Below are 144179 nucleotides of genomic sequence, written 5' to 3'. Positions count from 1 at the left end.
AAATAACTATTATCCAGATAGGGATAATAGATTATTTGCCCATTATTAATCACATTAACTAGCATATTACAATAAATAAAGTACTACTGACCTCATCAATAAGAAGCCCCCGTCGCCAGCAACATCCTGGTCTTTCGTTGCCCACAAAATACATAGCCAATACAAAGCCAATACATTGCAATTACATTCAGATATCAATTAACCCCTTAAACACCTTATCGGATAATAACCGCAAAGGTAATTAAGGGGTTAAGCCACACTGGCCCGATACCCACCCTTCACCCATGAATGTGTACAGTGGCTTCATCATGCAACTATGTGCTTTCATTGCCTTTAAGTGACGTCATCATTTTTTTTTCTCGGCCAAAACACATGGTTTTCACGGCCCAATCAGGGCCGTGGGATCCATGACGAAAATGTGACGTCATAGGCCTTTAAAAGCCTATGTCGTCTCATTTTTAAGCTAGGCGCCGAGGAGGAAGGACCTCCTACAGAAGAAGAAGGCCAGGGCGTGGCCGCAGACGGGAAGAAGACCCCGGAAGAAGATAGAAGAAAGAAGAATACAGATGAAGATGGATTACAAATAGAAGACCCGTGGATTGATTTGGATTTTTAGTGTAATGTTTATTTTTTGATGGTTTATTATTTTATGGGTTCCTGTGCCTGGTGGATTGGTTCGTGAGTAAGCTGTTCAACGGGAGTCGGTGGGGTCAAGTAATGGTAAGTGAACTAAAGAAATGTATTTTATTTAACTTGATTTTTATTTTAAAAGCTTTTTACATGTGTATATTTTTTATTCTTTGCTTTATCATTTCTTGACACTGTATGTATGTATGTATGTATGTCTAGAGAGATATATACATACAGGGTAAGAAATGATGTTGTTTTAAAAGCTTGATTTGCTGTGTTTTACATTAATTTGGCTATGCTGCTATGCTTAAATGTGTGTATAATGTATTTTAAAATTAGATAGAAGTAATTGTTGCTATAGTATGGTGTAGTTTAGGTCAGGGTCAGCCGTGCTTTTCTATATTGTATTTTTGTTGGTACTTATATTTTTTCACAGGATAATTTGTTCTGTTTAACGCTTGAATTAGTTAATTGTTTAATTGTTAGGGATGGAATGTAAATTGTTTAGGGATGTCATTAATGAATGCTAATTGATGTATGTTTACTGGATTGCTTAAAATAGTATACTTGTTTGGAGGTATTGGTATTTTGTTTTGAATGTTATTGTTAACATTCATTTGCAGAATGTATATGGTGCATAGATTGTATGCATCATATATACAATGTAAATGCAATGTTTTGATTGTCATTTGAGGTTTTTGATTGGCATTTGAGGATTTTGATTGTAAGATCAGATAAGATTATTAAAGGAAATTGATTTTATTGTAGTGTGTCTGTATGGAGAAGTGTTATTTGTAGTACAGCATGTTTTTGATAAACCTTCTACATTTATTTGCATATTGGTTCATCATGTGTGTGTATATATATATATAGATATATCTGTATATATATATATATAGTTGCATGATGAGAGCCACTGTACACATTCATGGGTGAAGGGTGGGTATCGGGCCAGTGTGGCTTAACCCCTTAATTACCTTTGCGGTTATTATCCAATAAGGTGTTTAAGGGGTTAATTGATATCTGAATATAATTGCAATGTATTGGCTTTGTATTGGCTATGTATTTTGTGGGCAACGAAAGACCAGGATGTTGCTGCGACGGGGGCTTCTTATTGATGAGGTCAGTAGTACTTTATTTATTGTAATATGCTAATTAATGTGAATAATAATGGGCAAATAATCTATTATCCCTATCTGGATAATAGTTATTTTGCATATTATTGTACTGTAGGTGTTGGGGGGGGGGGGGGATATGTATTGAATGTATAGGCCAGGTTTATTTTTTTTACATTCAAGGTTTGTTCCGTGGTTCTGCGTGAGACCTCTGTAGACCACCTGCGGTCTCCTCGGGTATCTCACGGGTATCATGCTGGTGGTTCCACGGGTGACACCTGCGGGGATGAAGCGGTGGCCTCACATCTGTGGGGGCACCGCGGACCCATAGTCTGCAGGGATGAAGCGGTGATCCCCCATCCATGGGGGCACCGCGGACCCATAGTGAGCACTCGTGAGTTCCCCAGACCCCCGTGGGAACCACCCGAGGCCCCGCAGACACCTGTGGGTCTGACCCGGGGCTCCCAAACATCTGCGGGCCTATCGTGGGGACCCAATTGTGGCCCACGGTGACACAAGGAGACCATCTGGGGGCCATGGAGCTTGGCGGGACCCACCAACAGGCCTCCAGAACCTGTTTGAAACAAGCTGCTGGTACCCTGTAGGTCTGTCAGGTGCCCCGCCAGCCCACCGGGGACTCGCGTGGGGCTGTGTTATGAACCCTGTTTGTAAAAGGATAAATCATGTATTTAAGGGGGGGGGGTACAGGGGGTGGGTAATGTATTTAATAAATAGAATGATGCTTATTGTGGGGCTGTGTATTGTTTTAATTGTGGGTACTGGGGGGGGGGGGTATTTTCCCCAACGGTATGGGTAGGCCTCCCTTGTGGGTAGTGGGTGAGGGTGGTTAGGCCTCACGGGGTGGGGGGGTTAGTGTGGGAGGGTATGTAGGCATCCCGAGTGGTGAGTGAGGGTGGGTTAACCCTTTAATGACTGTAGCGGTTAATAACTGCTATGGTGATTAAGTGGTTAGGGGACATTACTGTGGATGTTTTTATTCTTGTGTCTGTTTTGCAGCATCGGAGGGGGCATGGGCAGGATGAAGAGGGGGATGGCCTTCATCGTGGCAGCCGGACATGTGTGAGTACTATATATATTTAATGTCTTGATTGGTGTTTATGTATTTAAAATGGGCACATTCACTATTATCCATTTGTGGATAATAGTAATTGTGCCCATTACTATACTGTATGTGTTAAGGGGGGGGGGGATTATTTCTTTATAAGTATGTATGTGTTTTGACGTTAATTTGGGGGGGGGCACATAATTGGTACTGCAGGCCTGCGGGTAACACCCGAGGGCCCCCACCGGCCTATAGTATCATTGATGTGCATATATGTGTATGTTAGGGGTTGTTGGGGTTATATATATATATATATACAAACAAGAAACAAACAGCGCAAATTTCCTCAATATGTTGTAGCGGAGGGATTAAATATACACCAACCTACTAGCCAATTCAATCAATATAAAAGAGGTACATACCCTGGTAATCAACTAACCCTACAGATTGCAGCCAAACTAGGTCTGCGGCTCCACAATCGCCACCTGGAATGTAAATGGAAGAGTGACCTAGGCGCACATGTGCAGGGGAAGAGAAAAGACAAAAAGAGAAATCATAGGGCAGTATATCTGGTTATAATCAGACTATATTATGGTAAGATATGCGCTTACACTGATAAAATGAATAAAAGCCTTTAATCCTCTATGGGACTCACAAACTCAGCTCCTGCAGCTTTTCTCCTTGGCCTCTGGATCTTCTGGATGCTTGTCCTCAGGAATCAGCAACAGCAGCAGCAATCACGGGTGGTTTGTGTAAACCCACTTTCCCTTATACATGGATCTCGTAATAGAGGGTAGGAAGGGAACACAAGGAAGAACAATATGTGTAAAACCTTTTAATAAAACATATACGAAGAATAAAAAACAGGTAATCAACTCACATTCTGTGAGTAGAATAAGGGCAGTAGAGAGTGTTTAGCGAGTCTCTCACACTCGTGTTTGGAAGCCGATTACCAGTCCTCCACGCGTCTGCGGCTACTTCCGCATCACGTGGTCTGACGCGGCTCGGCTCTCGCGGGATTTGGTCTCTGTCAGTTCAGAAATTCACTGCCGTGGCTCTGTGAGAGTGTCTCTCTGCTCGGTATCTCGGCGTGTCTCTCTCTGCTCCAGTAACGCTGGCCCTACGCGTTTCTCCACTTGGGCTTCGTCAGGGGATGCTCTCATTACCTAATCCCTACCTGGGTATTTAAATGCACCTCTCTTGATTGATTGGCTATTACATAATTGGTTAATCATACAGCATCTAAACAAATTCGGACCATATATAAGGGATATCTTTATAGAACAGTGAGATCGGATATTAAACATAGTAATAATATATAAAACAACACACTTGAACATATTAACTTTTTATGCATATAATTCCTAATTGATCATATTTGATTTAATCATGCTATAAAAATTACATATCTTGTTAGAATAGAACACATACTCACTTTTACTGTAACTGTGCATGATTCAGGCTATTGTAATTAATATACATAAAGTATTTAGGTCTAAATAACTGAAATTATGTGTAATTGAAAGTGTATAGCAATATAGTTACACAGATCTATGGACCAAAGGGACATATTTACTAATGTGGCAATCCTCTAACAAGACAATATATTTATTTATTTACACCAAGGAAATTGGGAGAGTATTACTCATATTTGTGTAGGTGAATACAATTACATATAGTTAAATGAATTGGGACATATAACTAGATGTGGAATACTTATTAGCATAGTTACAATTATATACCTATAGTAGAGACCGCAGATAATCTTATATAATATTGTTTTAAATAGAGTGTCTCTATGCCAACACTTTACAGTATTTTTTGGTACAAAACTGTCAATTTCACACTATTGTATATGAAAGAGAGGGGGATCATGTATATTGTGTATTCTTGTATACACGTATAATACTTTGTTTAACAACACATCATAACTGTAATGATATGAACAATATTGACTCTTTTTACACTCGTAACTAATACATCACTAGATCAACTTGTGCTCAAAAAACATGTCGAAATTAGATTATATAGTGATTAATTAACAACCTATATCAAACTTTTACAAATTAGAGTCCCATTGATTATTAGGATCTCATTCCCATTAATATATCAGAACCCGTGTTATAAATAATATTCAGATTTGTGTTATACCTATATGTTTATATTTAATATATTTAAATTGATTTTATGAAACTGTATAACAAAGTGAAGTGACTAACTATCATTATATTACTACAAGGGATTTTCTTATGTATTGTACACCAAGTAATTATGAACCATTTATTTCTTTATGGAGTATCATTGCATAATAAACTCAAAAATATAATCAAATATGATCTATTGTTTGTTATTTGCTATCTTTTTGTGTTAATACCACCATAATCAATTCTGGACAAGATTAGTCTTCATACAGAGGATAAATTCATTATATAGTTGGCATTTATCTATATGGAGTGTATCATGGGGAACACAGGTATAATTTACGTTAACATTGATGTTATTGTTTCCAGTCATTAATATAGTAAATCTAATACTCAAAGGATTATCGTAGACATAAATAATTTAATTATTACTGGGTGTATAAGGTTGAATATTAACCTCATGACTTGCATAATTGCTATTTCGGAACGAACATATCAGATATATAATAAGCACAGTACTGCTGGATGGATATTGGTCCATCTGGACATATCAATCGAGTAAAATATATTTGAACAACACAGAACTAGATAAATAGTTATACAATAATACCTCATAATATATCATAATAAATCAGTCGCATCAGTTACATTAGGGCAACACAGAGCTAATAGCCCTCTAGTTTCAGTTGTGACATAATTATAGATCAAGTAAATTTACATGGCGGATCAGGAACATAATGAAAAAAGGCCATTGATGGATGTTGAATTTGATTCTGCAGCAACCTGTCAAACATATCAGCACATGTGGGTAACCTGTTGAACACTCCCAATGTCTATACAGTACATAGTGCTGAAGCTGATGGCAAGAACATAGCAAAGAACATAGAGATTCTAATTTATTCTTTGAGGAAGGATCCCAGTCAATGTCTATATTCATTCCATGAGGTATTAACGTTTTCATAGTATAAATCCAAAACGTTTCCTGCTTTGATATTTTTATGACCTGGTTCCCTCCTCTCCGATTTGGATGGATCTTATCTATTCCAAAGAATTTTAGACCATTTGGATTTTGGTCATGGTGTTCTTTAAAATGTTTCGATACACTGTGTTGCATGAACCCTTTCTCTATGTTCTTTATGTGCTCTGCTACCCTCAACTTCAGTTTTCTTGTTGTTCTACCTATGTACTGCTTATTGCATGGACATTGCAACATATATATTACATAACTCGAGTTGCAATCTATGAAGTCTTTTATTTCAAACTCCACTTGTGTTACTTCAGATTTAAATTTTTTAAAGGATTTTTGTGTGTTTGAATTTAGTTTGCAACCTCTACATGTCTGACACTTGAAAAAGCCATTAGTTACACTCACTGGTTTGACACTTTCTTTCTTTAAATAACTTGGGGCCAGTTTTTGTTTCAGATTCGGGGCCTTCATGAATATTATTTCAGGTTTTGCTGGTAATATTTGCTGCAGTATTGGATCTTTGTGTAGAATATTCCAATGTTTATGGAATATTCTTCTAATGTGTTTAGAGGAGTTATTATATCTAGTGACAAAGGGTATTGAAATTTTGTCTTTTTCTCCTTTCCTACCTTTTTCCCCTTTCGGTTTGTATGTCATCAGTTCTGAACGTTCCATCTGGGTGACTTTGTGATATGCTTGTTCAACCACTTCTTTCTTATATTTTTTTTCAGTGAACCTCTCCATCAGTTCATGTGCTTGTTCGTGATATGTATGTTCTTGTGTGCAATTCCTTCGCACCCTTTGTAGTTGACCTAGGGGAATGTTGTCAATCCATCTATCTAGGTGTCCACTGTCCCCCATTAAAAAGTTATGACAATCTACTTCTTTTACAAATGTCTTGGTTTCCAGTACTCCATTGGAAACATAAAGTGTTAAATCCAGAAATTCTATACTATCATGACTATATTTGTGTGTAAATTTTAAATTGTACGGATTGTTATTTAGCTGTTCTAGAAAGATGTTAAGTAGTTCTACACTACCTTCCCATTTAAAAAATATATCGTCAATATATCTGTGCCAGGATACCAGATTTGCTCCGTACTCATGGCCTGACCAGATGTAGTTGTCCTCCCACATCCCCATGAGGATGTTGGCATAATTCGGAGCAAATCTGGTACCCATGGCAGTTCCCCTAATCTGCAGATAGTATTGGTTGTCGTACCAGAAATAATTGTGGGTCAGAATATGTTGTATACAGTCCACTATAAATTTGATCTGTAGTTTATCTAGCTCCCCACTTTGTGTGAGGATTTCCTTTACTGCATTGCATCCATGTCTATGGTTTATGACCGTATACAAGGAGCATACATCACACGTTACTAGTACGTAATTTTCACTCCATACCATGTTTTGAATGATATTTAATATTTGAATACTATCCTGTATATACGATTTTAACTTTCTTACTGGATTTTTCAAGAATATGTCAATGTAGCCTGAGAGGTTCGCAGTTAGGGATTTGATTCCCGAGACTATCGGGCGCCCGGGGGGGGGTTTATGGCATCTTTATGAAGTTTTGGTAGATGGTAGAATATTGGAATCCTAGGGGATTCTATATTTAAGTATTCCCATTCAGATCTATCGAGGATTCCATCTCTGTACCCTTCATTTAATAATTCTAACAGTTCTCGTTTGAATTGTTCAGTGGGGTTACTCAGAGTATTTTATACGTAACCACATCTCCCAACAATCTATGGGATTCCTTATCATAATCACTTCGATTTAAGATAGCCACACCCCCCTTGTCTGCTGGTTTTATGACAATATCGTCTCTTTCCGAAAGTTCATTCACTGCATCTAACTCTTTTTTAGTTAAATTCTTTGCAGTTCTAATTTTCTTATCCCTCCCAAGTTTCTCTATATCTTCTTGTACCAGTTTGGTAAATGTATCTATATGCCCTCCCTTTAAATATATATATATATATATATATATATATATATATATATATATATATATATATATATATATATATATATTATTTATTTATATTCATTTATTTATTTATATTCATTTATTTATTTATATTCATTTATTTATTTAGAGATATTTATTTATTTATTTTGTGTGGGGCTGCTGTGTGTGAGTATTTTTTATTGTGGGTAGCGGGTGTGGGTGAAGGGGGTATTAGCCCCAACGGTGGTTGTTTAGGGCTTGCGGGTGGGTAGCGGGAGGCCTTAACCCCTTCATGACCTTAGCGGTATTAACTGCAACACCCCCCGCAAGCCCTAAACATGCAACAAGGGCCAAATACCCCCTTCACCCACCCCCGCTACCCACAATAAACCTGGCACGGTGGGTTAACCCCTTCATTGCCTTAGCGGTTAGTCGCTAAGGTAATGAAGTGGGCTGTACATGCCTTTTTCCTGCCTCGGATGCATGCCGGGGGCATCCGGTGCTGGTATTAATGGGTATCAGCTCCGGAGACCCCCGGCATCAATCCCAGGCAGGAAAAAGGGCTGATTTTTTCTAAGTGTCGCCCTTGCCGATGCTTCTCCTCCACCAAGTTGCTAACTTTAGTTGGCGGGCTACATTGCCGAAAAACTCTCCATTCTGGAGTGCCAATCAGCAGCGAAAAGTTGATCGGGGCTACCTGAATTCCACCGAGTTCAAAAAGTCCTGATAAGTGGCTTATCGGCAGCCGGCTGCCGATAAGATTTTATCGGGAACAAAACTTGCCGATAATTCCCACTTATCGGCGCTTTCTGAATCGGGAGGGCAAAAAATGTCGAAAAAAGCCTTATCGGCGCTTACTGCATAGAGCCCTAAGTGAGTAAAGACACTGACTGGCACTGAGTTTGAACCAGGGGAGCCTGGTTCAATTCCCGGTGTCATTTTATCTCCCTGTGCCTCAGGCACCAAAACCATTGATTGTAAGCTCCACGGGGCAGGGACCCGTGCCTGAAAAATGTCTCTGTAAAGTGCTCCATAAAACTAGCAGCGCTATACAAGAACATGCTATTATTATTATTACTACCAGAATGGACTTCAGTGCATTGCAGAGAAATGTGCTCCAAGCTAAGTGGCACTGAAGGAGTTAAACACGACGTTTGACTAACCTATGCTTTGAATGTGTGACAGTAAGAACATCTGTATTCTTCTAACAGGATGAGGATCTAATTATAGATTACAAAGCAGGCAACAATTACTTTGTATTACCTATGGTGCTATTGTTTGCATCCATTTTAAAGGTCTTTATTTTAATATAATCTTTATAGAGCTCTGGCAGTGTGATACTGTACAAGCTTTCATATTCATGTGTAACATCCCTGCCCCCACCCCCTCAGCCCCCAGCATGAGGGGTAGGGTGTACAGTGAAAAGGGAGTGTTGGTAACAGTCTCTGCAGCTTTAAACATTTTGGGGACCTGCTTAAAGGATGTAAGTGCTCAGCGACTCACATGATCTTGTCAACAGGGCAGGTTTTAGGATCTTCTCAGGGCAGCTAGATCCGTGCTGGCTTGTATGAGGAGTGGTGATGAATAAAGAGGGCGTCAGGAACTTTTAACTTGGGTTTATTAGAAGAGAAGTTTGGTATACACAAACATAAATGGTTTTCAGCACTTGGGAACTCTGGAGTCCAGTTTCCTCTTGCTATGCAATTTGTAGTGCTCACTCTCCCTGAGAGCCTCTTGTCTGCCCTGGACAGATCAGGGAATTACCCACTAAAACTTCTAGCAGACCCCTCTAGGACTTTCCTCTTAAAAACCGTAAGGTGATGGTGGAGGTAGATAGAGCACAGCCGAAGAAATCCTGTTTCTGGTATCCAGAGAGGAAAAAATTGCCGGGCAATGCCAAACTGAAGAAAGGATTCATTTATTGCAAGCTAGACTTTAATTGCAGTAAATTAATCCTTTCTTCAGTTTGGAGTTGCCTGGATATTTTTTCCTCTCTGGATACCAGAAACGGGATTTCTTCGGCTGTGCTCTATCTACGCCCACCATCACCTTGAATTTATACCGGATGGATTGCACGCCACGGATGATGAGAGTGTGCCACGGAACATACAGGTAAAGAGCCGCCGTGCCTTATTATCTCCTGTATACAATGGATATTATCGTTCATATATTTACTATCTGGTTGGGTGTTTATTCAAGTGTATACAGTTGTGGATGTCATGCAGGCTCCACTAGACACTTATCCCTTCCAGTTTACTCATCTTGTTATATTGGGGACACTCCATCTTCATCTGGACACTTATACATGATTACAGATGGAACTAGTTTCAATTGTTGAGCACTACACTCACCATATTTTTGTAAAAACCGTAAGGGCCTATTCTATAAGGCTAAATACAAAAAATTGCTGGGCCAGTTACGCTGCCAGTTTTTGGAGCGCTGCTATCAAAGTATTCAGAAAGCCTCAAATACCTTTAATAGCAAAATGCCCAAAACGGGTGATTATCGCATCTCTCTAAAGGGCTCACCCGGCGACCTGCAGTGATCTGGGCTGCGCATATCTCACCAGCGATTGCAAGATTTTAATATAAATTTTAATACTATTGTACAGAGCAGAACCACAATGATTTCAGGTCCAGGGAGCCCTGCATCCCAAGATACAGGCCCCGTTACAGGGTGCCGGTATCTCCTATGCATTTAAATGTCTCGCGTCATGTGATCGTGGGAATAAAATGCATAGGAGATACCGGCACCCCATAATAAAGCCTGCGTCTTGGGTAGCATGGGGTCCCTGGACCTTAAATTAATGCGGTTCTGCTCCGGAGACCCCCTGCTCATCTATACTAGTATTAAAATTTATATTAAAACCGCTTAAAAATGGCTAGACGCTAAGGCAATGAAGGGGTTAAACCTCAAAAGCCTGTTTCATGGGGCAGAGGGGGTAGATGAAGGGGGTAGTATTCGAGTGGTGGGTGCTTAGGCCTGGCTGGAAGGTTGCGGGAGGATTAAACCCCTTCACTACCATAGTGCTGGGAACCGCTATGGTAATGAAGGGGTTAACCAGTCCTGCTACCCCCCCGTAAAGCCTAAAAACCTGCTCTTGGGGCTACTACCTCCTTCACCTAATCCCTCTAACACGAATAAATAAAAATACACATAACAACCCTACTACCCACCTCCTCTACCCCCAACAACCTCCCCCGACCCCCCAAACACAGTACAATAAAGAGCAAAATTACTATTATCCAGATATGGATAGTAGCTCATTTGCTCATTCAAAATCAAACATTAGCCAGCCAGCATAAATATAGTAAATAACATTTTCTACTTACCCCTGCCTTTATGAAGGTTGTCCTCATCAACATACTGCTGGCCCATGTCCTTCATTGCCAGCAAGAGTACATGAAAAATACAATCTAATGTCCCCAAATTCTTTAATCACCTTAACGATTAATATCCACTATAATAATTAAGGGGTTAACCCCCATCCCCCACTACCCACCCGGGAGGCCTAACCACCCCGGCCCCACTATACCCACCCTCTACCCATTGATTGGCACCATGGTATATCATACCCACATAATATGGGCATGTTAAGCCACTATTGCACTCAATGGTCAACCTAATACAAATCATTAAGGCCAAAAATACACAATAATGAAAGAAATACACAAGCACCTAAACACCCCAACAATTACAAATTAAAAAGCCAAATAGTACACATGAATAAAAATTATCTATCACAAACAGAAAAAGAATACAAATTATGTTATTCCAAACATAAGATTAAAATTAAATAAACACCTAGCCAACCAATTCAAGAAATAAAAGCACTAGCCAATAAATCAATTAAATCAATAAAAACACTAGCCACCAAAACAATGAATTAATTTAAACCGTTAACCAATCCTAAAATGTACAAAAACAAGCCATCCAAATTCCAAACAATTTAATCCAAACAATAAACAGAAATAGAAAAAATAACAATCAATTGAAAACAACCATTTGCCAAAAAATGCATTGCCTGTCCTGACGCGAGAATTTTGGCAGAAACTCGCCAATCTAGAGCCGCAATTAGCCTCGATAAACTAATCGTGGCTACCTGAATTGCACTAGTTTCAGAACCTGCCGATAAGTGTCTTATCGCTGCTCTCCCGGCGATGTGTTTTTGACGGCTGCAAAAATTGTTGATTCATGCACTTATCGCACACTTAATAAGGCTTACAGAATAGCAGTAGGCATTTTGGCTGAAAATGCCACCATATGTAGGTTATCGAGGCTTATAGAATAGGCCCGCAAATTGGGGAACTACTCTCTTCTGTAGATTAGGTTTACTGGTTCATGGTTCCATAAGCCCCCCCCCCCTAACACTGGAAAACTTTGCCCTAGCACTGAAAACAATAAATGGAATTCTGCTGTTTGCCTTTACAGGCTAGAAGAGCCTGGAGACCGTCCTTGAATCCTCTTAGATGTTACAGGATCTTCCTGATGTTAAATGGGGTCTTCCCTGATGTTATTGGGATCCTCCTGGGGTCTGGTTACAAAATGGTGGATCCTCCGCTTTTATACCCAGGGGGTGTGAACAATATTCTACCCAAGTATCTGGGCAGAATATATGTTGCAACCTGGTCACACCATTACCATGTGATCTTGCTGGCATTTTCTAGAATTAAATATTACTAGCGCTGTCCCTCTAAAAGGCAAAATTATAATAACAACTGTGTAACTAACTCACGTGTACTGAGGCCTTCTGAGGATTTAACCCTACACTGCCTGCAGATACCAGGGCTGACATGCAGGGACAAAGGAATCCCAGCAGGGTACTACTCATGATAATAGAATGAAAGACAAAACAATATAGTGCTTTAGAGCACTCCAAATATTCAGTGTTCTACTTGTGAATCTTCTACTGGTGCACCAGACCTGCCACTTGAATACATACATGACGTTGATAGAGGAAGGAGTTGGCACTTCTCAAAATGTGTGTTTATTTCCACACCATTGGCCAACATTTCAGTTATCCTGTAGCATTTCTCAAGAATATACAGTACCATACAATGCACATACAGTATACACCATATTCTTCAGAAAGACTACAGAATAGTCAAAATGTTGACCTATGGTGTGGAGATAAAAACACTCTTTTGAGCAAGTTTGAAGTGCCCAATATAATGAAATATAAAGCAGAAAAATGATCGACTGCTGGTGTCCTCAGTAATGTATTAAATACAATTCATTATTGTCTTTATGGCAGACACTAATCTACGTTTCTAAGTCATTAAAAAAGTACAGCAATTATTTTTCTGCAATAATGAACAGAAACTGATTTCGGGACATCCTGTTTTAATAGACAGCAAGGTTGCTATATCTTTCATGGTGATTTCCATGGAAAAATAAATGTGCTTAATGTTAAAGTTACAGACAGAGGGAGACCCACATTTCAGAAATTGTGCAAGCCTAATGACATCAGCAAGTTGCAGGAAATCTTATCCATTAAGGGTGGGGTACATTGTGTAAAACAAACTTTACCATCAGATAGATTTGCTGGGTGTGCCAAAAAATGACGATCCCACTGGTGGAAAGTAAAAACACACTTCTAAGTGATGAAGAAAGTGAAAAGGGCTTAGTTTGACACAGGGATAAAAGCTGCAATCTTTATTGCATGAAACACAGTAATAACCTTGCTATTATACAGTAAGCATATGAATCAAATTTATAGCAAATTCACTGTGATGATTCATTTGGCCAGACTATGATAACCAGTTTTAGAAATGTCCTGGAATCACATTTACATTCTGTAGACTTTGAATCACAGATATATTTCATGTGAAAAAGTTAAAACACATATATTGAAAGTTTCAATGGTTTTACTATTCTTACAGTGCACATCAAACGTCTAAGCTAATGTCTTCTGGACAGCATAAGCAAAAACTCTGTATTTTGCACCCTTTGCTACTGTGAAAATATTGAAGAGTAACCCGTATGTGCTTGCCAAATCTGTTATATTTCATGTGCATGCCCCCACATCAATTAATAAGATTTAGTCGCATGAAGAGGAAAATAATTGGGTCAAATACTGTAATGTAGGAGTACTTCATATTTTGGATTGAGCAGCAGGAAATTGTCCTAATTTTGCATCTGATCGTGTTCACTCCAACATGTCTTGATGTGCACGTTGTCTAGTGTATATAACTAGACATGACTGAGTGCATATTAGAAAAACAAAAATCACTAACAGTGCAAATATTCATACATCTATTTAAGCCTTTAGAACCTAATTAGTATTTAGTCACGCGCAAATATTGTGTGGCTGACTTTGCAAATGGTTTTGCAATTTAGTTTTTTAAGAAAATTGTTTTGTAAAGAATTATTGCAAATAATAATACTCAACATAAGGGCCCATGGTACAAACCTCAACAAATCGTGTTTCTTGTATCTCAACAAATGTATTCTTTGAATTTCTGACAGTGCAATATATACATTTGTTGTATGTAGTTTGTGTTAGAAGTGTTGTTCCTTCCATCTTAATACTGGTGCATCATAATCTAAATTTGGTCTCTTTGCAATGCAACAAATAAATATAAGTGAGTTTCTTTAACTTTTTTTTAAATACATTCCTTGTAAAGTTATTTTTTTCTCAAATGTCACAATAGCATTCGGAGTTGTAAAACTGTATTTTATTATGGAGAACACTCCACACACATTTGGCTGTTACCAATGGGAAAACTTTAAAAAAATGTAATTCGATAAAACATTTCTAATGTTATCCCAACAGAGTACGAAAGCAGCTTAAAAAGATGAACATTGTAAGCTATATTTTGGCAGGTATAACACACACATACCGGCAATCATCCAATATCATCTCTCTCCCACGGGTAGATAGAATAAGATTTGCTTATAAAAATAAATACTCGACTTTATTAGAATTATAACAGTAATGAGTGTAACAGTAGCTAGCATGTTGAAAATGAATAAAAATGCATATATTCCAATTTTAGAGATACATGCAAAAGCCACAAACATTTATTCTACCAGTGTTATGTTATATGTTTTAGCATTTTTTTTTTTTACCCAATATCATAATGTACTGATTTAATAGAGAGAGAGAGAGAGAGAGAGAGAGAGAGAGAGAGAGAGAGAGAGAGAGAGAGAGAGAGAGAGAGAGAGAGAGAGAGAGAGAGAGAGAGAGAGAGAGAGAGAGAGAGAGAGAGAGAGAGAGAGAGAGAGAGAGAGAGAGAGAGAGAGTCTCCATAGTGATTAAGGAACAATTCATAATATTTTGATAGGAAAATATTGATTTATATCAATGAGACTGTATTAAAGTCTATAGGACCGATGATGGTAAAAATCTGATGACTACCTGTGGTTATGTTGTAAGAAACTACATTTAATTGTCAGCTGCATGTTTAATCATTTAAATTACTTTCCATAGAAGCATGTTGGCTACAGGGTGTAACTCCCGCTGGTCATCTCTAGGGTGGAGACAGCTGCCTGTATTAGCTTTAGTCTGACGGATGTTAGGTGGAGTATGGGAGCTGGTAATAATGATGGGAGTTGTTCAGAAACAAAACAACTTGACCTTCATTAAAGTCAGCTGCTTCAAACATTTATCAAATCAAACCATGGTTTTCAGAGAGGACTTAATAAGAACAAAATCTCTCTGTGCTGAAAGTAAATGTGTGTTTATATACGGCAGATTAATGACATTTCTATGTCCAAATTAAAATGAAATTGGAGTAGTATATGAAGTAGTATAACACTTTTTTGTGTAACATTGGTTCTCTTCGTCAGTCAGTGGGGGATAAAGGGTGCGATGTGCAGTCAACACAGTGCATCTGCTTCAATTTGTGAGCAGCAACATACGCATGAATCGTTCAAATCTTTTCTTTTATTAGGGATGTGTGAGCCTGCCAAGATTCCCCTTTGCTGCAGTTTCAGTTTAAGTTTTCAAGAGTATGAAAAATCCCCGAAATAGGTGATCTAACTTTTGGCACGACATTTCCACCGAAATGGGCCAACTTGGTCAAAGTTTGCTATTTTGCTTTTTTAAAGTGGCAAAACAGTAGCACTGCAACATCATTCTTTTATTTTTAATAAATTCAATCGGATTTTGAAAGTGAGAGTTATTGAAAATGCAATGCACATTGACTTAGCAGCATTCATTACATTTCCCACAAACTTTTGTATTGAAGTTAACTACTTTGCCGAAAAGAAATAGGTGATAATCACCAAGTTCAATTAAGGCACTTATAGAGCTGGCCTAGCCCATATGGGCGGCAACAGCCATAGACCGGGGGGTGCGTCCCCCCCCCTAACTGTCATGGTTGTCGCATGAGCAATCAGGGTGGCAGTTGGGGCGGTTAGTTTTAAATTAGAAACAAGGAACAAGCAACTGTCACTTGTTCCTTGGTGTTGCAGAGGTTTCCCACCCACCCATCCCTACTTGTTAAGTTATTTCGGGTAATTTTATTTCAATGATAAGATTTCTTTATTTTTGCAGATATTTAAGTTAATCTTTTTGAATTAAAAAGAAAAAAAGATTGATGGAGGGGTCAGTGGACCAATTGCTTTGTCGCGGCGGCTGTTGGGGGCGAAGGGGTAGGTGCTTGTCCCGCCAGAAGGGGCTCGGGGCTGGTAAAGCATGGAGTTCAAGCAAGGGGGCAGGTCATTGGGATGTACTTACGGGCGCCCCCTTTGCGTTCTCCAGCCCTGAGCATTCTGGTGAGGATAGGTGGTACACTGTCCCCAGTTGTTATTAATAAACAAGCCACGGTCGTTTTTACATCCAAAACTGTGTCCTCTCGTTTATTTGTATGTTTTAGGAAGATGGGTATTGGGAAAGAGAGTGGGGGGGGAAAGCTCGTGCCTCCTTGGTCATTCTGTAAGGTGTGATAAGCGCAGATGACGTCCTATCTCATGAAAGGTCCTGCAATAGCAGGTCATCTGCGTTTATCACACCTTACAGAATAAGGGCCTAAGTATGTGAAAAGTGCACACATCTCTATTTTTTCCCCTTCATTTAGCACAGTTCTCTGGCGGATTTATCTGGCGCAAACAGAGAAGAAAAACAGTTGCAGTAGCATCTTTCGATACATCACATTATCAGATTGTAATGACTCTCTCCTCCCCTAACTCCTTGCTCTTGGAGCAAATTGGAGCTAAAAATGTAAGCAAAGCATCTTGATACATTGATGCAGTGACCAGGTGTGAAAATGGCACAATGTTTCTCCAGTTTGCTACACATAATACATATTCCTCAGTGTTCTCCATGTTGGAATCTTCTCTTGCAAACATCTAACCAGCTGTTTATAAGAACAGTTTTCTCTTCAGCAGAAAAGCAGAACTACATAAACAATACCATTATCATTTATGTTTAATAACATGTCGATTTTTTTTAGGGGTAACATTTTAAACAATTACACCTTTTCCATGATATGATAAATATAAAAATACATATTTTTGACATACATTTATTTATTTGAAAGAAATAAGTGGTTAAAGTTAGAAATGGATAAATCTATCAAAATTGGCCCCATAAAAAAATGGCAACAACTTTTTGTTAATATTCGCACTGCCGCCAAATATGTATATTCTGAAAGTGGATATTTGAATATATTAGAATATTCTGCATACATATTTGATATTTCCAGACCCTGAAATGTGGTTTGTGCTAGGGAGGAGAAGGGAGTAGGAGAGGGAGAGACAAGGTGTTGCCTGATCTAAATATTGAAAAAGGGAGCTACAGTAGATCACAACCAGGGAATTACAGACCTATAAGCCTGACTTCAATAGTGAGGAAGCTACTTGATGGTTTAATATGGGATAATATTCAGGAATACTTAATGGAAAACAAAATTATTAGTAATAGTCAGCATGGATTTATGAAGGGTAGATCATGCCAAATTGTAAACTTAGGGAGAGAGTAAGGGAAGGGGTGGGGGAGGAGGGGAAGAAAAGGTAACCCTCGATACAGCTCAACAGGTGGGTGCTACTATCAGGGGAAATAACAGAAATATACCAGAGAAAAGAATCCCCTATCATGAGAGCACTCCAAGTTGCTAAACCTTAATAGGTGACCAAATGGTATACATTGATAGATAGCCAGGGTAGTAGCTCAACAGAATTGGTAAAGTATGTGATAAGGACTTAAAAACGTAACTTTATTATGAGAAATATTCAATAAAATGGATCGTAAACCTAAATAACAGAACAATGGTGCCTAATAAACTTAGCGAATTAAAATGGGTGTGTAGCTTCAAAGGTACTCCTATACAGTGTGTGTCACATGGGTTGGGAAAGTGCTAGGTAGGCTTATCTTAAATTCATCTATAAATCAGATAAAGCATAAGTGCTTGTATGCAGTGAGAAATAGGTCCATTGTATGTCTGTCTGAATGGTGAGTTAACCTATTCAAAGTATGTTTCCATAGACAGAGTTAGCATTCTCAGTGATTGTCTTGGTAGCTAATATATTTGCTTTACCAAGATATAAAGCCAGAACAGTCTCTGAACTCACAGCACCCCAAAGTATTTAAGGGGTTATGAAACTTCTACATGAATTGGACTGAGGAGCAGTCTGTTTATGACTGGCTTAATATCTCTCTTGTGTAGTTCATTGGACTGCTGGTAAGTAATTTACACCAATATTACTAAGCCCATAAGCATAGTTGCGCAGTGTGTTTAAAACAGGTAGTGGCTAGTTGGGTGTCTCTGCAGCCCTCAATTGGGGTAATCCTGCAGACAGCTATTAGAGAGCCATGCCTGTTAAAATATCACTGCGCAACAGGACAGAGGGGCAGTCTGTTAGTACCTGGTTCAATGTCTCTCTAGTTCCAGATGGTACTCTGCAGCTGTTCTGACCTTAGGTAAGTAATATTCACATTAATATAGCTGCTGGAGAACGCAAATACCGAATATATATTAGACAAGAGAACAGTCTAATGACGACTGATCAGGTGTCTTAATAAATCGATGTCATGAAGCACCATGCCTATTGTGATGATTTTACATGACTGGACAGAGGAGTAGTCTGTTTGCGACTAACTCAGTGTCTCTATCATCAGGAGTCATCGGATTGCTAGTAAGTAATATATATATATAAATATCAGATTAATCAAAGAGAATCAATATATAATAATATTTAGACAGGTGAACAGTTTGTTAATGACTGATCAAGTGTCTTAGCAGATCGTCCTTCAAGTGGCCCTGTGGGCAATCATCAAAAGCCATTCCTGTTGACAGCCATTATAAAAACGTTCCTGTTGATTCCTGTCTATGTGACTGGACAGAGAAACAGTCTGTTTATGACTGATTCAGTGTCTCTCTAGTCACATTCACTCCCACCCGACACTGGACACGGAGCCCCAGTGGAACTGAAACACCCCAAAAGGAGGCGCACATAAAGTGAAAAATAAAATAAATATTCAACTTCTTAGTGCCCTTTGTCAGTATAACGGGCACTCACCAATTCAGTGATGGGCTGCTTGGTTTTTGAAGGTAAAAAACGCAGAGTGTGCCAAACTGAGCCTAGGGATAGTGAGCATTTTAAGATTATTAGGCACCATTGTTCTGTTATTTAGGTGTGCGATCCATTTTATTGAGTATTTCTCATAATAAAGTTACGTTTTTAAGTCCTTATCACATACGTTACCGATTCTGTTGAGCTACTACCCTGGCTATCTATCAATGTATACCAGTTGGACACCTATTAAGGTTTAGCTACTCCTTTGAGTGCTCTCATGATAGGGTTTTCTTTTCTCTGGTATATTTTAGATCTTGCCAAACTAACCTTATTTGTTTCTTTGAGGAAGTAAGTAGGAATTTAGACCAGGGTAATGCAGTTGATGTGGTCTACTTAGATTTTGCAAAGGCTTTTGATACGGTTCCACACGAGGTTAGTGTACAAAATAAAGCAAATTGGACTCAGTAAAAATATATGCACCTGGATGGAGAACTGGTTGAAGGATAGACAACAGAGGGTTGTCATAAATTGAACATTTTCAAGTTTGTGCTAAAGTAGTGAGTGGAGTACCTCGGGGATCGGTACTGGGACCCCTGATTTTTAACTTGTTTATTAATGACCTTGAGGTTGGAATTGAGAGCAAAGTCTCCATCTTTCCTGATGATACTAAATTGTGTAAGGTAATAGAATAAGAGCAGTATGTAATTTCTCTACAGAGGTACTTGAGAGAGTGGAAACTTGGGCAGGTAAATGGCAGATGAGGTTAAATACAGATAAATGTAAGGTTATGCATTTGCAAGAATAAACAGGCCACTTACAAATTAAATGGGGATAAATTAGGGGAATTCTTGATGGAGAATGATTTAGGAGTGCTTGTAGACAGCAGGTTAGCAAATTGCCCAAAGTCATGCAGTAGCTGCAAAAGCAAACAAGATCTTATTTTGCATTAAACGGGCAATGGATGGAAGGGAAGTAAACATAATTATGCCCCTTTACAAAGCATTAGCAAGACCACACCTTGAATAGGGAGTACAATTTTGGGCACCACGCCTTAGAAAATATATTATGGAACTAGAGAGAGTGCAGAGAAGAGCCACCAAATTAATAAAGGGGATGGACAATCTAACTTATGAGGAGAGGCTAGCTAAATTAGATCTATTTACATTAAAAAAGAGGCATCTAAGAGGGGATATGATAACTATATACAAATATATTCGGGGACAGTAGAAGGAGCTTTCAAAAGAACTATTCATCCCAAGGGCAGTACAAAGGACACAGGGTCATCCCTTAAGGTTGGAGGAAAGGAGATTTCACCAGCAACAAAGGAAAGTGTTCTTTACAGTAAGGACAGTTAAAATGTGGAATTCATTACCCATGGAGACTGTGATGGCAGATACAATTGATTTGTTCCAAAAAGGTTGGACACCATTTTAGAAAAGAAAGATATACAGGGAAAATGCAAAATACGTAAACATGGGAAATATTTTGATCCAGGGAGAAATCTGATTGCCAATTCTTGGAGTCAGGAAGGAATTTATTTTTCCCCTTAGGAGATATCATTGGCTGATATTTCACTGGGGTTTTTGTTTGCCTTCCTCTGGATCAATATACTATAAGTACGGATATAGGATAAAGTATCTGTTGTCTAAATTTATCATAGGTTGAACATGATGGATGTATGTCTTTTTTCAACCTCATCTACTATGTAACTATCTTACAGTATCGCTGCTTTTAAAACAGAGAGGCTTTTGTTTAGCTCTTTGCTAACTGGCACAAAAAGATACAGTTAAAACATCTGTAGGAGCTAGAGACGCAGAAGGGATGGGTGGTACCACCTCAGCAGGTTTCAACAAGTCTCGCATTTTGTGAGACACAAGGCTGTTAAGTCTGAGCCTTCTGGGAGTGAGGAGAACAGTATGTTTTTATATCATGGCATTGCAGCTAAAACATTGTGTTCAGATTATAAAAATGCATGTCACCCAGGGGTTCTCATGAAGGGCAGCAGTGAGTTTGTTGAAGAGGCTGACAAATCGGATAGATTAATTCTGCTAAAATCACTCCTCCTGCTTATTTAGTTTTTATGCAATAGCTGAATGAGGGGTATGACTTAATTCCACATAACATTTTTGCTACTTACTTCCCATGTGGCTACTTAAAAAGAGATTGTAATATTTCACACACTAGCCATGAGTTTCCACTGTGTATTAGCATAATGAAAGTCGCACCACTTTTCCCTACGTCATGAGAGGCTGTGCAGCTGGATTGTTTCAGCTGTAGAAGCCATCTAACATATAAGAAGTGGATTTCCTTCTGGTTACAACCTCTGCTTGCACTGATGGACGGGCAAATTATGGGTTTATTGCATGTCATTCAGCTTTCTCCATGCAGTGGCAGTATGATGGAAGTGGCCACAGACCCTGGGTGCCAATGCCAGATTCTCTTGTTGATCGTGTGCACAAAACAAAGTGGCACGTAGTCGCTAAGACTGAATGCAAATAAAATGTTAGAGCCATTATTATAAACTATATGTAACGGTGTTTCCCCCACCCTCTAGGAGATTTCCCTACTACATGGTGTGGTGTGGTGCATACCTGCTAGTTTACAGTAGATCTGAGTCTCCTGCGGTGCTATGGAGGAAAACAGGACAGGTTTCTGTGGTAGGATCTGATTCTCTCTCTCTCTGTACCAGTGCCTCCATCTCTTGCTGGCTCCAGGGATGTGGTGACAGTCCCTGCAGGAGAACTCACGTCCACTCCCCCTGATAGATTGCAGTCTCAGGCAAGATGATATAATTCAACAGGATCACTTTATTTAGTGCACTGGCAGATGTTACAGCATACACAGCTCACTTCTTGGGGCTTCACCCTCAGGATGTACCCTGGACCTCCACTTCAGGCCAAGGGCACTCGAAGCAGTCCATGCTCTTCCCTTACTCGCTGGTGGAGAAAGGGGTTTAGTCTCCCCTTCCATTCCCCTATGGGAGGGAGTACAAACTTGGCAGAGCCATGCACAGTTGTTAGGGTAGACCAGCCTCTCTCAAGAAGGTAGAGTCACTGACTAAATTTAGCAGTGCATCTCCTTAAGTACAAGGGAAGAAGGTACCAGGTCTGAATCCAGTGATTGGACACACACAGACATTGTCCCACGCCTCCCCTGTCAATGAAGAAGTTTCTGTGAGTGAGGAAAACCCATAATAACTCCTGGAAGCCTCTTACAAGGGCTTACTGCCAGGAGGGGCAAACGGGTAGCCATAAACCAGTCCTGGCTTCACTCTCCCTCTGGTGGAATCCAATGGTCCCCACTTGGAGCCAAATTTACGGGTCCATCCTGCAGATGAGTAACCTGGAACAATATAACATGACATAAACAAGCAATAACATAGGTATACAGTTAATAATACCGTCATGATCACACAGCAGGTCATTACCCACCCACCTTTGAATGGTGCTAAAGAAATAACAGGGATTATTCCCAGCATGGAAAATCCATTTTAATTGTAATGCCTGGGGTCAGGTTTCTTAACTATCCTGCCTTCATGATCGGCTACTTTCACAAAATATGTTCTTACAGGACCATTATCCAGCAGGTACTCGACCCTATCCATATAGATCCCTCTACCTACACACCAACCCCTCATGAGGTCACACAGCCTTTCCTTTCCACTGCAGCTCCTTACATACAAGGGAAGTAGGTACCAGGTCTGAATCCAGTGATTGGACACACAGACCTAGTCCCACTGCCTCCCCTATTAATCAAAAAGCTACTGGGAGTGGGGAAAACCCATGATAACTCCTGGCAGGCCTACTCTAACCAGGGATTACTGCCAAGAGGGGGCCGACTGGTAGCCAGAAACCAGTCCTGGCTACATATAAAACGGGGGGAAAGTCCAAGGGGGAACAGACCTTTTTTAATAGATTTTTATCCAAAATATTTAAACCACTATGCTTCTTGATGAAGCCAGAGATACACAGAGAAGCCTGACTGGGAGTGGGATCCACATCTGATTTAAACAGAGAGGGTCAAAAAAAAAAGAGTAAGACACCTGATGGGCAGTAACTGTCTTATAATCTTTAGTTTGCTGGGGCCACTTGTCAACGTATGTGTGGTTAAGTGCACAATGGCATGATGGGAGTTTGCAGGGCATTTCTGACTTACACATACACATTTCCCTGTGCAGCTCTGAAATCAATGGAATTGGGTAGAGTGGGCATAGAGTTGCATTTATCTTGCCAATGCCCAGAAAAGCTAATATGGGGCACATATCTAACTCTACCATAACTGCCTTAGCATTATTTATATTGTTCCACAGGTGTCTATGCCAAAACATTGCTTTAATTTAAAAGATTCTATGAGCGTTAACTGCTTTTTTGATGGACCTGAGAAAGTATCTCTCTTTACTATCTAAGACCCACCTAAAAACACACCGGTTTAAGGAAGCATATGAGTAGCTCCATGGCTGATAATTAACACCATATACATTAACCTTGGCCCCCTGTAGACGCACTTACCAGAACGCCCTACTACTGTCTCTGCACGTTCTTCCTACCAACCAATTATATTGTAAGCTCTTTGGGGCAGGGACTCCTTTTCCTAAATGTTACTTTTATGTCTAAAGCACTTCTCCCCTTCATATTATTTATATTATTTGTTATTTATATGATTGTCACGTATATTACTGCTTTGAAGCGCAATGTACATTAATGATGCTATATAAATAAAGACATACAATTCAATACTATCTCTGACTGGAAATTAATCTTTATCAGATTAAATCAGGAGAATATTCCAAAAAAGATAAGCAGGAAGTCTATGAGAGTTCTGCATCATATGAAGACCTGCTCTTGTCCTGCTCTTCTAGAGGATTTTGATGGTGGTGAAATGTTAAAATTCCACTACTAGATTTTGATGTGGTGAAAATTTAAAATTCCACTACTATCCACTCCATACCCCTCCTAAACATTTGTGATCTGACGGTTGACATCTCTGCAGGAGATTGGCAAACTTTTTGCCGAAGTTTGAATTCGCTACAAAAATGGCGTTTTGGTGCAAGTTCGAGTTTTCATGATTGAAAAAAGTCACTTCTCCATTTAAAAGAAAAAAAATGATAATGCAGAAATTCAACTGTGAACGTGACATTTTTCTTAATTATGTGGGCCGAGCTTGAATGCATTCGTCCATTACTAATCTCTTCATGTGGCAAAGCAATGAGGATGTTCCAAGGTGATTGAGTTTCGTGCATCTTTACTCTTGCATACCCTGCATGCAACCTATACTATAAGCATTCATAATAAAAATTGCTGGGCTGGTTATGCCGCCATTTTTTTGAGCGTTGCTATCACTGTATTCAGAGAGCCTCCAATACCTGCGATAGCAAAATGCCCAAAACTGGCGCGTAGCCAGCGACGTGATTTTCGCCTCTCTCAAAAGGGCTCATCTGGTGATCTGGCCCAGCTGCATAGACAGCTGCACCGAGAGAGCCGCCTCTCCCTGCGCATATCTCACCAACGATCGCAGGGTTTTAATCAAATTTGTAATACTAGTGTACGTGAGCAGGGGGTCTCCGGAGCAGAACTGCACTGATTTCAGGTCCGTGAAACCCGGCTTACCCCATAACGGGACCTGTATCTCGGGAAATAGGGGGTCCCCAGACCTCAAATCAAAGCGGTTCTACTCCTGAGACCCCCTGCTCTCAAACGCTTGTATGAAATTTTTTATTAAAGCAGCTTCATTACCTATCTAGCCGCTAAGACAATGAAGGGGGTAACCACCACTGCCCGGTTTATTATGGATAGCGGGGGTGGGTGAAGATGGTATTTGGCCCTTGGTGGCTGTTTAGGCCTTGCGGTGGTCTAGGCCTTGCAGGTGAGGTTAACCCCTTCATTACCTTAGCGGTTAATACCACTAAGGCAAGGAAGTGGTTAACCCCTCACGCTACCACCCGGTAGGCCTGAATATCCATCCTTTGGGCTACAACATCCTTCACCCAATCTCTCTAACTACAATAAATGAAAATACACTTAACAATACTAGCCACCTCCTCTACCCCTAACAACCCCCCCCTCCTGTCCAACACTACAATAATGGGCAAAATTACTATTATTCAGATATGGATAGTAGCTCATTTGCCCATTCAAAATAAAACATTAGCCAGCTAGCATAAATAAAGTAAATACAACGTTCTACTTTCCCCTGCCATCATGAAGGGCATCTTCATCAGCATACTGCTGGTCCATGTCCTCCGTTGCCAGCAAAAGTACATGAATAAATACAATCTAATGGCCCCTAACCCCTTACTCACATAGCGATTATTAACTGCTATTGAAATTAAGGGATTAACCCACCTTCCCCTGCAACCCACCCGGGAGGCCTAACCACCCACCACAGCCCCACTATCCCCAACCTCTACCCACTGATTGGCACAGTGGTTCATCATAGCCATATAATATGGGCATGATAAGCCACTACAGCACTCAATGATCAACCTAATAAAAATCATTAATGCCAAAAATACACAATAATAAATGAAATACACAAGCACCTAAACACCTCAACAATAAAAGAACTAAAAAGCCAAATAATACACATGAATAAAAAAATTCTATCACCAAAACAGCAAAAATTATGTTATTCCAAAACATAAGAATATAATTAAATAAATATCTATTCAACCAATTAAATAAATAAAATCACTAGCAAACAAATCAATTAAATAAATAAAACCAGGGTAGCAGACAGATTTCCCGGGGCCCAGAACTAGTTACATCCGGGCCTCCCCCCCACGCCCTGGCGCTATTGCGAACCCCCACCCATTTCACACTTCTCTTGTCCCCTCTAGTTCCCACCCTCTTCCCATGTATTTATCTCCCCTCCGTCTCACTCTCTCTTCCTCAATCAACCCCCCTCCTATCTCGCATGTATTTCTCTCCCCTGCGTCTCACTCTTACTACTTATTTTTCTCACTCACTCACTCTCTCCTCTCACTCTCCCAATCTTCCATGAACTGCCCTACTCTAAAAAGCCCCCCACTCCCCCAATACATATTAAAAGCCACCCGCTCCCCAATACATATTAAAATGCCCCCCACTCCCCCAATACATTTCAAAAAGCCCCCCACTCTCCCAGTGCATTTTAAAAAGCCACCCACTCCTCCAATACATTTTAAAAAGCCTCCCACATCCCCACAAAAAGAAGGTGACATCACTTTAAGGGATGATGTCACATCTTTTAAACTAATGTTAATACACGTAACCACATGGTTCAAGAACCAATGAGATTGTCTTCAATTCCATTGGCGGTAATACCATGTGATATGAGACATGATGTTTTAAGGATGTGCAGGCACATGATGCGTCAGATTGGTGCTGTACCATCTGACCCTAAAATGTGATGTCACAGGCCCTATATAAGGTATGTTCTGTCTCATTTTAGCACAAGAAGATCACGAAACAACATCCGTTGTGGATTTAACATGGGGTTTTGGATTGAAAGATAAAAGATAGAAGACTGAAGAAAAGAAGAACATAATGACAGATGAAGATAGAAGAAGGAGAAAGAAGATGGAAGAAAGAAGATTTTTGTACCTGATGCTGTTCACCAAGGAGGATGGAGACGTATTGCAGGTGATGACGTCGCGGGTCGAGAGCTTCTTGATACGCCGGGATTCGGAGAGTGAAGACTTCTGAAGGTAAGATAAATATTGAATATATGTAATTGTCTTTTTTCAGGTTTTTAGATTGTTTATTTATTTTTATGTTTTTGATTGCCCATTGACTGCTAATATATTAAATACAGTGACAAGCATTGCATTTTTTGGCAAATGGTTGTTTTGAATTGATTGTTAATTTTTCTATTTCTGTTTATTGATTTGATTACATTTTTTGGCATTTGGATGGCTTGTTTTTAAGTACATTTTAGGGTTGGTTAGCGGTTTAAATTAATTAATAGTTTTTTTTGCTAGTGGTTTAATTTATTTAATTGATCTGTTGGCTAATGGTTTTATTTATTTAATTGATTTGTTGGCTAGTGCTTTTATTTATTTGATTAATTTGTTGGTTAGTGATTTTATTTATTTAATTGGTTGGATAGGTGTTTATTTAATTATATTCTTATGTTTTGGAATTTTATTCTTTTGCTGTTTTGGTGATAGAAAATTTGTATTCATATGTACTATTAGGCTTTTTAGTTCTTTTATAGTTGGGGTGTTTAGGTCGTTGTGTATTTCTTTTATTATTGTGTATTTTTGGCCTTAACGATTTGTATTAGGTTGACCATTGAGTGGCATATCATGCCCATATTATATGGGTATGATTTACCACTGTGCCAATCAATGGTTAGAGGGTGGGTATAGTGGGGCCGGGGTGGGTGGTTAGGCCTCCCGGGTGGTAGCGGGGAAGGGTGGGATAACCCCTTAATTATTATAGCAGTTATTAATTGCTAAGGTGATTATGGGGTTAGGGGTTATTGTATTTTTTCATGTACTCTTGCTGACAATGGAGGATACGGACCTGCAGTATGCTGATGAGGCCACCCTTCATGGTGGCAAGGGTAAGTAGAACATTTTATTTATTTATTTATGCTGGCTGGCTAATGTTTTATTTTGAATGAGCAAATGAGCTATTATCCATATCTGGATAATAGTAAATTTTCCCATTCCTATACTGTATGTTGGGGGGGGTGGGTTGTTGTGGGTAGAGGATGTGGGTAGTAGGGTTGTTGTGTGTACTTTTGGTTATTGTGGATAGAGGGATTGGGTAATGGGGGCAGTAGCCTCAAGGATGGATGTTTAGGCTGAGCAGGTGGTAGCGGGAGGGGTTAACCCCTTCATTACCTTAGTGGTATTAACGGCTATGGTAAAGAAGGGGTTAACTCCATCCACGACCCCAGCAAAGCCTAAACATTCACCAAGGGCCACATACTACCTTCACCCACCCCCACAACCCAAAATAAATATGGCACTGTTAGTTAACCCCTTCATTGCCTTAGCGATTAGCCGCTCAGTTAATGAAGTTGCCTGTAAATGCATTTTTATTGCATGGGATTCATGCTGATATTAATGGGTTTCAGCTCTGGAGACTCCCAGCATCAATCCGATGCAGGAAAAATGCATTTTTTTTCTAAGTCCTCTCTCGCCGCCTACTCAGCAGTTTCTCCCCAGCCTCACGCCAACTTTTCCTGGCGTGAGGATTTTGGGAAAAAATCACCATTCGAGAGCTGCGATTAGCTTCAATAAACTAATCGAAGCTATTAGAATTGCATGAGTTATAAAACCTGCCGATAAGTGGCTTTTCGCCGCTGTCCTGGAACAGGACTGTTTATTTTTCTGTTTCCCTTTGTAGCTCTGACTGCCAGTTTTCTCTATTTCAGTTGCATGCTTCTCTGCTCTGAAAACACACAGTGCGTGTGTAACTGATACATTTTGTTACATGTCCCCTCTCCAAACAGCCTGCAGCTAGTTGCCCTGGCAACCTACCAATTGTCCTAGCTGAGATTGGGTCATTCCACCCCCCCTGTCCTTGCTGAAAAGTTAGTTTGGTCCTGAGACTATTCCTCTCTCTCAGGAATCCCTCACTTTCTTTTTCCATCCTAGCAGGCTGAGTGAGTACTTCTTGTGCTATCCACTCCTATGCAAGAATTCCGTTTTTAACTTCCCCCCATAACAAAGCACCTTCACCTAGAGAAGCACTCTCTCTCAACACAATACTATCTGCAAGCACCTTTTGTTTCTGTGACTTCCCTAATAAAGTTAAAGAAAATATAAAGGACTTGGTGTGCTTTCAAAAGGGACGAGTGGAGCTATCTGGCCTCATTCATATCCTATGTAGCCATGTGTAAAAGTGGTGTACATCTCTTTCTCATGCTGGCAGTAAACCTGGTAAGTATGCAGGGTTGCCAGCAACAATCATGAAGGTTTGCCCTCACACCCTGGTGAGGTGTTATATGTAACAAGGGAAGTGACAACATGCTCTGTGTCCACTGTTAGTGACACAGAGGTTTGTCTGTTTTCTGAGTCTATATAAGACACAGCACTGCCAAAAGTTAGGAGTTGAGTCTAGGTTGAAGCCTAGTGTTAACAAGGAGTGCCTGCAGAAGTTCAAGGCTGTCATGTTCAAGTGCAAGCTGACTACACACTGTGTTCAGGGACCTGACACAGATGGTGATCTCCCTTAGGGGAGAGGTGAACCAACTCTATTGAGAGAGGAGGAACCTTCGGTAGGGGGGGTACCTCAACAAGATGAGTGGCAGAGCACGACCGCTATGAGGGGCAGTCTGCCTAATCAGATGACAATAAAGATGCCCTTGTTCACTACATCCCTTCTGTGTGAGTGTGGAGTCATTCTGCAGAAGGAGGTACCACAGAGGATTTCACCAGCAGATACATCCCCCTGCGGCCGCAGAGATCCTGATGGGGTGGAGGCGCTGCATAGAATGTGAGTAGGACTCAGAGACACTACCTCAGACGCCTGTCATGCTGATATCCCACTAACACCCAGCGGGGACTCAGGAGTCCTGTAAGCCAGCAGGTGCACCACAACATACACAGACATTTAATGGGGGCCAGTAGACCACAGGGGCCAATGTGAGATTGGGTGGGTGTCTGACCGTTCCTTTTTTGGAGGCGCTGCTGAGAGATGTATCAACAGGACAGGCTTTTGCTAGGCACACTAGGAAACAGGGAGAGTGTATGCTGCCAGTCAGTGTTGTGGGATGTGGACGGTGCCTAGGGGTAGCCAGAGTATGGTCATATACTTGTCTAGGGCAACCTAGGATCCTGAGAGGAGTAAAGTGGATCTGGAGACAGGGCTATAGCTGTTCTAGTCACCTTGAGGCAGCTAGTTGTGGGATGCCATGCTCATGAGAATAGCCTGGTTAGCGTGGGTCAGGAATTCTAGAGAGGACCTGCACTAGAGGTGGCCAACAGTAGGTAGACGCCCTAGTACTGCATGGGAGAAGCCAGAGTCCTCTAGCCAGGAGCCAGGACACTTACCGCAGAGCACATACTGGAGGAAGGTGGACACAGCATACACTGAGAGAGTGAGCCTAGCCTGAGGTAGTGCAACATGAGTCAAACGTACATTAGATACATGTAGGTGGTGCATCGTGGCATTCTTTATTGCATCGAAATGGCAGCTGCCCCATAGAGAGGAGCACCATGTGTGATAATAGAAATCACAGAATAAAGATGGCGACCGCAAGAGGTGAAGTTCCGCGCGGTGCGGAGAATCAAAGATGGCGGCCGGCACCTGATGGAGCGAGCGCACGTGGTGTGTATACCACTGAGGAGAGAGATGCAGAAGGGACTTTTGCAAGTATGCTGTGGAGTGGCGCCAAGACTGTGGCCGTGCCGTTTTTGTCCTGCCTAGGATCCCGGGGTGCTACCCTGGAGGACAGTGTTGAGGACATTGTGATTATGTGTGGTGCGGATGGAGAACCTGATTGCTAGACGGTGATCCCTATACAAAAATCTACCTCTGTTGCTATTGTGAATGGCCGTGCAAACCAAAATGACGGTTCCTGCTTCCCTGGGAGGCCGCGTGGGCCGAGTGAAGAAAATTCTGCAAAGACTATGATTGCAGAAAGTTGGCCGGGATTGGCGCCAAAACGAGAACCCCACCCTGTTGGGGGTAGTGGCGCGAAAGCTATGGCCGCGCCCTCCTGGACTGTGACAGGCTCAGAGCCAGTGCTGGGTCACCCAGTGAATCTGTGGGACCCTCCCCTAATATCTACCAGGGGGAGGGGTCTCTACCATTATCAAATGAGAATGGAGCTAGCTAAGGGAGGAGTTAAAGGAACGACCCCTGCCCTTCAGTTGCGAGGAGCTGGTGAACAGGCAAGACCACTGTGCAAAGTGCCCTCTGTAACCAGCGCTGCAAGCGAGAAAGGAATGGACATTTCAGCCCACTCCTACTCGTTGCCAGGAGGCTTCCTGGTGATCAAGGCGGGTGACACCGAGACTATACGATGCCTGTGTATGCAGTGCCGATTGCCAGGTGGAGTTGCCAGTACCACGGCCAGGTGCCCTAAATGTGGCATTCACTATCTGTGGGCCGTGCAGCCCTTTGTACCGGGACAGACCGTGGAGGCGGGAGCGGTGACAGCAAAGCTGACGGCTGAAGCCTCGCCCAAAGTCAAGGAAGAGCAAGCTGATCCCGGAGAATGGTGATCGCTGTTAATGATAGCAACGGAGCCTAAAGGGACCGGGGCCTGCAACTGCAGTGAGAACCTAGAACCTCTCTGTCGGTCCCCTGCGGGAGTGCCACTACCTGAGTCGGATTCTGCATCGTCGGACGAGGAACAAGCCAGCCCGACATCGGTGGTGATGCGCCTACCGGCGGACCACTACAGCGGCGCTGTAACAGAACCAGGCCTTACCTGCCAAGTAGCGGAGCTGAGTCTCGAGGTGCCGAGATCACCTGTGCGGAGGCAACCGGAGCGGAGGAGTCCCACGGCCGTGGTGACTACCAGCGCGGACAGCGGAGGAGACACTAACCCGAGCCGACAGAGCGGTGAGACACACCCTTACCCTCCACAGGCGCCGGTGGTGGCGACGGCGAAGGAAGGCCTAGCCCAGGCCCTAGAGGAACGGAGAGAAGAACCTTCACTTCCGGCTGCGGATGTCGTTGTGGAGGAAGAGGTTCCGGTGGGGAGTCCAACCCAAGATGGCGGCGGTGAGTCCCACGAGATCGATGACCTCACTTCCGGCGGACACTGCGGAACCGGATGGAAGTTGGCCGCGCCCTCGCGACCGCTGTGCTTCAATCGATCGGCTGGAGCAGCCAAGAGCAAGAGCCGGCAGGCCCTGCGGAAGCTTGGGAACCAGGAGACGGGTAAGCCTGAATCCCAACCTGCTGGTACCAGCTGCGGTATTGAGAAGCTGCGGGTCATAGTTCCGCATCGGCCTCTAGCTTTTCCCTATGCCCAGCCCCTGGCCCTAGTTCAAAATCCTGCCCCTGTCACCTCCTCATCTGGGTCCCAGTCGAGCCAAGGTTGTCTGGGGAGTCACGGGACACATCCGATGAATGGACTGGTTCGAATTTGGACTGGGGGGACTGTTTCACCTCTGACGAGGGATCGGGGAGAGAAATGTCGTTGCGAAAAATGTCATCATGTACTAGCGATGGTGTTAGTGCTGTTAATGTAAGGTGTAGGCCTAAGCGCCTTGGATCCAATTCTAGGTCCACAAGGACATCCGGAATTTCTTCAGGGGGAGAACCGGGGGAAAGTGAGCCTAAGGTAGCAGTTACAGAGCGGTACAAGAGAAGGAGACTAGATGGTGGGCGCCCATGTTTGAGGGGTATGAGGCCTGGATGGACCATACACGGTTCATATTAAGGAGGGATGGAATAGTGGACTACTGGTTGGACATAGGAGAGTTCTCTGAGGAGGAGCGCTTAGAAAAGCTCCGGGTACGGTGGCATATTATTCAAACGGGGGTAGTTACTCCCCGAGGGTCATCTATATTTCGTGACCTAGTCGTTCCTGATGAGCCATTATCGTGGGTACTGCCAGGTAGGGCAGGCAACAAGAAGTTGATACGCACTAGTAGGGCTGAGAGAGCCATTGTAACTAAGTACAAAAAATCTCATGGCCTAGAGTACCCCTATGCAAGAGATTGAGGATAATAGGGATACGTGGTTGAGGGAGACTGTGGAGGAGTATATCATGAGCAAATCAGGTGGCTATGCAGGATTCAAAACTGAGGAGCGAATCTCCCATCTTATGAGAGTGTGGAGTGTTGGGCACAACATCTTCATGAATAGGATGAAGGAGTATAGGCCAGAAAATGGGCCGCCTAGAACATACAGTGTGACTGTAAAGGATGCCAATGGTAGGGAGGTGCAGAAACCAGACCATAGGCACTATTATTAATGTGGGTTCTCCTTAGGAGCAGTGCAGTCTGCAGGTCAGAATGTACTGTATGCAATTATGTTATATACACTACCGACACACTTTATTGAAGTGTGGTCGGTACCGCAAGCCGGGAAATCTCCCGGCTTGCTAGTGGCCGCCCCTCGGCGTGCCGCGCGTCATAGACGCGCGGTCACGCGTCATCGGGAGCGTGCGCCCCCTGCACGCGTGTCCAGGGGCTCCCCGAGGGAGCCCTGGTGTCCCGCGATCGCGGGACAGCGGCAGGGGGTTCCGGGGGACCCGGCGGACCCGGCAGCGGTAGGGAGAGCGCCCCGATCGGAGGGCGCTCTTCCGCTGCTTCGGCGCGCGCCCGTCACACTCGGGCGCGCACCAGGCTACTGCTGCGGCACAGAACGGGCAAATGCTCGAATAAACTGTGCCGCAGCAGTAGAAACCTTGATGTGTGAAATAATGTACTGCTATGATAAATATGTTGTTCTGTTGTGTGTTGCAGTGCTACCTGGAAGAAGGTTCCACAAATTTAGATCCCTGCCGGGACATTGGGTTTCACCAGGGGGAGATTGTAGCCATTTGTAAAAATGGTGTACATCTCTTTCTCATGTTGGCAGTAAACCTGGTAAGTATGCAGGGTTGCCAGCAACAATCAAGGAGGTTTGCCCTCACACCCTGGTGAGGTGTCCTATGTAACAAGGGAAGTGACAACATGCTCTGTGTCCACTGTTAGTGACACAGAGGTTTGTCTGTTTTCTGAGTCTATATAAGACACAGCACTGGCAAAAGTTAGGAGTTGAGTCTAGGTTGAAGCCTAGTGTTAACAAGGAGTGCCTGCAGAAGTTCAAGGCTGTCATGTTCAAGTGCAAGCGGACTACACACTGTGTTCAGGGACCTGACACAGATGGTGATCTCCCTTAGGGGAGAGGTGAACCAACTCTATTGAGAGAGGAGGAACCTTCGGAAGGGGGGGTGTACCTCAACAAGATGAGCGGCTGAGCACGACCGCGATGAGGGGCAGTCTGCCTAATCAGACGACAATAAAGATGCCCTAGTTTACTAAATCCCTTCTGTGTGAGTGTGGAGTCATTCTGAAGAAGGAGGTACCACAGAGGAGTTCCCCATCAGATACATCCCCCTGCGGCATCAGAGATCCTGATGGGGTGGAGGCGCTGCATCGAATGTGAGTAGGACTCAGAGACACTACCTCAGACGCCTGTCATGCTGATATCCCCACTAACACCCAGCGGGAGACTCAGGAGTCCTGTAAGCCAGCAGATGCACCACAACATGCTCAGACATGTAATGGGGGCCAATACACCACAGGGGCCAATGTGAGATTGGGTGGGTGTCTTACGGTTACACCTACATATGACCCTGTGGTTCCAGTATATCTGCTCACCCGGCGATGTGTTTTGGACGGCAGAAAAAATTGTCGGTTCATGCCTTTATCGCCCACTTATCGAGGCTTACTTATCGAGGCTTACTGAATAGGAATAGGCATTTCGGGCGAAAAGGCCTTAATAAGTGGGTTATCAAGGCTTATAGAATAGTCCCCTATGTATTTGTTGTCTAGATAAGGGTAAATTGCGTTCCAGACAGCACAAAATATTGTTTTTGTTTTTCAGCTGGGTATACAAATACACCACTGAGCTGGTTTTGCCCACCTTGCTTTATCTGAAAACTGATGGGTTTTAGCTCCACAGGAGCAGAGGATGCTGAATCACACTAGTGTCACCATCACTGATACTCTTGCCACCTGAGGTTTTGTTAGAGTCAGGGGAAGGAGAGTGCTTAGTGTATTTTGGGGTTGAGGGTCCCTCATGGGTGCATATTGATGCATATTGGGTGCATCTTTCCCACAGCAGCTTCTGGATTTCAAATGTTCTTTTATTCGTCACTGCAAAAGTCACATTCAATTTAGCTTTGTGTGTGGATGTAGCTGTAGAAGATGTACTACCAAGTTGAGCTTGCTTAAATTTATGCTTGGTTTACACAGTTAGAAGACCCTGACTTACCCAAATCCACAGCTGACATAGTGATCAACGGCTGTATTCCACTGGTGCTAGGGTTCTTACCCATGTCAGAAGGAATTGGATCTGACGTAGTAAAAGGGTCTGAATATACATTAAACATACTGCATGACTCAGACTACCAACACATACACAAAATTGTCTTGTAACACTAAAACTTGTACTTTAGAATTTTAACAATAACAAAAGGCTAAATCAAATGTAAGTTATAAATGGCGGTACTGACACTGTGTTATGTTAAATTATACCAACTGGCACAGATTGACTCCTATAATACCAGGGAGTAGAATAAGGTCAGATTGTGCTCTCTGTGTGCAAATCACTATATATAACAAGAGTGTCATGTAACAGGTTACACCAACTGGCACTGATTAGCTAGTATATTAGAAAACAATAGAGAGGGTCAAAATGGGCTATAATTGGCAAGTATGCTAGCTGCAGATAGTAAAAAGAGTGCAGATAGTGCTATGTATATGTCAACCAATATACCAAACAATGGTATAATGTAATTCTGTTAATCCAACTGGCACTGATTGGCTAGTATACTAGCAGACAATAGAGGGTCAGTTGGGGCTATATGTATGCTATATGTATGCCCACCACTATACTCAACACTGGTGTACAGTAACAGTGTTAAACCAACTGGCAGTGTTGAGCTGCTATACTAGCAGAATGAGAGGTACAATGGTGCTTTCTGTTTGCCAAGTCAACCAGTAATATTTTTTATATAAAAGTATTTATATATATATATATTAAGTTATGGTGGGTGAAAAATGCAACAAGAAACCTCCACCGTATTGCATTTTGCAAATAAAAAGATCACTTCTGAGCACATTCACATGAATTAGGCAGGTCTGCAACCCTGCCTTTCACCATTATCCCCAGCATACACTGCAGCAAGGGATTCTGGGAGATGACATGCAAATGAGCACACGTGTCACCTTTTGTCTGAAAAACCATTGTTACATGGAGCCCATTTAAGCTAATGCTTAAATATATTCTTATATTCTTTTTTAACATGGTTAAGCCAAAACTGTAAATTGTAAGTAAGAGATTAGAGACAAAGTAAACAGAAATCAGATGGCGTTAACTCTTTGCCAACACTATTCGGAATCCAACAAAACCGAACCATCCTTTTAAAATACTCATTTTAGGCAATGCCGCAGGTGTTAATTTTTTATGCTGTAACCCATTATTTTTATACAGTTTTTGAAGTGCTTAGTCTCACTACATTTCCCTTTACACATGGTAACCCTACTAGTAGAAAACACAGATACAGTACATTTTACATAATTGGGAAATTGTACGGAGCCTTATGGTAGCTGCTGGAATGCTTATTATTATTAGCATCTAAATTAAGTGATCTAATTGCTTCTATAACTATCCCTGTATGCTTAATAATTCAATCTTGTGCAGTAGCATATTTTTATGCACATGGCATGAAAGCATAACAACATGGTACAATAAATCCTAATACATTGTGGTATGATTTAATTTGACCATATTCTGTGTCATTTTATAGAGGGAAAGTTGATGTGTTTCATTTTCATTTATTTAATTGTATTAATTTCTGAACATTACTGTCTCATTAAAATATACAGGTTATTTTAAACTAAAATCACACATCTTAATTATTCATGCTACAGTACTTAAAAATAGTTATATGACTTCAACTCTCATTGAAAGGAGTTTCCTTCTGTTAGTCATACTTGGTGTAAAGGAAAGCACTGATGATGATACATCCAGGAAACCAAATTCCGCTGTGTCCTAGCGATGATGTCATTGCTGGTCATTCATCCTTGTCAGTCTTCTGGAACACTAAAGGGTGTGTAATTCAGCTCTCCGGAGAGGCAAGGTCATGCACCTCTTTATAATGATTATTAATCTGTGGCTACTGGCAGAAATGGCTAAATTTGTTATTCACTGTTGAATAGGGTTTAAAAATAGAAAAGAAGCGCATGCTCCCGTAGCATGACGTGTTCCGTTACGACATTCCTGGGAACTGAATAGCCAGATCAGGGACAATGTTGAAACAGCCAGATGCTTGGTAGCACGTCGGAATGGAATATGTCATGCGCGCAGGAGGCACAGCAAGGTCGCAATGAGTGTGCAGACCAAGGGATAGCTTAAAAAAACCTCACCTCCACACGTACAAGTAACCATAAATCGACTGATAAACTGTTTATTTTTAGTGCATGAACCATATGCTTTAAAGGTGTATTTGACTATTAAATACTGGATCACACTATGGAAACATGCACTTATTTTCAAGTTTTAGTTTTTTTTTGTGGCTGTGGTTTATATCCTATGAAGCTGCAGTCTACCCCTGTGATCAGCCTTTGCGGATATTTCTCTTTTTAGAAATGAAATAGTTGGATTTTAAAATTGGAGTTTCAAGTTATTATTATTATTGTTTATTTGTATAGCACCAACCTATTCCACAGTGCGATACAGTGGGGGGTACAGATATTTGATAATTTAATAAACAGTTATAGAGAAATAAGGACAAACATGCACACACAGGTACAGAAGGTAATGAGGGCTCAGTTCATGAGAGTTTAACATTTTGAGAGGATGAGGAACAATGTTTGAAACAAAAGGTAAGGTGGCTGTTTATTGCGGGATGGAGTATAGAGTATTATTATGATCTTTTATTTGAATGGCACCAACATATTCTACAGTGCAGTACAAAGTCCTAATCTTGTGTACAATATCTCCATGCCCTTCTAAATTGACCACCCAGTATATTGTTTATCCATACCAGGTGGTGACTAATCCTTGCATCGAGGTAGCCGTTGCAATTTACTTGTGTTCTATAACTTTTGGTGTAGATTGGGCCCAGACCTTCATTGAATAATTCAAGGTCTAAGAATGCTAATTTGCTATCATCAATTTCTTCAGTGAATTTGAGACAGAGACTGTTATGATTTATAAAACTTAAAAATTCTTGTAAAAGTTATCTCCCTCCACTTCCACAGTACTATTTGATCTAAAAATGGGTTATTGTGCCACATGTTGGTCTACTCATATGTCCCATTAAAGATTGGCATAGGTTGGGATAAATTTAGTGCCCATGGCAGTCTCACAGTGTTCAATTAAAAAATTGTCTTCAAAGTAAAAATATCTTGTGTGATAGAATTAAAGTAATAGAATCTATAATAAAATCTCTATGGTCAATGCTTAAGTGATCATGTTTATCCAGAAAATAACTATTAGTTTTAGCTCCTAGTCTTAGCTCTTTGGCGGCATTGCTTAGGGGCGAGCTACAAAGGGGCAACCCGCAAGCTACTGGTCACTTGTGATTGACGCGTTGGAAACTCCTCACATAGAGCAACCAAACAGTCCAGTGTAAGGCACTATGCAGGGTTTGGTTTCCTATCACACATTGCAAACTTTAACTTCTGGTGCACAAACTGAACAATCAGTCCTTGATACTTGTACTGTGCCACGTACAGGGGCTGACTGACAAATTTTAAACGGGGGGCAAATGTACCCTACCAGCCCAAAGAACAGGCAGCCAATGGCCTTCACACATCAACGGTATATATAGGTACCATAAATACAAGAATATGCACACAGCTGATACATTCACCACATGCAAACAACCAATCACATAAAAATATACATATGCCACTGACATAATGCATTCCCTAAAACAGGGGAGCACAATCTTTTTCCCATGCGGCTCCCTGCCGCCTGTCCCCCACTCCTCGCGCCCCTCCGCTCACCTTAGACTTAGATGTCCTGGCATCATGACGCTACGTTGCCATGGCGATGTGTCACCAGGAGCCGTCTGAATCAAGGTAAGGAGAAATTTACAGAGGCCTTGCGGCTCCTCCGGCATTAATTTAAATGACTTCGGGAAGCGCACGGGACCTCTGTAAACCCCGCGCCCCACCGCAGCGAATATTGTGCCCCTCCGGGTGGGCGTGCCCCCCACTTTGCATACCTCTGCCCTAAAACACACACTGACCTGCAGGCACACACACACAGACATAAGCCTACACAGCAGTCACACACAGACACAAATTGACAAGCACAAACTTGCACAACTTGACCAGCACAGGCTCGCACACACTGGCAATTAGGGACAAACACACACTGACACACACTGACACACACTGACCAGCACAGACTCACACTAACCATACACAGAGCAGAAAAAATTCTCACACACTGACCAGCACAAACTCTCACACACTGGCAAACAGGGACTCAAAGACACACATTGACCAGTAAAGACTCACACTAACCAGAACAAATTCTCTCTCATAATCAGGAACTCATGGACACACAATGACCAGTAAACTCTTAAACACTGTTAACACAGACTCACAATGACCAGCACAAACTCACACACACTGACAAGTACTGAATACCACTGACCAGCAGAAATTATCACACAAACTGATTAGCACAGAGTCACACAAACTCTAAAACTGACTAGCACACACTCAGACTGGCCAGCACAGATTTACAGACACACGCAGACCAGCACATACTCACACTTTCTGACCAGCACATTCATACACACTGGCCAGCAAGGACTCAGAGATAAACATGGACCAACACAGACACATAGACACACACTAACAAGCACAGATTCAATAAATGTATCCCAATGTCATTTAGATCATCATCAGCTGCGAGAATAGTTACCCCATGCAGAGGGAGCCCTTTGCGCTCACTAAAACTTGTATAGAATGCTCAATAATATTCATAAACTGCCCTGTACTGTTGTGCCAAGGTATCTGAATCTCTGAGTTTTCAGTTATACAGATGTAGCAAGACTTATGCTCTCTGTGACCGTGAGGAAAAATGCTGACAAGCGCAGCCCTATCACGGCCCCCCACGGCAACAAGTACAGTAAGACTTGCGGCCAGGAAGGATTAATGCTGTGGCCAATGCTTTAGAATGGGAGCCCGCAGCGTTAATCCTTTGCTTGATGGCCGTGACCTGGGGAGAGAATCCCACTACTCATGGTGAGCACTCTCGCTTTTTATTATTATTTTTTTGCATTGGATTGAAGCAGGGAGTCTCCGGGGTTGATGGGTTTTTTTTTGTGCCATTAATGTTTTTTTTTTTTTTGTGGTAAATGTGTTTATTTTATTTTGGTTAATGCTCCAAATCACTATTAGCCCCATTTGGCTAATAAAGATATTGTGCATTAGTCTAGAAGGGTGGGTATGTTTATTTGGTGGTAGGGCGGGTGGATGGCAGGATGGGGTTAACCCCTTCATTACCTTAACAGTTAGCCACTAAAGTAATGAAGCTTTTTTTTTCATTCTTATTTTTACATAGATTCGAAGCAGGGGATCTCCGTAGTTAAACATTTAATTTCAGGTCCGGGGTCCTTCTGATTCCTGAGTATCAGACCTCCATAGTGGGCATAGTTTTAATTTCCTTGTCCCGGGACGTGGGAGATTTAAACTTGCAGGAGATACCAGCACCCCATACAGAGGCCTGTGCCTCAGGAAGCAGGGGGTCAACGGGCCTTAAATTAATGGGGTTCAGCTCTAGAGACCCCCTGATTCCAACCTATGAACACAAAATAATAATTCAAGGCGTGAGAACTGCTGTAAGCGCTTGAAGAGCTGTGCAGAGAGAAGCAGTCCCTCGCTGTGTCTACCCGAGCAGCTCTTCAGGCTGATGGTCCTATTCGGAAGCAGGGACCCTGCTGCATTAATACTTTTTGGAAATTTACTGCCTTCCTGGCCGTTAGATCTGTAGCTGCAATGCAGCTTTGAGGCTGCTGTGCTCCAGTCGCATTAGCCGCTCCAAATCACGGGCACAGAGAACGTAAGTCTTGCTACAACTGTACAAAAGCTGAATTTGCTTCATTTATTATGCAAATGACTCTGAATTGAAATAGTGGGTCTGTGATTTATATTTAATTTGCTGTCAGGACTTCGCAGTCTGAAATTTCCTAATGCCACTGGAACCTTCACTGTTTGAGGATCAAGGAGTCACACCGCCCTCACTCACCTTCGCCCGCTGCCAGGGCACTCGCATTGCCTCCACCCACCGCACGTAGGTACGCCGCTCCTCCAGGGACCACACTGCAACCGGCTCATGCGTGCATACTCAACTCCACTCCACTCTTGAAGTCTTGCGTACTCGCGCTGTGTCAGGGGTCGCACAGCGCACGCACGTGGTGCGCATTTAGCGCACACTGGGTCTGCCTCCTCAGGATACGTCAGAGATACGGAACTCACCTGATCCCGCGCTGTTAACACACCTCCACACTGCAGTTTCTCATTGGACGCTCTCTTCTACATATGCTCAGCTGTGCCACTGGCAATTTGGATGAGCATAGTTCCAGTTGCGTTGCACTCACCTCTTCTCTATTTCCACTGTCTTGCATTGTCTTGCTGCTTACCTTCCTTTGTACCGACCCAGCTTTCCACGACCATCCGCTCTTCTCCAAATCTGACCTCGGCAAACGGACTACGACGACACTGCTCTATTCAAATCTGACCTCGGCAAAAGGACTACGACGACTCTGCTCCCTCCAAACCAAGACATGGCTACTAGTACCTGCAATGTTCCGTACCTCCCCTCCTCTGACCCGGCAAGTATATCAACCATCGACACCTCTCCAACCCCGACCCGGCAATTCCGACTTACTCTACACTCCAGACTCGCCCCTGTGGCTGTGGGCGGCGTAATATCCTTTCCCACCTCAGCACCGTGGTCCCGCCTTGTTGTGGTGAGCACAGCGTGACACGCTGCTAATTGGACTTCCCAGGGCCAGCATGGTGACAATGGCCTTTGGCTGATCATTTCAATTTTAATACCAGGTATGCACAGCAATTTGTGGTCAAAAACATTAACCAAAACCCAGGAAAAGTTATTAGTCCAATGGGTCGGCAATATGATATATAACAAAATATCCATAATAGATCATATATCCCCTCTTGCTAAATGCTTAAAAAGATGAGTTTCCTCAGAGAACTATTGATTTTAACAGGATACAAGCAGAGCTATTAGGACAGCATGTAATGCATATGATGTAACAGAATGCAGGATATCTTACAATCACTCCTTCTGTTGTTCTGTAATATAACCCATCTGCTTCTACAACGACCAGAACCACCCTGCAAGCCCCTCTGGCCTAAAAAAGTGCTACAGATTGCATCATGGTGCTGTACAACTGGATAACATCCTGTCTTCACAGGGTTAATATTTGGCTGTGTGCTCGGTTAATCAAATCCCCACCTACTGTTAGGAACATGCCAGGATGCAAACAGAAACTGTAACTGAAACAGACATACTGTACCTCTAAAAGGCATGGAGTCCTGCACTAGGTGTAATTGTTGCACCAAAAGGATCAAATGATAACCTGATTCTGAATTTATATGTGCTTGAATCCAAAGAAGAGCACACTGCCCTCGCAGAGCCTGGAGCTCTCTGTCCTTATCAGTCACATCCAGCCCTAGTGTCCTGCAACCAGTTTGTATATTTCTCCCTGTCCTGTGACTCCTGTCACTCCTCTGTGTATTGTTGTTACTAATGTAAAAACCTACCCTCCCTGTCTGCCTCTTTCCTAGCAAATACTGCACAGGCTCCTGTTGGTATGTCCCGGGACCCCTGGCTGTATGGTTTCTCCTGGCCATATTTCCTGCTTGAACAAGCAAGCATACTTCCTTTTCCAACCATCAGCAATAGTGATTAGACATATCATTCACTGTTTCCCCAACAACCATTACATTACAGTACAGTAATGGGCAAAATTATTAATATCCAGATCTGCTTAATAGCTCATTGCCCATTCAAAATTAAACTATTCATCAAGCATAAAGTAAATAAAACTTCTACTTCCCCTGCCATGATGAAGGCCATTCTCATCACCTATCTCTGCGTCCATGTCCTCCGTGGGCAGCAACATAACAATAAAAAATACAAACTAATGGCCCCAAACCCTTTAATCCCCTTTGCAGTTAGTAATCGCTATAGTATTTAAATGGTTAACCCCCCTCCCCCGCTACCCACCCAGGCAGCCTAACCACCCTCCCCAGGGCAACTAACCGCACCCTCTACTCATTGATTGGTACAGTGGTACATCATGCCCATATAATATGGGTATGATTAGCCAATATGGCAGTCAATAGGCAACCTAAAAAAAATAACAATCACCAAAAATAAGCCATAATAAAAAAAATCAACAAAAATTAACCAGAATTAAACAAAGCAAACACCAAAAAAACTAAAATTAAACGAATCAACAACAAAAATAACCAGAATTGTAAATTGCAATCAAACAAAATAAACAAAAATAAAAAAACAATGAACAAAAATACATATAAATTAAATAAAATCAAGCATTTGACAAATACAATCAAAATACCTGAAAAACAAAAATTACATACATTCATTCAATGTTTTTCTTACCTCTAGATGTCTTAACCCTTCAATTCCCGATGCATCTGGAAACTCCCGATCCACGATGCAGTGATCCTCAGCTTCAGGTAATTCTTCTCTTCTTTCTTCAGTCTTCTGAACTTTTAAGCCATTAAATCCATACACTGATGTTGTCTCATCGTCTTCTTAAGGTCAAATCAGAGGGGACAGGCTTTATATAAAAAAACGTAATCTCACATTTTAATCTGGTCTGTAACTGTTACATACGCCTACTGTTGCGGCAGCTTTTATTCTTACAAATCACCGGCTTTTACCTGGCTTGTTCCTGGAATGCCACGCTGTTCACCTGGAGCATGCTCCTTTTGCCGTCCCAGCCAGGGTCATGCCCGGCTGACGCGCGGTTGATGGGTTTATTGATAATGGTTCGGGTTTAAATAGGCTGCAATGCTTCGCGTGTCCGCGAGATGGCAGAAATTCATGAATTGTAATGCGCCGAAACAGTAATGTGTCGGCTTGCAGGTGTTTCGTTTAAAAAAGATACTGTACCACAGTGTGACATTGTAACTTGGCCTTGGCCTTGAGACTGAAGGAAGAGTTGCCAAAATGTATCAATTTATATTAAAGAAATTAGAAAAAGTGGGAAAATTTGCGCCAGAAAAAAATTAGCCTACTATTCAATGTGTAGCTTCAGTCCTTTCCACAATGCAGTTCCGCTGCCTGAGTCTTTCAGAGGTGATTCACCAACCTCTGTATGAATATGGGTAGAAAAAGGGTGAAATGTCCTCGGGCGCGTCACTCTGCTTGCAGCTCCACAACGTATAATACGTAAAAAGTGGAAGAGAAAAAGGGGAGGGCCACAGTAAGAAAAAAAGGCACAAAAAATTAGACCAGTTTCAGTTTGTGTTACACTATTCTACAGAGACCAACCCGCCATGAGTGTTCAAGTGCAGCCTGCTTTCCAAAAACCTGACAGAAGTTACGCGTATTTGATATGGGCGCGATTAATGCAACAGAGGATAAGATGGCAACAGTTGCTCAAATTTATCAGTATTTTATCGAAAACTATGACTTTTACAAATTTTCGCCAACTCCTCATATGTGGAAGCGTGCAGTAAGGAAAAGGTTATGTAGTGACCCCTGTTTCACCGTATTGAGCCCCAATTTGTTGGAGGGTATTGGTGTGTATCACCGGGTTTTTCCCGTATCTATGATCATGGAGGCGGCAAAAGGCAAAGGGTTGTGTTAAAACCAACTAAGAAGCGACAGTCGCTGCCAAGCAATGCACCAGCACCACCACCGGCTTCCAATGACGGTCCCACTGTCAGTGACAACCCTGAGCCTGAGCCTGAGGCTGAGCTGGATTTGGCGTGCAGTTTTGATGAAGCTTGCATGTACCTAAGCGATTTTCAGCCTTACCTGCTGACTACAGATGGACTAGTCCCGCTGCCAACTATCGACGTGGATGATGAAGAAAGCTGGACTGGCAGTGGACCGGCGCCGGCGCAAGCTGAATGGGAAATTCAATGGTGAGTACTGTCTTGTTGCCGTATTATTTTGGTGGGGCTGGCTGGGTTCTCCTTTAGGGGGCTGACCATTACTGTACATTAAAACTTTTCTTTTTTTTTCCTCAGAAAAGAAAACGGCTAATGGGGGGATTTCGATGGATAATATTGTACTGTATGCTGATGTTTTCCGGCCGTACAGTATACAGTATACTGTGTAATAAACCCGAATAAATAAAACTACTGTATGCATTTATTCTACATATTCAGTATCGTTTCATTATGTGTCTTCCACAGAATACTGTACAGTGGTATACAGTGCCTAACATCTATGGGCAAAAAGAATTTTATTCCTAGGTGCCCTAAAACAGAAGTTCCCACGCCAATTGCCCGTGAACTTGACCGCGGCCCTAAGTAGTTCCCACGCCAATTGCGCGAATATAATGTAAAATAACCTGTTCTGTGGGTCTGAGCGGGTTGAAATTTACCTGGTCCTGGTTGCCACGAGAAAGTCGCAATTTGCCATGCAATCCTGCCGCAACTAGGACTACATGGTCACCGAATCTGAGCCCTCTAGGTCGAACAGAACCGGAATTGTGGGTTCCAGGTTTCTGCTCAATCTGACTTAGCCGGTTCAAAGCTTTCTCCGCCATTGCACTCATTGGTAGGACCCTCCTCACCGGCGTGACCCTTTCTCGCCGCCATTACTGCTCGGACCCTGTTGGGGTCAAGTGAGGGGGTTCCTAATTTTATTTCTAGGTGCCCTAGAACAGAAGTTCCCACGCCAATTGACCTAGTTCCTACGCCAATTGTGCGACCAGGCAGTAAAAAAACAGTGCAGCAAGCCTCTACATTTGTACAATGGCAGAGGAGCAAATGGAAATAATGTGGGACAATTCAACATGGTCTTTTATTGGTGGAGTCAGTACAAAAACATTTATTTACAAATACTGTACAATGTTGTAACATTTAAAGTGCACAGCAATTCTAACCATCAACACACAATAATACATACTGCAGCCTTTATTAAATTCTTCTGCCACAAAACATTTTTGGTGCATGGGGCACAGGGAGTTAAAGTGACTTGCTTTTTATGTACTGTATTTGGGGGTTGTCTTTGGGGGTTTATTCATCAGATTATTATGATGAACTGCCTTTTGAAATTACAGTGCTGTTAACTATTTCAGCCACACACCTCCAGAGTTTTAAAATCCCTCCCTAGCCAAGCGTCAATCGGCTGAGTCACCCTAGCCTACCATCCCCCTCTCTCCACTGGGTCGTTGATCTTCTGCATATTCCCATTGTGTTCTTAATCCGCCCATAGCCGAGCTACAAACACTCAGCACGCCTGCGTCTAATCACACTATCCCCCTCCCCCAACCCATAGAGGCCTGTTGTTTGAACGGTAATGCTTTCTAAAATCCCCTCTCGAATTTGAAATGTAAATCTGATGTGCACAGCACTGTGAGAATTGAGAGTACACTGATACAGTATTTCATCAGGGTGTGAAAATATTTGTCAGTCACTATGGTTTACAGTCACATGTTTTTAATACAATACAGTACATACATTAATATCTTTAAAATAAAAATATATTAATCCTGTATATACTGTACAGTAAGTATAATTTAACATAACCCGTTCTGTGGGTCTGAGCAGGTTGAAATTTACCTGGTCCTCATGCGGGAGGACCCTTACAATAGTGGCAAAATATCAGCCTTGCACGACCCCCGGAACCGGAGGTACCAAAATACAGTTTAAAAGCACATTACCAAAGTGGCTTTTTTTCTGCCATGCAAGTCAATGGCAGAAACCTGAACTTTAACATTACCCTGACTCCGTTCTGTTGCCACGAGAGGGTCACAATTTGCCAGGCAATTCAGCCGCAACTAGGACTACATGGTCACCGAATCTGAGCCCTCTAGGTCGAACAGAACCGGAGTTGTGGGTTCCAGGTTTCTGCTCATTCTGACTTAGCCGGCTCAAAGCTTTCTCCGCCATTGCGCTCAATGGTAGGACACTCCTCGCCGGCGTGACCCTTTCTCGCCGCCATTACTGCTTGGACCCTGTTGGGGTCAAGTGAGGGGGTTCCTAACATCTAGGGGCAAAATGAATTTTATTTCTAGGAGTAGAATAGAAGTTCCCACGCCAATTGTCCTAGTTCCCACGCCAATTGACCTCGTTCCTACGCCAATTGTGCGACCAGGCAGTTAAAAAACAGTGTAGCAAGCCTCTACATTTGTTACACTGGCAAAGGAGCAAATGGAAACAATGTGAGGCAATTCAACATGTTCTTTTATTGGTGGGGTCAGTACAAAAACATTTATTTACAAATACTGTACAATGTTGAAGCATTTTAAGTAACATCTCCTTTATTAAAGAAACCCAGTACTGTATACAGTACAGTACAGTGGGATGGTGCACAACACTGTCAGTCAGACCTGCACCAGTTCAGTCCTAGAGGGCAGCAAACAGGGCAGGTTTTCAGGGCAACATTGAAAACCGTGCCTGTTTGCGGCCCTCAGGGACTGGAGTTGTGCATGTCCTGTGAAAAAAAATACACAACAACATCTCCTTTGTTTAAGTACAGCAGGTACTGTAGGGCAAAACATGTACAGTACAATACAATTCAGCACAACAGTATGGTCTCACTGACAGACCTCCACATTGTCCATCCATGGCCGATTCCTTGCATGGTGCAAAACGCCATTAATGCAGTCTCTAACGCCTTTCATTACAGGATCTATAACTGTATAAAAGCGCCGCAATTCTTCCACCATGTTTTTCCTTAAATTGGCAGGAAGGGCCTTTTTTACGCGATTCCCATCGTAGTTCACTTTGAACACCCACTCGCAGTACAACGTGTAGGGAACATGGTGCTTAAAAATGATCAAGGCATACTTGTGGGGTACACCAGCACTCATCACCCTATACTTCACCCTAAGCGCCGCTGTCAGATCGTGCAGGGTGATGTCGGGCACTGTTTCGATGCGAGCGGGGGTAGGTCTTTTGGGAGTGGGTGTGCTTGTGGCGACGGGCGATGGTAGGATGTCTGGGAGGAAGCTTTCCTCCGGTCGTGGTCGCCGTGTTGTCTCCTGGCGTGGTCTTGACGGAGTTGTCATGTCCTCCTCAACGGCATACATGTACACTACATCTTGTGGTGGAGGGGGGGCGCTTGGTGATGGAAGGGGGTCGAAGGTCCCATTCATCACATCCATGTCACCCTCCTGCTCCGGCGTCGGGGAAACAGGGGCATTAGCACCGAGCAAATAATGTATGCCCGCAATGTCAGCCTCTATCTTCTCCATCCGTTGATCCATCCGTTGCTCCATTTGTAGCATCCGTTGCTCCACATTTAACATTGTCTCCAGAAGCAGATCTATCTTTGCCAGCACAATAGAATTCCCGGGGAGATCCACACTTATCCCATTCAGCATCCGGTCCAACGAGCTGCTTCTTGTGCATGGCGTCTGGACATCTGGGGGGATGGGTGCAACGGAGGATGAGATGGGGGTTCCATGCAGAGAAGCGGCATCGATGGAGAGTGGAGGAGGTGACCTGTGGATACTCAGTAGAGGAGAAGCGGTAGCGTCGTAGAGGGATGGAGAAGGTGACCTTTGGATTTCCGGGCGAGAAGCAGAGTCGTCTAAGAGCAAAGAAGAAAGTGACCAGTGGATTATAGAGGCGGCAGCGTCGTCAGATGGAACCGGAGAAGATGGGGGTGGAGAAGACGGGATGAAGATTTCCGGGACAGCTAAAGCAGAGTCGTCTAGGCATATGGGAGGAAGTGGTCTGCGGGTCCGATGGGTTTGCTGCCATTCGTTTTGTGTCGAGAGTACATCACCGTATATCTTCTTCACATAATGAGGCTTACGTCTAAGAAAACCCTTAACCTTTGGGGTCAGCAGGTTTTCTTTGGGGTCAGCAGAAGGTTTTCTTTTAGCCTGTCGCTTTTGCCTTGGCATGGAAACGGCAACCGCCTTTCGCTTTTTCAGCATGACAGGCACGGCAGAGGTGAGTGGGTTCTTGCGTCCATAGAAACGGGGATGCTCCATGGAAGCAGGTAGCACAATGCAGTACAGTATCTGGACAAGGGCAAGTTCAGATAAAGATCCTGGAGTGGTGGCCTATGCAAAGTGTGTGACCTTTTATGCATGGCGGCCAGGTACAGGTATTGAAAGTGGGTATATTCTAATGTGAGTCATTACCGTATAAATACAACATCCATTTTGTGTATTGACTGCACATAGAATACACATCGACTAAACATCGAATATACATTCTTGTGTTTGTATTTCTTTCTACTCGCAGCAATGCCTGTTAAAAAGATTTCAAAGGATCTCAGCATGCGAATTAAGGAGATGTACAGGAGCGGACACCAAATTGCTGCTATCCAACGCTGGTTAGCTACTTCTGACCTCGTTGTGCCATTAACCACCGTGAGCTATCATGCACAAGGAAAAAACAGAGACCGGAAAAAGGCACCAAGGGTAACAAACGCGTAAGTATATTTATAAAACTTAACAAAAAAAAATATAGAAAACTGTACTGTACATCTACAGTACAGTTCTGTATCTACTGTAATACTGTTGTTATTTCTGTTGATTTATATTACAACATACTGTACAGTAGTTTGTCTATTTATATTTATAGTACAGCAGTATACATTTTTTGTATATTTCAATTAATCTTACAACGATATATACTGAATAGGATGTACTGTATATTTATATTTATATTACAACAGTATATTTATTTTGTATATTTATATTTATTGTACAACAGTATATTTATTTTGTCTATTTATATTTATAGTACAGCAGTATACATTTTTTGTATATTTCAATTAATCTTACAAAGATGTATACTGAATAGGATGTACTGTATATTTATATTTATATTACAACAGTATATTTATTTTCTATATTTATATTTATTGTACAACAGTATATATATTTTGTCTATTTATATTTAATGTATATTACAACATTACATTTATATACATTTTATATTGCTGCATATTAATAAAACAATATAATTTCTTTACATTGTAGGGAGACAACTGTTCTGGTGGACAAAATAAGTGAGGAGAATGATGAGAGGAGTGCATTAAGGGTTAAAAACACTCTGCAGGAAAAGCACAATCTGACTGTATCCGAGAGCAGCATAAAGAAGATGAGACGCAGCATTGGATGGAAATATGGACGTGTGAGGTAAGTACTGGACAGTACAGGAGGTAAAAGTGTTGTTTCGCAAACTGTACTGCACTGTGCCGCAAACATTTTTTATTCCTTGTCCTCACAGAGTGTACCCCATGATACGGGACGCAAACAAAATCAAAAGACTGCTCCAGGCCCAGGCATGGATAGACAGCGGGGAGACTTTCCAGGATTGCATCTTCACTGATGAGTCTACTGTGTCGCTGGAGAGATTTGCACGATTTGCGTTCCACAAAAAAGGCCGCTTATCTTTGAAGCCGCGGCCAAAACACCCTGTGAAGCTGCATGTGTGGGGTGCCATCTCTAGGCGTGGACCGGGATGCATTGTCATCTTTGAAGGTAAAATTTATCAAATATAATGTCGCCTAATGCACTGTACTTGACTAGTGTTGCCTTACCGCATGCACTGTACTGTACTATTGTGCAGTTTTTTGAGCACTTTTCTTTTCTTGCTATAGGAATCATGAATAAAGCTTTCTTCCAAGACAACATTGTGCCCGAGATAGTTCAATACATCACACGCGACTTCCCCAATGGTCACCGCTTCTACCAGGACAAGGATCCCAAGCACACTGCGTCAACGGCGCATATCCTTGAGCGCGGCATCAACTGGGTGAAGACGCCAGCGGAGTAAGTGCAGTAGACCGTGTCCCATTTTTGTTCCCCACTGTTTTTAGCTCTTAAACCAATTGTCCTTTCTTTCCAATGACAGGTCGCCAGACTTCAATCCGATCGAAATGGTCTGGCATCAGCTGAAGGACCATATCCGGAAAGTGGCGAAACCCTCCAAAAAGGATGAGTTGTTGAAAGGCATACTGAGTTTTTGGAACGATGTACTCACCGTGGAACGCTGCAATAAATATATAGACCATATTGCCACTGTGTTGCCCATTGTCATCGCGCGTAATGGACAAGCATCAGGAAAGTAGTACTGTGCTGTAGTATTGTAAGTACAGTATGTTACAGGTAAGTATGGCACAGATTTTTTCTTTCCAGATAGTAAGAGTATACAGTAGTTACTGTAGTTTTTTCTTTACAGAGAGAGCAGCACCAGCCATCAGGTTACAGTACATAGAATTTAACAGTAGTCAGAGTATACAGTAGTTCCAGTACAGTATACAGTACACTAGTTTAACAGTACTACAGTAACTGCCTACTAACTGCCCCATTTTTTTTCTTTCCAGAGAAAGCTGCACCAGCCACCTACTACAGTAGTTCTGCCATAATATAGTACAGTAACTGCACTAATTTTTGGTTTTCATGTCGTTCCAGGAAAAACGGTGGCCTAGAGGGATGGGGGCGTTGTGTCCAGTCAAATCTGCTTGTACAGTCAAATGTACAGTATATAAACAGCAGCAATGATGTACACAAAACCTCTCCTCTCTCAATGAACTACTGTACTGCAAACAGAATGAGGAAAAGATAAAGACTAAAGAAAAAATAATTTTACTATACAGTATATACAGTATATTATACAGTACATTACAGTACTGTACTGTATATACTGTAGTATTAAATAATATTCTTATAAATGTGCATTACTCATGTTTCCCCATCTTTTACAAAGGTTTTCCAAATGGTTATCCAATTTCAAGCTGCCAAAATAACTTAATAAAGACTGCATTACTGTATGTATTATTCCTGATTATTTTTATATTTGTATTTTTTGGTTCCTGATAAAATAAAATAAATATTTATTCACTTTCCTGCGAATCATAATCATTGACAGCCACCCCTACAGTGCACCAATGAATTATTTTATTTATTTATTTATTTATAAAATATTTTACCAGGATTTATACCAGGATTTATATATTTTTATTTTAAAGATATTAAAGAATGTACTGTATTGTATTAAAAACATGTGACTGTAAACCATAGTGACTGACAAATATTTTCACACCTTGATGAAATACTGTATCAGTGTACTCTCAATTCTCACAGTGCTGTGCACATCAGATTTACATTTGAAATTCGAGAGGGGATTTTCGAAAGCATTACCGTTCAAACAACAGGCCTCTAAGGGTTGGGGGAGGGGGATGGTGTGATTAGACGCAGGCATGCTGAGTGTTTGTAGCTCGGCTATGGGCAGATTAAGAACACAATGGCAATATGCAGAAGATCAACGACCCAGTGGAGAGAGGGGGATGGTAGGCTAGGGTGACTCAGCCGATTGACGCTTGGCTAGGGAGGGATTAAAAACTCTGGAGGTGTGTGGCTGAAATAGTTAATTGCACTGTAATTTCAAAAGGCAGTTCATCATAATAATTTGACGAATAAACCCCCAAAAACAACCCCCAAATACAGTACATAAAAAGCAAGTCACTTTAACTCCCTTTGCCCCATGCACCAAAAATGTTTTGTGGCAGATGAATTTAATAAAGGCTGCAGAATGTATTATTGTGTGTTGATTGTTAGAATTGCTGTGCACTTTAAATGTTTCAACATTGTAAATAAATGTTTTTGTACTGACTCCACCAATAAAAGAACATGTTGAATTGCCTCACATTGTTTCCATTTGCTCCTTTGCCAGTGTAACCAATGTAGAGGCTTGCTGCACTGTTTTGTAACTGCCTGGTCGCACAATTAGCGTAGGAACTAGGTCAATTGGCGTGGGAACTTCTGTTCTAGGGCACCTAGAAAATAAAATTTGCCCCTAGATGTTAGGAACCCCCTCACTTGACCCCAACAGGGTCCGAGCAGTAATGGTGGCGAGAAAGGGTCACGCCGGCGAGGAGGGTCCTACCATTGAGCGCAATAGCGGAGAAAGCTTTGAACCGGCTAAGTCAGAATGAGCAGAAACCTGGAACACACAACTCCGGTTCTGTTCGACCTAGAGGGCTCAGTTTCGGTGACCATGTAGTCCTAGTTGCGGCAGGATTGCATGGCAAATTGCGACCCTCTCGTGGAAACAGAACGGAGTCAGGGTGATGTTAAAGTTTAGGTTTCTATATTTTCTCAACCCAGGGGGAGCATGTAGGAGAAAATACAACAAAAAGGATCCACACTAAGTGCAGACAATATTGTTCAAGTGTGGTTATTTCACACTTGAACAATATTGTCTGCACTTAGTGTGTTTCCTTTTTGTTGTGTTTTCTCCTACATGCTCCCCCTGGGTTGAGAAAATATCGTTTGATCATCTGGGGCCAGCCAAGACAGTCCCTTCCAGAGGGTCTGAGCAGGGGGTTACAACCTTTATTATATTTTCACTATTACACTATTTTTAGTTTAAAATTTTTTTTTCTTAAAGATCACTATATGTGTGTTATATATATTCACTGTATTTTAAGTGATCACTAGTATTTAATTAGCGCCAGTTTTTTCACCAATCACGTTGTCACAAAGTTTAGGTTTCTGCCATTGACTTGCATGGCAGAAAAAAAGCCACTTTGGTAATGTGCTTTTAAACTGTCTTTTGGTACCTCCGGTTCCGGGGGTCGTGCAAGGCTGATATTTTGCCACTATGGCAAGGGTCCTCCCGCATGAGGACCAGGTAAGTTTCAACCTGCTCAAACCCACAGTACAGGTTATTTTACATTATATTCGCGCAATTGGCGTGGGAACTACTTAGGGCCGCAGTCAAGTTCACGGGCAATTGGCGTGGAAACTTCTGTTTTAGGGCACCTAGGATTAAAATTATTTTTGCCCATAGATGTTAGGCACTGTATACCACTGTACAGTATTCTGTGGAAGACACATAATGAAACGATACTGAATATGTAGAATAAATGCATACAGTAGTTTTATTTATTCGGGTTTATTACACAGTATACTGTATACTGTACGGCCGGAAAACATCAGCATACATTACAATATTATCCATCGAAATCCCCCCATTAGCCGTTTTCTTTTCTGAGGAAAAAAAAAGAAAAGTTTTAAAGTGCAGTAATGGTCAGCCCCCTAAAGAAGTACCCAGCCCCCCCACCAAAATAATATGGCAACAAGACAGTATTCACCATAGAATTAAAATTCATTTTCCCCCAGATGTTAGGAAGCCCCTCACTTCACCCCAACAGGGTCCGAGCATGTACAGTACTGTACTTTAAAATAAATTAAATATGCAATTTTACTATTACTGCGCGCGCACGCACAGACTGTGTACTGTAGGTTGAACCGCGAAGGTATTAGACTTCAGAGACAACAGCTCGCAAACGCCCCCATGCGTTTTTACACGGCATTGCAGTATTGCAGCCAGCGGGAATAAAATGCTTAAATCACAGCCGCGAAAATAACGCTATACACCCCGGGAGAAAACGAAACAAAACCGCACATCACCGGGATCTTCTGAAATTCGCGGAGCTAGCCAAGTAAGAATAAAGTTGGTCGCCACTGTATAATATATATTTTCTTTAACTGTGCATGCAATGTCTTGTATATAATGTATAACCTGCTCATTTATGTAACTTTATTTGTAACCATGTATTATTTGTCTTAACTCTATGCCCAGGACATACTTGAAAACGAGAGGTAACTCTCAATGTATTACTTCCTGGTAAAATATTTTATAAATAAATAAATAGAGACATACAAGCAATGGGGGAGCGTGGGATTAGAAAAACATTTGACAATAAAAAACAATAAAATACAATAAAATTAATGTGGTTACAACAATATTGCTGGGGGTTGGTGAAAATATTAAATACACTTACACGGCCATGTGCAAGCGGACACGGTAATGTGGTTTCTTTAAGCAATTCCAGTCACTCCCAACAACAGGTAATGGTGGTTTAGAGGGTTTTGAAATAAATATATAAATATATCTGTACTCACACGGCCATGTGTGAGTCCTTGCAGGAAATTGGTAACTTTGGGGTTATATTAACCCATCTTCATCTCCCCCCAGTGTAGACTCTTCTTTGTTTGCAACCAACGTGGGATTCTAACTCCAGTCTTGGGCATCAGATGGGGACTCTCCCCAGTGGTGGTAGTAGGGGGGGGAGTAGGTAGAGAAAGTGAGGCACGTTGTCAGTGGGGTTTAAAACACATTTATTAGTTTTAAAAGCAATTGGTACAACAAGACTCACATACATACATAGTGGTTGGACCCCTGGCCTCCTCGTGCAGTCCAGGATACAGTTTAAGCAGCCGTTATTGCCAATCACGCGTCCGTGATGCAGGAGGAAAAAAAACAAAACTTTTTCTCCTTATCTGCAATGGCTGCCTGGTTGATCCGGCTACGGGAGCCACGTTGGGCCAAATTCAGCAGGAACTTTAGAGCTACGCGTTTCGTCGAATCATCGACTTCCTCAGGCTCATATTCTGACGTGGAGGGGGTCTCTGAGTTTTATAAACCCCCTGTGTAATCAAAGTCTAATTGGGGCGGGCTGTGTTTAATAAAGCCCTAATTACAAAGTTTTTTTTTTTTTTTTTTTTTTTTATGTTTTTTTTTTTTTTTTTTTTTTTTTTTATAAACGAGATTTACATAATTCATGTTCTGTAATCACACTGTCTTGCCTTTTAGAATTGGTTTAAGTTAAAACATTCTTGTATACTTAAATTAATATCCCTAACCATCAGGGGTTAATAGATGACTGCAATAAAATACATACTTGTTGATTATTTAATGAGATAATTTTATCAGAGTATTGTCAAATTTATTTGTAAACTTCACACACATTTAAACAATTTTATACAAATTCTACTAAAATTAAAATTCACAGGTATTTTGGTTTTAAGGCCTCCAATGGGGTCCATCTAATCATATGTCAGAATTGGTCATCTGGTGATAATAGTTCAAAGTGTACTTGCTCCTTGAACCTCAACATTTAGATAAAAAATTCTTACCATGTAGATTTATAAACACATATAAATTAGTTAGAACATTTTGGCTATCAAAAGTGCCCAAATCCTTTAATATAAAAAGTAAATTACCCATCCCCGTCAGGGTTATACATTGGTTAAAAAACAATTATAAATGGATCATACGCAATATGTTCCATTTTAAAAATTAATCACTTTTGTAATAGTCGCACAAAATATTATTATCATTCTAAATCTAAAAGCTATGAACTAAAAATCTAAAAACAAGACTGACAACTAAAAACTAAAACTAAAAAGGGAACTGACGCTGGACAAAGAAAATCTAGGGAACTAAAGGGAGCTGTAACAGAATGGAACTGTAAATGAATGGAACTGTAAAAGAAGAAGGGGAGAGGGGAAATACAATCAAACCCACATCTAATCCAATTTTCTTATGGTTCTAGATAGGGGTAAAAAGTTCCTCCCTCATAACTCTATATAGTTTAATGAATGCCTCAGTAGCCCAGTAAAATTTAATTAAATTTATTCAATTGAAAGCGGCGATATCGAGGTCGACGTTGAGGCCTGAGGGGGACATGGATTTCAAACGGTATATCCAAAACGTCTCCCTCTGCCGTAAACGTCTCAATCTATCACCCCCCCTCCAATTCTCAGGGACCACTTCTAATCCCCTATAAAGTAGTCCTGAGGGGTCCCCCCCATGTTTCTGGATAAAATGAAGGGGCACACTATGGGTGGTCATTCCCCTTCTTATATTGCCCAAGTGTTCCAGTATGCGGGTCCTAAGACTTCTTATGGTCCGGCCCACATACTGGAGTCCACATGGGCATTGGAGCATATATACCACGTATTTGGTTTTGCATGTGATGAATTGTTTGGTCTTGAACCCCTCGTTTGTAACATTTGAGCTGAATTCTATTTTATCAGTCATCGCATGCTTACAGGCCTTGCATTCAAAACACTTAAAAAACCCCATCGGTTTAGGTAACCAGTTATTGTTTTTAATCTCAGTTTCCTTCCTGTATACGCTGGGCACTAATTTGTTTTTAATGTTCTCCGCCCTTCTGAAGATAACACGGGGTGTTTCTGGCAGATAGTCTTTTAATAGTGTATCTTTGCACAGCACGTGCCAATGTTTCATTAAAATCTTTTTAATATTATGGGCCTCGTTGTTATATCTTGTTATGAATGGAACGATGTTATTGGTGGTGTCTCTTTTTTGCTTGGGTACCATCAGTTCTTCTTTATTTAAATTCAGAGCTCTCATATGTGCTTCTGCAATTAAATCCTGTTTATACTGCCTTTCTTCGAATCTGGTTTCCAGAACTCCTGCTTGTTCTCTATATATCTCAACCTCTGAGCAGTTCCGTCTAATTCGTCTGAATTGTCCGAACGGAATATTCTTTAGCCATTTTTGATGGTGGCAACTGCTGTTTAGTAAAAAGTTATTAGCATCAACTTCCTTGAAATAGGTCTTGGTTTTGAGAATATTCTTCTCAATGTAGATGGTTAGGTCAAGGAAGTTGATGCTCTCTGTACTCATCTCTGATGTGAAACTCAGATTAACCTCATTGTTATTAATATAGGTCAAGAAGAGTTTAAGATTTTCCTCGCTCCCCTGCCAAATGATGAGCACATCATCGATGTATCTCTTCCAGAGGACCAGGTTTGCTCCGTATGGGTTTTCTGACCAGATGTTGGTCTCTTCCCAATGTGCCATGAAGGTGTTGGCATAGCTTGGAGCAAACCTGGTCCCCATAGCGGTCCCGCATTTTTGCAAGAACATGGACCCATCAAACCAAAATAGGTTATGAGACAGAATAAACCTTATTCCATCTAGTAGAAAACATTTTTGTTCCTGTGGGACTGATGGGTCTTTCTCCAGCGCAAATGCCACCGCTGCACACGTCAGAATATGAGCCTGAGGAAGTCGATGATTCGACGAAACGCGTAACTCTAAAGTTCCTGCTGAATTTGGCCCAACGTGGCTCCCGTAGCCGGATCAACCAGGCAGCCATTGCAGATAAGGAGAAAAAGTTTTGTTTTTTTTCCTCCTGCATCACGGACGCGTGATTGGCAATAACGGCTGCTTAAACTGTATCCTGGACTGCACGAGGAGGCCAGGGGTCCAACCACTATGTATGTATGTGAGTCTTGTTGTACCAATTGCTTTTAAAACTAATAAATGTGTTTTAAACCCCACTGACAACGTGCCTCACTTTCTCTACCTACTCCCCCCCCTACTACCACCACTGGGGAGAGTCCCCATCTGATGCCCAAGACTGGAGTTAGAATCCCACGTTGGTTGCAAACAAATAAGAGTCTACACTGGGGGGAGATGAAGATGGGTTAATTTAACCCCAAGGTTACCAATTTCCTGCAAGGACTCACACATGGCCGTGTGAGTACAGATATATTTATATATTTATTTCAAAACCCTCTAAACCACCATTACCTGTTGTTGGGAGTGACTGGAATTGCTTAAAGAAACCACATTACCGTGTCCGCTTGCACATGGCCGTGTAAGTGTATTTAATATTTTCACCAACCCCCAGCAATATTGTTGTAACCACATTAATTTTATTGTATTTTATTGTTTTTTATTGTCAAATGTTTTTCTAATCCCACGCTCCCCCATTGCTTGTATGTCTCTATATCTTTAAAAGGGTTCCGGATTAACCCTTCCCTGGGGTTGCAGCAGAGGGGAACTCCATGCTGGCTCAAAGCATCTGTCATAGAGCCGTGGTCTAACTTACTGCCACATTGTAAGCACACCTCATATATTAAGCTTAAGGTAAGCGCCAGGTTTTTTCCTATTGTCTCTCTGTTATATCCATCACCGTTGGCTGCCACCTTATAGCTTAATATTTATGAACATGGCTGATATGGAGGTGGAGGAAGAATCAACCACCCCCATAGACAGCACACCAATTGTCATTACACAAAGTGTGTTCGTAAAAAGGGCACTGAGATCTAATGATATAGAGAGCAAATTAAGCGTCAAAGAAGAAATCAATACCTCTGACATAGTTAAAGCTGAATTCGAGAAATTAGATAAAATAATGAAAAAAGAAGTACGTATCCTTCTGGATAAAACATATCTAGAAGAATATTTAAGGGTTGCAAGGATCCCTAGAGGTCTCAGAGTCTCTAAACCTTCCTCATTTGAACTCACAGAAATAGAGTATGCCTGCATGTGGGAGAAAATACAAGACACTTGCAGTATAGAATTAATGAAGTTGCTCATATCCCATCATGAGTTAACTCTGGAAAGGTTAGACAAAGAAATAAATCAGATTAAGGCCGTTTTGGAGCCCCTTATGAATTGTCCCAGCTTTAATACCCTGAATAGTAAACTCTCCGCAGAATTGGATTCATTAGAAAGAAGTGTTTTTATAAATAAAAATAAAAAATTTGCAAGGGACGAGGAGGATTACAAGGAGGGAAAGCAAAGAAAATGGGATAAATCGATGACAAGGGAACCGAATAAGAGGGATAGAAGTAACTCAACGTTAGGTAGAGACAAAAAAGTACCCCCTAAACCTCTAGATACTAACAAAAGTCCCGCCAAACCTGTAACTATAAAACCTAGAAAAGACATAACAGGAGATAGTAGCGGGAATGTTCATGATAAAAAACCCACGTCTAGGTATCAGCATGAAGATAGACGGAGGGAGAAATATCCCGCGAACACCTACAAAAAAGGGGGTTCCTCAAGGTATGATAAAGATCACACAGGGGGGACAGAAAGAAGATATCCCAATTACTATAGCAGGGGAGGAGGCGACCATTATTCATATAACAGAGATAACAGGTATACCAGAGATGACCGTAGCTATAGATGGGAACGTTCCCCAAGGCGAGACCGTTCAGTAAGGCGGGATCGTTCACCGAGGAGAGAAAGATCACCAAGACGTTCCAGAGAGGTACTGTCGAGGGAAAGGTATGAGAATAGGAGAGAAGAAAGAGATCACAGGGAAATGAGAACCAAATATGAGGAACCCAGTAACCCTATTTGGGAACGCACAGAAGGCCCCAGAGCTGGGGTTTCTTTTTTAGAACAGGCACCACAGGGAACAGTGGAGATAAAAAACAGGTTCTCTTGCCTGGACGACCCAGGGGTACCGGAGACACCGGAAGGGAAAGGAAGGAAAAGAGACAGAGAGGGAAGAGAGGAAGAAGAAAATGTAGGGAGCAAGAAAGCAGCACGCTAAAAGGGGTTTTTAACTTAAGTTCAAAAACATTAGACAAAGTGCAAACACAGGTACTCGCGAAGGGACTTAATTTTGCGCCTACACGGGGGCCTAGTGGCTTCGATCTTTTTATCGATGCACAAAAATATTTACGGCAATTAACGATAAAAAGATTTTTTATAAATAAAAGTACCCCAGGGTGTAGCCAAGATCAATCAACGAAGGAATCAGAAATTGTAGCTACCCCCAAGGATGTGTTCATACACTCTAACCTTAAGAATAAATCGAACTTCTATCCAGCCCATTGCAAAGGGCAATATCTGGAGGTGTTTAACAAACTTGTTATGGACGATTTTGAAAAACTTGCATCCAAAAAGGGTAAGCATAGAGAAAATTTAACAAAGGAGGAAAAGCAAGCTCTAAAAACACTCAGCGAAGACACTAGCATTACAATTAAATCAGCAGACAAAGGGGGTGGTGTCGTTATTATGGACACCAGTTATTACCTCTTTGAGTGTCTCCGTATTCTAGGTGATGAGACAACCTACGAGAGGTTGACACAAGATCCTTCAAAGGCATACCAGGAGGAACTAAAACAGATTTTGAGTGAAGCAAGGGACGTAGGGATCTTGGGTGAAAAGGAGTTCAACTATCTTTTCAAATCTGAACCAGTAAAACCAGTGTTCTACTTTTTACCCAAGATCCACAAAAACCGTCAGAGACCACCAGGTAGACCCATTATATCGGGTATCGGGTCTCTGACACAGAACTTCTCTGAATATGTTGACATATACTTACAGAAGTACGCGACTAGCGCAAAAGCCTATCTAAAGGACACTTTAGAAGTCCTAAACATACTATCAACAATTAAGTGGCAAGAAGACTACATATTAGTGACCTGTGATGTGACGTCTTTGTACACATCAATACGGCATGAGGATGGGTGTGCAGCGGTGGCATTTGCGCTGGAGAAAGACCCATCAGTCCCACTGGAACAAAAATGTTTTCTACTAGATGGAATAAGGTTTATTCTGTCTCATAACCTATTTTGGTTTGATGGGTCCATGTTCTTGCAAAAATGCGGAACCGCTATGGGGACCAGGTTTGCTCCAAGCTATGCCAACACCTTCATGGCACATTGGGAAGAGACCAACATCTGGTCGGAAAACCCATACGGAGCAAACCTGGTCCTCTGGAAGAGATACATCGATGATGTGCTCATCATTTGGCAGGGGAGCGAGGAAAATCTTAAACTCTTCTTGACCTATATTAATAACAATGAGGTTAATCTGAGTTTCACATCAGAGATGAGTACAGAGAGCATCAACTTCCTTGACCTAACCATCTACATTGAGAAGAATATTCTCAAAACCAAGACCTATTTCAAGGAAGTTGATGCTAATAACTTTTTACTAAACAGCAGTTGCCACCATCAAAAATGGCTAAAGAATATTCCGTTCGGACAATTCAGACGAATTAGACGGAACTGCTCAGAGGTTGAGATATATAGAGAACAAGCAGGAGTTCTGGAAACCAGATTCGAAGAAAGGCAGTATAAACAGGATTTAATTGCAGAAGCACATATGAGAGCTCTGAATTTAAATAAAGAAGAACTGATGGTACCCAAGCAAAAAAGAGACACCACCAATAACATCGTTCCATTCATAACAAGATATAACAACGAGGCCCATAATATTAAAAAGATTTTAATGAAACATTGGCACGTGCTGTGCAAAGATACACTATTAAAAGACTATCTGCCAGAAACACCCCGTGTTATCTTCAGAAGGGCGGAGAACATTAAAAACAAATTAGTGCCCAGCGTATACAGGAAGGAAACTGAGATTAAAAACAATAACTGGTTACCTAAACCGATGGGGTTTTTTAAGTGTTTTGAATGCAAGGCCTGTAAGCATGCGATGACTGATAAAATAGAATTCAGCTCAAATGTTACAAACGAGGGGTTCAAGACCAAACAATTCATCACATGCAAAACCAAATACGTGGTATATATGCTCCAATGCCCATGTGGACTCCAGTATGTGGGCCGGACCATAAGAAGTCTTAGGACCCGCATACTGGAACACTTGGGCAATATAAGAAGGGGAATGACCACCCATAGTGTGCCCCTTCATTTTATCCAGGAACATGGGGGGGACCCCTCAGGACTACTTTATAGGGGATTAGAAGTGGTCCCTGAGAATTGGAGGGGGGGTGATAGATTGAGACGTTTACGGCAGAGGGAGACGTTTTGGATATACCGTTTGAAATCCATGTCCCCCTCAGGCCTCAACGTCGACCTCGATATCGCCGCTTTCAATTGAATAAATTTAATTAAATTTTACTGGGCTACTGAGGCATTCATTAAACTATATAGAGTTATGAGGGAGGAACTTTTTACCCCTATCTAGAACCATAAGAAAATTGGATTAGATGTGGGTTTGATTGTATTTCCCCTCTCCCCTTCTTCTTTTACAGTTCCATTCATTTACAGTTCCATTCTGTTACAGCTCCCTTTAGTTCCCTAGATTTTCTTTGTCCAGCGTCAGTTCCCTTTTTAGTTTTAGTTTTTAGTTGTCAGTCTTGTTTTTAGATTTTTAGTTCATAGCTTTTAGATTTAGAATGATAATAATATTTTGTGCGACTATTACAAAAGTGATTAATTTTTAAAATGGAACATATTGCGTATGATCCATTTATAATTGTTTTTTAACCAATGTATAACCCTGACGGGGATGGGTAATTTACTTTTTATATTAAAGGATTTGGGCACTTTTGATAGCCAAAATGTTCTAACTAATTTATATGTGTTTATAAATCTACATGGTAAGAATTTTTTATCTAAATGTTGAGGTTCAAGGAGCAAGTACACTTTGAACTATTATCACCAGATGACCAATTCTGACATATGATTAGATGGACCCCATTGGAGGCCTTAAAACCAAAATACCTGTGAATTTTAATTTTAGTAGAATTTGTATAAAATTGTTTAAATGTGTGTGAAGTTTACAAATAAATTTGACAATACTCTGATAAAATTATCTCATTAAATAATCAACAAGTATGTATTTTATTGCAGTCATCTATTAACCCCTGATGGTTAGGGATATTAATTTAAGTATACAAGAATGTTTTAACTTAAACCAATTCTAAAAGGCAAGACAGTGTGATTACAGAACATGAATTATGTAAATCTCGTTTATAAAAAAAAAAAAAAAAAAAACTTTGTAATTAGGGCTTTATTAAACACAGCCCGCCCCAATTAGACTTTGATTACACAGGGGGTTTATAAAACTCAGAGACCCCCTCCACGTCAGAATATGAGCCTGAGGAAGTCGATGATTCGACGAAACGCGTAGCTCTAAAGTTCCTGCTGAATTTGGCCCAACGTGGCTCCCGTAGCCGGATCAACCAGGCAGCCATTGCAGATAAGGAGAAAAAGTTTTGTTTTTTTTCCTCCTGCATCACGGACGCGTGATTGGCAATAACGGCTGCTTAAACTGTATCCTGGACTGCACGAGGAGGCCAGGGGTCCAACCACTATGTATGTATGTGAGTCTTGTTGTACCAATTGCTTTTAAAACTAATAAATGTGTTTTAAACCCCACTGACAACGTGCCTCACTTTCTCTACCTACTCCCCCCCCTACTACCACCACTGGGGAGAGTCCCCATCTGATGCCCAAGACTGGAGTTAGAATCCCACGTTGGTTGCAAACAAAGAAGAGTCTACACTGGGGGGAGATGAAGATGGGTTAATTTAACCCCAAAGTTACCAATTTCCTGCAAGGACTCACACATGGCCGTGTGAGTACAGATATATTTATATATTTATTTCAAAACCCTCTAAACCACCATTACCTGTTGTTGGGAGTGACTGGAATTGCTTAAAGAAATCACATTACCGTGTCCGCTTGCACATGGCCGTGTAAGTGTATTTAATATTTTCACCAACCCCCAGCAATATTGTTGTAACCACATTAATTTTATTGTATTTTATTTTTGTTATTGTCAAATGTTTTTCTAATCCCACGCTCCCCCATTGCTTGTATGTCTCCATATCTTTAAAAGGGTTCCGGATTAACCCTTCCCTGGGGTTGCAGCAGAGGGGAACTCCATGCTGGCTCAAAGCATCTGTCATAGAGCCGTGGTCTAACTTACTGCCACATTGTAAGCACACCTCATATATTAAGCTTAAGGTAAGCGCCAGGTTTTTTCCTATTGTCTCTCCATAAATAAATAAATATAAGGTATGTGACATCACAATTGGGTGTCAGATGGTACAGCTCCAATCCGATTGGATGTTGTACCTTGTGACAGGTGTTTTTATTGAAAGGATGTGACGTCATCTTCAAGGCAGGTACGTCATATCCGTTAAAAAAATGGCTGCCATCACATGATATTGGAACCAATCGGATTGTGAGATATACAACGTGGTACAATCCGATTAGTTCAAGTACCATGTGATGGCAGCCATTTTAAATAAAAAGATGTCACATCCATTAAAAATAAACGGAAGATGTCACATGGTACTTCAACAAATCTGATTGGGGATGTACCATGTGATGCCTCATATGATATATCTCATAATCCGATTGGTAGATGGCAGCCATTTTGTTTTAAGGATGTGACGTACATTCGTTGAAGATGACGTCACAGCCTTAAAAAAAATAGAACCCTGTCATATGGTATTTCATCCAATTGGATTGGAACTGTACCTTCTGACACTAAAATGTGACATCACAGGCCTTATATAAGGCTTGTCCCGTCTCATTTTAGCTTAAAATTCTGACAGGACAACATCCGCCCTATGTATTTATATAGATTACTGAGGATAGATGAAGATACAGATGAAGAAAGAATAAAGAAGAAGATGAAGATAAAGAAGAATATGGACTTGACCGGCTGTTGAGGATCATTGCGTCAAGTGTCGAGGTTCCTGCTTTGATAATGGACTCGGAATCGGATGGCGAAGACGTCAAAAGTAAGAAAAACATTGATTGTATATATTTTTAATGCATGTTTTTTTATTTGTGTTTTTGAATTCTTTTTTTTTTTTATTGTGTTTTTTTTATTCTTGTTTTTTTAATGATTTTTTTTGATGCTTAGTTTTTCTAATTGTGAATTTTTTATGCTTGGTTTTTATAATTTGTTATAAAAGATAAAACCTTGCCTAATGACCAGGAAACGTTTGGAAAAAATGATTCCCTGGTGGAGGGAAATGTAGTGACTTTACTAGAAAACATTTTATGAATGCTGTGACTTTTGTCATAGTGATAAAAATTCAAATGAAAGTCCTAACATTGGGAAGACTAGCTCACATGATGTTCAAGCCTAGGCTAAAATCATGGAACAATTAAACAGCTGGACTGACAACTGATTTGAAGCAGGGCAATTGACTCAGTTGTTGTGGTACCAGACCCAAGAGCCCTTCTCTAGTAAAGCAAACGTATTCAGCCCAGATGCACATTATGCAATGCATTCTCATCAGGAAAACATAAACGATCATACTAGGGTCCCCTACTTATTTTCGAATTAATTAATCATCATAAAAATATATAACCTAGAACAAAAATGCAGAATTAATAGCTAAGATTTAAAGCAAAGGCAAGGCATTTGTGTTCATTATGCTTTTTCCATGGAGCAATGCATGGCACAAGTGTACAATAAATAAAATATAATTGTACAATGTTATAACAATACATCAGATATCTCAATAAAATGTTTATGACCATGTTAACATGTCAGCAACTGATGTGTATTCTCCTTAAAGAGAAGATATTTTACATTATATTTTTTGTGCTGAAATGTTAAATGACACAAGATGGGAATCATTCATTACCTCTAGCAGTGCATGTGAATGCAGAGTATTCCCTATTCTAAATCCAGCCCACGGTCTCTCTCTTATCCAGATCTCTTATCTCTCTTATCTCTCTTATCTCTCTTATCTTATCCAGATCCACAGAGCTCCATTAAGTGCAAATAATGTACCGTTATCAAAACCAATAACGGCCATTATTTTACTCGAGGTTAACACATATCCACAAACTTAATAATATAACAAAACAACAGCCGTTGGTTATGACATTAGCATATGCCTACATTAAACATCTTAGCACCGCTATTTATTATCATACAATAATGTGTATAGGTGTTCTACCAAAGCTGTACAAATGTACAATGAGAAATATATTGTGCATGTTCCTTACCATAAGGAGGTTACCTGAAATTTGCTGTACCCCCACTAGTAGGTTAGTAGACCCCTTTGAACCGAATCTGGTTAAAGGTATCTACACTCAGCGCATTTGTTTCCTTGTATTATTTTTATTTCTCAGTAGCGCCATTGTCATTGTCTATTACAGATGCAGCCACCAGTATCCGATCACTTGTCTGGGTAAAAACCAAGGCATCTCACAGTAAATGCCTCAACATTTTTGTGAGATTCCTAATGGCCCATCGGATTAACACAGCAGGGGTCCCTGTAGTCCCATTCAGTTTCACTGGGACTGCAGGGACTCCCCGCGGTGTTAATCCGATAGGTCATTAGGAATCTCACAGAAATGTTGAGGCATGTTGATGCATTCACTGTGAGATTGCCCCAGATTTTCCAAGGCAAGTGATCTAATACTGGTGGCTACATCTGTAGTATATCTCCAGTTTTGTTGAACTTTGATAAAGATTGTAACCTTGAAAGGACTTCAAGCCCAAAGTAATATGTACCGAGGACTATGAGCCGGATACATCAAGCTGTGTTAACCTAAAAATGCGGTATTAGCACCAAAAAAGGGCCTTATTTTTATCAACGTTGCCCTACCAAAAATAAAGCACTTTAAATCGGATCCATTAAAAGCATCAGATTCAATAAAAAAACAGGCATAAAACTGCATTTTTAGGTAAAAACTGTTCCATTATTTTTCATAATGGGATGAATGGTAGAAATACTGCAAATTATTTATCATCTAGTACAGGCTGGCATTAGCCCTGTGTTTCCTATGTATATAGTGGCCAATATACTGGCCATTATATACATAGACAATAAATTCTAAACCGACCTGAAATAGATGATAAAATAGTTATTACAATACAGTACAGTACATATTAACCCCTTAGTTGCCCATGAGTCAACTATTCATGGGTTTCCATGACTGGTTGACTACAAAGGGATAGGAAGGGGTTAATATAAACATAAAACTGCATGGCATGCCCTCCTTCCCCACCATAGTGGCTAATGTCTAACCGCTAAAGTAATGAAGGGGTTAACCAGAGGGGCAATACTGGATTTGGTCATATCAAACAATGTAGAAGTAATAACAAATATTCAAGTCCTGGAACATTTGGGTAACAGTGATCATAACATGGTCTAATTTGATATACATTATCAAAAAATAGATTTCTCGGGTTAAACTAAGACCTTAAACTTTTGAAAGGCAGATTTTAATAAACTGAGGTCTAATCTAGTAGTAATACAATGGGATGATGTTTTTGCAGGGAAAAATGTAGAAGATAAATGGGCAGTCTTTAAAACATTGTTAGAAAAGCACACTTATCAGTGTATACCCTTGGGTAATAAGTATAAAAGAAATAAGTCAAAACCAATGTGGCTAAATAAACAGGTAGGGGAGGAAATGGACAAGAAGGGACGGAGACATTGTATCAGAATTATAAGGAATGTAACAAAAATTGCAAAAGGGCAATCAAATTAGCAAAATGGATAATGAAAAAAGGATTGCAATAGAAAGTAAGGTCAACCCTAAAAAGTTCTTTAAGTACCTTAATAACAAAAAAATGAGAAAAGAAAATATGGGACCCTTTCAGTGTGAGATGGGTAGGCAGATTATTGGAGATAAGGAAAAGCTGAGGTATTAAACAAATTCTTTGCCTCTGTGTTTACCAGGGAAGAATCAAGTTCAATAGTAATGCTGCAGGAGGAAGCCACAACCTCCATATTAATGAACAATTGGTTAACTGAGGAAGAAGTTCATAAGCGACTTGAAAAAATTAAAGTAAATAAGGCACCTGGCCCCAATGGCATACATCCAAGGGTCTCAAGGAGTTAAGCTCAGTAATAGCCAAACCATTAAATTTAATATTCAAGGGGGCCTATGCACTAAGCTCCGTTAATTAGCGCTGAAATGGGTTACATCGCTTGGCCGCAAAAGGCTGAAGCCATAAGCACTATTCACTAAGGCTGTTTGGCACGTTAACGGCCTGCCTTGCCCAAAAGGGCCATATCGCGCGATCACTTTCTTCCCCCTCTGATATCGTGCTTATAGTTAGATAGCACGATAACTATTATAAACAAAGCAGCCTGTAAGAACTGCATGGAGACGCTGTGTCTCAATGCACGGCTCTTACAGGCGATCGTGCTGTCCAATTATGATTTTTAATACTAGTGTACATGAGCAGAGGGTCTCCTGAGCTGAACCGCATTAGTTTCAGGTCCGAGGACCCCCTACTTCAGGAGATATAGGCCCTGTCATGGGGTGCCGGTATCCCCTGCAGAATTTAAATGTCCCGGTCACGTGACGCAGGAGCTTAAAGTGCAGGGGATACCGGCACCCCATAAAGGGGCCTGTATCTCCTGAAGTAGGGGGTCCTCGGACCTGAAATCAATGCGGTTCAGCTCAGGAGACCCCCTGCACATCTACACTAGTATTATAACACACATAACAATAAATAATCATTCATTACCATAGCGGCTATGTGCTATGGTAATGAAGCTGCATTAATGTGCATTTTAATAATAGTGTGCGGGAGCAAGTGGTCCCCTGAGCTGAGCCGCATTGATTAATGGCTCAGGGACCTCCTGCTTCCCAAGTTACAAGTTACAGTTAATGTACATTTCATTTTTTCAAATGTTTATTTAAAGGCTGTTTGCTATAAATTATTTGATTGGCTTATTTTTGGAAGATAGATTTAGTGTGATGGTTACTTTGACATAGATTATTTTTCACAATGGTTTGTTTCAAGGATTTGAAGTGTGTAATTGATTTGGATTGTAATTGATTCGTGATTGGATTAATTGATGGTAATTTAATTGTGTTGATGTTTTGTTTTTCTTTAATGATTGTATTTGTATCTTGTTTGGATTAGTGTATTTGACTTGGAGCATTGGTTGACATAGTATACATGATGCACAGATTAATTGTATCAAGTACACATTGTCAAATTGAGTGTTTGTATTTGGATTTCTTAGATATTGATTTTGCTTGGTGCTGTTTGATATTGTGAGAGATTTGTATTTGGCCATGTACAGTATTTATTTGTATATTGGTAAATCATGCATATACAGTATAAATATTATACAAGATGAAGCCACTGTACAAATGAATGGGTGAAGGGTGGGTATCGGGTCAGGGTGGCTTAACCTTTTAATGACTGTAGCGGTTAATAACCGCTAATGTCATTAAGGTGTTAGGGGACATTAGTTTGGCTCTTTTTCTTATTGCGTATATTTTTCAGCACCCCAGTGTATGGACGGGGAGGAAGATGAGGATGGCCTTCATCGTGGGTGCCGGACAAGGGTGAGTACAAAATGTATTTATTGAATTTATTGTGATTAATGTATATTTAATGGACCAATGCATTATTATCCATATGTGGGTAATAGTAATTTTGCCCTTTACTGTTGTGTATGTGTTAGGGGACGGGGGTATTTTTTTAGAGTATTGTTTATTTTTTGGGGGCACACCATTGGTACCGCAGGGGTCCCCGGATGCCCCCGGATGCCCGCTCAGGGACCATCGGACACCCGCTCGGGGACCCCCGGACACCTGCGGACCCCCGGGGACCCCCGTAGTCCCTCAGGGATCACATGGGCACCCATGCGGGCCTGTTGTATGGATGGTGTGCCTGCAAAAAGGTAAACAAAGATGTTTTTTTTAAGTCCAACTTCTTTTGCGCCTGCCTTTAGCTGGCTCGTTTGTTTGGTGCGTTTTTTAAGGGCGATTCACTTAGCGCTGCTTAGTGAATCTCTAGTACTGGCAAAAAGCAGCGCAATAGCCTGATCGTTCGCATTTTGCGCCGAGGGCTGAAAAAATCCCTTTTAAGGTCAATAAAGGGCAGTTAACACTGCTTAGTGAATCTCACTGCAGCCTTATCGGGCTTAAAGGGTACTTTGCGCTTTTTCAGCCACATAACGGAGCTTAGTGAATCGGCCCCAAGGACTCCATTTCCACAGGCTCAGTACCACAAGATTGGCGTAAAGCAGATGTGGTGCCTATATTTAAAAAGGGAGATAGATCACATCCGGGAAATTATAGACCTGTAAGCCTGACTTGAATAGTAGGGAAACTACGTGAAGGTTTAATACGGGATAATATTCAGAAATACCTAATGAAAACAAAATTATTAGTAATAGTCAGCATGGATTTATGAAGGATAGATTTTGCCAAACTAACCTTATTTGTTTCTTTGAGGAGGTAAGTAGGAATTTAGACAAGGGTAATGCAGTTGATGTGGTCTACTTAGATTTTGCAAAGGCTTTTGATACGGTTTCACACAAGAGGTTGGTGTACAAAGTAAAGAAAATTGGACTCAGTAATAATATATGCACCTGGATTGAAAACTGGTTAACTTGTTTATTAATGACCTTGAGGTTGGGATTGAGAGCAAAGTCTCTATCTTTGTTGATGATACTACATTGTGTAATGTAATAGAATCAGAGCAGGATGTAATTTCTCTTTAGAAGGACTTGGAGAGACTGGAAACGTGGGCAGGTAAATGGCAAATGAGGTTTGATACAGATAAATGTAAGGTTATGCATTTGGGATGCAAGAATAAAAAGGTGACTTACAAATTAAATGGAGATATATTGGGGGAATCCTTGATGGAGAAGGATTTAGGAGTGCTTGTAGACTGCAGGCTTAGCAATAGTGCCCAATGTCACGCAGTAGCTGCAAAGGCAAACAAGATCTTATCTTGCATCAAACGGGCAATGCATGGAAGGGAAGTAAACATAATTATGCCCCTTTACAAAGCACTAGTATGACCACACCTTGAATATGGAGTACAATTTTGGGCACCAATCCTAAGAAAAGACATTATGGAACTAGAGAGAGTGCAGAGAAGAGCCACAAAATTAATAAAGGGGATTGTCAATCTAACTTATGAGGAGAGGCTAGCTAAATTAGATTTATTTACATTAGAAAAGAGGCGTCTAAGAGGGGATATGATAACTATATACAAATATATTCGGTGACAATACGAGGAGATTTCTAAAGAACTATTCATCCCACAGGCAGTACTAAGGACTTGGGGCCATCCCTTAAGGTTGGAGGAAAGGAAATTTCACCAGCAACAAAGGAAAGGGTTCTTTACAGTAAGGGCAGTTAAAATGTGGAATTCATTACCCATGGAGACTGTGATGGCAGATACAATAGATTTGTTAAAAAAAAGGTTGGACATCTTTTTAGATGGGAAAGGTATACAGGGATATACCAAATTAATATACATGGGAAGGGATTAATCAGATTGCCAATACAAATTGCCAATACCTGTACAGGTATACAGGGATTAATCAGAATACCAATTCTTGGCGTCAGGAAGGAATTCATTTTTCCCCTTAATGGGGTTTTTTGTTTGCCTTCCTCTGGATCAATAAGTAAGTATAGATATAGGATAAAGTATCTGTTGTCTAAATTTAGTATAGGTTGAACTTGATGGACCTATTTTTTCAACCTCATCTACTATGTAACTATGTAACCCCTCTGCCAACCTCCCAGGAGGCCTAATAATCCACCCTGGGTCCAAAACTCCCTTCACCGAGCCGCCCCCCCAACAAACCTACCCCTCTCGCTAATTAATGTCCAAGATCCATAATACGCAAATTGGACTAATACTGATTTGGAGCATTAAGCATAAAAAATACACATTTAAAAATTAATTATAATAATATTAAAAACACATTTTAACCATGAATTCATTGATTGTCACTGTGGATACCTAGACCCTCTGAATGGGGAGCCTAGATAGCTACATTGGCAATCAATAGTCAGATATTATCACACAAAAAAATAACAAAATGAAAATACATTGATAAACCCCCTTGATTACCTTAGTGGTTAACTGTTAAGGTAATGAAGGGGTTAACCCCTCCCACCACCTCCCTGGGCAACTACCTACATCACCCACAACCCAACCCCGAACAAGAGTCCCCTCCTAGAGTAACAGGCCCTATTAAGCAAATATGCATGTGGTGGTACCTCCTGCTGCGCTTGCCATCTCCTGCTATGGTACGTCCTGCAGTTGTGGTGGCCCCACCAACTTCACGTGTTGAGCCCACCTCCTCACCATGTCAGGAACCACAACTATGGCATAAATTGAAATGCCAGTGTGGGGGGAAAAATAGCACTGTTTTTCTGGGCTTCTCATATTTGTGTTAATTTAAATTTATGTTATTTGAAACATGTTATAGTGTGATTTAACACTGATTATTATTAACATTGTTCCTTTGAAAAACTGCTCTGTATTTAATTTTAAAAATATTAATTAATCATTAATGGTTGTTTATCAAAAAGTATGAGGTTTGGCATATCTACTACTCGGGATGTTAAAATTAACTCCAAGAATGGTTTAGCTGCTACTATATATCTAGTGTATGTGTGGTGCATGTACAGGCTGTATTTGTTTTGTTTTTTCGTTTACAGAACCCATGTTCCCTCTCTCTGGGTGTGGATAATAATATGGGTGCAGTCTAGTGCACCCATCACATATCACAAGCCAACTATTCCATAGAAACCACTCTTTGAACTCATTCAACACTTTCCTTTCACAGGGGAATTGTATATATAAAAAAGCCAAAGAGGAAAAAAGGGATTGGCGGGACCACAACCCCCGAGGAAAAAGGAACTCACCAGGAATTAAAAAAATGAAAAATATTTATTGATTACATACTAAAAAACAAAGAACAAAATACAAAAACAGACAGGGAATCTCCTCCGACGCGTTTCGCACCAAATAGGCACTTTCTCAAGGAGTACAAAGTGTGGAAGAGGAATTAGTTATTTAATGTTAAATTGTATATATATTCTGCTGCATGTTCTTTCTATGCACCCAGAAATTGGTGGAAACGTGGACTGCACCATTTCACCCACTGTGGCCACAATACTTTGAGAAGAACCTACGCTTACATTTTTTTATGAACATAGTATTTTTACCAGCATAGGAATAGTATGACTCCCGACAGTGCATTACTCTAAATCTGGTCTTAACTACTCAAAGAGTCAAAATAGAAACTGTATTTAATCAGAACTGGCCAGTTACCTCCTCTTCTCTAAGTCCAATTGGCATCTGCTCACCCACACCAATATCACCACTATGTGAGGATTCGCCATTCTGGCGGCTGGAGACCCTCTCCTCACCTGAGAACCCATGCCACGAAAGAAGCCCAGGATGTGCAATCTCATGGTCCCATTAAGCACGTGGACTACGCGCAGTCAGTCTGTCCTTCCATGGGCTCCATCTCCAGGCCCCGCCTCCGCACAGGCGTGCGGCACGCTCATTCACTCAGCCTCCCCTCTAACTTCCTTTCCAGTCTCCGCCCCTACTCCTGTGACAGGCAGGCCCAGCGCGGGAGTGACCCATGCACCGGACTCCGCACCCTGACCCCAGTGACGCACATGGATCAGCGCGCGCTTGATACCGCCTTTAAGACTCGGGCACGCTCTGCAGAGGGATATACGCGGTGCGCAAGTGACGCGCGACCAGGTCGCCAGTCTGCCACGTCGGCAACGCGTGCGACACGTAGCTCTGCCTCCGCTTCTAATTTGGCCGTGTCTTAGGGCACACATGTATGACCCAGCAGCCTACAGGATTCCCCTCTTCTGCTCCGCCCTGGCTCTTCATTGACTGATGGCCCCTTAAATATATGCCTTGCGTATTCAGTCATTGCTGAGCATAACCTAGTGTGACACTGTTACTTGCTACATTCCTGCCCTGTACCTTGCTGCATCCTGCCTTGTGCCTTGCTGCATCCTGCCTTGTGCCTTGCTGCTGCCTGACCCCTACTTCGTATCTGGACTCCGCATCTCTCCTCTCCTGACCCGGCTTACATACGACCATTCTGAACTCTCTACTCCTGAACTCGGCTATCCTCGCAACGACTACTTTCCACTCTCCAATCCTGACCTTGGCAAAGTACCCCAACGATCCGCTACTCTCCAATCCAGACCCGGCAAGTACACATGACTACTCTACCTTCTATACTCCTGACCCGGCTTGCAAGACCAATCTACACTCTAGGCGCGCTCTCGCGGTTGTGGGTTGGCGTTTATACAATTCTCTACCTCAGCCTCGCGGTCGCGTCTGGTTTGTGGTGAGCTACGCCTTACACACTAACAGCCACACCAACACCTACACTCACACCAACCCAACCTCACTTTTTTTCAGTCTCCCTCACCGCTTCCTCTCTGGCCGCAATCTCCTATGTAGCAACAACAACACATTCGCCATTTTGTCCACAAACATATCTGTAGCAGGACTTCCTTTTAAACCGTGTTAATTTATAATCACACAAACATTGTATTACATAATTAGCTAAAAGGAAAAATAAATAAAAATTGGGGTACAACTCCACTTGGATGGGCTAAGTGCCGTTTGATTAACATTAACCACTTGAGTGACATGTAGCATGTAAACTCTCCCCTTCATTACAAATAAATAGGTTTACATGCATTGAAGGTATTATTGAGAACAGTTATGTGTAAAATGTAGCTGTAATTATTCATATGATATAATTAGAGATGAGAAATTATTTTTATCTTATTTTTATTAGAGATAGAAATTATTTTTACCGACATTCGATTTGCTGCAAATATGGCGTTTATTCACAGGTGCAAATATGAGTGAATTGATGAACAAAAATGTGATTTGCCTGCATTAAAAAAGGCTTTAAACATTTATGCAAATGTATGCAATTGTGCCCGTGGCCACTTTTCACACATTCAATATGACCTAAACATTCGATTTGCCCATTCCCTGAAATATGGGTTTTGGAGAGAGATCAATAGAGTGACATTCGCCCACTTCTAGCTATGTGTATTTCATCTCGAACATAAAATTATGTGTATGTTGGGTTCATAATTGTCTATGCTCTGACCATGTATGTTGATTGTTAAAGCGTAACCATGTGTGTTGTGGGGGTTGTAATTAGAGTAAGTTGGCCATGGGAACTTTTTAAAGCAAGAAAGGGTGGACAGAGAATGTAATTAATGGCTTATAATACAAAGTTGTTAGTATGATCTTGATTGTGCAGGGTGGAATGTATATACAGTATTGCTTAGTTGAAAACATCTTAATACTTTTTTGGGGGATGAATTGTCCAGCTAGCCATGACTTTCATAAGTAAGGTGTTATAAATAAGGCTAAGCAATGATAGAATGATGAGGCACTGCCTGAATTAGTTGTAAACTTGAGAGATGTCTCTGTTATGCTATTTGAATAGGATTTTTCACATAACATAATGCTTTGGTTAAGCTCTTGTTGTGAGTAACACCAAGATTAGCTATGACTTAACTAACATAATGTTACATACTTAATGTTATATTAGTGATCTTTGAAGGTACCCGTTAACCTAATTTAACTCATCGTTAAGTGCTAACACCACATGAAGTCAATAACGGACATCTGTTTATCTGGGCCTTAAGGGCTTGTTCAGATATGATCCGTATGCACGATCAAAAAGACTTGACCAACTCATTACATATGCACTGTTATTTGTACTTCCCTTGTAACTGTGCTTGACAAATGCTAATATTCCCCTGAATGGAAGATTCCTTTTATGTTTCTATTCTGTAATTTGTCTTTTGATTTGCTGACTTCAATCTAAATCTTCCAAATCTAAATCTTTCCAAAACCTAAAATGCTTAGTGGTAGCCAGGGCCGTTGTAATATGAGGAACGATTGACCTTCAAGAAGTAGCTAGATTATCCATGCAAATGTACTAATCCAGTCCACGGCCACAGGGTTGCTTTACTTGTCTCTTTCTTTACTGCCTACATTTTTCTTAACTAGGTGGATTGACATAACAAACACAGACAGGAGCCTGTTAGAACTACAGTGAATGACACGTCTACAAATTATAAAGACAGGCAACATTTCTCATGTTACATTAATTATCAGTGATTGGTCCAACAATTCCTTATATTATAGTTACTTTAAATATATATTGATGAACAAATGCCACAACAATTATGCTACGATACATGGTTATATATAAAGAAATGGAGAAAGCTCCTTCAGTTAATTGCACAGATGGACGGCGAGGTACAATATGACACTCAGAACAGTCTTGTAAGTTCATGACCTCTATGACATAAGACACTTTTGCGGATGAAAGGTCCTCTATATATTCTGTGAGGTAATATTTTAAGAAACCAGGAAATTTATAGAGTACTAAAACAAAAAGGACATTTTTATGGCTAGGAAGATTTGAAAGCTTGGTTAATGACTACAGGGTGTGAAAGATTTACTGAATAAAAACAGCATTTAGGTGTCTTTTGGAGGTATATTCAACTTCCTTATGTAGAGTTATAGATTCTGAGCAAAACATGGCATAACAGGCATCAATGAACTATAACTATGTTGTAAATGGGACAATATAGTTTTTAGTATGGAAATAAATACATGACATTTGACCATAAAACTGTACTTTATCAATTAATAATACCTCTAAATTCACCACTATTGAGAGAGTATCATCTTCCTTTTTGGTGTACATACACAATGTCTATAAAAATGTCAATTGATTAACACTTTCAAAATTCAGGAATAAAAATGACCTTCTTACCCAATGAGTATCCCGCGCACACTTTTATTAAAGGCTTATACAAATCAGACATTTCACTCATAAATGACTCAGTATTGTCTGTATGTAAGTATATTTATGGTTATTTAGTGCCAACCATGTATGCAGATGATACATTAGACTGGATGGATAGGGATTAGTGAACCAAACTAAATGTAAACATTAGGGAAAAATGAGCCTCTGTGTAAAGGAGAGTACATTCTATGGCACTCAACATATTCTAGCTATAAATATTGTACTTCTGGTGTGTAATATCTCCAAACTCTGTACTGCTTAATGCTACATATAAAGCATGCAGAGATACATACTCTTCTTTATTAATGCTGAAACCATGGCTTTTCCTACTGACCCAAACAGATTAAGGACTCCCTTCTGGGTTACTGGCAGGATATTGTATCCTTTCTTTGCGGCAATGGTCGACCTCCCACTTCAGCCCCTTCTTGAAGGTATCTACCTGGCCCCTGTGGAGGTTCCAATCTTAGTTTGGATGTCTCCCAATTTGGGACCCAAGGTTTGGTTATTGAATCGTGTCTGTTCTTTACGAAATCTAAAAAAGATGGTGTAGTGGGAGACGGTGCAAGGGAGTATATCTAGAATACATCTCAAGTTAATTACGATTGAAATTGGATTATGTTCGTTGCCACCCATGAACAGGGTTGTTATTTTTTTTTTAAATTACCAAAACCATTTTTATTTCTATGGTGTGTGACTTTAGGCCAACCCTCATTGTTATTATTAAGATTGGGATAGGTTTTATACCCATAGGGATATTTATACCCATGATTACGTTTATCACACCATTCACCATGTGTCTTCTCTTCCTGAAATGTATATTTAACAGAAAGGGGAGGATTCCCCCAGATTCCTCTCCCATAGATCTAAGATCAATTTCCAAATCTGAAAAAGTTGTTTGATGAATCTAAGATCAATTTCCAAATCTGAAAAAGTTGTTTGATGAATCATGGATTCCAACAGTTTAACCGCATCAGTAATCTGTTTTTTTCAAATTCAGTGAGCATTTATTTCATTTCATATACAATCAATTTCATCAAACCAATGGAGCAATCATCTAGAATTCTATTCCACTCCTTCGTGAAGTGGTCATTCCTGTTGCCAAAGATTGGAATTTTTTCATCCTGAGTTCCCTAGGGATTATCTGGCACTCAATATATTTTTCTAGATAAAGAAAAACTGAAACAAATAAATAATACTAGATATACAAAGGTATATACAATGAAATACAATATTATTGCCATTTTGTAATGCTGGACAACCTCTAAGACCAGTGATGTTGCAATACGAGCAACAAATACTACATTTATATCACAATCTAGTTTTTTTCTCGCTCCCCTCCCCCTCGTCTCTTGTGTCTCTCACCCTCATATTCTCCCCACACTTACTCCCTTACACTCACTCTCCCCCTCTCTCTTCACCCTCTCTCTTCTATACACACATACACGTTCCCCTCTCACTTACACACACATACACACACACTCTCCCTTGCACACACAGACACACAGTCTTATCCCTTCCCCAACATAGACACACACACAGACACACACTCTCTCCCCCCCCACACACAGAGACACACACACACACACACACACACACACACACACACACACACACACACACACACACACACACACACACACACACACACACACACACACACACACACACACACACACACACATTCTCTCTCCCCCTTCCTGACACAGACACACACACTCTCTCTCCCCCTCCCCCACACAGGCACAAACACACACTATCTCTCTCCATTTCCACCACACAGACACACACACTGTCTCTTTTAAGAGCCCGCACTGATTCTTCCTCTCCCTCCTGTCAGCCAGAAGTTGATGACAGAAGCTTTGAGAGAAAAGATAGAAGTGAGCTAGGTGGCTGCTGCAGAGTGGCTGCTGCTGCTGATGCCGGGTCACTGCTATGTGGGGCTGCCACCATGCCGCAGGGCCTGGAAAAGCTGGGAGAGTTGTCCCAGCTCTCTCCACCTGGCGGCCACGGTACCCCTGATGGGTGCTCATGGAATCTTGGGGTGCTGCAGAAACCCTGTTGAAAATCACTGGCATAGACGGCTTCATAAAATTAATGTAAATAAAGCACCTGGCCTCGATGGCATACATCCAAGAGTACTTAAGAATCTAACTTCAGCAATAGCCAAACCGTTATATTTACTATTGAAGAACTCCATTTCCACAGAGTCAGTACCACAAGAGTGGCGTAAAGCAGAGTTAGAGCCTATATTTAAAAAGGGAGCAAGATCACAAGCATGGAATGACAGATCTGTAAGCTTGACATCAATAGTAGGGATAAAAAGAAGGTCACCAAAAGATGGGACAATAGACATAATAATAAAAATGGAAGGCACTCACATTGCCATAAATCAAACAGTATTTTTACATACATAACAAATTACAAAAACACAATAAATGTCGCCACTAAGATTAAAAACACACAAAAAAGTGTCAGCAAGTAGCACGCACTAATATGTCTGAATCCAAAAACACTCCCTCTGGTATGTACTAATCAAGGAACCCTATTCAGTGAATTCTGACAGAATCACTGACAAAGGCAGTGCCTGGGTACTGGCAACAATAAAATGTAACAAAGTGCAGGTGTATTAATCAAATGAGTGCTAAGCCTAGGTGCAATAGAATGAGAAACCACATAACCAAAACTAAATGGTGTAGAGCACAAATTAGAGTGCAGAGATACTGTGGACCTTTATGGCCAAATAGCCACTGGTAGTGTACAGAATGTTGATCTTGTCAACACACAAACAAATTTTGTAAGTAACTGACTATCGGGCCTATGAGCCCCGATAAGCCACTTATCGAGGCCTTTTTGTCAAAAAGGCCTACAGTTATTCAGTAATCCCCAATAAGTCACTGATAAAAGTATTTTTCGGCATATTTTGTTGGCGAGAAAATAAAATCGAGTAGGTTATCGGGGCTCAACGATGCTCTAGAATAGTTATTTCCTATCAAAATCCTCTCTCTCCAGGAAAAGGTGGCGTCAAGGTGGTGATAACCTGCCAAGAAGCGGCGAGAGGGGACTGAGAAAATAAATGCTTTTTTTATACATATGATATAAGTCTGGAGTCTTTGAAGCTGACACGTATTGCTTTGCAGTTGTGAGCCCGTGGTCTTGAAAAGAAGGGGTTCTAATAAATATAATCGTTCATCTTTCGGACCTTATTGTGTCACCGATTACGTTATGAAGGGGTTAAATATCACTTGTCGATGTTAGGGTTATATAGGGGGTAAATGAATGTTTCCGTTCAGCGGAATTGGTGGATAGTCCTATCTGGAGGTCTAAAAGGCGCAGTTCAAGCAATATCCTACATATGTGGTTCTTTTTTTCTAATAAAGCAGTTCTGTACTATGACAAAATACTTTTAGTATTAAAAATGTTTAATATTATAAAAATATATTAATGCACATTATTTATTTTTTCTCATTTAACATGCATTTTTGCTTGTACATAAAAAAAAATTGGAAAGTCCCACCCACTTCCCCTTCTCACAGGCTCTGATTCTTGAGGCCTGCCCTCCACCTAGCTGTGCACCAATTTTATGATATCTAGTAACTGCCTGGCCTAGCACTGCTAGAGGGAGGGTCGGGGCTCAAGAGGCAGAGCCTATCAGAAGGGTAAGGGGTTGAAACTTTTTTTAATGGTTTCTATAGGGAACAAAATGCTTCGTACATTAGAAACATTAAAAATGTCTTTAAAATGTTTAATGATTTATTTTACTGCTGATACAAAGGGGGAAGGGGGAAAGGAAGAAAACCCTTGCATCAGCCTATAATGTAAAGTGTAAAATGTGATAGACAACGGTGCAAAAAGGGGAAGAGGAACAATATAGAAACTAGGAGACAAGAAAACTCTTTTGACAGCACTCGTTGTGTAATGTAATGTCATGATGAATAATTTAATACATAATACTTTATTAATATCAACTAAAATAAATGTCAAGATGTTGGACCAAAAACAACTGACATTGGTGACACAACACATAAAACAGACAAAAATACATAATACTAAAACTGAAACATAGGGGGGAAGATGTAGCCAAACTGCTTAATAGCAGAAAAAAAGAGAACTCACATATTCAAATGAGTTAACCCCCTAGTGCAGCAATGATAAGGTTATAAAGCCTGTGTAATTAGAACAGGTAACGGAGGACTGACCATGCACATATGTATACATCAATATGATTCACAATATATAGCAAATGAATGTAGACTCACTAATGCACAAAATAGTGCAGACCAGATGATGTCAAATAGTAAAATGGTCTAGTATATCTAAGGTTGCTGGACCCCTGTAGAGATATCCAGTATGCCAAAAATTTCTACCAGCTAAACAAATAGATCACCAGTTAATGTGGATATTAAGGATACTTACCGTGAATAACATGCACAAGAGCTCACAAAATGTGATAACTGGCTCTGGGGCACGGATCAAGCCCGTATCCAGTTATAGCCCCCTAGTAAATGTGCAATGTAAACACGCAGAATAAATGGCAACAGAAATACTGCAGTGAGAATACAAATGTAGCCCCCTGTAAACAGCACAGGCTATACCTATCTTCCTTCTACTGTGGTAAGTCCTGTTAAGATCAGGCACCAGTAATAATCATGAGTTTTCCCCCTTCATAGCCCTGTCCTGAGTGGTAGATGCAGGCCTGGACTCTGCTGCAGGCGTGAGCAAGAGGGCAGGTTCTGCTGACATCACGAGAGGCGGGGCTAGCTCTATATTTAGCAGCCAACTCCGGTGAGTAGAGAGTTATACCGAGAGTCTGGAACTGCCGGTTAGTTATACCGAGAGTCTGGAGTTGCTGGTTAGTTATGCCGAGAGTATGCAGTTCAGTTAGTATGCCGTGAGTCGAAGAGTCCTGCGGATCGGTTCGAGGAGTTGGAGGAGACCGCGGTCTCCCCTGCGCAGAGTGCAGGAGCAGAGAGAGAGGAGTGGAGAGATTCAGCTTCCTTTTAGTAGAGCTGATAGAGTTATAGACTTGGTGGACCAATGCCCCTCATCCCGCTGCCGGGGGTGATGGGGAGAATCCAAGACCCACCGCGAGGATAACCTCGGGGGGGGGGGGCACGGGGTATTGAAGCCCTAGCCCAGACCATACTGTTGGAGGAGAGACTTGGAGGGAAGGAGAGGAGGAATTATCTGTGTGGGAGGAGAGCGGAGTAATAAGTACAGCTTGGCTGTTGTTGTTGCGGCTACTGGACGCCACTACCGTGAGGAGTTGCTGATCTGCTAATAAAAGAGACTATCCTTTGTTACCAAAGACTGTGTGTGAATTGGAAGCTATTACCCTGGGACCCAAGGGGTTCTTCTATACAGGTCCTGTCCCATATTCCTGGGAGTATAGAAGATGGAGGCGCTGCACCACTAAGAGATCATGGAGGCTACCACCCCAGAAGCCCGGTTCTGGCTCCCCAATAACATCGCGGGAAGCTCAGGCCCTCCTATTCCTCACAGGTATGCACCACATCGCATGTAATCTGCCCTCATGCACCCTAGACACCACCGTAGAGTCTGGGGGAAGGTGGGAAGCAGGGTTACACAAACATAAGTGAACAAGGGGAGGGTTCGTCCGATACAACAGTTGCAATCAGCTGTTACAATGTAATGCTCAGGGAGGAGTAGTCATACACACGCAATAGCAATACCCTCTTGCAGCAATGTTTGTCAAGTCTATGAAGCCATCGTCATGGCTAGAGAAACAAGGTAATATTGCAACTTACTTGATACCAGTTGGCCAATGTACCGGCATGTGTGCGTCATGAAACGTGCTTCAGGTGGGAGGCGGCTACAGGACTGACGTCATGACGTCATGACGCACACATGCCGGTCAGAGGGTGAGAGGCACAGCTAAGTGCCGGTTCGTTTGCAAGCTGATATCATGTGTGTCTGATCGCTAGATATTACATTTAGTGACTGTAATGTACATTGGGCAACTGGTATCAAGTAAGTTGCAATATTACCTTGTTTCTCTAGCCATGGCTTCATAGACTTGACAAACATTGCTGCAAGAGGGTATTGCTATTGTGTGTGTATGACTACTCCTCCCTGAGCATTACATTGTAACAGCTGATTGCAAATGTTGTATCGGACGAACCCTCCCTTTGTTCACTTATGTTTGTATCCTCACTGCAGTATTTCTGTTGCCATTTATTCTGCGTGTTTACATTGCACATTAACTAGGGGGCTATAACTGGATACGGACTTGACCCGTGCCCCAGGGCCAGTTATCACACTTTGTGAGCTCTTGTGCATGTTATTCATGGTAAGTATCCTTAATATCCATATTAACTGGTGATCTATTTGTTTAGCTGGTAGCAATTTTTGGCATACTGGATATCTCTACAGGGGTCCAGCAACCTTAGATATACTAGACCATTTTACTATTTGACATCATCTGGTCTGCACTATTTTGTGCATTAGTGAGTCTACATTCATTTGCTATATATTGTGTATCATATTGTTGTATACATATGTGCATGGTCAGTCCTCCGTTACCTGTTCTAATTACACAGGCTTTATAACCTTATCATTGCTGCACTAGGGGGTTAACTCATTTGAATATGTGCGTTCTCTTTTTTTCTGCCATTAAGCAGTTTGGTTACATCTTCCCCCCTATGTTTCAGTTTTAGTATTATGTATTTTTGTCTGTTTTATGTGTTGTGTCACCAATGTCAGTTGTTTTTGGTCCAACATCTTGACATTTATTTTAGTTGATATTAATAAAGTATTATGTATTAAATTATTCATCATTACATTACATTACACAACAAGTGCTGTCAATAGGGTTTTCTTGTCTCCTAATTTCTGTATTTTAATGCTACAAGTATTTTCTCATTGTACAGAACTGTTTTATTAAAAATAACACACATCTAGTATATTGCTTGAACTGCATCTTTATTAAATAACCCCGACCAAAGCTATTGAATACAGGACAGGTTACCTATATACTTGTCAGTGTGTAGATTGTATTGATGCACATATTCAATGGAAATAAATAGTTATCTTAAAATAAAAAGGACAGCTTAAACTGCAGATTTAACATATAAAGCTAATCATTGTGACATATGGTCTCATCATGGGTAACCTATTCAATACATGTTTTCTTCTGTCATTGATCAACAAATGCAGTATTCCTATGGTCAATAAAATTACTGGCTTGCCCTTTCAATCAATCCTTCACTCTTTGTAACTCTTTTTACATGTTAAGTGTATTTTTTTTGGGGGGGGGGGGGTTATATTTTATGTTAAAATGCTTCAAAGATTTACTAACATTTATCACTACCGCCAATTGCCACACAAATTGTTTACTGTTGGGTACATGACAAATCATATCATTATAAAGATCTATTTTTCATTGTGTAACCAAGGTTTACGAATAGGTACATCGAATCTTCAATAAATATCAGCTTATAACGATTAGGACATCCTACAGAACTGATATTCATTGGTTGTAAACACACATGGAGGATATTGTTTCTAATTATTTTTATTAACAGTTGTCATTATTTCAAGTCAGGTGGCTTTATCACACACCTACTTAAACAAAGCTAATCTCACACTTACTTTGTGGTAGAGACGTTGGATGCAGAGATGGAGAGAGTGTTCAGAGATGAGAAGGAGAATCTTGGCATTGGAGGAGAGACAGAGGAGAGAGGAGAGAGAGAGGAGAGGGGAGAGACAGAGGGGAGGGGAGGGGAGAGGAGAGAGAGAGTGGAAAGGGAGAGGGGAGAGGGGAGAGGGGAGGGGAGAGGAGAGGAGGGAAGAGGAGGGAGAGGACAGAGGAGAGAGGTGGTGCCCTGCCCACACTTATACCTTGAACGAACACATTTGGAGGGGCTGACTGAGGACGAAATAATTATCTGATATCGCTTGAGTTCAGCAGGAATCTTGGTTCGTTAAACAGAGATAAAAGAAGATTTCGATCCAGTAACCGATAGAGGTCGTGCAGTCCCATGCCTTGTTACAATGCTGAGCTCATTTCATAATAAGGTCAATGTGACGTAATGTGTTCAGATAAAATCATGTTGATTTTTGTTATTGTATATCGAGTATATATATTATGCTGTATGTATTGTTTATAAAATTATTATAAGAAGTAAACATGTCATGTGCATGAAACAGTTTGTGTATTTTTGTATGCACTTTGAGCTTATCCTTCAACACATTGCTCTCATTGAGGATGTATATTGGACTATCATTTATTGTTAGTAATTTATGTTTGAACATCTCATTCATATGTACTATGATTTCATAAACTTTCTAAGTATTTAAGTGATAAAAAAAATTACAATTATTTAGTAATCATTCTGTTTCTTCGTGCTTACTCACATGACAGAAACAGTGTGTATACTATTTAGAACAGTTGAAGAATATTGTATATTTTTATTGCATTATACTAATAATGTTGGTAAAACATGCCTTTTTGGGGAGAGACTCCCATTTTCGGAAAGAATTATTAGAGGACAGAGAACGTGCGAACTTCCCATGAGCACTCCAAAATTGTCAAGATCTCATTATACACATTCATATATGTTAACTGTGGGAGCGTGTAATGGTCACTGTTATGCATTAATGTAGTACACTGTATAAAGAAAATAATTTATTTTCGGCCCATCCTTAAAGGTTTACATGCAATGTTCTTGTAATGAGAATTGTTTATATCATTTATAATATTTTACAATTAATGTAATCAAAATAGCTATTAGAGATGGGTGTTTGATTTGCAGATTTGTACATACTGCTCATACAACCCAAATAATTGTTCTATCACTCTTCTGGATACAGTATTAAAATCAGCCAGCAGCTGTTTCAACACAGACAAATGTATAGTGAAATAAACTCAAAAAGACTTGCTATATGCAATGTTTAGCAAATAAATGTTATTTAAAAAAATGTCAAAGAGCAAAAATAAACTGTGTAACTATTAGCCTGGATATAAATAGTAAGTGCATGTAAAAAATCATTGAGATACAATTTTAATGATACAGTATGTAAAGAAATCCCTCATCTACATATTGAGATGGATATTTATTCATTTAGTAGTGCATATAACTATGACAAAAAATGTGATAACGAAGTTCACGCATATTATGTAGTATAGTTAAAATATTGTTCGGATTATAGAAACTCTACAACTGTATCAATCGTCTATACAGTATATGGCGTCACTATTGCAAACTAATACAAATCAGATGTTTTAGACACTTCCATTCACATGTTAGAGCTGTCCATGTAAAATTTATATTTCTTAAAGGAAACAAATGTTAACATTAATTATTGAACAATCATTAATGTGCTGCTTGAAGCAGGTGTGCGCGCTAACTTATTTTCGAAAATATTGAATCTGCTCACGCATAAGGTAGACAGATGCTTACAGAGACATGCGCTATTAAAGAACATTAGCATTATAATTGCTACTGTATACTGCGTGTCATCTGTATCTGCCTCTGAGCGTCTCTCAGTGCCGCCATTATAGTGTCTGCGTGCTAGCGATTGCGTGTGCGCCCGAGAGCAGGGCATCTTCATTTATCTTCTCATAGTGACGACTCTGCGGTGTGAAATACCATGTACCCACGTCACATGACGCTACGACATCGATATTATGAGATACTGAATAGTAAAGCAGCAGTTCAAGCAATATCCTACATGTGTTTTTTTTTTTTTATAAATCAGTTCTGTACTATGAGAAAATACTTTTAAAAATAAATGAAACACATTTTTGTAACACATTTTTTTATGTTTCTAAGGTAGGAATCATTTCCAAAGTAACAGCCCCTTCCCTTTCTGATAGGCACTAGCTCTTGAGCACCGTCCTCTCTCTAGCAGTGCACCAATTGTATATAGTAACTGCCCTGTCACATAATATTGTTGGACTACATTGTCCACAATGCTGTGCAAGAACTGAATTAAATAACCCGAGCAAACGATCGATTACAGGAGAACGGATTGATCTGCAACTCAGATAAGCACTTGTCAGTGTGCAGATTGTATTGGTGCACACATTGAATGTGGAATTTTATTTTATTTTTTACAGATACCCAGCTTGAACTGCAGCTTTAAAGTTGTAATCCTTATCTATGGTAAGCATTATCGAGTCTGAGTAATTTAGCGCATGCGTACTATGGTTTAGGCGGAAGATGCTCTAAGATTGTTGCAAGTACTCGAAAATAATGTGTGAATTCATATTTACCTGTATATGATAACTCAAAAATTTCCTTGCTGGGATTCATTGTTCTTGACAGATATATATATATATATATATATATATATATATATATATATATATATATATATATATATATATATTTATATTGTGATACCATCACTGTCCTTTAGGGGCTGGAACAGTGCAGTAAGTGTACTTTCCAGTCCACAGAGAGTTAATTCCTCAAAGAGAAGCCAGCAGCATCTGCTAACAAATGGAGTTAGCTATTTTATTTTTAGCTTTGTTTGAGCTGTACCAAGTGTTGTGTTCATTTGTGCCGGTCTTAAGGTTAAATAATAAATTAGGAGATTGTATCAGAGAGGGGGGAATTGAGGTGCATTGGGTTTGACATCCCAGTTTTAAGTATCTTCCATAACCCGTACGGTCTAGATTTCCAAAACAATGTGTCGCTAGAGGGGCCGGCCTAGCCCAGAAACGGGAGAATTTTGCCGCCATGAACCAGTGCGTCACACCTATTATAATTTTCATAAAAGGTGTCATGGAGGGGATTCGGACCTGACAGGTTCTACACTAGACTTCGTGTTGGTTGCTCTACCATTACCCAGTCTCACTCCCTCCACTTAATCTAACTTATATTTAACTTATCTACCCAAACTTTGTTTATGTGAACTTTGTTTTAGCCTGGAGACATCTAAACTAGTCTTTTAATTTGAAATTTACCATCTTTTCTTATATTGACCTATGTCAGAGATTACCCAAATATCCTGAAAAAACATTAAACCAATCGAACATATTGAACTTATCGAAAAAGGGGGTATTTTAAGCAGCAACATGTTGATATCGTGGCTGCTAAAAATAATGTATATTTTATGCTGTTAATAAAAATATTTTTGGCTTATCACTGTCTGATAAATATAGGCCAGAGAGAGTTAATGCCAATACGTGAGGTGAAGATCATTTCAAACATATTAGGCAGAGATACAGATTCATAGACATACTGTACATATTTTGCAGAATTACAAACCCTTGGTGCACTCGGTGTGCATAGTCTAAATCAGGGGTGTGCAAACTTTTGCCCCTGCACACCCCTGCCTATTTGCCTTACCAGCTCGCGTCCCCTCCTTCCTTGTCTTCGACGTCAAATGAAGATGCAGGGTCACGTGACTCTGCCGCGCCATTTGACGCCACGTTGCCATGGTGACGCATCGCTGAAGACAAGGTGGGAGACATTGCAGAGGCCTCACATGATCCCCAGGCATTTAATTTAAGAGTGCGGGGTCTTTGCAACCACGCACTCCCCCTGAAATAGCTTATGCCCGCCACTTTGTGCACCCCTGGTCTAAATAGAGAATGCAAGTGGTGTTTATTTTTATAAAGTTATTTATACACAAGCATTCATTTTATATATATATATTACATGTGTTGTTGATGGTTACACACTGTTGGGATCATTTGTTAGTACCGAAAACAGTTGTTATAAATGTTAATGTATAAATGATTGTCACCTGTGGTTTAATACTTCAGGGTAGTCATGCTTTGGTGACTTGAAAAATGGTGTGGTTAATGGCAAAACCGGTCATCTGTTTTTTAACCATTTCACTGCAACAGGTCCAGGATAACCAGATGGCCACCAGCCCTCAGGCACCTGTGGTCACATGATCGTTTCAGCAGTGATCACATCACCAACCTTTCACCCTGGTGGAAGCAAACATAATTGAAGAGTGCTCCATTTGTGTTTCAATCGTGCCATCTGCCCAATCAGTCTCTAAAAAACAAATTTATCCCCATGATGTTCTTGGTGTGTCAATAGAGCCGCTGGTGTGCCAGAGCCTTTAATATACCAGGCACATTAAAAGGACTGTGTAAACATTAATAATGTAAGAATAAACAAAGCCATTTATGCCAGATCTTTCTGTTCCCATTTTTTAAAATGTTTTTTTGGATTCATGCACTTTATGTTTACGTACATCATGGGAAGGGTGATATTGAATTAAGTCAGAATACGTAAAGTATTTTATGGCAGATCTGTTTGTTCCTATTTTTGTTTCTTTTTGCTCATTCCCTTTGTTTGTTTCAGTACGTCATGGGAAGAGTTCCAGAGAAGAATATAATAATGCGACAACATACTTACGTGCCGGACTACAGTCAGAAAGTAGAGACTTTATTCGGTTTCACTTCTTACTAATATAACAATATTAAAGCATTGAACAAGAGGAAAGTAAGAAAAGTAGGACAGAAAAGTATGCACGTAAAAGACATATATAACAGGTCAAACTATTCAACAATAGTGCACACTCACCAAGTGAGTCAACATAGGATAGAATTCCAATGTTTACATCTCAATTTTAAAATCATTGTAGTTCAAATAATAGCAGTTTAGAAGCATGTTCGATTTCTGGATCTGTGATGCTCACCCTTGGGCTCTAAGATTTCTGTCTACTCCGTTTTTTTGGACTATAATGATTTAAAATTGGGAATTAAACATTGGAATATTAAACTAGTACTACTCTCTTGGTCATTGTGCATGGGTTTGACCCAAGAGCTCTCAATTTAAGCATTAATCCCCCAGCACATTGCACATGCATACATTTTGAAAATGTCCCCAAAATCGTCCAAGTTATTAAAGTTAATGTGCATTAAAAGGTCAATCTCTTTTTTTAAATGTTTCTTACATCCCTAAATCCATGGACCAAAGGAACCGGCCGATCCGCTACGGATCCAAATTCGCAAAAAGAAATTGCCCATCTCTAGTTAAAGATACAGTAAATACAGTGATCTAATCACTCAGGGAATTACTAAAAAATATAAATATGTCTAGTTATACTGGCAAAAGAGGATTCTTGGGAAAGAAGCGTACTGGTGGTGGTCATCATGGTTTTGGCCATGATGGCAGCAGGAAAAGGCTATTAATAAGCAGAATATACTAGGAACTGCTCCTAGAAAAATATCAGCAGTTGTACTTGACCCTCAAGATCCTTCCAATATGTAAAGATAGACAACTAAAAGGGAGGTTTTATCAACATGTCGTCACAGCCGCCATTATCATCATCATCATCATCATCATCATCATCATCATCATCATCATCATCATCATCATCATCATCATCATCGTCCTTCCTTAGATTAGGATAAACATGTCACCATCAGGGAAGAACAGGTTGTTCAGAAAGAACAAGATGTTGCTGGCACCAACCAAAGTGGCTTAGAGAGATTAGCCATCCATGCCAAACTAAGCACACATGTTTTTTGTAATGTAAGTGAGATGGAAAAGGACTCTGAGGAGGAGGAATCTTTTTCTAACTGTAGAGAAGCCACAACTTCTAGGTGTGCAAGGGCACCAGCAGAACTACTTATAAATCAAACATGCAAGGATGGATATTGAACTTGCTGTAGTTAACATATTTCAACACTCTAATGAAGTGACGAATAAAGGGTTAATAAAGCGCAACAAATATTGTGATAAAGTCAAGCTGCTGCCTGAACACCTGCGGTTTCCCCAAACCGCAATTACATAAACCTGAACCTAAAAGTGCTCGTGGCGCAAAGTGACCAAAGATAAACAGTGCAATGTGCAAATAAACTCAGTGATATATAGCACTAAAAACACATAATACGGTCACTCCATGTGTGGAACTCCTCAGGTGAAGTGTATAAGCAAGAAGTGACTCGGGAGAAGGGTTGAAGTGCGCCCGAAGTCACTTCTTGCTTATACACCAGCGGGGAGAGTGTGAGTATGTTTCCCCCCCCCCCGTGTTGTTTGTCATCATGAGAAAATGTTATTATGCTACACCCTCTGTATTTGTGTTCTTTTCTTCATATGAGGTTAACCAAGAGTCCACACACCTGAGAGTCCACACATGGAGTGACAGTATTATGTGTTTTTAGTGTTATTTGCACATTGGACTGTTTATCTTTGGTCACTCTAATGAAGTGGATGGAGAAGGGATTGCTAATTGATGGATATAGGGAGGGGGTAGATGATGATGTAGATGAAGAGGATGATAATGATGAGTGGGGTATTAGTAGTGTGTGGGGGTGCACAAACTGCACAACAGGTGAGTGAAAAAAATCTTATAATAATAGTGGAGGAGGCAATAGTGTGATCCTTAGTTTTTGGGGTCCTGCTGCCAGTATGTGGTATGGAGAATTTTGTGGCCGACCTGGCTACGTGCCTCCCTCTTCTTGGCTCCCGCAATGGGGTAGGTGAGGGGTGGAGACACACTGCCAGGAAGCAGGTATTTGGGCCAAGGAGGATGGGTATCGCCGACCCCTGCCCTCTTTCATAGGATTAAGACCATCCATTGCCTGCGCTGATATCCCAGGCGGAGGTTGTCAGGAACTAAGGCCCAGCAGCCTGGGGTCCTGAAAACAATCCCCATGCAGCTGGGAACTGGAATGCAGATAACAACTGTAAGTAAACTAGGGGAGCCCGCTCTGGATATGATGCTTGTAAATGCTAATTTAGTTGTCCACTGTGCTCCGTTGGTGTGTGAGATGATTGTTTTGGGTCAATCACATCTAGAATTTTCACTCTTGGTACAGAATATTCTAATGAACTTACTTAAATTTTTTTACTAAGTTGTGTTCTTGACAAAAACATATATAAAAGTATGGTTGGTTAATAATATAGGTCCACTCCTTATACAGACCTTAATAAGTGACACAAAATTTCAATATTTAGCATAACAAATGTAGCGCTGTTTCCCACCCTATGGAAAATGTGGGGGCTACTCTGTGCGTGGTGCTTTATCTGTGGCTCACAGGAGGCCTGAACCTCTTCTGCTGGGAGACCGGGGTATACCTGATCCATCTGGTGACAGCGCCACTACTGTGAGGGATCCTGACAGTGCCTGATAACCCTTCACAGGACCCAATGCAATAAGATAACACACATGTATTTAATAACAGTTTACTGATCACAGGTAAAACTATATAAATCATTAACCCACATACAATATAGGCACGGCCATAGCACCCCCATGCCTCCAACCATAGTTTCCACCCCTGATGGGATTTCCTCAAAGTACTGAGGGGCCCCTGGGCACCCAACCTCCCTGGTGTCCACAAGAGCCAACCCACCCAATGTGTGAGACAGTGCTGCCCACAGTAACTGAAAGTAACTGAAAGTGTTATACTTGGTGCACGTTGTGAGGTACCTGCCCAGGTGCTCCAGCACCCGGGTATGGCTAAAATGTAAAAGGGATCCCCTGATCCAGCGACGTCAATGTCATCAAAGCCTCCACCTCTGCATGGGGTGAACTCCGGTAGTAGGGTCTCACCTTTGATAGTCTATGATAGTGCAGCTGTGCAGCTGTGGTCCTGCCCCAGACCACAGTACGCAAATCGCTGTGCGGCATCTTCAAATGGCACTATACACTAACTATATACAGCTACAGGAGAAATGTCTGAGCTAGGGGTTTCCCTATAGCAGTCACAATCTGATTAGGTGTGTGGGGCCTACAGTATCTTGGACCTAAAAGGTTAATTTGGCCATACAGTACCTTCCCTTTCTCTGTCCCGGCTCCAACACTCAGTCCCCCTAACTGTCAGAATTCTAACTGACATGCATCTCTCAGCCCTATTGATTGCCTGCAACATGTGGTCTGTAGCCCCTGAGGCTGCTGAGACTTGTAGTTCCCCTGCTGTGCTATACTCCTAATGGCCACTGCTTGCGCTTGCTACTGCACATCCCCCCACACTCTCCCCAGGATATGGAAAGTTAAGGGAACAAACAGGGGACCCAGGCTATACTAAGATGGTGAAGTATATATATGAATGTCCTATCTTTCTCTACCACTTATGCAAATTGCATAAGTATAAGCCTTACGCTTTTATAGCTAAGAAGCTGTAGGGACACAGGATGAATCGATTTTCATACTGAAGCAATATTGGCCTGCCTATACAAGCTTGGTAGGAAGAGATACAGGAAGCAAAACCTCTACCACACATTGGGTCTGCTCAAATTGCAGAACCTATTGCTCTCACTCAAGTTTGTGTGCTTGCCAGACAGAAAACTGTAAACATCTACACTGACTCCCGGTATGCTTTTGGTGTTTGCCATTATTTTGGGGCACTTTGGAAAACCAGGGGTTTCTAACTGTTTCTGGCTCTCTAATTGACAATGTGTGGCCTCCCAGCCTTACCTTCCTCACTGCTATCTTATTTTATTTGCACGGCACATGGTCAGTCCCATGTGAACAAAGAGGGGATTATAGAATTTATCAGCAGAGATTCGTGGGCACCTGGTTTGTCAAAAGCAGCGACTGATTTTTGCCAGCAATGTGCTATTTGCAGGCAACATAACGTAGGAAAGGCTATAAAACCTGCACATGCAACCATCTGCCTTCCCATGGGGTCTTTTTGTAAATTGGCAGATTGATTTCATTGAACTCCCTAGAAGTTTGCATTATCAGTATGTATTGGTAATAATTTGTACTTCCTCAGGTTGCGGAAGCCTACCCGTGTTTACATGCAGAGGCTACAACAGTAGCAAAGATGTTACTGCAGGAATTTATCCCTAGGTATGAGTTGCCTCACGATATATATTCAGACAGAGGGACTCATTTTACAGGACAGATAGGGTAAGAGTTTTTTAATTGAGTACCAGCTTCATTACTCACATCATCCACAGAGTGCAGGGGCAGTTGAAAGGGTTAATTGAACCCTCAAAAACTAAATTGCTAAAATTTGCGATGACGCAGGGATGAAATGGCCTGAGGCTCTCCCTGTGGCTCTAATGTCCATCCGAAGCACCCGTATCCCCTTATGAGATACTTATGGGTAAACCAATGACAACAGACAGCTCAAAGTAACTGATTGTAAAAGATCACGCAATCTGTGATGAAACAATTAGTAAATATTGCATGCAACTAACAAAACTTTTGCAGTCTCTCCATGCAGAGGTAAAAGCTCTACAGCCTACAACTAAGAACCTGAAAATGCACCTACTGGAACCTGGTGACTGGTGATGGTAAAATATTTCAAAGGAAACATGCATTACAACCCAGGTGGAAGGGCCTGTATCAAGTACTATTAACAACAAATACTGCAGTAAAAGTCACTGAACTTACATCTTGAATACACGTTTCACATTGTAAATTGGTATCAGCAATTACGGATAGATTTATACATGTATTTGAAGAACCATAGGACTGAGAGTCCTACTGTATAAGAAACTATTAATAATAGCTGTGTTTCTTAGGCTAAGACAATCCAGGGGGAGCATGTAAGGGGAAAAAGAAACACAAAAAACACACAAATAAGTGCATGGTTAACTTGTAAATTGCCCAGACTGCTCTTGCTTTTAAAGCAGAATGGCCTGAGGATGGGGATAACTTCCTCTAAAGCCTGAGGTGGGGCTTGTGGGAGGTGGTGGTGAAGGAGGAGGACTTCTGATTTAGTAGTATCTCCAGTTGTATATATGTCGCCTCAAACCTGCCTCCAAATAAAATAAGGTTAAATGCCTGTGCTGAAAAAGGTACACACCTGAGGTACCTTGGGAGATATGCTAATAGCTATGCAAAGAATATTTAAATGAGTAACACTTCCTAACATATTTGAAGGGGGTACTGGTGTCAGACCCAATAGGACCATAACCCACAACCTCTACTAATCAGTTAAACAGCTCTAGCATTAAACCAGCATCCCCCTACATCCCCCCTTTCTTCCTTTCCCCTTTCCTTCCTTCCTTCCTCCCTCCCCTCCTCCTAGTCACCCCCTCAACTTTAGAAGAGGATTGTCACAATTCAGAGCTGCGATAATAGGCCCCGGTGTATGTATAAATGTGAATGGAAAAAAATAAATAACATGCAGAAACACACGGTAGGTGTGTTCAAAACACACCCTCTTTAGCAACAACTTCCTTCATTCACTAAACAATTAGTAAATTCCATTCATAATGCTAGCATGTCTACAACGAAGAACACATTTCAGTATGCAAATCATTGCATTGACTATAGACCTAATGCTAGTAAATATTCCCCTAAATCTCTGCTGACACCCTCCTGCTGCTGCACACACCAACACACATTAAACACAATCTGCATAGGGGGGTATGTCGCACTCAGTAATAGACACAAATACATCTAGAGACGAAAGTCCTAGTGTTCAATGCTTGTCAATCCCAGTGTCCTAAACAAGGATCCTGTCTGCACGCAGAGCTTCAAATGGAAGGAGGAGGCACTGAGGCAACATGGATGTAGTCAAATTCTTATTCTTGATATATTATAAAATATAAAATCATCAGAGCAAGTACAATCCCCAAAAAATAAAGTTTCAGAGCATGCAGTCCTTTCCACAGATACCGTATGTGCACCCATCACATATCAAACACAGAAGCAAATAGCAGCTGGTCATATGATCCTTTGTTCACAAGTACTTTCGGTTCTGCCAGTTTATTAGATTTTGCCAATTTGCCTAAAATCTGGTGCAATTTTGCGGAGAGCCTGTGAAAATACAGCAACTAAGACTAATCTTGCAAAATCAAGAAGATTGTGGGCTTTAGTCATTTTTTGGACAAAAACATTCCAAATTTCAAGAAAGTAAAGCAATACGTTTTGCAAATTAATTTTGAGCACGTTAGCACATACTTTTTTCTTTGGCCCTTTAATTATTCTTGGGAAACATCAGTTGGCTTGGTTTATGAATGTCTTGTGGTTGAGCTTCTTCTGAAATGGGTGGTAAATTAATATGACTGAATCCAAGAACGAGATAACCTCTTAAAAATGTATTTCCTGATACTCTTTCTTGTGGCAGCAAATGATTCCACTTTCAGTGACACATATTAAGTTTGGCCAAGTTTGTCTTTGATATATAACATATATTTGCTGATCTCACTGCCTTCAAGGTTGAAAACTAACAGACTGTCTGAATTGCTGTAGTATATTTAGTTAAGATGTGTTTTCGGATATCAATGAAATTGCATAATATTTCTGGGGAAGGAAATTGATTAACAACAAGAGAAGTTCCGTAAAATAGTCATAGAATGTGGGTGGAATGTAGACACATACGCACACATACGTTTTCTGCTCATTTCCTTTTGGTTATGAATCTGTTTGTTTTTTTAAGGTTCAAACACCATTACTAAAATATATCTATAAATTATAAATATACTACAAAAAGAAAAAGTAAGACCAGTTGTGGGCACTCAATTTCCCTCAGTAGTGAAATTTTGATAGATAATACAAATTAGGTTTTAATAGGGAATTAAAATAATGGAGTAACTAACCAATGTTATACAAAAAAACACAAAAAAAACTGCACTTTATTGAAGTGCTAGAGTGAGCAATGCACTAATGTGAGCAATGTTTAGGATGATACGAATTGCATGTGATCTAGACAATAATGCCTTCTAATAAGAGTGGCTAATATACGGTTGAAAGTCCTATTGTGCTAGGAAGTGTACTTATAAAGTAACTTGTATATCTGGTGTACACAGCTATTTGATTGCTGCACAGAAGTTTATTAAATAAGTAGCTCTGAATACGATAATGGATGGATCAGTACCCTGTAGCTAGTAACTCCCGGTATCTATCACAAACCTGTGCGTGTGATAGATTGTTACCAGGACTGATAGAAGGCAGCATAAATTAGTATATAAATAGCTATATATACAATGATCAGTATGAAGAGGTCAGTACCCTGTAACTAGTAACAACTTGTATATACTGTATCACAAACGTGTGCGTGTGAAAAATTATAATCAGCAGTGGTATATGTGGAAGGCTGTGGCAATAGCACACTGATCAGATCTGTGCCTACTACAAGATCAGAATACAAGAGAGGGTGAGGCGGAGCATCTGCCCGATGAGAAGGTAACAGACCGGGACTACTGAAATCACTACAAAAGCTTTATTGGCATAGGAAGCAACATGAACACACTCTTACGCGTTTCGCACGGCTAACCGCGCTTTATCAAAGGTACTCTTTGATAAAGCGCGGTTAGCCGTGAGAAACACGTAAGAGTGTGTTCATGTTGCTTCCTATGCCAATAAAGCTTTTGTAGTGATTTCAGTAGTCCCGGTCTGTTACCTTCTCATCGGACAGATGCTCGGCCTCATCCTCTCTTGTATTCTGTGACCCATATCGGTGGGAGCACGCCAAAGCTGCCAGACGTCCACCCACAACAGAACAGTGTGTTTTCCTATAAGGATTTATTTTGGCTGCACAATTTACACCTGCCTCGTGCTAGAGGTTTTGGGTGATGCCATACTACTGTGAAGTTTAAGTGTCGGCGGGGGATATCACGAACTGACTGCTGTGGTGATTGTGGATTTATTTGCATAGCTGCACGCTGTAAGGAATCCACTCCTGGCTTTGATTATAACTTTTGCAGACTTCTGCAGTTGCAAAAGTTTCCTCTGGCAATCTATGGCACATGTGCTGCTTCTCATTGCAGCTTCTGCCCTGTGCTACATCATTGGAGGAATACTCACACACCCTGGAAAGGAGGATATCATCTATACCAGACTGCATCATTACTGCTGTGATGCTGCCTTTACCATTTATATTTGCTGTAACTTCACTTCTTCTCAAATTATGCACTACTTTCTACCAGCCTCAGTATGTCTCAAACTCTATTCATATATCTCCATCTCTCCTTCCTTCCCCACTTCTCAGTTCACATGAACTCCTTTCTTACCTGCGTCCTCTGACACCACACAGCTATATCCCCTGCACTAAAAAACACCCCTACAAATCCTCCTCACACATCCTCTTTCTATCCATGCTTCTCCTTCTTGCTTCTGGGGATATCTCTCCCAATCCTGGTCCCTGTCTTATTTCTACTTGCTCTCGTCCTCGCCTCCCACATGCAACTTCTACTCCTTCTGGTGTCAACCCCTCCAACCTCATACCCATCCCCTGCCACCCTCCCTCCTCTCTCCCATTCTCCTGTGCTCTTTGGAACGCACGCTCTCTTTCTAACAAGTTCCTCTCTGTACATGACTTCTTTCTCTCTCACTCCCTGCTTCTCTTTGCTATAACTGAGACCTGGCTCACTCAGTCTGACTCTGCTCTGGAAGCTGCCCTCTCCTATGGTGGCCTTTCCTTCTCCCACACTCCGCACACTGATGGCAGGGGTGGAGGCGTGGGGCTCCTGCTCTCCTCTCTCTGTTGTTACCGAACCCTTCCTATTCCTCCCTCTCTTGCTTTTCCCTCCTTTGAGGCTCACACTGTCCAGATCTTCTCTGCTCTCCCTGTTCATGTGGCGGTCATCTATCGCCCACCTACCTCTACTCATCCCCCTTCTGCCTTTCTCTCTCACTTTGAATCCTGGCTCTCTTTCTTTCTCTCCTCAGACTCCCCTGTTCTTCTCCTTGGGGACTTCAATTGCCACATTGATGACCCCTCTCTCTCTTGGGCTTCCCGCTTTCTTTCTCTTATCTCTTCTTTTGGCCTCAACAGTGGACTGCAGCCAGCACCCACAAGGATGGCCACTACTTAGACCTGGTTTTCACTAAGAACTTCTCTCTCTCTGATTTCTCCATTTCCCCTTTTCCTCTCTCTCTGACCATCATCTCATCTCATTCTCTTTATCTCGCATCTCCCCTTCTCCACCTCCATCTACCCCCCGGTTCTGCAGAAACCTGCGCTCTATTCACTTACCTGACTTTGAGTCCACTTTACGCTCCTCCCTCTCCTCTCTCAGCTCTGCTACAGACCCTGACAACCTGGTCAGAAAGTACAACTCTGTCTTGTCCTGTTCTCTTGATCTACATGCCCCGCTTTCTCTCTGCCGCCCTCGCCCTTCTAACCCTAGACCCTGGCTAAATTCCCACACGCGCATGCTGCGTTCCTCCACTCGTTCCTCTGAACGCCTCTGGAGGAAGTCTCACACTCTCGCAGACTTCCTTCACTACAAATTTATGCTATCCTGTTTCAACTCTGCCCTCTCGCAAGCTAAACAAGCCTACTTTTCTGCACTAATCAACATGCACAAGTCTAACCCACGCCGACTGTTCTCTGTCTTTGATACTCTACTCAAACCACCCTCAGCTGCCTCTCCTTCCTCCATCTCCGCTCAGGACTTTGCTGACTATTTTAAGGAAAAGGTGGAATCCATACGGCAGAACATCCCCTCTGTTTCACCCCCCATCCTACACCTCCTCCTAACTCTCCTCCTGCCTTCCTTGACTCTTTTTCCACTGTCTCAGAGGAGGATGTGTCGCTGTTGATCGCCTCTTCTCCCTCTACCACTTGCCCTCTTGACCCCATTCCCTCCCATCTCCTAAAACCTCTAGCTCCTACTATAATCCCTACGCTTACACACATATTTAACTCCTCCCTCTGCTCTGGAACCTTTCCATCCTCCTTCAAACATGCAACAGTCATACCATTACTCAAAAACCGCAAGCTTGACCCTACCTGTCTTTCTAACTATCGACCTGTCTCCCTCCTGCCTTTTGCCTCTAAACTCCTTGAACGTCTTGTATTCTCTCGCTTGCTCCATTTTCTCAACACCTATTCTCTCCTAGACCCTCTACAATCTGGCTTCCGCACTGCTCACTCCACCGAAACAGCCCTCACTAAAATAACTGACGACCTCCATGCTGCCAAAGACAGAGGTCATTACACTCTGCTCATATTACTCGACCTCTCTGCAGCATTTGACACAGTGGACCACCCTCTTCTTCTCCACATTCTCCATACTCTAGGTATTCGGAACAAAGCTCTATCCTGGATCTCATCCTACCTCTCCCATCGTACTTTTAGTGTCTCTTCTGCTAACACCTCCTCCTCCTCTATTGATCTCTCTGTGGGGGTACCCCAGGGCTCTGTCCTGGGACCTCTTCTCTTTTCTCTGTACACACTCTCTCTAGGTGACCTAATAACATCTTTTGGGTTTAATTATCACCTCTATGCCGACGACACACAAATATACTTTTCAACACCTGACCTTACACCTGCTGTACAAACCAAAGTTTCTGAATGTCTCTCTGCTATATCATCCTGGATGGCCCTCCGACGCCTTAAACTCAACATGGCTTAAACAGAGCTCCTCATACTTCCTCCCAAACCTGGCCCTACTACCTCCTTCCACATTACTGTTGGAACTACAATCATTCACCCAGTAGCCCAAGCACGCTGCCTAGGGGTCACACTCGACTCCTCCCTCACATTCGCCCCTCACATTCAAAACATTTCTAAAACTTGTCGCTTTTTCCTCCGCAATATAACTAAGATACGCCCTTTCCTCTGTTGTTCGACTGCTAAAACTCTGACTCAGGCCCTCATTCTCTCCCGTCTTGATTACTGTAACCTCCTGCTGTCTGGCCTTCCTGCCTCTCATCTGTCTCCCCTACAATCTATCCTAAATGCTGCTGCCAGAATCACTCTACTCTTTCCTAGATCTGTCTCAGCATCTCCCCTCATGAAATCCCTCTCCTGGCTTCCGATCAAATCCCGCATCTCACACTCCATTCTTCTCCTCACTGTTAAAGCTTTACATTCTTCTGCCCCTCCTTACATCTCATCCCTAATTTCTCGCTATGCACCATCCAGACTCTTGCGTTCTTCTCAAGGATGTCTTCTTTCTACCCCCTTTGTATCTAAAGCCCTCTCCCGCCTTAAACCTTTTTCACTGACTGCCCCACACCTCTGGAATGCCCTTCCCCTCAGTACCCGACTAGCACCCTCTCTATCCACCTTTAAGACCCACCTTAAGACACACTTGCTTAAAGAAGCATATGAATAGCACTGTGGATATTCTGAACCAAGGATACATAAAGATTGGCCCCCTGCAGACGCACTTACCAGAACTCCCTCCTACTGTCTCTGTACGTTCTACCTACCTACCAATTAGACTGTAAGCTCCTCGGGGCAGGGACTCCTCTTCCGAAATGTTACTTTTATGTCTAAAGCACTTATTCCCATGATCTGTTATTTATATTATCTGTTATTTATTTGATTACCACATGTATTACTACTGTGAAGCGCTATGTACACCAATGGCGCTATATAAATAAAGACATACAATACAATACAATACCCTCCTCCTGTGATTGGATCTCCGCCCTTTATATCCTGGGCGTTGGCACTGAAACAGTGCCGAGCATAATTTCCTACCTGGACGTTACTGTCTCTGCCACAAACCGCCCCAGGCCTCTCTCCTAGTGTTCTTACCTTCGAAGTTCCTGAGTATCCAGAGGCCTGTTCTTACTCCTGTGCTGAAGCGTGTTGCCAGCACCGGTACCTGCTGCATTCCCTCCTAGCAGTGGCTACCCTTCCTTGCCTGCGGCCTGCTGCTATCCCCTTGCAGTGGCCTGCTTTGGACTTCTGCGCTGAAGCATTGGTTCTCCCCGACGCTGGCCTGCGGTGAACTTCGGCCAGCCTGCTGTCTCCTCCTGCTGAGATCGGCATCATGGGCCGAGGCCGCTCCTTGCGCAGAAGCCACTTCCGCGCTCACGCTCCTAAGCTGAAGCGGGGAACTCCTGTCTGCTTGTTGCCGATTCCTTGCTACGACTACGACCACCCGGATGACTTCTATCCTGACCCTGTTTCGGCCATCGATTGTCCTGTCTTCTCCTACCCCGACTTTGGCTTCAATAACGAAGATGCTGCCTTCTCCAATCCTGACCCTGCGATGTACGACTATGAACTGCGCACTCCAGATCAGTCTGCGCGGACTAAGGTCGGTGATAATGTAACCCCACCTCAGCCCCGCGGTCCGGTCCCGGTTTGTGGCGAGCATCGGCGTAACACACGCAGCTTTCATTTTGCCGGTGTTTTTTGAGTTGCGCCACAAGGGGCGTGGGGCTACATTTCTCTCTACTACTACAAGATCATGCAGAGATCCTAATAGGAAAACGGCCTTATCTGACAGTGTGTAATTGCTGCGTAGACATAATGCTGTTCTCTCGATCGCTGCAAACTAGGAGTGAAGAGCACACAGAGAGGTACATCCTAAAACCTAGCCATATCAGAGGCATGAGTGCTAGGTGAATAGAAGAAGAGAAAACAGAGGGGGTTGCTGCAACATTACATGGACGCCTTAATGTTAAAACAGAGGCAAGTGCCTACTGCGGTCAGACAGCATCCATGTAATGCCGTGGACCCCACGTTTTCCTGTTTCGTCTATTCACCAAGCACTCATGCTTCTGCTATGGCTCGGTCTTAGGCTGAGGCCACACTAGGCGCATGCGTGCACATGACAGAGTGTGTGGCATTGCACGCACCTGCAGCAGACGCGATTTGTGGCCGAGGGGGAGACGTGATGGGGAGGCGTGGCAGAGGTGTGGCTGTGATGTCATGGAGCTGTTATAAAAGTTGCTACATGTTTATGTATTATATTTTTACGCTCTATTTCAGGTTGCTCTAGGTTATCTTTCATATATGGACAGTTGACTAACACCAGCATTGGACAGTTTATAAAAATTGCTATTAATTTTTGGTTGTAGCTCCTCACCCCTACCACATCCAGCACTTATCATCTGAGATCAGACTCCAAAAGACTGTTCATGGTCCCAAAGCTCAACAAAGTATCCGTCTGCTCTTCCTTCTCTTACCGTGCATCCCAAAACTGGAACAACCTACCATAGTCTCTCACATCCACCACCTGTTTAAGTTCTTTCTAAACTAAGGCTGTCTCACATTTTAATCTGGTCTGTAACTGCTTCATACGCCCATAACATTCATCTTCTTTAACTGTGCATGCAATGTATTGTATATAATGTATACCATGTTCATTTATGTAACTGTATTTGTAACCATGTATTATTTGTCATCTTAACTCTGTGCCCAGGACATACTTGAAAATGAGAGGTAACTCTCAATGTATTACTTCCTGGTAAAACATTTTATAAATAAATAAAATTTCAGCAGCGGAATTGAGTGAATAGCATATTAGTGCTCCTAAATAATATATTGGCCTAATAATATACAGCCTAATTTTCATGCTTATTTTGGTTACAATAGAAAAGATATGCTAACACTAATATACACTGCCACCACAATATCACTGCAGTAAAATGTCCGTTATTACTGCTTTAACTCATGCAATATGGCTTTAGTGAATAGACAAAATTGTCTTAAAATACCTGTAACACTATTATTTCATTTAGTGGACTTGAGTTAATCTAGTGGATATATGCCTATTGCAGACAGCTTTGATGTGATCTATTCTTGAATCTCTTTGAAAGAAGGAATGTATTAATAAAAAAGAGAAAGAGAAATGGTGCGATGGAAGCAAGTCAATTCTTACAGACAGTGTCGGTTTTAGAATTTTGCCGACCATAGGCCGCCATCAGCACTTAACTTTTGCTGCCCTGACCTCCTCCTCTAGCAGTGTCCCGACGTTATATGGCGACGGTTTTCCATGACAACGGGGCACCATGACGTTACATTTTCATGGCAAATTTGTCATCATTTGATGCCTCAATGTTGCAGAAGGAGGAGGGTGACGCTGCAGGAGATGGTAAGAGACCTTTACAGATGTCCAACGCTCTCCCCCGGCAATCAGTCTAATTGTTGTGGGGAAGAGAGCAGGACGTCTGTAACCGCAGCACTGCCCCCCCCCCTCCCCACCCACCCCCAAAAAAATTGACACTGCTCACCCGACAAATTTTGGCATCCTCGGCCCGGGCCTATTAAGCCTGCTTACGGTTATTCTTACTATTATATTTGGTGTGGCTCTGGTATACTCCAATTAAGAGACTACATTTACTCCTGATTGCTGGACTGAATTGGACTAAAATATCCCATATTCCTACAGACAGGGCTATTTGACGATTATTTTAAACACCAACACTGGAAATGCCTTATTGGATGCAGAAAAACTAAATTTATAGACGACTTCTGGTTTCACAGAAATTTGTAAGTCTTTGCCATTAATAATAAATCACAGTTCCTGATGACTTGGAATAAATCAAATGAAAGGCACTACTATCCTTTTATTCAATCAAGCATGAGTGTGTTTCCCCAAGAAAACAAAAGGGGAAAAGTAATATTATCTTTTTTTTAGTATGTCTTAAATATTTGATATTAAGTTTAAATAATACCACATTTTATGTGAATTCGTTTTTAATTAAAAAACATATATATACTTGAGCAATGTTAAGCCAATGTTGTTATATTTTGGCAAATACATTCTCTGGCTGTACATGCTGTTTTTTCTGTTTTCTTTCCCATTCTGTAAAGAGAACCTCTGTCCCACTCTAAGTCAGAGCGGCCTCACAGTTATTCTGCCTGTTCTATGAACTGACATAAAGTTACCAGAAACCTTACTCTGTCTTTAATGAAGTGCCCAAGGAACATATTTCTCTGCCCCTATTTTTATTAGTGACTGATCATTTTCTAACAATAAAAGGACATCATGTGTAAATCATTTGGATTTATATCCACAACAGATATGATGGGATAACACAATTGTAATATTCATCCTTTGTTGTAACATTTTTTACATAAATGCATCTTTTCTGTTAAACATTTTACAAGATACTGCTTCGTTTTACTAATGTAAGTCACATGAATAAAGTTGCCAAACATACTGAATATTCTGCCATAGAAAAAAAAGGGAGTACAGGCATACCCCGCTTTAAGGACACTCACTTTAAGTACACTCGCGAGTAAGTACATATCGCCCAATAGTGAAACGGAAGCTCACGCATGCGCATGTCAGCATGTCCTGAACAGCAAAGTTGAACTCCCTACCTGCACTGAAGCTGTGCACAAGCGGGGAGACTATAGAGCCTGTTACAAATGCGTTATTTACATCAGTTATGCACGTATATGATGATTGCAGTACAGTACATGCATCGATAAGTGGGAAAAAGGGAGTGTTTCACTTTAAGTACATTTTCGCTTTACATACATGCTCCGGTCCCATTGCGTATGTTAATGCGGGGTATACCTGTATTGTGTATTTGAGCCATCGGCTCAACTAAGCTCTTTTTTTGGTAATGAATGTAAATGTTGAACCCTGTTGCGCTATAGGTGGCATCCAATAAAGACTGACCATGCAGTATGATTATATAGCAAGCTCCCAACAAGCTGTAGTGTATACAGGCATATCCTGCATTAATGGGTCCAGAGCATGTATGTAAAGCGAAAATGTACTTAAAGTGAAGCACTACCTTTTTTCCACTTATTGATGCATGTACTGTACTGCAATCATCATATACGTGCATAACTGATGTAAATAACGCATTTGTAACAGGCTCTATAGTCTCCCCACTTACGCACAGCTTCGGTACAGGTAGGGAGCCGGTATTGCTGTTAAGGACGTGCTGAGAGGCGCATGCGCGAGCTGCTTTTTGTCTATTGGGCGATATGTCCTTACTCGCGAGTGTACTTAAAGCGAGTGTCCTTAAACAGTGGTATACCTGTATCTGTATTGCTAAGTGTGGAGTATCTGTTTATTATTGCACCATGTTCTGTGCATCTATGCAGACTAATTATCTCTAAACTGTTTCTACCAGTGAGGTGCTAAAACTCCTACAGTATATGTAAACATTTCTCAATTTAAATGGAAAACAAAAGTAACATTTCAAATGACTTACATGCGATGATCACAACGTAAAATTGGCACAAACTGTCCTTGATATCTCACTGGGAAAGTTGATAGGTGTATAGGGCCTTATTTTTCAATTGAATGGGCACATTACAGGCTTAGCACCATTTAGAATATATGGCACAGTGCTATTTTATAGGTTTATGAAGCAGGACGTAACCAATGAGCATTAGTTATCATATGGTCACGAACACCTGAAGTGACGTGAACTGAAGTGGAAGGAGCTCCTCTTTTGTTTTGATCATGTTCTCACTGCTCCCCATAGAAAGAGCGGTATATGCATAACATTCCTTAAACACCTAAATGGCCACCCCACTACTGTGCCAGCTTTATGAATGAGGGGACTGCTACAGATGGTGACCAAGGTACTGATTCTGTGATCAAAGTCTGCCCCATTACATGTGCAAGAAAAAAAAGTGTGTGTGTGCCGAGCACGCGCATTTGAAGTGAAACTTTTTTGTGTTTTGTCACGGCTTTGTCACAGAAATTGTATTTGTCATGGTGATGTTTTTAATTAAAAACCACAATGCAATTTCAGTGACAAAACGCGAAGAAGTTTGACTTAGAACGCGTGTGCGTGGCACACCCTGTTTTACCTATTTGCACTTCTAACTGTGACTTCCTCATGTGCATGTGTGTTTGTTTGTTTGTGTGTATGTCTGTCTCTATGTGTTTTTGTGTCTCTGCGTTTGTGTCTCTGGGTGTGTGTCTCTGTCTCTGTGTGTGCATGTCTCTGTGTCTCTGTGTGTGCGTGTGTGTATCTCTATGTCTCCTTGTGTGTGTCTCTGTGTGGGTGTGTGTGTCTGTGTGTGTCTCTGTGTGTGTGTGCCGCTACATCTGCGTGTGTGTGCTGCATCTGCGCAAGCATTACATCTGCGCAGGAACGCGGTGCTGGCGGCTACTGTGCAGGCAAGCCCAGCCGGTGGTTACTGTGCAGGCATGCCGAGTATCACAGTCTCAGTACAGAGCTGGGAATCTCGCAAAAGGAGTTTTGCAGTCTCAATAAAGAGCTGGAAATCTATCAGAAAGAGATTCACACTCAGCATAGAGCTGGATGTCTCTCGCCAGGAAGTCGGTGGTCTCTGCAAAGAACTGGAAATCTCTCAAAGGAATTTCACAGACTCGGTGCAGAACTGGAAGTCTCTTCAAAAGAGATTCACAGTCTTGGTACAGAGCTGGAAGTTTCTCATAAAGAGGTTTGCAGTCTCAGTACTGATAGGTAAGTCTCTCAGAAAGAGCTTCATGCTCTCAACACAGAGCTAGAAGTCTCGCTTCCCCTGTAAATGGTGTTAACCTTCTGATCTAATACTCACTAACCTTAAAACTCACCCCACAAGTTAAGCATCCCAACAGCCTGCACTCATGGTTACTATCCCACACTCAGTCACTCCTACCACCCATTGTGGCCAAGCACTGCCATACACAGCACTTATTCCCTCACCGACTGTCTCTGTATATCTCCCATCAAACATCTTACATTGTAAGCTCTTCAGGCAGGGATTTCCTTTCCTATTGTCTGATTTTGCTGCACTTATTGTATTATTATAATTCCCTGTACTGTATTCATTGTGAAGCGCTGAGTACACTTTTGGCACTATATAAATAAAGACATACAATACAATACCAGGAAATCTAAGTCTCAATACAAAGGTGTGTAAATTGAAGGATGACTACGGAAAGGTCCTCAATATTATAGAGACTGTAAAAAGAGAGATAATAAACCTGAAAGAGGAGATTTCATATCCGACTGACAAGTCAGTGAAGGAAAGGAAAAGCTTTACGAAGAAAAAAAGCTGAAGAACCAAATCCAACAAGAAAAGTTGGATGTACAGTTGGCACTGAAAGAAGCAGCGGGCACTTTTCAGCAGGAAACATGCAAATCCCTACAGTATCTCTTCAATAAAAACTTTCTCAGATCATAGCAGACTCTGAAAGCAAGAAAAGAAGCTTTCTAGCACTTCAAAAATACCACAGAGCTCTTATCCAAGGAAGGTTGGAGAGAGAAAATTATCTGTGAAAATGCTCTGTGACGTTCGTCATACAGGATGCCTACAGTTGAATGAAAACTCGCCAGTGTTATCACCAGAATAAAGCAGCCTGCCTTCTCCAGTCAATATGGAGAATGCAACGACAAAGAAAGAAATTTGATTTGAAGCAATGTGTAATTGTGATCCAGTCAAATGTTAGGAAGTATTTGAATCAAAGATAATACAGGAAAATTAAGGAAGCTGCTTGTATGATTCAGTTCAGTTACATCCCAACAAAGGAAACTGAGTACACTGTTGGCGCTATACAAATAAAGATTTAAATACATACATTCATACTGTACATCACACCACGTGGTAAAAAAATCGCTGACAAGGTAGTTAAAGAAGAGTTGGAAAAATGGAAAAAAAGCTTAAGTAATAAGTCCTCCGCAGGGTTCAGGAAGTTAAGCCCATCGTGGAAAAACTGTACTTTGGAAAAGTTCTCCTCGAATGACTAAAGCATGCTAAATTAAAGTGCTACTTGAAGAGACATTACATATGTGCACCGGCTACAAGGACTTTGTCACCAGTGTTCTCTTCAACCGCTAACACACATCGCGGGCATGAACTGAAAAAGACTTAGCAAATCACATTACTTCATCTCTTGAGTACCAGATAACTGACTCAAAGGCAAAAACCATAGTAAACTCCAGATCAAGACTATCTAAGTGGTATCTATCCCTCCAGTCAATCACAAACAAGGGAGGTATGTAACAGGGACAAGCCTGTTACCAAAAGATCGAGCTGTTGGCCAGGTAGTAGTTAATCCCTAGGAACAAGAGAGGTAGGGAAAAGCACTACTACCAAAATAATTGCTAACAACTGAAAATGTAACAAAATGTGTGCTTATGCATGATTGGATGTATGTTACGCCTCTTGCCTTGTCCAATTGCGGAGACCCTAAGGGTACTTAAACAGGTATTGATCACTAAGCATATATCCCTGATAAAGTAGGTAGGACCTACGAAACGCATAGGATAAGCTATTGGTAACTCTATTTTCTAGCTCCACATACGCTGTCAGCTCATTGCTAGGAAGCCTTGGTCTGTGGCTTTGTTTGACTCACTGACGCTTCCATCTGCTGTCAGTCGCCATTTGGTGCATGCTTGTGATGTCATTCAGTGTTTGCCGCATGAGATCCGGAGCTTCCCTATATGGCGTGTAGTTGTGTTCGTGTCGGGAGTTCACCCTACGGCTGTAATAACATGACCAGCTAGCGCAAACACTCACTGACCCTATCAGAGGACCCAGGACTGGAGACTGACGACCTAGAGTCTGACAGATGTACTGAAAGAGCCGATATCCAGAGATCCAGGAACCGAGGACGTCGGGTGCCAATTGATGTGGATTTCTAGGAGTCTTGATGATCAGACGTGTGCACTTGTGGTAAAATGTCCTGTTAATGAATATATGAGGGGTATGTCCATTTTGTGTGCCATTCATTATGTCTGCAATATTAACCATAATGAATTTTGCCTTAACAGCCTAAAATTGTAAACAACTTTTTATTGTATACAACTTGTTATTGTAGAAGAAACCGCTTACGCCGTAATTTAGTATCAAAGACTTTCTGTTGACACTTTTCCTAGAACATTTTAACCCCCAAGTATATAGTTTCTGCTGGAATAACAATGTGTGTCAATGACTCACGACAATAACATCTTCTCTTATTGTTATATGTAAACTTGTGATACATACTGGAGTGTTCCAGGGTATGTCACGAATACCTATAAAAGCATGTGCAATTGAAACAATAAACAGGAAGTAACTGTGAACGAACCTTGCTTGTCTGAATTATTTACTTCTTCCGGACCGTACGTGTTTCCATAACAACACAGCACACTAGATCGTGGGTGTCCTCCCGGGAGGCTCTCGGACCAAAGGAGAGGGTCGCGACCGTGAGACGGAAAGCGAGACATTTTCATGTCCCAAACATGTACTGCCTGATATATTGAGTTTTTATGTACGTGCAATATATACCATTCTTGCACTCAGCAATTATGCTTTTAAATACACTATGAGTTGTGTGCTGTTTTTGTTTTTCCTTTGCTAACAACTGAACCTCATTGATGAGATGATGTTCCCCAGACTAATCATAAAACAGGGGGGGGGGGGAAATTCTGAGAGACATGAATTGCAGAGATTCCAAAAAATGGGGACACTCAAAGTTGCACAAATCCTGAACATATCCTGTCACAATAAGTGCAAGTCAAAGCACATGAATAAACCTCAGACTTGTAATATCAAACACCAAGTTATGAACCAAGGGACCCACCTCCCTGGACTCCTGGTAGCACATGGTAATTTGCTGCAGTCCACAGTCAGAGGTATAATCAGAAATACACCAGAGCATTTGGGAGGTAGGTGAAAAAGCAAATAGGCAATCAAAAATGCAGGAAAGCACAACAATCAACTGCCTCAGCATACGGAGAGTATTTGTAAACTCTCACAGTCTGCACAATCAGGCACAGAAACACTCTGAAAATCAGCATGAGGGAGGGCAGACGAGGAGGTAAACAGGAAGTCAGGAAAGCCTAGTGAATGGCTGCTCAGCGATCAGAAAATACAGGTGAGCCCAACGAAGCGTTTCTCCTCTCTGGTTTCTTCATGGGCGTAATGAGACTTTCCCCATCATTGTTTTAAGCCACGTGACCTGAATCCAAAATAACCACTTTAAATAAAAGTTGAAAAACTTAAATCTTCATTGCGTCATTTGGGAGTAACGCAATCCAGGTGAAAAATCCATCTGGATTCATGTCAGAGTAGCACCAGTTCTAAACTCCCCCCTCCCCCGCGTCCCCCGCTGTCTAAAGACTCATTTTGATGTTCAAAGCGTGCAGTTCCCTCATAGAGATAGCATGTTTTGTGTGAATGTGTCTGGCAACACTAGTCAATTGTTTGCCTCTGGACAGATCTTTAACTGCCTTTCTTATATCACATGCATGTTACAGTATGCATATTTTAAGCTCTCTAGAAGTCATACCCACATAAAGGAGATTGCTAGAGCAGGTAAGTGCAAAAACGATCCCCTTAGGGTGACAATTAAAGAAATCTTTAACATGGAACTCCCGTTTCTGACTACTGTCCCAAAGATGCTTAAATTTTCAAATGAATGCACAACATTGCAGGTACCACCGCGGTACATCCCTTTGGAAAGATTTTTTTAAGAGCCACATATCTATTATAATGGCAATGCACAAGCTGACCTTTAAATTAGATGCCCTTTCAGCTGTCATATGAACCCGGGGACCAATTGTGGTACCTAGGTTTCTGTCGCTAAGCAGGAAAGCCCAATGCTTTTGCAAAACAGACCTCATATCATCCCAATTCTGATTGATATTGGATATAAATCTAACAGGTACAATGGCGCAAACTTTCTTTGTCTGATTTTTTTTGAACAAGTAAAATATCTCTATCAATTTGATTAACACGGTGTAGTGCTCTCTTGAAACACCTTCTACTGTACCCCCTTTCTAGGAACAGCTGTTCCTGTTCCTTAGCTCTGTTCTTAAAGTAGAAATAGTTGAACAGTTGTGTTTCAAATGATAGAGTTGACCCACCGTAATCCCTCTTTTGAGGGAACCAGATGACAGCTTTCAAAATGTAGCAAGCTATTTGTAGCTAAACTTTTTTTGAAAGACATCAGTTTCTATCTTCATGTCTTTAGAAACTTATATGCGCAAATCTAGAAAGGAGATAGATACATCAGAGAGTTCAAAGGTGAGATGGATATTAAGGACATTACGATTAAGTTCTTGTATGAATAATTTACATCAATCGACGTCCCCCTCCCGAAGGAAGAGAACGTCATCGATATATCTAATCCGTAACAGTTTCAGATTAGTGTACTCTACAAGTTCTTCCGTGAAGACCCGTGTCGTTCCCACCAACATAGAAAAGGTTGGCGTACAAAGGGGAACAAGTATCCGACATCGCCGTACACCTTATTTGTAAAAAAAAAAATACCATCAAAAAGGAAGTAATTATGTGACAAAACAAATGATAGAAATTGTATTACCAGATCACATTTGTTATTAGATTCAACGTTTTGCATGCCCAAAATATATTTGACTGTATTAATCCCATTTTTATGATTGATATTTGAATACAAAGCTTAAACATCACAGGTGACCAGGTACGTTCCCTTTTGTACTACTATGTCCTGGATCATCAGGAAGACACCGGATGTATCCCTCACAAATGACGGGGGACTCTCAACATGGAGTTTTATATCGAAATCGATAAAGATGCATACATTTTCACATAAACATCCAATCCCCGACACAATGGGGCATCCTGGTGGGGAATTTAAATCCTTATGTACCTTTGGGAGTAAGTATAGGGTTGGTATTTTTGGCTGCAACACCCTCAAAAATGTTGATTCCTTCAGGGTGATGGTTCCTTCATCCAATGCCTCTGTGATAAGTTCATCAACTTAAATTTTGTAATTAACCGTATGATCAGATAAGGGGGATCAGATTAAAAGGGTGTGACAATTGACAATTCACCTCATTTAGGTACATTTCAGTCCTGATAATCTAGGAGATGGCAGTCTCTCTCTCTGAGGTGCAGAGAGAAGACAGAGGAGTGTTGACAGACAGACACAAGCTGCTCAGATTGGTCCTGTCCCAAGGTGGGGAGAATAAAGTTCCCAGGTAAGGAGCCAACTGCTATTGCTGAACCTTGTTGGGCTGGACTAGGTTAGCTAGCCAGCCAGGTAGTTAGCCTGCACTTTTGTTTAGTCAGTACCCCGAACCGGGGTTAGGCTTTTGTTACGTTTCAATTTAAAGGGACAGTGTACTCATTGTTTTAGTTATCCTTTTTGGACAAATAAATCCACCAGCACTATTTCACCAGAAAAGTCGTGTTGTCTCCTCACTTACCACGACCATCCTGCCATAGTATGTAATTGTAGTGTATATTGTATTACCATGTGTATATACTCAGCACGTATATTCCGATTTCTCCTTTTTTATATATCTAATTTAAGCTAATTGATTGTAGCAGTAGAGAGGGATATATTATGAGGCGACACAAGGACATGTCATACATAACCCTGTGGAAGCAGGAACAACCTGCGAATCGCACAGGGTTGCAGGGGGACCAGTTTGAGTGCAGCACTCCGAAACTGGAAGTGACGTAGAGCACTGGCTGGAACGGCGAAGGAGAGTCGCGGTCACCGGGGAGAATGAGAAGTTTACTGTCTGGTCCTGTATCTGCAGTGTATACTCTATTTATTTGAGTGTTACTTTTTGGATAAAGTTTGGACTTTTACGAAGAGGCTCTGATTCCTTTAATCCTTTTGCTGTGGGAGTGGAGGAGCAAAGAAACATCTTAGTGCCTGGGTTCAGGCACTTTCAGATAAGTGCATATCTCACCATTGTTGCTGTCTGCAAGATATCTGTAAACGTGCTGCACTATATATATTTTTTCTGTCTTTTTTTCTTCTCTTTTATATTGAGGTGCACTGATTTTCCTGGACACATCAATTTAAACTGGGCACAGTTCTTTTTCATCAGACTCCTGATGAAATCGATGAGATGAAACACGTAGAGTGACGTCTGTACTACTGGCCGGAACCCCTAGAAGCCGATGACATCACTTCCTGTGCAGTTGGAACGCAAACCAGTGACACGCACGCCACGGAAGGAGGGGAACCAGATACACCATCTATCCGGCTGCTGAGATCCACTGCGTGTGATCGAAATGCTTTTAAACTTTTGAAATCATGTGAGTGTAATACCTTTCACTTACCTTTTATAAATTCTTGGTATACAGTCTGCGCTATGTCCAGTCTTCTTTTCTAAGGTTTCTTGGATTCTATATGGGGCTGAGATTGATTTCCTGAATACAGTGTGACATCCATACTCTGGGAAAGATACCTTTACGTGCCTTTAACCTTCTCACACTTGTGAGTACATCTGCATTAGATCAGCCAATTTATTTAATTTGTCACAGCAATATTGCACTATCTATATACATTTTTGTTTTCACATATCCCTGCGCTTCCCGGAGATTCATCCCTACTTCTCAACATGAGGACTGACAGAGCAATCCTCACCGGGTCATAGCAGCACCTGTTTTATGTGTTTGCATAAGTATCACCTTTTGATTATTATTATCACTACGATTATATGTATAGCTAGTATTTTTATATAGAGCGCCACTATTAGATAAGTTTCCTTTTTCACAGTTCTTTTTCATGCAGCATTATTTGTATATTGCGTATATTTAGTTTAGACCGCAGTTTATGTTAGCGCATCTTTCAATTTTATTTTTATTTATGACTTCTTGAGAGCTTAAATATGCATACTGGAACATGCATGTAATATTAGAAATGCAGTTAAAGATCTGTCCAGAGGCAAACAATTGACACTTGTTGCCAGACACTTTCACACTAAACATGCTAGCTCTACGAGGAGACTGCAGGCTTGTGGTTGAATGGTGTCTTTAGACAGCATGGGTGGAGGGTGCAATTTAGGACTGGAACTCCTCCAACATGAATCCAGATGGATTTTTAACCTGAATTGTGTTACTCCCAAATGACGCAATGAAGACTTGCATTTTTCATCTTTTATTTAAAGTGGGTATTTTGGATTCAGTTTAGTGGTTATTAAGTTTCACAGGTGTATACAGTATATAATTTTGACATGTATTATCAAAAATTGGTTTCTCCATAATAATTTCTTCTGTTTTTTCTTTCTCAAAGTTTTTTACCTTACTGAGTGAAGTCACACGGCCTCTCTACTTAAGAATGATGGGGCAAGACTCGTTAACACCCTGACGAAGGCACAAAGGTGAAATACCGTGTTGGGCACACCTGTACTTTCTGATCGCTGAGCAGCAGCAAGCTAGGCTTTCCTGACTTCCTGTTTACCTCCCCGCCTGCCCTCCCGCATGCTGATTTTCAGAGTGTTTCTGATTGGGAAGACTGTGAGAATTTACACAAGTTTACAAATACTCTCTGTGTGATGAAGCAGCTGATTGTTGTGCTTTCCTACATTTTTGATTGCCTATTTGCTTTTCACCTACCTCCCAAATGTTCCAGTGTATTACTGATTGTACGTCTAACTGTGGACTGCAGCACATTACCATGAACTACCAGGAGTCTAGGGAGGTGGTCTGTATATAGTTCATACATGGCTGTGATTTTTTTTTGCCTACAAACAGGAATATATCGACAGATTCACCAATTCTTCCGTTTTGCATGTTATGCTGTATTAGGAATCTCTATTCAGCAATTCTATTATGTTACATTGTTTTTCCTTCATTATGAGGGACTATGAGACACATTGTTTCCCCCATATCATTGTTTTTTTGGCTTTATTCCACCAGCGTTTATTCTATGCTTTAAACAGGCTCAATAGTATTCAGAGTTGAGTCACTGTATTCTCTGTTTTAGGTGGGGCTGAGTTTACTGATGGCAGGCAGGCATCAATATTTTCAAGAGAGGACACTGTGACCACTGAGAGGACCACCCCTCCTGGTTTATTGGGTCCCTGGGTGTATAACTTGGTGTTTGATATTACAAGTCTGAGGTTTATTCATGTGCTTTGATTTGAATTTATTGTGATAGGATATGTTTAGGATTTGTGCAGCATTCATCTGCACCATTTAGATATTCACAGACTGCTCAGTGATTAGTTATATATGGTTTTTTTATTTCAAACGTTTTTATTGTTTTTTGTAGAATCACATTAAGAATTTGAAACAGGAAGAACAATGTACATAGATTTGGTTCGAACAACAGAACTATCTTTCTTTGTATTTAAATATATAGGGCCTCGTGCAGTATGCGCCGATAAGCTGTTTATCGCCATTTTTTCGGCAAATTTGCCCTCCCGATTCAGTAAGCGCCGATAAGTGGGAATTATCGGCAATTTTTGTTGCCGATAAAAACTTATCGGCAGCCGGGTGCCAATAAGCCACTTATCGGCACTTTTTGAACTCGGCTGAATTCAAGTAGCCCCAATCAGCTTTTCGCTGCTGATCGGCACTCCAGAATGGAGAGTTTTTCAATCCAGCCCACCAACTAAATTTGGCAAGTTGGTGGAGGAGAAGCATCGGCAAGGTCGATACTTAGAAAAAAGCAGGCCTTTGTCCTGCCTGGGATTGATGCCGGGTGTCTCCGGAGCTGATACCCATTAATACTAGCACCGGAGCCCCCCGGCATGCATCCGAAGCAGGGAAAATGCATGTACAGCCCACTTCATTACCTTAGCGGCAAACCGCGAAGGCAATGAAGGGGTTAACCCGCCATGCCAGGTTTATTGTGGGTAGCGGGGGTGGGTGAAGGGGGTAATTGGCCCTTGTTGTTTGTTTAGGGCTTGCGAGGGGGTTGCGGGTTCACTTAACCCCTTCACGACCGTAGCAGTAAATACCGCTACGTCATGAAGGGGTTAAGGACTCCCGCTAGCCACCCGCAAGCCCTAAACAACCACCGTTGTGGCTAATAACCCCTTCACCCACACCCGCTACCCACAATAAAAAATAATCACACACAGCAGCCCCATACTAAATAAATAAATAAATATATCTAAATAAATAAATGAATATAAATAAATAAATATATATATATATCTATATATATAGATATATATATATATCTATATATATAGATATATATATAACCCCAACAACCCCTATAACCCCTAACATACACATATATGCACATCAATGATACTATAGGCCGGCGGGGGCCCTCGGGTGTTACCCGCAGGCCTGCAGTACCAATTATGTGCCCCCCCAAATTAATGTCAAAACACATACATACTTATAAAGAAATATCCCCCCCCTTAACACATACAGTATAGTAATGGCCACAATTACTATTATCCACAAATGGATAATAGTGAATGTGCCCATTTTAAATACATAAATACCAATCAATACATTAAATACATATAGTACTCACCCATTTCTGGCTACCAAGATGAAGGCCATCCACCTCTTCATCCTGCCCGTGCCCCCTCCGCTGCTGCAAAACAGACACAAGAATGAAAACATCCAATGTAATGTCCCCTAACCCCTTAATCACCATAGCGGTTATTAACCACTACAGTCATTAAGGGGTTAACACACCCTCACCCACCACTCGGGACTCCTACATACCCTCCCACACTAACCCCCCCACCCCGTGAGGCCTAACCACCCTCACCCACTACCCACAAGGGAGGCCTACCCACATACCGTTGGGGAAAATACCCCCATCCCACCCCCAGTACCCACAATAAAAATAATATACAGCCCCACAATAAGCATCATTCCATTTATTAAATACATTACCCACCCCCTGTGCCCCCCCATAAATACATGATTTGTCCTTTTACATACAGGGTTCATACCCCAGCCCCACGCGAGTCCCCGGCGGGCTGGCGGGGCTCCTGACAGACCTACAGGGTACTAGAAGCTCATTTCAAACAGGTTCTGGAGGCCTGTTGGTGGGTCCCGCCAAGTGCCATGGCCCCCAGGTGGTCTCCTTGTGTCACCGTGGGCCACAATTGGGTCCCCACTGTAGGCCTGCGGATGTCTGGGAGCCTCGGGTCAGACCCACAGGTGTTTGCGGGGCCTTGGATGGTTCCCACGGGGGTCTGGGGAACTCACGAGTGCTCACTATGGGTCCGCGGTGCCCCCACGGATGTTTGACCACCGCTTCATCCCCGCAGGTGTCACCCGTGGAACCACCAGGCTGATACCTGTGAGATACCCGAGGAGACCGCAGGTGGTCTCCAGAGGTCTCACGCAGAACCACGGAACAAACACTGAATGTAAAAAAAATAAACCTGGCCTATACATTCAATACATACACCCCCCCCCCAAAACCTACAGTACAATAATGTGCAAAATAACTATTATCCAGATAGGGATAATAGATTATTTGCCCATTATTAAACACATTAACTAGCATATTCAAATAAATAAAGTACTACTGACCTCATCAATAAGAAGCCCCCGTCGCCAGCAACATCCTTGTCTTTCGTTGCCCACAAAATAAATAGCCAATACAAAGCCAATACATTGCAATTACATTCAGATATCAATTAACCCCTTTAACACCTTATGGGAAAATAACCGCAAAGGTAATTAAGGGGTTAAGCCCCACTGGCCCGATACCCACCCTTCACCCATTCATTTGTACAGTGGCTTCATCATGCAACTATGTATATATACAGAGAGAGATAAAGAGAGAGAGAGAGAGAGAGAGAGAGAGAGAGAGAGAGAGAGAGAGAGAGAGAGAGAGAGAGAGAGAGAGAGAGAGAGAGAGAGAGAGAGAGAGAGAGATACACACACATGATGAACCAATATACAAATAAATGTAGAAGGGTTATCAAAAACATGCTGTACTACAAATAACACTTCTCCATACAGACACACTACAATAAAATCAATTTCGTTTAATAATCCTATCTGATCTTACAATCAAAATCCTCAAATGCCAATCAAAAACCTCAAATGACAATCAAAACATTGCATTTACATTATATATATGATGCATACAATCTATGCACCATATACATTCTGCAAATGAATGTTAACAATAACATTCAAAACAAATAACCAATACCTCCAAACAAGTATACTATTTAAACCAATCCAGTAAACATAAATCAATTAGCATTCTATAACGACATCCCTAAACAATTTACATTCCATCCCTAACAATTAAACAATTAACTAATTCAAGCGTTGAACAGAACAAGTTATCCTGTGAAAAAATATAAGTACCAACAAGAATACAATATAGAAAAGCAAGCCTCACTCTGACCTAAAGTACACCATACAATAGCAACAATTACATCTATCTAATTTTAAAATACATTATACACACATTTATGCATAGCAGCATAGCCAAATTAATTTAAAACACAGCAAAGCAAGCTTTTAAAACAACATCATTTCTTACCCTGTATGTATATATCGATCTAGACATACATACATACATACAGTGGCAAGAAATGATATACCAGAAATAAAGAAATACACATGTGAAAAAAGCTTTTAAAAAAATTAACAAGTTAAATAAAATAAATTTCTTTAGTTCACTTACCATTACTTGACCCACTCACCGACTCCCGTTGTACAGCTTACTTTCGAACCAATACACCAGGCACAGGAACCCATAAAATAACAAACCATAAAATAATAAACATTAAAATAAAAATCCAAAACAATCCACGGGTCTTCTATTTGTAAACCATCTTCATCTGTATTCTTCTTTCTTCTATCTGCGGCTCTCTTCCGGGGTCTTCTTGTCTTCTACGGCCACGCCCTGGCCTTCTTCTTCTGTAGGAGGTCCTTCCTCCTCGGCGTCTTGCTTCAAAATGTGACAACATAGGCTTTTAAAGGCCTATAACATCACATTTTCGTCATGGCTCCCACGGCCCTGATTGGGCCGTGAAAACCATGTGTTTTGGCCGATAAAAAAAAATGATGACGTCACTTAAAGGCAATGAAAGCACAGCCAATCAGAATGGCTTTGCTTCAATTGCCTTTAAGATGACGTCAGGAAAAGAAACATGTCCGTCCTCACATGGTACGGTAGCCAATCAGAGCATGTGAACACCATCCCAACTCTGATTGGCTCTAGTATACCATGTGACAGAGGCTTGGGGGAGAACGGATGGGACGTCATTGAAAGCCTGTCACATGGTACTAGAGCCAAATTCTCAGAAAGCATGGGGTCCCCGGACCTAAAACCAAAGCGGTTCAGTTCCGGAGACCCTCTGCACATCTACACTATGAGTAAAACACATATATAAATAAACAAGCATTCCTTACCTTTGCGGCTATGTGCTACGGTAAAGAAGCAGCATGAATGTATTTTTAATAATAGGTAACCCTTGGCGATTGTACTTTTTCGGTGCTTACTGCATAGAGCCCATAATCTGCTTGTTGCAGGGTACATGCAACCACACACGCGGGTTCTCTTGATAAGGCTTCTTTATTGAGCCTTAAAAACATACAGCACACAAAACAAAATAGCTTCTCTTTAGCATACAAAAACAAAATAGCTTCTCTTCAGCAGACAAAACAAAATAGTTTCTCTTCAGCATAGAAAACAAGGCAGCTTCTCATCAGCATGCAGGACACAGACAGTTCATCACACATGTACTTTGAAAAACAGACCTTGCAGCAGTAATCTCTAATCAGTATTTCAGTCCTGTCTCCTGACCAGCTAACCTGCATGTGTGTACAGCCTGGGGGTTTTAAAACACCTTGCTTATGCAGCTGGGGTCAGACTAATTAAGCAGCTCTTCTCAACTGAAACTTAACCTCGTCACTGCTGCACTGCAAGCCTAAACATAGGTTTGCCAGGTATATGGCTGGTGACATTCATTCCCCCTGTCACACTGGTCATAATGTCTTAAGACATTTAATTAAAGCCAACAAAAGCTCCATCTTAGCTTTAGAACATTTAGATACTTCTAGGCCTCCAATCGGGAGGCGGATATCTTCAAAGTCTTTAATCACTTTATTACTTGAAAGGGGAGAAGAACAGAAGAAGAGAAAGGGAGAGGAAAGAGTAAAAAGGGATGGGGGGTAGGAAAGGGAGACAAGGGAAGGGGCTCATCCCCTTTATCTCCCCAGCGTCAGCTCCGGTACTAGGTTTTCCCTTTGGTTGAGATATATTCCTGGGCTCTATTTTTCTAGTTCTCAGGCCATGCGTCCCAGACCTTATAATGCTGGTCTGTTTTCTGGGTTAGGAGGGCTGAGAGGAGCTCCATCATTCTGACCTCCTTAACTCTGCTGATAACCTTTTGCTTTGATGGGGCTTTCAGTTTTTTCCATGTTTTTTTAATATTTTTTTTTATTTTGTGTGTCTTCATCATTGTTTTTTTCTAATAAATTTGTATACTTTTTTGCATACTACTCTCAGTGCCCCCATTTTGTGGAGTCTCTGTAATTCCTGTCTCTCAGGAATTACTCCCCTCTTTTGTGATTAGTAGTTAATCGCTGTCTGCAGGAAGGCAGACAGGGATTCTCCTTGAGAAAGCGCAACATTTGCGTGAAACGCATGGGAGGACACACTTTGTTCTGAGTATCACTTCTAAATGTTCTAAATAAAGCTTCTACAATTTTATTCACTACCTGTGTTCTCTGCCTTTGTTCTTTTTGGACTTTCGTCAGTGCCCTGAAACACTGTCACAGTTTTGCTACTAATGAGCCCACCTGAATGTAGCAATAGTTTTAAAGGCAGGAAAGGGAAATGTTTGTCTCTCTCCCCTGGTCTGCGTACAGACCACATGTATGTGTCCTTGTTACCTAGGGACACCAGGACATGCAGACCACATGTATGTGTCCTTGATGCAGAGGGACATCAGGACATCCAGTCTGTACCTGTGAGTCCTTAATACAGAGAGAATTTGGTAATGGAAAGCCCTGGACTTTATGCTGCTGGAATATGGCCTCAGGAATCCTGGACTATGGACAAGGATGGCTGAGCCTTGCAGTCCACAGGTGCGTGTCCTTGATATGTGCGGACACAAGGTACCTGCACAGATATCTACAGACGCATATAGACTTAAATCCGCTATTCAAATTGTTCTTTTTGTTGCTGCATTTTTATGCTAGGCAAAGCCTCTATTTTGTTGTAGTTAAAGCTTTTGGACAAAAGAAAGCCTACATTATTCTGAAAAGCAGTCTCCTGGTTTAAAACTTTGCACACATCTCCTACAAGAACCATATGGTTCATTAACAATTTGGATATTGGTTTATGCACACAAATGGGTGAAAACATTTCACATATGCTTGCAGGTACACTGTGAGGATTCACCATCCTGGCGGTCGCAGACCGTCTCCTCACCTCAACAAGCCTTCCGTGACAGATACCCAGCATGCGCGTTTTCATGGTCCCAGTATGCGCATGCGCGGACCTTGCACATTCTGTACAACCGCCTGCGGATTCAGACCCCACCCCCATCACTGTCACACGATGTGGACGTTCGGCCAGCCTTCCTGCTGACGTGCGATTCAGGCCCCACCCTCTGACCTCTGTGACGCTCACGGGTCAGCTCTCAACTGGCCCCGCACTCTCAGGTCCCAGGAATCGGCGTGGGAGTGATGCACGCTCTAAACTCTGCCCCCTGGCCTCCGTGGCACGTGCAGGATGGCGTGCGAGCAGTTCCACCCTCAACCCTGAGTAGGCTGCATTATAGTGCACACCTGTGTGCTCCAGCAGCCTCATTTCCTGGTTCTGTCCTGGCTGGCTATTGGAGGCTCCTCCTATATATACCCACAGTCTGCAATCAGTCTTTGCTGAGCTTAGTCATTGTGACGCTGTGCCTTGCCACATCCTTGTTGTTGTATCCTGCCTTGCCTTGTATGCTGTTTAACCTCTTGTTGCCTGAACCCTGCTAGCTCCTTGGACTCTGCTTCTCTCTACTCCTGATCTGGCTTGTACGACGATTCTCCAGTCTCCAGTCCTGACCTTGGCTAAGTACTCAAACGATCCGACATTCACCTATCCTGAACCTGGCTACGTACCCCGACTATTCGATACTCTCCAATCCTGAACTGGCTATGAACTACGACGATCCGAAACTCTCCACTCCTGAACTTGGCAAGTACCTTAACCATTCTCCAATCTATAACCCTGACCTGGCTTGAACGACTACTTTACATCCTTGGCGCGCCCGCGTGGCTGTGGGTCGGCCCTACCTACGCACCATGGTCCTACCTCAGAATCCTCAAGCGCGACCCTACCTCAGCACCGTGGTCACGCTTCATTTGTGGTGAGCTACGCGTTACATATACATAAGCAATGCCCTATGGCTCATCCAAAATTGGACTCCATTTAAAATACATTTTAAATTACCTTGAGAAAGGGCATAGAGTGTTGGTCCAACATTTAGTCCAATCTTTATATTCAATAAATATTTTTGCTGTTGCAACCGTGAGCCTACTCCTGGTCTTCTTGGCAGTGCACTGCCGTTTTTCTATCTGTTCCTGCTGCATCATATGGTGGATTGCACGCCATTCATTTACCTGCTGTGGGATACTCCTGGATCAAAAAGTGAGTATTTTCTGTGGGTTGCCATACCCTGTTATTCTCACCATATGGGACTTTGTCTGTACTAATCATTAGTGGTGCCAGTGGCATTAAGTACTAGTCCCCTAACCCTATTAGGGCAACTTTATTGTACTACACAGTACATTGGGAGTTTTTCAATTGCAGACGTTATAATTATAAGGACTTGTTCTTCTGATGCACTGGCGTTCTATACATCTCTACATTTTAAATTAGGTTCTAAAGATCCTGCCAAATGAATGGTATAAACTGAAAACATTTTCCTTCATTCTATCCTGCCCTTCCAAAAGACTGGGTTTAGCGCATCTTAGGAAGCTAAATGAGACAAAAGAGAATGCACTGATATGTATATCAAGAGATCCATCTGAAAATGGTTCCACTGCATCTATTGTGTCCAGGATATGGACAAATACACCTCCTTACCTTGATGCTAATAGGACAACAACCTCACCTGCTCTGCTCGGTGCATCTGCCAAAAATATCAGAGGGCCGCCTTTGGTCAGCAGTTTCTCACACAGCCTCTGAAGAAAGATAGCCAAGAATATGTAGCTTCCCAACGCATTTCGCTTCCACTCCAAGCTTCTTCAGACGAATTACAACCTTACATAATCATTTTCTTTAAACAATCTCTCCTATATGAATATATCAATTGTTGGTAATTAATATAATAATTCCACTTAAGTATATAATTTCAGCATTCATTTATAGCAACTTACAAAATAAATAAATACAATTAAAAAAATGTTGTGTAATTAAAAGTTGTCAATGCATGGTGAGTAACTCAATCTATAATATATTTTAAAAAAAATTGCTTATATAACTATACATAATGAGGGGGGCAATGAATAGAAGTGAATACATTGCCAATTGGTTGATGCACTATAGATACTGATATGTGAGCCTAATTAATTAACCAATACTTAAAATTAGAATTAAATTAAAAATATATAAATATATAAAACAGAAAAACTAAAAACTGCTAATTGAAAGAACAACTATATCTGAGATTTTAGCTGGGCCAAATATGGTTAAAAATTAAGACTCTGTCAAACACTGAAATACTCAAAGATTAGAATATGATAAAACATATATAGTTAAAAACAAAGGGGAAATATCAGCACTCTTCTCTATATAAGGTGAATTATGTGATAAAATATTACAAAGAAATAATAAAGTGCTCAAGTGCATCTAAATATATATATAACGTTTAAATACAACATATGTAAATGTATATTTAAAGTTCACAGCCCATATTAGGAATCCATAGAGAAAATGTTTGTAAATAGTAGCGGAAAAATATTGTAGAAATGCATTCTGGAGACAAGGGCAGCTTCTCGGTAGATGAACCACATCCAGATAAGATCTATTAAACAAAAGTGCACGCTCAATAGTGTGTAAATATATAAAAAATATAGATATTTATTCAAAAACGAACAAGTGCCTACTCACATGGTATGAGAAAAAGAAAAACATGGGAATAAATTTAGAGACGTCAGGTTACCGGAACCAGCTGAAGTATCCAGTTAATATTAATCGACCAAGAGTCAAAAGGATGACCTTTCAGATGCATGTAACAGGTAACCAATGCTACCTTCACTGGTGTATTGCAGCTGTAAAATGGGAGAAACTAAAGATAACAGCTCAATGTCCTCTCTTAATTCTCCAGGAGAAACCTGCTCCAGCAGATGTAAAGGCTCTAAGACGCTAGCCTGCACTGGGTATTCCTTGCGCACGCATGTGCACATTCTGAAACGTGAAATGTACAGTAACGTGATAATGTAACACTACACGTTTCATCAAAAATTCAATTACTTCATCAGGGGTGTGGCTAATGGACAATACACAATATGTATAGGAGTAAGTATAGGAGAGTGCTTAGGAACTGATTGGTCAACAGTAAAAAACGACAGACGGACAAAGAGAAAACATGAAATCCATGATAAACCATTTTTACCATCATAATAGGCAAGCCTTTAGAAACAAAATGGCCAAACATCAAATTACATTTAGTGTAATGGGGTTCCCCTGGGCCCCTCCTCATCACCTCCGCTGCGGGGGTGATCTCGGGTGCCGCCGGAGCCAAGCGGCAGACCCGCCGGCATTTCTGGAAGGTGGGGGCCGAGCAGGGAGTGCTCCGGTGCTCCGGAGGGTCTGCGGCGGCCCCCAAGCACAGGGCGCCGCCATGTTTGTTCCCTTGCGAATGCGCAGTGCAGATGTGCGGCAGGAGGCCCCTAATATGTCGCGCATGCGCAGTACATTTGCGCAAAAGGCTGGCCAATCAGAAAGGGCTCTGGGCAGGGACTATAAGTCCCATGAGCCTTAGGGACTCACCACCTGATGCCAGAGAGCCAATAGGGTGTGAGGATTCCCATAAGGAAGTAGGAAAAGGCTGACAGGGGAGCACACTGAGTCAGTCGGTGACAATAGAGGCTAGCGGTATGTGGTGAGTGTGCAGGGGTCAGTGACCCACAGGGGTTCCCAAAAAGAGCTTGCTGGGGTTTTGTGTTTTGTTAACCCTGTTCACTAGGTCAGAATCCCCCTAGGCCCCAGTTAGGACCCTGAGACACCCTTCAGTTTGTGGCTGCTGTAGGGACAGGCCCTAAGATAGGGAACCTGCCCCATTAGAGCTGACTAGATAGTTTAGGGACACAGCGGACGCTGCACTCCTTGAGGAGAGGTCTGGGACCAGACCTTACCAGAGAAAGAGCCATTATCCGGGTGGGATTTTCCCGGAAGGACGTCGCAGAAGGGATCGCGGATCGCCGGATCCTTTTCGAAGTTGTCTGCAGGCCCGGGTGCAGGAGCACCCGGCAGGTACCTTAATAAAGTGCACGAACACCTTATACTTTACGGCGCTGATCACGCCAGGGTGGATGAGTCATACTTGGGGACACTTGGTGGGTGGAGTGACTAAGGGACTTATATGTAATGTATTAAGGACACGGTGTGGGAACACGGTGGGGGGTTGCATCCTGTGTGATGCGTTGGCTAATTGTGCTATTAGTCTGTTATATCTTCATGCAACTTACAGTGATAAGTATATGCCCAGTAAAGGTTGTTCTTGTTTTATTATACCTTGTGTGTTATTGGATTGTGTCCTGTGAGGGGCTCCACCCACTATATCGGGATCACTCCCAGGTGGTGGCGTTGTACCACAAGTATTGTGAATATATATACCCCAGGCTCCCAGTGAGGAGGCTTAGGCTCCTGTGAGCCATAAAGGTACATACAGCATTAGTAGCTTCTGTGTTCAGGGGGAAACCGTGCTACATAAATAAATATTTAAAGTGTATTAAAATGACTTAATATAGCATATTACCCAGGCATCTCAGGTGTGTTCACAGGTATCTAGTTTCTAATCTCTAGCTAAAGCCTGTTCATTTATGTAACTGTATTTGTAACCATGTATTATTTGTCTTAAATCTGTGCCCAGAACATACTTGAAAACGTTGAACTCTCAATGTATTACTTCCTGGTAAAACATTTAATAAATAAATAAAATAAATAAATAAAGGCCTATTTCATCAAGCTGAGGAGGGCAGGTTTCTTGTCGTGCTTTTCTAACCAAAATGACAAACTCACAGCTTAATAAATAGTGAGTAACAAAATACATTTGGAGAGTTTGCAATATTTCCATAAACTTTTTGCAGATTGCATGGAATTGCACAGCCAGGACCAAATTGCTTTAAAAAATCCCTTGTCACAAGGTTTGAACATGCGATAAAGGTTTAATGAATACAGCGAGATGCACATCCATTTGAAATCTACTGTTACCACACTGATATGCACTTAGAGTTAATGAATAGGCCCCATTGTCTTTCACTTTGTCTCTACTATAAATGAATGAAGAAGTAGTGGCACCGTTAATATTACTGCATCTGCCTTCCAGATGTTTAGAGACCCCTCAAGCAAACATTCCCCCGTTCTTGAATCCTGGCTTCTATAGGGTTAGAAATAAAAATCTTCAAAGCCTTTTTCTGCCCAAGACACAAACAAAGCCATTGTTGATCTCATCTGAAATCTGACAATGTATGTCACTCAGGGGCCCCATTGTTACGGGCTTTTAAAAAATAAAACATTCTTTATGGTGGTATGTGTGATGGCGCACCAGCACTGCTGCTAAGAATTGTGGAACATGACTTTTCACTGCTCAGCATACAATGATCACAGACCAGGAAAAAACTGCACCCCAGATCTATTGTGTTCAAGTGATACACTGTGGTGGAAGGGGCCTGAGGGGATGGATGAAGAAACCTTTTGGCATGGGGAACCACCCTTGTCTTCACTTGTTCCGCAGTGAGTGTCACTATAACATTGCAATGCCTTAATAACCCCCAAAAGAAAAGCAAGTTGTTAACCCCTACCATCCTACCTTACAGGGGTCATAACTCAACATCCCTGGGGCACCTACCCTCAACACTCACTCCCCCAAACATCCACTCCTCCAACACCATGGTTGTTGAAACCAATCTGATTGGTTGCTGTAAAACATGATCCATTTCGACGTGTTATTCCATGACCCGAAGCTCTTTCCATTATATTTTAAAAGCCAGGGCCCTTGCAAAAAAACGGAAGTGAGGGTAGAGACCACATACAGTACTGAGGAACAGAGAAGACAAGAAACAAGAAGATAGAACGTAAGAAGAGGAAAAAGTAAAAAAGAAGAAAAGAAGATTGAAGATACTTTACAGAAAAAGACTCTTCAGGCAACCGAGGATAAAGGATGACAAGCAATTTAAGGAGCCCTCGTCACCTGGCCATTGATGGCCCAGAATTTAAAGATAACCCACTGGGCCTTGGATTTACAAGCAGGCCAACTGGCCTGGATCCCATAAAGGCAATTGACCTTTGAATTACAACTTTTTTGATGACGCTATATTTTTTTACCTGGGGGGCGGGGGGGTTGTTCAGAGAGAAGAGATTTTTGTTGTTATTACTACTGGGCCATAAGGCCTTGGAACATTTTGGTTCATGTTTTTTACGGTTAGGTATTCTGTCGCCAGAAATCACTGAGTTGTATACCTAATTCTCTACATGTCTCCTCCAACACCACTTATATTTGAATTTCCTTTTGTGATGGAATTTTAATCCCCCAATGTTCAATTTTATGTCTTTATGTCTGTATGTTCACTATTTCTCTATATTCAATGTGTTGTATACAAAGATTGTAATATATTTAATGAAAAGCATACATACATGTTTGGCACTATTTAAACTTTCAAATATATATGGAATAGCTCATGACCAAAAAATTACATTCTTTACTCCCTGGATTATTAAACTGTTAAACAATTCTTAAACAAAGTTATGAATTTTTATTGATAACTATGGGCCAAAATGCTTGTATATGATATCACATAAACAATAATTATAAGCAGTGCTATGGAAATATTAAAATTCACATATCTTCTTTGTATTATTTTTTCACTATATACACGTATGTGTCATCACATACAATATATTTGGCACTTCATCCATAATCAGGATTTGCACGTACTTCCTTTTACACTATTGCTTTCCTATATGAGCAGCATTAAAGGGAGTCGAGTGACTTATATACTTCTCCCAACCCACATTCATATAACATATGGAGAGATACCTGAGTACACCTGTGATATCTGGGAAATATGTTAATTGGGATATACAAAGTATATTCAAACGATTTCTATCATATATTTCCCAGGTATCTCAGGTGTGCTCAGTTTTGTGCACAGGTATCTCTTTACGTGTTGGTTAATGGTATGTTTGCGGAGGTAGAAAAGCCACTTGGCCCTTTACCAAAATAGGGCTCATATCTCTCTCCCTAATATCTCTGCCCCCATCTCTGCCCCGTCTCTCCTCCCGTCTCTCCTCCCGTCTCTCCTAACGTCCCCCCCCCCTTTCATATTTCAGGGTACTTTTATGTCTGTTGAAGTCTGATCAAAAGTTTTACTTTGGATGGAAGCTTTTCTTGCCCTAACTCCACACTAACTTTTGTAATAGTTTGAAAGTTCGAAGTTTGCAAACAGAGGTCACTTTCACCATATTCAAAAAGTCAGGCAAATCTATTGCACATCTCTATTCATCTTGTCTTCTATAACTTTTTCCCAAATCAGTTTGGATCCTAATGTTGCAAAATATACTTTCCAGGAAACACAGTTAGGGAGCAATTAAGTGTGATAAACTTGGTGCACTGTAGTCATACAGGGTGTTAAGTGCCACGTTCAAAGGGTTACAAGTCTGTGATATGTGGACAACACAAGAGCTAACAGTCTGTGAATATGTTGTAACAACATTTTAGCTGTTTCATAACAGACAGAGTAAGGCACATTTCTAACTTAACCGTTAATAATCTGTAACAACAATTTATAATTATTTTCCAATATTCTAATATACTGTATGTCACTAAAACAGTAAAGTTGGGTTATGTTATCCACTTTACAGAGTACTGTACATGTGGAATTATTACTACATATGTAGTAAGACATAGGGGCCTATTCAGGTAGTTTGGATAAGTAACTGACTCTTGTTAAGGGCACTTTACAAGGGATTTTGCACGTGTAGCTATTCAGAAAGCTTTGATAACGTCAAAAGCGCTTGCAAATGCTTGTTTAACAAAAGTTATCACCCTTTCTGTGACAAGCCGTGTGGTACTGTAGCTAAAAAAATGCAGAAACTTGCATTTTTTACCAACAACTGCTATTCAGGTAGCTTCGATAAATACATCACAGCATTACATCTTATATTGTTTCAGCCACCTTAAGGGTGGCGTGATCGTATTTGCGATGTGCATATGAAGGAGCATAATTTATTTTTAATACATAGGATTACAGCCAGGGTCTCCGGAGTTGACCCGCATTACTTTCAGCTCCGGAGACCCCTGCTTTAATTATATGTAATAAAAATAAAATTACAGCCCAGCTTCATTACATTACTGGCTAACGGCTAAGGTAATGAAGGAGTTAAATAGCTGTACCTGGTTTATTGGTGGTAGAGGGGACGAGTATAGCTTGTAGTTTAACCAGGATGGATGTTTAGGCCTCCCTGTAGGGTTTGTTGGAGGGATTAACCCCATAATTACTATAGTGGTTACTAACACTTAGGTAATTAATGGGTTAACCCCATCCAGCTACCCACCCGAAAGGTCTCCCTTACCTTAGCGGCTACTACCGCTAAGATTATGAAGAGGTTAAACCCTTCGAGGCCTAATCACCGACCCTAGGAAAATTGCCCCCTTCACCAACTCCCTCTACCACCAACACCACATACAAGAATGGGCAGAAGTCCTATTAGCCAAATATATCAAATATCCAATGCAGTGCAATAAAATACAATATAAATTACAATACTATAAAATAAAGACTAGTCATCTAATCCACAGAGAGCCACATTGAAAACCAATGGGCTTCCTACTACCCACACCCTATTCCACCAATAACTTGCTCTTCCTACCTCCCCCCACACAAACAGTAATTGTCAAAAGCGCGTTTGGCCATTCAAAATCAATCAATTGTCAGCCACCCGATAGTAATAAAACTTGCACTTTCCCCTGACAGGATCAAGGCCTCCCTTGTTCTAGTCCACCTCTTTCATGGCACCAAAAAAACTGGTCGACATAAAATATACACAATGATATAAATTACACATTGCAATAAAATAAAACAAACCCTAGGCAATAAATCTATTGTTTGTAAATAGTGGCGAGATAACCACATCAATCAGTCAATGAGAACCATTAAAAAAAAAACATTTAAATAAAATACACATTACTATACAATTAAAATAAACAATAGCCAAGAAATGCATTGCTTGTCACTGTCCTCAACGGGGGCACAGATAACCACTTTGTCAATCAATGGGCACACTATAGTCAATCAAAGTGTTTCTTACCCTTGCAGGGATGAAGGCTCGTCCTCCTCATCCAACTGCGGCACCAACAACTCTTGACCCACGAAGCAATGATCAGCATCATGAAGTACAACATGATGCACAGACGTTCACGGTCCTCCATTGCTTGAACAGGATTCCCTGGTGAGTGGATCTCCTTATTTTCTTTCTTGTCTTCTTTCTTGAATGGTCCAGGACATGGTGACATGTCAACTTCTTCCTGTCAAATGAGACGAGACATGCCTTATATAAGGCCTGGTACGTCACATTTGACAGACACATGGTACATCCACCAATCCGATTGATGTATGTCCAATGTGTCAAAGCATCAAGTTTGGCAGTGAATGACTTATCTACCAAACGATGGAATCACATGGTACATCCACCAATCCAATATAGTTGCCATAGGGTGGGTGCTTAGGGTGCTTAGGCCTCACGGGAGGGGTTAACCCCTTCATCACCTTAGCGGTTGTAACTGCTAAGGGATGAGTTAACACCTTATGAAGGCATAACTACCCTCCATGGGACAATTCTAACCTTCACCCACCCCCTCTATCACTAACAAACCACGTACTGGTGGTTAACCCCTTCATTATCTTAGTGGTTAGCCACTAAGGTATTAAAGCTCTTTTATTATTTTAAGTTTAATAACTTAGTATTGAATCAAGGGGTCTGCAAAGCTGAACCGCATTAATTTCAGGTCGGGGACCCCCAGCTTCTCGTATAAACTTGCAGAACATACCAGCACTCGATACGGAGGCCTGTACTTCGGGAATGAGGGGGTCCCCGGACCTGAAATGAATGCGGTTAAGTTCTGGAGACCCCCTGATTTAATACTACGTACATAATTATAAAAAAAATACAAGGCGATCTTCATTACCTTAGTGGTTAATTGCTAAGATAATGTAGGGGTTAAACAGTAGTACCTGGTGTGTCTGTGATAGAGGGGGTGGGTGAAGGTTGTAGTTGTCCCATGGTGGGTGGTTAAGCCTCCCGGGCGGGGTGAACCCCTTCCTTACTTTAGCGGTTAAATTAAAGTGGTTCAGTTCCGGAGACCCAGGTTTCAATCCTATGTAGTAAAAGTTATAGAAACTCCGTCTAATGCAAGTCACAATTCCAATCTCACCACCCTTTAGGGGATAATAAAAAAAGCGAGTATTTAACACACGATTTGCAGTTACTGGCAAAAAATGCAAGATTGGGCATTTTTTGAGCTACCGCACCAGCTTGTCGTAGCAAAAGTGATAACGATCAATAAAAAGCAACTTACAAGCGATTTTGCCATGTTATCGATGCTTTGTAAATAGCTACACATTCAAAATGGCTTCTAAAGTGCCCTTAACAAGCGTTAAGTCACTTATCAAAGTTTAGTGAATAGGCCCTATAGACTGCAATGGGCTCTAGGGAGAGTTTGATTTTAATCTCCCAGACACTTAATAATTCAAACGCTTATATCTCCTGAGCAAAGATTTAAAAAATAAAAACAGCTTTGAAAAGGGCAAAAAGAGATCACTAAAAGTATGTAAAAAAAATAAAATGTGGACTGCCGCTTTAACACACAATAATACAATAGATCAGAAGTACAGTAGGTCAGCAAAAGCCACTATTTCATATATTGTGAAGTTGGTTGTCTGTGTCAGTGAAAGCTCTGAGTTAAATTCAAATGAATTAGTCTCAGAAGCATCCCTGACATGGAGAAGAACCTTCATGGCATATTGAATAGGGACCAAAGTGCTTCTTGCAATCCTCTCATCAGAATACTCCAGAGAGTACTCGACCTTATGACATAATGATCCGTTTCTGCCTGGCCAGAGGAAAAATAGCTTCCACTTTGTTTAATGATCACTTAGACATTCTGCACATAAGAGTAGGATATAGAATAGGAGTAAGATTTGTATAACTCACCAAGTGTGGGAGTTGTATAGAAACGTTCAATATTTAATATTTTTTTTAGGACTAGTATATGAAAATATTAGCATTCATTATTTCAATTTTTTTTTACCCAAACAAGTTCACAGCAGGAATAATGTGGAGGCCCACATACTAGACTAAATAAATCAGCCAAATAACATAGTCTCCGGGGCTTAAAAACGTGTTTTTCTGATTTACTAACATGATTGAAGATGTACACCCTTATTCCCACTGAAACTATTTGAATGTGTTGAATTGATTACATAATGGAGGATTACAATTTATTTTATGGCCCAGAATTCCCCAAAATGCTGCGCATATTATATGGTAATTAGAATTTAATTGATTAAATGTGTTCTCTTTTGTGATTTATTTATATTGAAGAAACTAATATAATGTACATGTGTTATTGCCACGTTTATTTGTTTGCGGGGGGGAGACGCAAGGGAGGTATTGTACGTGAAAATCTGTAACAGCCATACCTTTTAATGAAATGCTGATAAGTTTAGCAGAATTTAGCTGTGATACATTTCTGTTGTCTTCAATTGTTGCCTAAGAAATACAGTTGCAGCTGCCGTTTTAGACCTCTAGCCTTGAGAATACTGCACTAAAACCCATCCAATGCTGCGAGCTTTCTGCAGTCAGACTAATGACCATCAGATTAACACAGCGGGGGTCCCTGCATTTGAATGGGACTCACACTGTGTGAATCCTACGGGGCTGTGGGGCCCATTCAAACGCAGGGACCTCCGCTTTGTTAATCCGATGGGTCATTACAGCCTTCTGTGGACAATCTCACGAGTTGCTGGGAGATGGTCACAGATTTTCCAATGCAAGTGGTCTAAAACCGACAGCTGCATCTGTATGTCTGTAAGAACAGGTGTAGCTACAGATGTAGTCAATGTTATTGCTAACTGTGGCGCACTGCAGGAGGAGATACACCATACGCCAGCAAGAGAAGTGACCATTATTTTAAATAAGCCGCTTGTGGGATGGGGATGAGGCTATCACCCCATTTCACCCAGTGGAGCTCGCCAAAGGTCGCAATAATGTTGGCTGCATCTGTACTTAAAACTAATCTGCATACAGATTGTATACAAAGACACAAAAACATTGTGTGAAGTTCTTTTTGAGCATTTTTCTTGGTCTTACATATTTAGATCATTACATAAAGACACACACCGCAAATATTATATAAACAGGCATTTACAAGAAAAAGTTGTGGTAGTGGAGGTGAGAGGTGAACTGGTGTTTTTGGCAAATGAGGAGAAGGAGTGGTGGTGGTGGTGGTGGTGCTAGAAATGTAGGTGAGCAGGGAAAACATGTATGTGGGCATATGTATCAAGAGAAATTTGGGGTAAAAGCATTGCTATAAAAAGTCTATAGCTTTCAATGGAATGTTTTCCTTTGATACATATGGTCAATGGTGGAACTAGGGCAGGGCAAGTGGGGCAGCTGCCCCATAACCAGTCTGATAGACGGTGTAATAATTACTCACTTGCATGGCCAACATGTGCCTCGTTTGATAGGCACCGTTCCGCAATAACAAGAAGATGTCGGTCAGGCGGTGTGTCGCCAGGTTCCTGCCTGGTCTGTGTCCTCCTTACACTGTGCATCTTGTGTTTGCACTCACACACCAGCTCTCTGTGGAGTTGAGATAACAACAGATGACCCATGATATTCTGCTTGGCTGCAAACTGATGCTAGGGATGAAAGATTCCGGCAATGCCAGCTGTAAAATGGGGTATACAGGGTGGTGAAGGCTTGTTAACAGGAATTTATGTTTATTCATGACAACCTTACCCATGTTAAGTGAGCGGAAAATCATCAGTGGTGTTGAGGAGGAAACATGAGTGCAAGAAAGGGAGGAGTACTGAGATAGTCAAGGCTACCTAAGTACTCTTCCCTTGCTACTAGATCTGGAGATTCTGGAGTCAGATATTGGTCTAGATTCCCTGAAGGTTGATAAATGATAAAAACTGTCTGTTTCACAGCCTAACCCCCGTATTATTTATCAACCTATTCCCTAATGCCATGTTGTCAGCAGTGATTTTTACCCTGGCCATATGACAGCGATATCTGTAGCAAATGAGCATGCAAATGAGTAATTAACAACAAATAACATATTCTAATGCTATTCACTAAACTCCAAATCCTGGTGTTATCAGGCTATTGCCATCAAAATATTGCCATACTTTCTCACCTGTCCCTGGCTGCCGTTAGGCCCATACTGCCTATGTATGTAATGGCCACTATATGCAGATGTAGCAAGCCTTAATGTCTTCGGTGTCACGGTCACATGGACACGGCAGTTGTGGCACCGAAGGATTAACGCTGCAGCTCCATCACGGCAGACCCTGTCCTGGCGCGGCAGAGTTTTGCTTGTCCATCCACGACGCCAAGGACATTAAGTCTTGCTGCATCTTTACATAGACCAGATAAAACAAGACAGCCTAGATTACGTGGTAAAATATCACATTGCATTTTATATTAGTTAGAGAAGTGAGAACTTTGTGTAAAAGTTGCCGAAATGCAAACATTTTTGTTTCGTGACTAAAATGGCAATGTTTGCTGTAAAAAGATTGCAGGGTAACATGACCAATGTGCAAGTGACAAATTTGAACATTTTGCAATTTTTTTCCAAATTACAAATTACAATTTTTAAATTATAATAAAAATATCACGAATTAGCATTTTTTTTAAATTTTGTTTAGAAGCTGTCACATCTCTAATATTTATATATTAATCTCTTAGTAACCCAAATGACCAATTTGTAATCGATGGCTAAAACCTTAATATAAGCACATATCAATACTGTGCTTTTTGAGTATTATTTTTAGGGTGTTTATTTGAGATGTTCGAATGTCTTCAAATATACTTCACAAAATGCATTCTCGTAAGTGCTGCATTCAGAAGCGTTAAGTCACTTATCGAAGTTTAGTGAATGGGCCGCTTTTGGGTTTGTGCAAAACATTAGAAGGTGTTCATAATCCAGGCAAAAACTTTGTGAGCGATTTGCCAGTCATTACGCCAAATAAGCTTTGCCAATGTAGATTGCAATTTTACCATGTTGCTAAATTGTCTTAAATCACTAGATTTGCTTAATACTGAGACTATAAATAAGTCATACTCCATGTTCAAAGTGAATTTGGGATGGAGCTAAGGGTGGGAGTGTTATGCACACAGTAGACAGTGAGCTGGTTATGACTCATGCTCAGTTAATTATAATAAAACAATTATGTTTAGTTATATTGGCAAAAGAAGACACTGGCGTTGTGATGGTAGTCATCATGGCCATGGGTGTGATGATAGCAGCTGGAAAAGATTAATGTTTTGGACCCCAGAGAAAAGAGTAGTAGCTGCTCGTATGAAAACAGCAGCAGTTATTTAATCCCTAGCAGCGGCCTTCTAGAATTAAAATAACTAAAACAGAAAGAATGGTTTTGCCAACACCATCATCTTCCTCATCAGATTAGGAAGGCAAACTCACCATCACCATGGTGCAAAAGGATGTTGTTGCTGTAGCAAGACTAGAAGTAGCCTACAGAGCACACATGTGGTTAGTACTAATGTAAGGGAGGTAGAAAAGGCTGAGGTTTTTGTCTGAATGTGAACAGCCTTCAATTTTGGGGAGTGCAAAAGCTCCAACAGAATGACCTAAGAGGGTAGGTTCAGAGTCAGATACTGAGTCAGAGTCTGATACCGTACATCCTCCTACAGTATACTTCCGCAGAATGTGTAACTGCAGGGACAGGGAATGGGAGGAGGAAGATGGATGCTAAACAGGTTCCATCTCATTTATTTCAAGACTGAGGAGGTGGTGGGAGAAAGGATGGCTGGGGGAGGGGCCGACACGTGTCTATAGACTCCTCCCCCTGATGAAGCGTGGGATACACACGAAACACGTGTCGGCTGAATAGGACGTCGCAGGAGTGATGTCACGGAGGGAGCTGCAGACGGTCTCATCTTACCTCCTACACATACACACGGCTTGTATACGGGCGGGTATTGTAATCCGAATGGGAGTTTAGCCAGCTAATGGGTGTTTGGCCACTGCAGTGATTCAGTTGGCTGTTGCACCTCCGTGTGCTGTTTCAGCTATGTGTATTATGTGGCTATGATTGTATGATTGTGCAGTTCCATTCCCGCTCACTTTATTTGCTAGTTGACACGGAGACATCAGGGAGGGTGTTCTATCATGGACACATGTTTACTCTCCACGAGAGGTTTTGATGCTGCATACTAGTGCCCTTATCAGGTTACATTTATTGTGGCTATCAGCTTCCTATTACTCTACGTGTTACCCCTGCTTGTGTGTAACAGCACTTCCACATATTATATACTTTGTAGATGGTGTATATCCCATACAGTTATTGTTACTGTCACTATATATGATACTTTATCATTATATGTCTGCAGCTCTTGGAGAACCATAATCAATATTACATAATTGTGTACTGATACTTGCACTGACTATGGGTTCCTCTGACTCCACTAAGAGGACTATTCATGTTTTTACATTTTGAGTGTTCAATAATTGGATGTATTAAAGTTTTAGTATTTTTCATTTTAACCCTCTCCTTCCGACCTAATATACTATGTCGCAGAATTATATAGGTTATTATGCCACATACTTAACGATATACTATATTAGGCAATGAGTGCAATAACGGGGGTGCTTTTTGACCCTATCTCTTGGGGTTTTTCTGTTAAAGTGTTATTGCACCTGCTTGGTTTAGGACCTGCATCATGGAGAGCAGTCTGATTCATCAATCTTTGTTTGAATACACTATGAGGGCGCCTGTTGTTTTTTTGTTTTTTCAATAGATACCTTTAAGGGATTGGTGGTCCCTTGAGTGGTCCCTTGGTGGCTGCAAAGACTCTGAAGGATAGTGGTTGGGATTGGACTATCAATTGTACTGTATTGTTTTTTTTATTATAACTTGATTCTATATTTTTATTTTATAAGTTGCTTTTACTTCATGTATTTTTATAGCACATATTGACTCCTACACTTATGGTCTACACCTAAAATCTAATACAATTATTGAGTCACCAGGGGACCGATAGGCGCCATTATAATTTGTTTATATATATATATATCCGTAATTTACAATTTTTGAATAATATACATAAAGACAGAAAAATAATAATGCTAAAAATAAAGAATATTTATTATAGAATAATACATAAACTATATAACTATAAGTATAAGACACTTAATAATGGATAATAATAACATAAGAGTGGTGAAATAAGAAACCGTTGACTAAAAAATATTTCACAAAAAAAAATCACAAAAAATGATGCAACTCCCAGGCAGTATTAATACCTGGGGAGCCATGGTCCCAAGAGAATGTATCCAGAACATTTCTCTTCAATCTAGGGTATTGTTCCTATTACCACCCGAATGGGTACAGGGAAATGTTCAACCCCCAGGTAAACGAAAGAAGATAAATGGCCATGAGACAATTACAAAAATATTTGAGGCAGGATACCTTAGATCCCTATTCTGGATAAAACAATATGTGTTTAAAAATTCTTTGTTTTAGAGGCTGGATAGTACAGTACATCCTATATAGCCACTGTAACATTGAACTGTAAATAATAGATCACATAGCTGGTATTACAATATATTAAGGATCTTATCCAATATCCATTATCTAGTATTTTAGTGGGTTTGGCTAAGGAACAACCCTGGCATTGTCCACATATGAAAAAGCCTTTGCTAGTGGTCTGATATCTCTTATCTCGTGAAATGGAATCAAATAAACTGGGGGAGTCAAATGTAGCTATACTGTAAATTTGGCTTTCCTAAAGACCATTCCCGGTCCGGCACTAACAAATGGTTCAAGGTCCCGATCTATCAACAGGACATTCAAATGTTTTGAAATAATAGATTGAATCTGGTGTATTTATTTCATAGTTAACAAATTGGTAAACAATTTTTCAGTATATGAGTCTTTTCCAAATGGATTCTTCCAGCATTTGAACTTCAGATTTATTGGTTAAACCAGTTGGTTACCAATGTCTCCGCAATTGATTATTCATGTTGGTATTTTTCTGACTTGAGTATATTTGTATTCATTGAGGATTATCCGTACTTGTGTTCTTTTCCTATACAGTTATACATATTTGTATATTCTTCTTGTTTCTTAGCAAGTAGACATTTTTATATTATTTATTTTAATTATCTTTATTATGCCATCACATCTGTTGTTAAACATATTGCTTAGGCACACTTACCCTGTTTCAATATTGAAGTGTGCCTCCATGCTTTATAATACAACAGAAGAAGTTTGATTTATCAATATATTATCATGGTTTGCATTTTAATTTGCAGAAGGGAGGCTTTTAAATACGGCTGTTTTTAATTGTTTATTATAGTTGTGTTTAATATCTTAGATTTATGTATTTTCTATATATTATATGTTTATATGTCATGGCTTTATGTGTGATGGTCCTCCACTGAGGGAGTCACTATCTCATCTTCAGTCCTTTGCCTTCTCCTCTTCTACTAGTGGATCTTTGGAGGTCAAGGACGGTGGTGGAGCTTCCAGTGAGGACAGCTGAATAGCAGCTCATAATTCCTTTGTAACTCACTCTTTGACAAAACGCCAATGTAGGTTTGAAACGTGTTAGAGGGTTACTACCTTCTAGCTCGATTTTATGATTTGCTATGTGCCAAATAAATAGATTTTCATTAGATTTTTTTTGCATTCTAGCTCTTCCATTTTTCTTGTGCAGTGCATCACCATACTCCTTTTTATTTTTTTGGATCTTAAAATCACATGGCAGGGAGCCCGCCAATGAAGGTTTCATGAGTACTGTAGCTACACCTACCAGTTTGAGAGCACTTTAGCATGTGAAAGTAAGAAGAATCCTTTCTACAAGGGTTTATTTATGTTGTTCTAAAATGCGGGTCCATTGAGGGTTAGTAATGGGACCTCTGAGTTCGCTGACTTGTCGGTGATTTGGGGTACCTGTCTTCCCCTGACTGTCATAGGTGTTCAACTCTGAGCACATCTTTATCCACTTGATTTTAAAGGTCCGTTTCTCCTTGATGGACATTATGTTTTGCTCATAGCCACTATATAAGGAACTCTGTATATTTTTATTATATAAACACATTTGTTTCAAGATTTTTGGATACAAGTTGTATATTGTCTACCACATGTTATCTCGAAAGTACTGATATTTAGATTTTTTAATTGTTGGTAATACTGATGTTGATGATGATGTAGAGGCTATGGGGCCAGTACTAGCATTGGCAGCATAGGCAGCAGGAAAATGGGCCCACTAGTATGATTAAGCAAACATGTGGGACCAATTATGTGCAATAATCAATTACAACAACCCATTGTTAGCCAAGCTTTCTATAGGGTGTGCATTTACCGTCACTCAAACAATAAGGCCCCTTTTCTTAATATTAAATTGGTCCAAATGCTTGCAATTGAAATGCCTTTTAGCCTTATAGAGGGTGAGAGCTTAAGGCAGCTCCTAAAATATGCTGAGCCTCACAGAAAAATTGTTTCACCCTGTGCCAAGAGGGTATTGTAACTGAGAACCAGGCTCTTGAATCTTCCCAAACTAAGAGGAGGCACCTCACAACAGACATGTGGACTAGTGCACAGAACACAGGGGACTACATAACTGTACGCCTATTCTTAAAGGGGATGGAGGTGGCAGCACTTATTGGAGGCATGTTACCCTATGTATGCAGGATTTTTAAGTAAACCAGCACATACTGCTGAGACACACTTTATTCTATATCTGCCTATACCTGGCAGATACCTGGAATGCGCCGCTCCTCACCTCTGACAAGCCCCGTTGCGTTTGCCTTCCCAGCCATGGTTCATGCCTGCCTGACGGGCGGCTGATCTGTTAAATGATAATGATTAGGATTTAATAGGCTGCAATGCTTCGCGTGTCTACCAGATGGCATAAATTCATGAATTGTAATGCAGTATATATATATATACTGTGCAGTATTGCAGCCAGCGGGAATAAAATGCTTCAATCCCTGCCTGGAAAATAACGCAATGCACTCGGGCAGAAAACAGTCACAAACCTCAATACACCCGAGTATACCCGAATTCGTGGGACTAGCCGAGCTCGAATAAAGTGTGTCGCCAGTGTATAACAGCCAATATTCTATTAAAAGTAGAGAACAGTAGATTGTTGGCTTTCTCCAAACGGCCTGGAGGTTGGGCTAGTGGCAGAAGACAGTGGAAGAAACCTGGTGGCAGTATTACTGTACATCAGGGCAACCTAATTCAATTAATCAATCAGTCAATCAATCACATTTTTAGACCAGTGTGAGGAAGTACAGTGTGAGACAGAGAAGAAGCATCTCAAAAAAATTGTGCCCACTTTATCAGTTCCTGTAAAACTCATAATGCCCTCTATCGCCTACAGCAGTCTAGCATCCGGACATGTCACAAGTTAAATAACAAAGGTACCCACTTGGTGGAGTTTAGAAGATGACCAGTGACACTTGTAACTCCACCCCCATTTCTTTTTTTCGTACTTCAATTTTTATTCAGTTTAGACAGGGAAGGATAATGCAACATTAGCTTGAGTACAGATTACAGAATGTATAAATCAAATACAGTGGTTCACTGAAACCTATACAAATAGAATGATAATAACATGTACAGTATCTGAGGTAATTCCTTTCTTATTGGTTAGTAAGGACAAAAATTTGAGTTTTATCCATCCATCTGTATACATGACTAACTTTCTCCTAAACAAAGGAAATCAACCTGGTGTAGTGGTGGGTCTAGATCCTAAGATATTAAGAGGAAAAAAGAAATGGGTAGACAGAAAAAGAAAAGAAGAAGACGGGGGGTCTCCACCCCCATTTCTAAATAACGCCACATTTTAATTTAGCTATATCCAGCTTCAGTGAATGTAGCCCGTTGAGCTGTATTTGCTAAGGAGAATGCTTACAGTGAAAACAATGAATATGAAATCTGCCGTTTTCAGAAGAAAATAAAGTAGAGGTAAATAAGATCATACAGTAACGTAAAAACATAGAAATTGATGGTGAACTTCAAGCACTTGGCCCACCTAATCTACCTACTTTCATATCTTATGAAACCTCACCCTTTATTAGATTCAAATGCATTTATAGGTATCAGATATTGATGAAAAAGACGTTTGTCGGACAGATTTAACCCATTAAACATATTATTGCCATTATTTCACTTTGGTCCTAGGACTATATTCCCTATAAATAACAACACATCCTTCACCCTACAGTATCTACATTTCTAAAGGAACAATATGGTTTCAAGAAATGTGAAGTATACAAATACATGTCCAGCACCTTATTTGGCAGGTTAAAGTTTAATTTGACACCAAAGGTTTTAGTTACACAAAGTAAAAATCATGCTAGGTGAAAGGACATGTACAGTAGGTAGGCTTACAACATAGATAAATGTTGCACACCAGCGATGTTAATTTATAACAGATACTTATACCAGTGCTCTCTTCTCAGTCAGGGAGGACCCGCTGCCTTCCGTATGCAGAGTAGGTAGGCTTACCAGGTTAAACAGTCATTGTCCTATGAAATATAAGATTCGGCGATTCCATTGTTTTGAGTTTTATTCTGTTTGTGAGATTTAAAATGCAAACATACAGGAACTTCCACGATGTAAAATGGAAACCTAATTTTTCATCTGTCGCATTTAATGGGCTTCAAAATATAAGTGCAAATTGAAAAGAATACTCTAGTTTGATACTTTAATGACTAATATAGGTTATAGGGCTTGAAAAAATATATTCTTCAATATATTTACGTTGCAATTCGAGCTTCACAACAGCTGAAGCACTTTATTTAGATAATAATTTAATAACCTTTTAAAATGTATTCAGTTTCTGCAAATGTACAGTACAATAAATCGGCTTTTTGGGGATATCATGTGAAATATGTCATTTGATGTTATCTAAGAGTTGAACTCTGCATGTTCAGTACAAGTCCAAATCGTTAGTCAATTTCTGGGAAACTTGGATCAAAATGTTTATTGATTGTTGGGATTTAGTAGCTTCCATGAACTAGGCACTTGAGTAAATTATATAAATATGACATTTTAAATAACAGTTATAATGTCTGCAGCCCAACAACATTAATGAGAACAGGAAACGTAAAAAAAAAAAAAAAAAAATGGGGAAAAAATCGGAATATAAACTAATGCTACATGCGACTTTCACTTTCCTCCCCCGGCATTGCTGTGTTACACTAACCATATGCCTTCCACATTGTCACATATGTACAGTAATTTGTCCTGTGTATGTACAGTATATATATATATATATATATATATATATATATATATATATATATATACAGTGTCACATATGTACAGTAATTTGCCCTGTGTATGTACAGTCTATATATATATACATACACAGTATGTTACAATTTTGCATTTTATCTCTCTCTATCACCACATGAGTTTACTCATGTTTCTCATGTTTATTGAGGACATGGTTTAGTATTTCTGGTACTTGCAGGACCCTTGGTATATTTTGTGTATCTTAACTAGGGCTTTTACATCTGCTCAAGTTAGCCTTATAGCTTTTATTACGTGACCGGCTGGTCTCACAGGTGGAAAGCAAATTGCTTGCCTTATCACTCTGAGGTTAGTGTGTTCCAATTTACACAGGATATTTCATATTTATCTTTGCTATTTGGCCTTTACAAAACCAAGGTCTATACTGTATGTGGTTTTTTGGACCACATTAGGAGGTTTAGAGACTGGTTTATTATATGTTTTTTGTGACGTGTTTTCTAATAAAATTGTTATATTTTGTGTACACCTGAGTGCTTTATGTGGGAAACTTTTCTTTTTCGTCTTCTTGTTTATATCTTATATTATCCGCAGCACCGTCAGTACCTTATTAATTTATAGGTTTATTTACTGATTGAGGTTTCATTATATTTTGGTCAGTTGCAGGCTATTCTGTGTTGTCTACATATATACATATATATATATATATATATATATATATATATATATATATATATATATATATATCTATCTATATATATCTATATCTATATCTATATCTATATCTATATCTATATATATCTATATAGAATATATATAGATATATCAACTGTAAGACAGTTTCAAACTTGATGTCTGTGAGTGGGTTTGCTGGCTTTGCATCTCCCAAGCCCTTGCTTAAAAGCTGTGTTTAAAGCAGCATGCATTGGCTAAGGGTTGCTCAGTGGAGGGTCTTAGTCACTTTTTTTACCCACCATAACCTTAATAAGTGTGGTGATTACCGACTCTTATCTCATTTGAACAAATGCCAGCAACCAACCTCACACTGATGATACCCATCAAGGGTGAAACATGTCTGTGAGTGGGTTTGCTGGCTTTGCATCTCCCAAGCCCTTGCTTAAAAGTTGTGTTTAAAACAGCATGCATTGGCTAAGGGTTGCTAAGGGTTGCTCATGTAATGTGAGCATGAGATAAAAGGTGGCACTGTGTGCTCATTTGCATGTCATTTCCCAGAATCCCTTGCTGCAGTGGAAGTGCTGTGTGC

This window comes from Ascaphus truei, chromosome 2 (genome assembly GCF_040206685.1).
Source record: "Ascaphus truei isolate aAscTru1 chromosome 2, aAscTru1.hap1, whole genome shotgun sequence".
NCBI lineage: Eukaryota > Metazoa > Chordata > Amphibia > Anura > Ascaphidae > Ascaphus > Ascaphus truei.
Note: the sequence above shows the minus strand (reverse complement) of the source record.